Source organism: Tympanuchus pallidicinctus, unplaced genomic scaffold (assembly GCF_026119805.1).
Source record: "Tympanuchus pallidicinctus isolate F22 unplaced genomic scaffold, pur_lepc_1.0 scaffold3, whole genome shotgun sequence".
Taxonomy (NCBI): Eukaryota; Metazoa; Chordata; class Aves; order Galliformes; family Phasianidae; genus Tympanuchus; species Tympanuchus pallidicinctus.
The window spans coordinates 60,673,451-60,795,346 of record NW_026294747.1 but is presented as its reverse complement, the minus strand read 5'-3'; the positions used below and the strand labels follow the sequence as shown (position 1 = coordinate 60,795,346).

The window sequence follows — 121,896 nt, the reverse complement described above, 5'->3', positions numbered from 1 at the left end:
CAGAGCATTAAACCTTTTGCTTTCAAAAGAAAGTGGTTAAGCCACACAGAAAAGAAGACTTGCCATCCCAAGCTTGGGCTTTATCAACCATGTCAACAGTGGATGTAAACCAGCTTAAGGAGGAGGTGAGCTGTGAAACTGAACCTATGAACAAGGAAAAACTCATTGATTCCTCACTGCAATATATTTTCCACTGTCTAATATTCAAGTGCATTAAATAATGTGCCTTTTATAAGAATAATTACTGTTAGCTTGCATTTGCCTGCTAGGCATTTCTCCAAAGCAGAGGAAGTCTGAAGCTTTGTTCTGAGTAATAAAGACCTGAAAAGACAGCACTACTTAACTGGGCACACAGCAAGAATGAACCACATCATGCAGAGGCAGATGTGACACACTTGGGAAAGCAGGAGAGGAGGATGCGAAGTTGAAGTAGGTATGCTCACCTACAATACAGAAATGATTTAACACCATATGGCAAAAGTGCCATCATTTTGTAATAGTGTGGCTATCACCATCACGTGTGACTCTCACCCCCAAAAGACATTCAGCCATCTAGATCGTGCTGTGTTGTGGCTTTCTTTGTGGTGGTTTTTGGGATCACACGTGGTACTCTGTGACCTGGTTGGTACTGCGTCTTCTTCTGACACAGATGTTCTCAAAGAAGGACCAATGGATGTGTGAGCAGAGCATGACTGTGTAGCCTGGTCTTTCCCAGGTGAACTGCTTGGTCCCTTGAGGAGCTGGGAAACAAAGGCGCTGGAGTACAAAGAGGTGAGAATGGAGCATGAGAGAGATGGGGGCAAGCCTGGACAAAAGGGTTGGGGTTGAGTTAGGTGAGCAGAGGGATGGAGGAGTGAGTTAGAGAAATTACTGCAACCAACCTCTTGGGTCACCCCATTCCTGAGATTGTTCAGTCTAGAGAAAAGAGGAGGCTCAGGGGAGACCTTACTGCCCTCTCCAACTGTCTGAAAACACGTTGTAGCAGGGTGGGGATCAGACTTCTTTCCATTAAGTTGTGCCAGAAGAGGTTCAGATTGGATGTTAGGAAAAGTAGGCATTGGCACAGGCTGCCCAGGGAGGTGGTGGAGTCACTGTCCCTGGCGATGTTGAGAAATAGGATGTGGCACTGAGGGAAATGGTTTACTGGATGTGATTGGGATGGATTGATGGTTGGATGGTTGGACTAGATGACTGTAGAGGTCTTTTCCAGCTTCTCTGATTCTATGATTGAAGATTGTTATGCATCACTCTAGGCTCGTTACCTCTTAGATTCAAACAATCTGGACCACAGAATCAGAGAATCATAGGATGGCTTCTTCTTCATAGAATGGCTTTTTTTCCTCCACCACCTTTGTGTCTTCTTCAGAACTGAGAAAAATGAATTCAAACACCAGTTGGAATATCTTAGACACGACTTCTTCACAATGGTTTTATTGCTTGTTTTCAGCAGTGTCAACCACAGAGAAGAACCTCCTCTGAAGCAAGGAGATGAACCAAGTACAAAGGAAAAAAAAAATAGCCATTTCATTGCATTTGTACAGAGTCAGAACAAAATAAATAACATCAGGCAAAAGGCCATGAAACAAGGTGGAGATTTCACCTGTGCCAAGCAAGTAGGCCTGTTCCAAATACATCACGAGCACCTACGTACATAAAAATCCACAGAAATGTGGCTTAACAATGATTCCCTGTTCATAGCCAGTTTTCATCACTCTTTGCTGTCAAAGCATATTTACAGGAGGGCAGAACAGGGGGGCTAAAAGTCTGAATGAGTTTTCAGAGTCACCAAAGAGTTGGTTGGCACCAGCTACTGAACAAGGACAGCCTGTGCTGTGTTTGAAACAGAATATGAAAAATACACTCTTGAATTCAAAAGTTTTTGTTTTTGTTTTTAAGCTTGATTTATTATCCACAGAGTATAAAAGAATGTGTGACTTTTTGCTTTTTGAATGTGCTCTTCAGATTTCCTCTATGTACAAGTTTACAGCATCCACAAAACTGGGGTATAAACCGCCAACTGCTCTACTGATGTCAATTTTTGTGTCCTAAAGGCCTGGCCTTCAGAACACTATGGGCATGAATTTCCCATAGAGACCTGCTACACAGTTTCCAGTCCCAATGACTATCTTATCCCTGTGATTCTGCAGCAGTGTGCAAAGAAGTAGGGTTTTGAAGTAGGGTTTTGAAGTAGAGGTAGGGAAAGAAGTAGGGTTTTGAACCCAGGGCTTCTCAACACAATGCAACACCGTGCAAGGGAGCAAAGTCTGAGGACTTCCAGAGAAAAGGAGGGGGAAGAAGTGGTCTGTTAGCCCAGGAAAGCCATGGTTTGTAACTTTATAGATATCTGGGGGAAATAAAAAGATCAGTTGTAACTGTATTTCATCACACCAGCGTATAAATCCTGGCTTTGGGAAGAGGGTAAAAGCTCGTTGACTGAAAAAAACATTGAATTCTATGCAGCTCTGGATTTTGGGATGTCTGACTCCAAGTACCAGACTGGGATTTAGTTCTATTCCCTGTAACACCAGCTAGTTACAATCCCACCAGAGTCACTCCAGATTGATATGAATGCACACGAGGCCAAGGGTTGGTCTCCTGCTCCTCTAGGGTCATCTACAATTGAGAAGCATCACAGTCCCATCCAGCATAAATACTGGTGTGTGAAAAATGCAAAGCTGCCTGGGGAGTCATGGAGCCCTGGACTGCAGTCTTTATTGCCAAGAATTCAGCACTTTCACCATTGGTGCAGAGACAGCTGTGCCCAGTCCAACATCTTCTTCAGCCCAATGAGCTACTTGAAGGCAGAGAGGATGGCACAGCAGAGGGAGGTGTTTTACACAGTCAGAGAGCTCAGACCCTTCACCTTGCAGGGAAGATGGGCTGCTGTCAGGCTCTGTGCTTTTCTACCACATGTGTTCCCAATGACATTTAACCAAACCAAGTGCTACCAGGAACCTGTGTAGACAGAATGAAATGCACTTCATAATGACACATGTTGGCACTCCCAGGTCTCAGAGACCCCTTTCTAGTCCAACAGTATATGATTTCTTCAAAAATCCTATGGGGTTTTATGCCTTATTTAAACACCATGCTGATGGAAGAAGGAATGGAGATGGTGATCAAAAAGAAACCCTTCAATCTCTGCAATGGAGCCAAGCAGTGTCCACTCCTCAGCTTTCTTTGTAACTTCATTTTCCTTTCTATAAACCAACTGGCAACTGCCCATTGATTAGCCAAAAATAAACCCCACCACCATCCAACCCAACAAAATAAATAAACATCAAATGTTTTATCTTCTGAGCTTGTTTGGAATCCCTTTTTCATTCCAAAACTGCAGCAATGATGCTGCTGCATATAGTCCTGTTTTTAAAAAATAATTTCAAATTAATGCCCTAGAATTCAGTCACAGCCTAGAATTCTTTTACTGCTCTTTTTCAAGCCCTAAACATGGTTATATTTCACACTGCTTATCAGAGGGACACAGAGCCATACAGGTCTCATCTGGATAGAAATATCTACAGCCTAATGTTAGCATTGCACCTTGCACCTCTAGACCTTGAGAAGGTCTTTTAATTTTTATATTCTAATTGCTCCATGGTTAATAATAATTGTTTAAGAGTTTATTCACTGAAACCTTGAGTGACTAATTAACAGGATTGGATTTGATCTCTCACTGATATAAAAAGAGAGTAAACAGTTCCAGGCTGAAAGTAAAGGAATTCTTCTGAAGTCAAATTCTAGTTTCCAGCTTGTGTAAATCAGGAGTCACGGTTATGAACTGAGGGATGCAAGAGGGGTGAGAATTTGGTGTCATTTCTGTAAAGCATTTTGGGATCCAAACTCATTATCTTCAGACACATCTGAAAAGCACAGAGTATCCAGGAACGACTCTTAATCATCTTTTTCACTAAGATAATTCACTTGCATTCATTGAAGTTGCTCCTGTCCCACTGGTCAGGCTCGTGCTTGGTGACAAGCAGCAACAGCTCTGAGCACTGGGACATTTACTCAGCATTGCTTTGGGCAATACGGTTTGGGCAGTCATTTGGGGCTGCAGTGAGGTCCTTGAACTCCATTTTATTGATGAGTTGGATGAAAATCACATTCAGAGTAGAGGAGGCCAAGCTACCCGGCCAAATTCCTGCACTAAGCACCTAAACAAGGGCCTGATCCAAAAGCCAGAATGGGCAGAGAAACTCATTCACTTGATTGCTCAGATCCCCAGAGAGAAAAGCTTTGATTTCATCACTGACTCCTCTCTTCTCCCAGAATTTGAATCCAACACAGCTGGGCTGGCAGCTCTGCCATGCCCATCACAGCATGTTCACTTGGTCTCTTCATTGACCCTTGACAGCTTAATCCAGTTGGATGCGTGGTGATGAACCAATTGTAATGGAGTTCTGAAGGTGCAAATCAGTTCAGCTCAGGGGCTGCAGAAGGCCTTGTTGCATGGGTAAATAAGCAGCCAAACTTTTCCCTGTCATGTCTCCATTGAGCAAAACCATTCCTGCTGGCTTTGGCCATAGTGCTGGCCCAGGGCTGTAAATAAAGAGGAGCTGTAAATGAAAGGCAGAAGTTCGTCCTGCAGATGGAATCACAAGCACAGGGAGAAGAAAAGGAAGGTAAAAAAAAAAAGAAACACAGAACAAAAATGCACAAGGTGTCTCAGGCTTGCAGGCACTGACCACCTCCTGCTGCCAGCAGCAGTACTCCACTTGATTCTCAACAGCTTTGGGCTTCAGTTCCTCTGTTGCTGGTATGGGAGACTTGGCACTGCTTATGGGAGTCCTCCAGCACCTTCTGCATGAGTCCTAACCCAGCTCTGGAAGCACTCAGAGCAGCAGAACCAACACCAAGCACCAAGTCCCTGCCTCTGAGAGCCCTGTGAGAATGTTTCTCTGCATTTTGGGAATTGAGTGGCTGCTGAGAGGACTTTGAATATTTCATGGCACTTGGATTCTGACTGCTAATGAAATAGTTTCACTGTAGCATAGCCACTTAGAGATCAGCATTTTACATGGTAGTAGGACAAGGGGGAACAATTTTAACTAAAAGAGGGGAAATTTAGGTTAGCTCTTAGGAAGACATTCTTTATTCTTAAGCTGGTGAGGCACTGAGATTGCTCAGAAAAGCTGTGGATTCCCCATCCCTGGAACTGCTCACGGCCAGGCTGGATGGGGCTTTGGGCAACCTAGTCTGGTGGGAGGTGTCCCTATCTATGGCAGGGGGGTTGGAAATAGATGATCCTTAAGAGGTCTCTTCCAACACAAACCATTCTATGATTGATTTTCTGATTCTAATGAGAACAAAGATGACCCAGACTGGCTAGCCTGGAGTTTTGCCAGCAGTTTAATACCAGGACCATGGGGATCAGCACAGCTATCTTCACAAATATCTATCTGCTCTAGGTTTTCCAAGCTGGGTAGCCATGATTACTCCATGACAGGCTGGAAACCCGTGGGTACATACCTACCCTTCACAGCAGTTTTATCAGAGTATCTCACATCAACTGATGTCAGTTGTGTGTGCTGTCCTCAGGCCTGAATGTGGGGCAGTATTTTGGCAGCATCCAGCTCAGATGGCAACAGTACAGCTCTGGGGAGAGGTATGCAAAGGAAAAACCTCCCCTCAGAACTCAGAAAGGAATGGGATGTCCTGATCTGCAATTCTCCTGGGCTCAGTGTGGTTTGTTGGCAGTGAATTTGAGATGCTTAAAGCAAGCAAGCAAACAAGTGAGAAAAAACCCCAAACCCCGAAGACTCTAAATTAAAGATGTTTCCCTTCAAGGAACTACAATTTAATTTGAGAGAAAGAAGAGTCCAGTTGCTGTTAGTGGAAAAGTTGAGATCTCTGATCTATGAAAACACTCATATTTGCTTTCCATGTACACGTGTTAATTTGGTGACTCAGACTCCTTCCCAAGGACACTGATGTAACATGCTGTAGTAGAACAATGGCAGCCCAATTATTCAGTTTACACCTTTGCTTGTCGGAGATTTTCCACCCCCAGTGTAAAACTGATGTGTCCTCATACAATGCAGTCGGGTGGGAAACAGCCACGAGCATCTGCATCCTTAGGCTATTTTCTAAGGTTGGGATGCATGGCTTGGGAATGAGCTCACGTGATGTGAGCTGTGAACCACCAGCCTGGTGTGCCAGAACAGGATTTGGTTTCACTCCTTCTCCCCTCCATCGAGGAAAGGGAAGAAAAAAGAATAACAGTTCCCTTGGTTTCAGCAAGCTCTATGTACATCCTTCAAACAGGGACTGCCCCAGTGTGAAAACTAATAGGTCTTCAAAAACGACATAAAATGCACATGCGTCTCTTAAAGATCTAACAGTGCCTTTATCATAGGATGAAAGCTGCACAAGCTGAAGAAGAAATCAATTTAATAGCTCCCTCACTCCTTTCCGACTCCTGGAGTGCCAGTTACGTGCTGAGCCAACCTTGTTTTGATGAAAGCAATTTTGCTTGCTGCTGGGAAGCTAATTTTTTCATCTGGAGACTGGCTCCTTATGTCAGGCCTGATTCAATTAAGGATTACAGGGTTCTACATCTTCCCTCTCCTGGCAGTGTGCACTAAGCAAGTGCAAATGGATTGCAGACCAATTGCTTTCCCCCGATCCCTAATAATGCTGGGTGCAGTAATGCACCAAGATCTACAGGTTCAATGAACAAGTATGAAAAACACAGCCGTACTCCACAGTTGGCATCTGTACCTGGTTTTTATACATGCAAACCATTCAGTGAAAACAACCAAACAAAGCATGTTGATGTCCTGAACGCAGCACGGAGAAGGGCATTTTGTGCTGGTCCTTCTCAGCAAGCTGCTCTTCCAGAGGGTACCCAATGGCACATGGAAAGTTTCAGCTAACGAAGATGGTGAGCAATTAGCAGAACACAGTCCAACATCAGAGCATCCTTCCGGGGCCTTGCCTGGTGCTGCAGCTTCTTTGCACTGTGCAGCTTGGCCTCTGCCTTTCCTGCCTGTGTTCTTCCTGTCCCTTCTCCTTGCTGCTTCCAGCACCACATCACCACTTCTTAGCGGCTGGGCTTTTGGCACATTCATAAGTTTGGCATTTTTTTCCCCCCATTTCTTTCTCCCTCTCTCTGTCCTTTACTGGCTCATTTAAAACAACAACAAAAAAAAGTGCAATTTATCTGTTTCAGAGATGCCGGTTCCGGGAAAGCCACCACTAACTCAAGCTCTTCCCTCCCATACCCCCAAAATTCAGTATTTATAGCACATTAGGATCTCCCAGGCTCTCCTCAAATGACTGGGACCTTTACTCAGCATTATCAGCCCCACGGGCACCAACTTAGAGAGAAAGGTCTGAAAAGAGGGAGAGGAAAAGTATTTCTCTGCCTCTTAGCTTGTCTGATCTCGTTCTGGATGCCAATGGCTTTTCCAGTTCTCTGTCCTCTGTTGGCTCAAGTGGAGCATGTCATTTCACAAGGATTTGTCCATAGGTAACTGATTCCTGGGGATCCTTCTCTCTCTTGGATGCTCAGTGCTCAGAGAGCCTCTCTCCATCAAACCAGAGAGAATTCTGCCTGGAAGCTGGAGCACCGGCGTGTCTTTGGTGAGCACTTGGTCAGCATGGAGATCTGGGTGCTGAAGTTGGTGCCGTTGCTGCCCAAAGAAGGGTGGTGGTACTTCATGTCAGAGCCCAGGAACCGCTCCAGGTGCCACCTCCGCCACTTTCTCTTGAGCTCAGCTTGGACCTACATGGTGGAAAGATAAGCAAGTCAGCAGAGGAGAGCATATGTAGGGGTAATAAGTGTTTATAGAGGTCACTGAACTTGGGAATAACTGCTAGTCACACAGGGGAGATAATGCTGCAGCAAGTAGATTCCCTCAGCAGAAATCCTTGAGCTTAATCAGAAAGGTGAGCATGGGGAGTTGCTTATCTGATAAAGTGAAGATGTCAGACTACTTAACTACTACAGCGTGTGAGTATAACTGGGATTCTTCCCACTGCCCTGCTTTTCATAGATGTAGAATCATCTAAGCTGGAAAAGACCCCAAGATCCCTCAATCCAACCATCTACCTGCCACCAATATTTGCCCACTAAACCATGCCTCCCCAGTACAACATCTAATTGTTTACTGTCCCAGTAAAAATGATTTAACTGCAGCTTGTTTGTAAAGCAATCAATACAGCTGTGCTTTTTGATGGAGGTTTCTTGTTTCTATTCAGGGTGTTTACACACATCATTTGGTTTACACCATTCATGTTCAAACCCTGCACAAATCTGGCCACAGTCCCCATCCCCTCATGCAGGCTTTGAGTGCAAAGTTTTGGATTGTGGCATCAATTAGATAAAACAGCTCTGAGGGTCTCTGGGCTCAACAAGCACAAGAACAGGACACCACAAATGCAAACTCCAGTGTTGGAAATGTGGGAAAGTCAAAATCAAAACCTGTAAGCTGGAAATACATTCACCTAGCACAGGTCTGGGCATAATAAGATACATCAGTCCTGTTTGGGTTTTGGACCATCAGGAAGTCTGTGTGGCGCTGCCCTGCTCCAAACAGGCTCACTAGCTAAGGTCCCTGCTGGAGATGGGCTCTGTGTGTTGACCACGTCAGCATGGCTGGAAGAAGGATCAGAGCTCTAAGAGAACAAATTGATTCTGAACACTCTTCCTCTCCTCAGAAGCTGGAACACAAGCCCAGAGCACAGCTGCTTCCTTCCTGACAGTTTATCGAGCTGAACAAGCTCCATCTGACAGCAGCTCCAAGTTCCCAGCTGCTCATACCTTCCCAATAGACTTCACCATTTGGGTTTAATCAGTCTCTGCTGAGTCTCTTTCTGGCAGATGGAGCGTGGTACAAAAATATCACTGCACTAACAAGCCTCCATTTTGTCAGTGGGTCTGATTCCGAGGTTGAGGTTTCAGGAGATTCTAAACCTGAGTAGAGCTTGAAAGATGGGCACATCCTTCCTTGCTGAAGGTGTTCCCTTTAATTCAGGATTTAGGCAAGGTTTTGCTGATACCAATGAGTAAAGGAAGGACTCAGCAGCAATTATTAGTCCTAATATGTTTATTAATTTTGCTGGAAACTTTCTGGCTAATAGTTGAGTTGTTTACATGGGGTGAGTGACTTGACTTGGAAGGTTTCCCCAGTGTGATAGCATCAGGAATGGGACACTCCTTAATCTGCTCTCCACAAGCATTCAATTTGCCATAGCAGCAAATATTAACCAGACAACATTGTTGATCTTACCTCTCCATTGAGAAAACAGTAGAGGACAGCCACCACGAAACCCTAGGGGGAAGGAGAAAGCAGGCTTTTAGCAACGCCTAGCTTGTATTCTCCTAGATCACAACCCAAGCCCATTGCAGTCCTGGAGAAAGGGCATAATGTCAGAGAACTGCTAAGGTGCCTCTTACAAACCAACCGATCACATTTTCCCTATAAAAGGAGAAGAGGAAAGTTGCTTAGGGCACCTTGGAGCAGATGCAAGGCTTTGAATTCAAGGCTTGCTCCAAATCGGTGCTTAAATCCATCAGGCATCACTTCAGCTCTAAGCAGGACACCTGGCCATTCAATCTTAAGCACTGAAGGCAATTTGGTGGGATAGTAGAGGCAACTTTCCTCGGGAAACCTGAACTGTGCAGAGATTGAGAACACAAAGTGGCTACAACTGCTTGACGGATGGATGCAATTGCACAAACAAGTGCTTCTGTTCATGCAACAGCAAGGCCAAGGTAAACAGCCCAACGCTGGGTGTGAATGAGGTGAGGCTTGTGGGAAGGTATACAAAGCAAACTCCATCAAAGGTTTACTCAGGATTAATGCGTCCTCGTGGGGAACCTGACTCCTCCTCCAATAAAGTGCAATCCTACTTGGGCAGGATTTAGAGGCAGAACTCTTTTAGCAGAAAATATAGTTCATGAAAGCCAACTGGTCATAGACTAGGATGCCATTAATGGCCAGAAAGACTCTTCCTGAAGTCTACTCATCACATCTTACTGTGTTAATGATATCTAAACTGGATGAACATGCTTGATTTTCTCTTGTAAGTACAAAAAAGCCCCAGAGGGACTAGCATATAGAAGCGCGTTTTCTTTCCAGGTGCCTAAAACAAGGAGAGAGAAACTCCTGGTAAAGTATATATAAATCTCATGGTCCACTTGGTGACTTACCTGGAATGACCCAACCACGAGCTCAAACACCAGCTTAACTTCTGCTTTGAAATTGTCAGGGAAGAAAGCAAACATGATGTAGTGAATGCCAAAGAGAGGGATCAGCAGCAAGGTGGACTTGGCCAGTCTCCTGTTGGAAAGACAAACATGAGTCATGAGGGAAGAGGGAAGAGGAGCTAAAGGGTAAACTGATGAGAAATCCTGCAGCTGAACTTTATGCACCCCTGAAACTCCAACTTGCTGCATGCAGAACCTATTTGCTGATTATTAGGACCGTGGTAGGGCAGCCATGCACACTAAAATGTTTCTTTTCGTTGGGATATGTGATGTGGGCCACCTACTCTGAGGTCCTGGGAACATCCAGGCTTTCAATAGCATCCTCAAACAAGGCAATGTCAGCAGGCTGCCCTCACCTACTAAGCAGAAATGTCTGGGCTATACCAAAAAGGAGGGAGCTAAGATCAGTTCCCCATTGCTTACTCTCCCCAGGATCCTTCTAACAACCCGGGCTGGGATGTGATGGAACATAGAAGCAGACCTTCTGCTGGGCACAGTCAGTTGCTAGCTACAGCAGTTCATGGAACAAAGGACTGTGCTGGGAGCGCTTCCACGTGCTCCCTTTCCACCTCATGAACAGTTCTCAAAGAAATACACATCTTCAGCTGAGGGAGAGCCATCAGCCCCAGTTTGTTTCCCCTGCAGACTGCAGATGGTTGGTGAATTCAGATGTGGTGACAACATAAAATGTGCTATCTTTATTCCCCGTAACTTCAATGGAGGTATTTCTTTCTCCCCTCCTGCTGGAGATCTTTTTTCATCTCTACAAGCTAAACCATTATCTAGTGTCTTCTTTGTTTACTTAGGATTTCTGGAAATTACAGCTTCTGGGAGAGAAATGGTATGTTTAGCTCAGAATAATGATAGACTATTGCACAATGAATGTCTCCAAAGGAGGGGGATGAACAGTATTAGTGCTTAATGGCATCAGGCTGGGTAATGAGTGGTCTAATTAGGAAGAGATGATAATTTATTAAATCTAATCATTATTAGAATCTAGCTGACAAAAAAGAAATAAAAAATAAAATAAAAAGGAAATGCTTCAGAATGCTTAAGGGGGTTTTGGCTCTCTTGGTCACCCACATCCTTCTGCATCCCCCTCTCCCAGAGGCTTCTGGAGAAACTGAAGCTCAGGCAAAGGTGTTGGAACACTTGTTCTTCCATCTACAAACCCTTCTGGTTCCATCTGGCTCAGTCTCCCCAGACAATCTTCATTTATTTTCCATCTGTATAGACCTGCAGTAAAGGCTCATGTGCCAGCATATGCAGATGATGCTTATCAGCTTATTACTTATCTCCCAGTAGACCTTTCCAGCTTTCCCTGGGCCAGGCCCAATGACAGTTTGATGTTAAAATTCTGCTTGGAGGCTGTGGTTCCCCATGGAATACCTGCTGGCTGCAACTCATTCCAGGCAAATGGAATGCCTGTAGGAAGCAAGGACTGTCACTGTCATGAACCAGCCTATGAGCAGGGTCCATAGACTAACCCCTAGGAGTTCTATCCTCCCGTTTGCACAACACCTGAGACCAGTATCTCACTTCCAGCACTAAGCTTCCCAGAATACCGAGTGATGTTTTGGATTTTATGTCATCTTCAAGGCAAGTTTGGTCTGGCTCTGCAATATTGGAAAAATCCCCCTACAAACTGCAACAAGGAAAATTGTCTTCAATATGTCGTGGTGTGTTACTCCCAGGAAGCTAAAGACTGGCTGTGCAGTAGACATAAATGCATGGGAGGCTGTCTGAGGCTGGTTAATGTTACCTGAAGGAAACCATGTTTCTCAAAAAATTAACTACCTTCTCCTCCTGTCACAGAGTGAACTTCTTATACCTATCCTCTCTGATGTGGTGACAGATGATTTAGGAAAAACACATCTCCACTATCCAGCACTGCACTTGTTCCTCTCCTTTGGAGAGGAAAGAGTTAAACAACACTTTGCTCCTGAACACATAATGGAAAGTTGCCCAGAAAACTTTGATGATAATATTGAATCATGAACATGCACAGAATGGAATGAGATGAATTTTGCTCAACATTTCTTCTGCAAAAAAAAAGGTGTTTTCTTCTTCTATTTGCCCTAAATATTGCTGTCCTGCTCTTGCACAAATCTCTGTCATTTGCAGAAAACTGTTTTAGAAGACTTGTTTTCACAGTTTCTGACATATTAAAGCCCAGCTCAGTACCTGTAGCATTAATGAGTGAGTGAATCAGCAGTGTACCTGAATTTCTACCCTGCAGATAAACTGAAACCATTTGGAGCTGAACAATACTATCAACATATCAACACATTATTTTTTAAATATAAACAATATAAAATAAACAAGAGGAGGAGGAAGAAATGGAAACAAGAGAATCACAGTGTTGTCATTTTAAAGCCTGCTTATCCCAGATGTGGCAGGGGGAACCAATGCATATCATTACCAACTGGTTTTGGTAAGCTTTCTGGGTCCTGCAGGACAAAGCCCTGAAGCTAGCATCAGCATTTCAGGTAACAGGGGTATGACTTATAAAAGGATCCAGGCTGCAGATTACATGCTTAATCACAGAATCACAGAATCACCAAGGTTGGAAAAGACCTTTAAGATCATCTAGACCAACCATCCTCCTACCAATGGATGACTCCAGGTTCTCTACAGCTAGTCATCTGAACACTAAACGTTGAGGACCCTTGCTGGGATCCAAACCTTAAGTTGAGACTCTTAACATTATTTTCTACAGGAGACTATGGTGCCTCATGTTTCATTGCAGTCAACAGTCAGTAGAGACTTTCAGACAGACCATGGAGTCTGGTTGTACATATACACAAGTTACACACTAGTCTCCCACAGGTGCAGTGTCATATATGCCAGATCCAGACAAGCGTATCAAACATCCTAAGGCATCTGATATGGCTTGGACACCCATATGTGACTGATTTGTGCCTGAATGGAGCTGAGATGCTTTTCCAGATGGATGAGGAAGGAGAAGAATTGAAGATGTGAAGATCATTCATCCTTCTGCAATTGGTTCCTATTTGACAGGCCAACGTGGGGAAGCCTTTGTTACTTACTGCCCTGTCATGCAAGGCTTGTTTACCAGGCAAAGAAGATTTACTGGCAATTCACACTTCACTGGAAAATAAGTAGAAAAAAAGCTGTGAGCTCAAAGCTCAGCATGACCTGCTAGGTAATCTGGGCATAACCCTTCTGATGAGAGGCTGGCAGCACTTCTAGGGAGATGAACGGGAGCCAACTGCCCCAGGCTGCTGCATAGTAAGTACTAGAACATATTTCAATATGATGATTTAATCTACCCACCTGGCTAAAGCTGTTGCAGTCTTGGTTTTGGGAATATATATTGCCCAACTTGAAATACATAGAGATGTGATAGAAAACACAGGTCTGGTAATGTTGGTGTGTTACGATGAAAAAAGAAATCATTGGCTTTGTGTGCTGCAGGGAGAAGTTAAGGTGAAATACTGGAATTTTCCTTTATAAATCTGAGAATCTCTGGAAGGAGATGAAATAGATGATTTACCATCACTAGAGAAAAAGGCACAGAGTTGTGGTTGGTCAATATTTAAGCTCTGTATTCATTTTAAGTCTTCCACTTTGCTGAAGGATGAACTGAGTTCACATTCTTCAAAGTACACAGCTCCCTCAAAAAGTAAAGAAGATTTTATGAACAGTGAGCAGGTAGACACTGCTCTTCTTCCTTTTTAGTTATTTTCTAGAAATCCTTTGATAGCATCCTGGATATTTGAAATGCTAAGCCAGGACAGAAGCAGGAGGTAAAAATGAGACGATGTCTGAACTTTTATTTTATTTGCATTGAAGATATAAGAAATCCATACAGGAAAATGGATTTCTTGTAATTTTAAAACGCTGCACCAAAGACCAGTCTTACACACTGAGACAAATTCTCATTTCACTTGCACTGTTGTTCATTATAAAGAGCCCCAGTAAGGTCAACTTTATATCCTCGGGACAAAAGCTAGATGATAAGCAAAACTCCTCAGACAAATTTGTTTCTCAAGAGCAAAGAGAAATGAGTACGTGAGGGATGGATTAATGCAATCCCGTTCAGGAGTCATCGTTAGGATATGGAAAAACTGCCATAGATTCTACTGAATGCATGGATTTTCTCAGTTTCTACTCTGAAGAAATGAGTTGAGGGCAATTGCTTCCCTATACTGTAGATGGATACACTTTGTTCTTCACCAGGGTCCTCTGGCCTTCAGGATCCAATAAATATTGATTAAAGGCCTTTTTGTTTAATGAACGCTACTCTTACTCTCATGCCCACCAGCGAAAGGCCTGTTTCTTGGTTTCTGATCATCTTTAGCAAATTAACAAATTCACAATTGTGATGAGGAAAAATGTGGACAGATGCAGTATTTTGACTAAATGCCAAACAGGTTTTGCAAAACCAGACAATACTGTAAAAAAAAAGCCCAGGACTTACGAATACTGGCTGGTTTCATTGTGTCCAACATCTGGGGAATGCAACTTCTGGACTAAGATACGGATGATACAAATGAAGAGAATGAAGTTCACCTGTTGGGATGGAGAGAAACAGGAAAAAGAAAGATAAAAATCATGCCCCTGCAGCATTGTTCTGCAGTGAAAAGAAGAAATTGTTAAAAGGGGGGGGGGGGAGGATGCCTTTCACTGCAATATTTTTGCCACGGAGCAAGCCGTTGTTAAAAAGCCATGAGCAGAGAACCCCACTCTAGGAGCACACAGTAAACCGACACAGGATGGCAGCCATCTTGGGCCTGACATCAGCCTGCTTGGGACTTTGTGTCATACATCCCAAGTATGATGATGTCAAACCCATAGAGCACAGCTATGCACGACGTCCTGCCGACGACAGGGTGGGAAAGGAGCCTTGGGAGTTAGCGGAGCGACGGACGTCAAAAGCCCTTGGGAGACGGTGACATGGGAGCGGCTGCTGAGCGTGTCAAAGACCGAGGCAGTGAGCCAAAGGAACCAACACAACACACAAAGCTGTATTCACTTAAGCAGGTCTCCGCTCAGCGCTGATGGGCATTCTTCTCTGGAGAGAAGTTGGAGACAACGCATAGCAAGAGTTACACCTCACCAGCACAGTGGACAGTTGCCTCTCCTACAAGGTTAGACCAGAAGACTCAGCTAGAACTGCTTCATTAACGTACTCAAGCAAAGCTAGCCTTATTTTATAGCAAACGTGTAGAGCTAGGAATGGCAGTTTTGTACAAAGTAGATGGCATGAGTTGAACAAAAATTACTGGCTTCTAAAATCCTACCCATTGAACCTTGCTGTTATTCACGCAACACATCCAACAGAAAAGTGAAGTGTGGCCTTCGTCTAGTTTAGCTTCTTTATAGTCTAGTTTAGTTTCCTTATAGTCTAGTTTAGTTTCTTTATCCATTCGTGTTCAGTGAATGCACAAAGGACTCTGATTTTTAAGATATAGAATCATAGAATCACCAAGGTTGGAAAAGACCTAAAAGATCATCCAGTCTAACCGTTCACCCATTACCAACAGCTCCCACTAAACCATGTCCCTCAACACAACATCCAGCCTTTCCTTGAACACCCCCAGGCTCGGTGACTCCACCACCTCCCTGGGCATCCATTCCAGTGCCTGACCACCCTTTCTGAAAAGCAATACTTCCTCATGTCCAGCCTGAATCTCTCCTGCTGTAGCTTGAAAATGTAATATATGTAAAGGCAGGAAGGATTGTGTCAACCAACCAATCTGATTTCCTGCAATAACAAATTCTAACATTTCCTCCAGCAACTCTCAGGTTTATATCAACAGCAGGTGAATGCAGCAGACTAAAGCCTATTTCTCATTTAGACAACAGCTCTTTTTCCAAGGCTAAGAGTGACTGGAAATTAATTATATTTCTTGGTTATGATGCATTGCCTAAACATTCTTTATCTACCCCATGACATTTATTATAGCTTCTGTTCATATTTATTTGCTTATAAAATATTTAGCATCTGACTTGATGGCAAGTAAAATTTATCAATCCAAAATAGAATTAGCTAGATCTATTACTCTAATGAGCAGTGATAGCACACAGTCTGCACCACTGCAGGTAGGATCAGAGCTGCTTCCCAGCCTCCTGCCATAAATTAAATACTGTGTTGGCTCATCATGGTTAAGAGCAGACATGAGCACATAAACAGGTGGAATGTGACTTAAAGGCTTAGTATGGCCTTAGCATTGCACGGTAGTAAACACGACTATCAAACAACTAAAAGGGTTTAGATTATTTTTCAACTTGGAATAGAATTAAAGGCACTTGATCAATTCTCAGTGCTTAATTCTTCAGGTTAGAAAGATTTTTCTAACGTTTAACTTTATATATGTATATATATCTTCCTTCAGTTGAGGCTATGCTTTATTCGAGTGGACATGCAGAATTTGTAGCATTCCTGCCTGCAGAAATCTGTTATTCATCATATGGCTGCTATCATGGCCTTCCTTTGTGACAGATTTATATGATACTTGCAAAAGTAAAATCAGATAATTGCCAGGTAGATTTTGTTTGGTAATGAGGAATTGATTTACTGACCAAAAGAAAACATGGCATCACTGATACCAGGAGAGTACGGCGTATTTCTGCACTAAAAGGTTATCTTGGGAAAGAGAGAATACAGTTTATGTCTTTTGATGATGACATAAATATTTTGAGATGTGTCATCTAAGTATTTTATTTCCTTGCAGTGCAGCGAAAGAATAAAAAGTAATTATTCCAACTGTTTCAGTTTGGAATTCCTGTATGACAAATGCTACAGAAAAGGTCTCCTTGTAAAGGGCGTAATGTATGCAGAATAAGAAGAATGTATGTCTAAGACAAGGCTTCAGTTTAAAAAAAAAATCACATTGGCTTTGATTTCTGCTGTATTCTTTCCCTTCCCTTCCCACGCATGTTTCTTGATTTGAGAAAACTCAAAGCTAAGTTTAAGTCAAATTCATTTTTCAAGTTTTGGCTCTACGCTTGACAGAGGAAACACATAATATTCACCAGGGATGGAAGTACTCAGTTCCTCAGAAGTGTCATGATTGCTAAGAACTGATCTGGAGAAGTAATGAGTTAAGCACCTTTGCCAATTTATATGGAAATTAGCCAAGCTTCTCAAGAACTTAATGCAAAAATACATAGCTGGAATCCAGCTTTGTGCTAGATGCTACAACAAGAGGCAAATAATTGTGGGAATTCATCTAGCTAGGTAGAAGTTTAAGGTAGGCCTCATCCCACATTTCTTCACATTGTCCACATCTACAACGGAACAAGTCACCCTGGGCTCTGACCTCAGAGAAACAAAAACTGGTGGCAAAATTCTAACTTATACATGGATTCATTAGCTAAAATGACTTTTTCTTGGGTCTCCAAGTATGTTCCTTGATCTCTTCTGGCTATGTGCTCCCATGGCTACTGTACCAGAGAAAAAGGATGAGATGGAGCTGGTCTGGCTTACATGAGCTCCATCTTGAGTGCCCCATCACTCAAGCTCTTCCCACAACATTTAAGTCAGTGTTTAAAGATAAAGATGCTTATCCAGAGGCTGAGCTTCTTATCCCAAGAAAGGCATTCAGTACACAATGCAATGTTATCTGTCAGTGCATTTTACGTGGATCTTTACAGAATACTTATCAAGGCTCCTTTATCCTTCCTGTCCCCTCCCCCCCCTTTTTTGTATTAAAGATGGCTTTAAGAATATGTTGATACTTTACCAAAATGGACACCAAAATAGGAGTTTTAATGATCCACCAGATTGGGGATTCTATTATTTCCTCCCAGCATCTAAAAAGTAAATAAATAAATAAATAAAGTTAAATAAATAAATAAACCAGACTTAAAACATCAATTAAAAAAAAAAAAGCAACCAGCTCTGTTACCTTCCAGGTACTTTGCTTAAATCACAGAATCAGAATTGCTTAGATTGGAAGAGACTTTATAGATAGAGTTCCAATCCTCTGCCATAAGCAGGGCTGCCCCCCACCAGACCAGGCTGCCCAGGCCACATCCAACCTGGCCTTGAACATCCCCAGGGATGGGCCACTCACACTCCCTCTGGACAGCAATGCCAGGGCCTCATCACTCTCTGAGTAAAGAATTTCTTCCTAACATCTGACATAATCTCTCCTCTTTCAGTTTAAAGCCATTACCTGCTGTCCCATCCCTAATAGTCTGTGTTAAAATGATAAAGTTGTGCGCACTGGGAAGAGCTGATGACTTTTGTTGCAGTGGCTTTGAGCACTGGTAGGTAACATTTGCTCCAAATAGAAGGCTGTGGGTGCTTTTCTCCCTGGTAATGAAATGGGCTGGAAAATGTCCCTGTTCGTTGCAGGAGAGTTGGAACAGATGACCTTTAAAGGTCTCTTCCAACTCAAATGGATCTATGAATGTATCAGGTTGAATATGGGGAAGGACGGAGATTTGCTTAATTTTCCCTACATTGAGGTCTCACTCCAGGGGAGTGCTATCAGAATCATGGATTAGTGAGGCCTCTAATGCTGACCATCATCCTGGCTAAGGATTTATTTGGGCACAGAGTAATTGGCACTGCTGGAAAAACAAACATCCCCTTCTGAAAGAGATAACAGAAGGTGTGGTGGGGTTACCTGCAGTAAATCCAGCTAGATGCATCCAAGCAGCCCTTTCATTCAGTTAAAGTGGCCCTCGTTATTGCTGGAGCACTTCATTTTTAAGAATTCTGAATGAAGGTCACTTTAATTTGGAGTTTAAATTTCTAAATACGAGCTTAATGCTGTTTAACAAATCTTACCTAATTAGGTTTTATTTAACCTGGGTTAATTCCTTGCAACTTTGTTGGTAATTTTAATATGCAAAAAGAAATAATCTATGTTAGGTGTTAACATATTCTGTATATTCACACTGTTTTACTTGGCATAAAAATGTTGAGCTTTAAAGCCTCTGCTGCAAAGCAGTCTGCATTTTTATTAAGAATTACTGGAGCAGAGTGGGAATATGTATAGGAAGAAGAATTGGTAGTCAGAATGGTTAAATCCTTTGGTCTCTATCTCATTTTTAGAGGCTATTTATTAACACAGTAAGTAAGGTCAGTTTTATGCAGATAGAGTGAGACCATAGAAGAAGTCAGCAGTCCTAAGGAAATGTGTTAGCACGACTATACCTCAAAAACACAGGGAAAAATCTGAGCTGTTTCCTTTACTGAAATAAGGACAAATCAGGACACGTTTGGAGAGAGACTGCAAGGGGGAAAATGGAATTAACCATGTGCTGTAAATGCATGATGCAAGGGCATGCACAGCGAGTGCATAATGAGCACCTGAATCTGTGATGCTCTGCAGTGTTTTCTCATAAAAGCATTTCAAACTACCCCAGTTTGACTACTGAGTCAAAGCATGATGGATCAGATCCTGTTTACTTGCATGTATCCTTGGGTAGCTCAAATATGTGCCTCATTTGCTTACCTGTATTCTATCTATTTCTTACATAAAGTGTCAAAGGCAGCTGTTATGTTAAAGAGGATTGGAGAACAGATCCAAAGATCTGCCTGGAAAAAAAGATCAAGAGTTTTCAGAGCTTTTCTGAGGGAGCTAATGGATGTGTTTATGAGGTTTCTGGTGTTCTAGAGTATGCAGGGTCAGTTCTGTAGGAGCTCTGATCTCAGCACAGGGCTCAGGGGAGCAAAAGGGGACGGTGGGGGATCTGCTCACAAATCTGCACATATGTTCACAGCAGGAAAGAAAAGTGAGTCCATAGGCTTACCCAACATTGAAAAAGTAAATCCTGACGACCGTCCAAGCAGTGATGAACACGGAAGGGGCACCTGGTGAGAGGAGAGATGGTGTTACTGTCACAAACCATCAGGCATGCTTTCACCACTGCTCCTCACTCCAGGATGGTCTGCCTGAGGAGAGCTGTCCTGCTCCATCTCTGTGGTCCCTTTTTCCTCTTTCTCTGTTTGTTGTCTTAGATTAGATTTAGATTGGAAACATCCCAGGTAGGAAAGGTTTCTTTGTTTTGGGTTAATCACAGCATTCTTCATTAACAGTGATTTCCAAACGCAACGGTAGTGCAAACAGAACAAGTATGTCCAAGTTATTAATTCTTGCATAATCCATTTCAGATCCACACTCTTGCAAATGATGGATGACTGAGAGGCCAAAAATCCTTCCACTGCCCTTCCTCACCCAAAGAACCTGAGAACACATTACCAATGCAAAAGATTTCCTTTGATTTTAAATCATACATTCCTCTTTAAGATCTTTCAGAGGCACTGTGCTGAAAGGATCTCTACACAAGCCAGGTTTAAAGAAGGTCTGATCTGATGCATCTGAAGCCAGGCCTGCTAATATCATCTCTCCCCACACTTACAGCATGGAGAATTGCCTCCCTTTTGCAGAGTGAACCCAAGCGTAACTCCTGTCACTTTCAATGGAAGTTACTGTACAGCTAACTGGTCAAACCTTGAGTCCAGGCATAACCTTCCAAATGACACAAATGCTTTTTCCCCTTCCTTTTCAAGTTTATTGCCTGCTCTAATTATTTCCCAGTTTCAGCTACAGAGAGCACAGAACAGAAAGCCTTTTTAGCTTGCTTATACATACTTCTCCAGCTAAATGACTTACAATGTCTTTGGAGAAAGAAGTCTATCTAGTAGGATTAATTTCGTATGTTAGTATTTCAGCTCTGGGCAACCTTGTGAAGTTTCATTTTGTCTTCTTCCCCTTCCTCTTCCCCTTGTCAGGATAGCTATCTAGCCTGATCTCAGCAAGGCAAGAAGAGCAAAGGATTGCAGAGTCTGGTTGAATCCAGCAGTCCTGCTTAGTTCATCCTTACATTTTAAAGTCAGTGCTCAATACAACCTTGGGATCCCAGTATGGATCAAATAGGGGTTTCAGCCAAAAGACCTTTAAGACACTGAGGTGCACAACTATCAACGAATCGAGCACAAACTAAGCTCTTAAATAGTTTTGAAGGTTAATGGTGTTAAGCTCCTCTGACCACTGGGGGTTAAATTGCTGTTAAAAATGCCTGCCAGGGTTACCACCTGGCATTCAGGCCTGAGAAGATGCATACCCCAGCCAATTAAGATGTACCACCAGAAGTACTTCCTCTCTGAAAAGAAGGAGATGACCAACAGGGTGTGAAGATACAGCCCTTCCACCAGCAGCCAGAAGAAGTTGGCCATGACGCAGTACTGGAAGAAAACCATCATGGCTTTGCAGCCTACCTGGAAGAGAAGAAAGGAAGAAACAGTGGTGATCTGTTGCACATTTCCATTGTGAACATCCAAAATTCCCAGTAAACCTTGCTCTGTGTGTAACTCTGAGATTGCTTTTTTGCAGCCCTTGAAGTCCTTACGGGATAAGTCCTGGTGTAGGGAAACTGCTTTGGCAGGGGGGTTGGACTCAATGATCTCTGGAGGTCCCTTCCAACCCCTGCAATTCTGTGATTCTGTGAAGTCCCATGTGAAGAGCCAAAAGGCCTTCAAAGCCTGCACAGGGACATACTCTGGGTGCTTGGCAGGCATTAACCAACTCATGAGAATGTGATTCTGAACTGAGATCAACCCAGTGGCTCATTTATGGTGCAACCCACAAACCCCTGATTCAGCATGATGGAGGCGATCTGAACTGGAGAAGAAACAAGAAGAAGTGATTGGGTTTTTTATGCTACTTTTGCCACCAAAGTCATTATCTTGATGGACATCATCTTGAGCGACTTGAGCATCATGGTCCCCCATCATTCACACAGGGCTGCCTTCCCCAATCCACAGAAATGAAGTCTCTGGTGAATAAACTGATTACCCAGGTTAAATAAAAACAACAATAACGATAAAAAAGTAGCTCTTGTAAACAAAATCCAATTATAATCACCCCATGGCCTGGCAGCTATTGCAAAAACTGAAGGGGTCTGACAAAGGACTCTGAAGAAAGTCAAGTCTACAAACAATTGTGAATGCTTGTTAAGAAAAGAAGAAAGGCTCAGTTAAGAAAAGTAAAAAGCAGAGGATAAGAAGGGAAAAGAGGGTAAATGCTAATGACATGGACAGATTAGATTGCAATGCAAGGAGAAAGCTGAAGTGAGAAGGAGGGCTGCTCTTCCTTGGAAAATAAATAATTAAGCACAGCAACTTGCTGTGAAGTCCTCACTGCAGCTCAGAACTAACGCTTACAGGTAATGGGAACAGTCACCTAAGAAAAGAAAAATGAGGAAAAAGAAATGAATAGGAAATTTCTCTCCAGCACTCAATGGCCCAAACAACTGCAAAACATCTGAGGGTTGAAATCAGCTGGCCAAAGAGCTCTGTTAGCACCTGCCATTGCCCCAGCACCGTTCTCCAGACTCATTTAGAAGAGTGCATCAATTGCATCGTTACTTATATTACTTATTATATACCTACATCCGTATTGCTTAAGCATCCCTGAGATGTTCAGAAATAGATACATTGGTTTCAGTGGGTCTGCTTAGGTTATACCCTGCTCTTTTTGGGCCCGGGCATGAAGATCTGATTAGCAGCTCTTCCTCGGTGTTCTGCATTTGCACCACGGTGAATTTAGAGCAATAATTGATTTGCACGAGTGACAAGCTCACTCACACATCCCCCCCTGCTCCTCTCTCCTGCTGAAAACAGTTGCTATGAAACATGATGGTATAAAAAATTAAAAAAAAATAATTAAAAAAAAAGAAGGCATAAAAAGTGTTTTCTCGATGCCATATGTTTGGTGAGAGACTTGTCCCCACTGATTGCTCAGAATTAGCCCACCCCTCCCCTATCACCCATTGGCATTTTGCAGTGGGGTCTTCATGGGCTCCTGCTTGCCAATCTGTATGCACAGCAGCTGCCTGCTGCAAGGCAGATGGCACAAGCAGAGACTTGCTGCAGGGTGGCAATGGGGGAAAGTGGTGGCACAGCAAGCACTTCACTCCCAGGCAGAGAAGGTAACACTGAGCTGAGCTGACAAGGGCCTGGGATGTGTCATCCTCCTCCCCAGGTCATTCCTCTGCTCTTTGTTTTTTCCCTGCCTCTGTGTGGATATGAGTGACACTTGTTCCTTTCATCCAAAGCCTGGGCCATCTGCAGCCAGTGGGGATTTACTGGTGGGAGTGCACTCAGCAGCATTTAGGAGCTCCCAGGTGAGATTTAGGGGAGCAAAATGTGATGCATTTCAACTACATGCTCCTCAAACGTGGATTTGCTTTGGGTAATGAATTTTGGGGAATCCTTTCTGGATGGGTATGATGAAGGAATGGCAGAGGCATGAGGCTGGAGCACGTCATAGAATCACAGAATCACAGAATGGCCTGGATCAGAAGGGACCTCAAGGATATTAGGCTCCAACACCTCTGCCACAGGCAGGGCCACCAACTTCCACATGTAATACTAGACCAGGCTGCCCAGGGCACCATTCAGTCACAAGGCATAGAGGCAGAGTACAAGACCAGGAATGACAACTCACAAAACTCCCTTCTTAAGGGGTCTGTGAGCAATTCTTCACGCTGTGCTGGGAGATACATGGCAATTTGAACAGTTGCTACTGTCACAGGCATTTTTCACTTAGCACAAAAAAAAATATATATATTTATGCATCAGAGTGAGCACAGGCTGATAATGTATTGCAGTCTGAGGTCCTTTGTGACACAAGGATGTCCTGCACTGGCAGATTTGGGTGCCCTGGCATGGACCAAGCCAACACTATCATAGAATATGCTGAGTTGGAAGTGGATCATCGGGAAGCCTATAGTCACAGAATCACCAATGTTGGAAAAGACCTTCAAGATCATCCAGTCCAACCATCCACCTGTCACCAATAGTACTCACTAAACCATATCCCTCAACACAAAGCTATATAACCACAGTAGTACACAATGGTAAAGCTATATAATCACAAGCTGACTCTATAGGTGGGACTCCGACAGCTGATATCTACAAAATCATCTTTAATTTTTTTCAGCCATGCAGATCCAGACAATACTGTCAAGAACATCCAAGGTGTGATCTGCCTCATCCACAGATAAAGGATACCGGATGTACTGTAAAAATACCTCTTTTCCCACCAACTACAGAGGGAACATGGAGAGATCAGCAAGACATTTTCAGCATGAAAAGAAGCATTACAACACTGCTTGCTTGATTTTCTCCCATCTTCTGCCTCATTTGCAACCCCATCTTTCTCTAGGTGGCTTGCACTGCTCGTGTCCACATGAGATGTTGCAGTGAGACTGTCTACCCAGACTTTGTTGATGACTTATTGACTCAACAAGCTCCTCTCTTCTCCCCATCTTCAAGATTACATTAGCCACAACCTGTTTGCTTTTTCCATGAAGGTCTCCTCCATTTCCTCCTATGCTAATAGCCACCAACTACGGAAACCAATTCCACCTCCAGTTAAGGAGGGACAGAAACCTTTTTGACCTAAACAAGCACTTCTGTGCTTCTCATTAAATCCATCATAATCAGTAAGATAATTTCATCTTAATTATTTCAGAAGTTTATGTGAGGGTGAGACAAAGGCATAGCTTATGGCTACTGAATGGGCCAACCATCTATGTTGCAAGCATCCACATGCAGGGCTCTGAGGATTATACGAAAGGGAGACAGTGCAAAACTAATCTGCTTATAAGTAGGCTGTTCATGATCTTGTAGGCAGTGTCAGGTATTTGTTGGGCCTCCAGTTACTGCTCCACATGGAGTAAGATCTTCTGCAGGCTCTATCTTTTTCCTAAATGATGAATGATGAGGTTATTCACAGGCATTTCCTTGTTCACTGCAGGGAAATTGGACTCGTATGACCTGTAACAGTCCCTCCCAGCTCAAATGATTCTAAGTTTGCCCATCACAAGGAATCCTTAAAGGTGGTGAGCTAGCAAGAAATCAAAATATCACAGAATCATAGAATGGCCTGGGTTGCAAAGGAGAACAATGCTCATCCAGTTTCAACCCACTGCTATGTGCAGGGTCACCAACCACCAGATCAGGCTGCCCAGAGCCACATCCAGCCTGGATGGACATACCTTACATATTGTTTTACATGATCATCCTGAAGGACACAAGGAAGGACGTATTTTCAAATGCAGACACATCTTTGAAATCAATTTCTATTACTTTTCATTGTGGATGTGCAGAACACGTGAATCAGGCTGCTTTCTGGTCACAGAGTACTTAGCATTCCCATTTAGAATGTATATCGGGATGAATGTCTGCTTTCTGGACAGGAACCAGACCTATGACTTTCAAAGCAAGGATTCATGTCACATGGGACATATATTGCCCTGTTAGACAAATCTGCTGTGGGATCACATTGATTTAGATACTGAGAAGAATAATCTGAAAGCTAACAAAGAAATAGAGAAAGTAGAAGAGAGTGCATTTGCTTTGTAAGAGAACACCTTGCAGTCGTGTTAGGGCAAATATTTAATAAGCCTTTGATACTTAGGAATGCAGCCAGTCCTTCCAAAAAGGAGGGTGAGTACAGTGGTTAGACTGGTGGAGTGATGCAAAGAAATATGCTTGGCTGAGAATCTGGGCAGAGATTTTAGGATGTCAGCAGAGGGTCAAATTGAAAGTTTACTGTAATGATGGAAAAAATAACAGGGCTACACAAAGCCAGCATGCAGCACAGAGATCAGGTCCTACAGTAGCTGCAAAAAACACAGCCCACTTTGTCAACTGGTAGGAAAAATGTACTCAAGACACAAGCAGGCTTTCTCAGACAGGTGCAGAGGAGCATGAGGGTGGAAAAAACAAGGCTGACCAGTGATCACAAGCTACCAGGCTCTGCGCTTTATACTTTAGTGTTAGTCCTGAGAAATACATTTTTCTCATAAAACTGATGTAGCAACTAGTTGAGTCACCTGGAGTAATGCAGTCCAGATGCTGGAGGCAGTGATTAACAAGGAGTTGAACATGTTGCATTATATACATATATATCCTACCTGTCAGCAGTATTAACTCTGTGCAAGATATCTCTGTTCATTAATAATTGCTAAGGAATGGAAGATTCAACCAGCATCTGAATTTCTCTAGCTCAGTATAAGCAGCTTAGTTGGACAGGAGTTGGTCTAAGGAGGTTTTAATGGAAGCACACACACAGTGCACATGTGTGCATGCACCAACCTACTGGGAATGCAACAAAACATCAAGAGGTCAGTTAGCTTCACACAAACACTGTTGTGCACCAGAGATCACCACTGCACTAGCACACGTCTTTACTGAAGATAAGGTATGTTATGGTTTAGGATTTGGGCTAAAGAAGTATCTAAATCTGGACAAAGAAGTACAAAGGGGCATTCTCCCACTTCACACACCTTATAGCTGGCTTAGGAACATGTCCTGATGTAAACATTCTGCCTTACTCCCATTGCCCCAAGCATGGGTCCCTTCATCAGCTTACCAGATCTGTCCCTCACCACGTGTGACCACTCTTGTGCAAGGATGTGACCCCCTTTGCAGTCCCTATAATTCCCTCCTTGCACCCTCAACTCTACACCCTCCTACGGTGTGGAACAGAACTTGAGATGTTTGTGACAGGGCATCGAGACATACAGTCAGCTTAAGGATATATTCATGTCATCACACATGATGATAACACTGAAGCTCCTGAGATGGTTTGTGGAGGTGGAACACTGCCCTCAGCCCAATCCCTGCTGCCTCTGGCAAAAGCATGGGCTCAGATTCATCTCAATCCATCATGAAATGTGGAGGCCTCTGAATCTCCTTTAAAGTACTTGGGTCCATTCACCTGGGCTACCACCACTGGAGAACGAGGAACAGATTTACACGGACATCTCTGCAGGTCTCTTCGACAGGAAATAGATGAAAACTCATTTTCTCAGTGATAGATTTATGCAGCACTTCTCTTTTATGTTGCCCAGAGGACATGACCTATCCGAAAGGCTGGGCGTTGAATGACTTGTGCAGAATTTGCCCACACCAACAGCTGTCCTTTTCCCCAGGCTGGTCAAGGAGGCTTCCCTGATCTTATTTAAAAGCTTCTTCATGGATCCTGTTTCCAAGACCTGGCAGGAAGACGGAGTAGCAAAGAGCAACACCTCCTGCTTTGTTGATGGTGATCCCCAGTCACAGGGATCAGCCTCGTCCTAAATCTCCATATCTACAATGCCATTTTAGATGCTGATGCCTTAATCATAACTAAATCCAGGAGTTTTGAGCTGATTACTGTCCCACGTGCCTAAATCAGACTGAGTTCTTCTTGTATTGAGATGCCCACCTTAGCCAAGGCACAATGTCATTTGTGATGGAGATGTAATAACCAGATAATTATTCTGCTTGTGTGATTATATGATATGATTAATTCCTCATCCCACTATTATCAGCACACTGGAATTCATACAGCTAATCAATTACCAATCATTTTATAACCTAAATATTGCATGCCACTGTGTGTGTGCTGCATGGAGATGTCAGGGTAGCCTTAGTTTCCACACCTGCTTTTGTTCTTCATGGAACACCTCCTTTTCCTTTTAATTTTACTTTTAATACATACGTTTCCTTGCTTTCTGAGACAAAAATAACCTGATAGGAAGAGTAGATATACCATATTGGCCTAGGTACTGCCTCTGTTAAGAAAGGAAGGGTAAAGATGGTGTGAGCTTTTCCCTAGGAAGATGTTGCTCACATGGCATTGTTTACAGGAAACAAAAACTCTTTTTCCCATCCAAATGGGTCTTTTTGTTCCAACTAGAGGCTAGAACAACCTTCTTTTAGAATTCATAAAGAGAGCACAGGTGGCTTTTCAATAGTGACTCCTGATCCTGGCTTAGATGTCTCATGAGGAGGTAGCAAAGACATGTTAATAGCCTCAAATTACTTCCTGTCTCATTCCCATGCTTAAGGCTTTTATATTTTCGCTATTTAGTTGCCTTTGACAGAAAAATGGAAAACTAGACAATCTTTGGGGTCCCTTTCAACCCAAGCCATGCCATTAACAGAGAAGCCATTTCCAGACATCAACTTAGCAAACTGAAAATGCAAATATCTATCTGTTATCTCAGCCTTCTGCCACTGTGTCTAACCTTCTGCAGGGTTATGGTCTGACCCTACAGAGGGCAATGGCAAAACCCTTGCTGATTTCAGAGCTTCAGGCCAGAGACCCAATTTGCAAAAAAACTGCATGATATCAATTGGAATCTTTGAAAGAAATAAAACAGCTTCTTACTGGGCGATTCTGTTTCTCTGAAAGTGAGCCCTTAGGTCAAGCCAATTTGCTGAGCAGCAAAAAAAATTAAAGGGAAAGACAAAATGTTAACTTACCCTGGGCACACTCAGCGTTTTGTGTAAGGAGGGGGAAAAAAAAAAAACAAATTGGAAACAAAACCAAACAAGACAGGCTGGAGCAAAACCACTGCTTTATCTCTTCCTTCTCTTTAATTGCAGTTGTAGGCCTAGATTCAAAGAGGCTGCTTGGGTAACTTCCACTCCTCCTTCCCTATCAGGGAGTCTGAAAAGCAAGTCATTTTAAATACTAAATTGCTACAGTAGTGATTAGTTCTGCAAGCTTTCCTGGGAGATGCATGGGTATTTTGGATGCTGAGTCCTATCTGGCAGTATGTTTGCCAAAAGAAATTTGACCAGAGAAATTCTTAAGAAGGCATCTTGATAGGAACAATGTGGATCCTGATTGGAACATACAACAGTTTGTGAGGGCCTAAATTGTCAAATTCAAAGCAATTCTTCATCAATCAGGAATTAAAACAATGAAAAAAAAGTATTTAAAAACCCTCAGGGGAATAATAATTTTACATCTTGATGATGGACCCTTCAGCTCCAGCTGCCCTAGAGGCTTCAATACTACATCAACTCTATAAAATGCATGGCAGGTGGATGGACATAACTGAATTCAGAGAGGGCTCATGATCACCATCTGTCTCAGGCACAAGAATAAGATGCCTCAAGGAATAAGATGCCTCAAACACAGATTTTCCCTGTTAACATGCTGCTTTGCATCAATGATGCCCCAGAAACATGTAAGAGTGCTCTTAAGCCATAGCAAAAGCAAATTAATTCAATTTACCTTAACCTTCTTTCTGCTAGGTCACAATGCATTACATTTTCATATGTCCATCATTGCCTAACAGCACACACTGGACTACTTACCCCGTGTCATCTGTCGCAAGCCAATTTATTAAGCCATTATAACAGGATTTGTGTCCAGGCTTGTTGATTTGTCACCACTTTCATACAGTAGAAATGTTATTTCTAGACTGATGAGCTGAGCTGCAAAACTATACACATGCACATACACACTATTTCATCAAGCTACATCTTGCCTGCTTCCAGTGTGACGTGGAAAGATGGGCAGAGCAGAAAGACACCACTTAGTTCAATTTCACTGTCCCTTTCCTCTGCTACCATATCCACATGCATCGAGGCTGGGATGCTATTCAACCTGTATGGAGTGTAGAATAGCATTGGTCTAGCAGTAGCCAAACCAATATGGCCCCCAAAGTCCACAAAGGTAACATTGGTTTCCCTTTGTGCTTTCACTTCCTCAGTGCCAGCTGAAAGCCAGCTGAAAGCAGTAAGACATTTCAAAGTTCATCTCTGCTAATACATAAGTTACATGATGCAAACTCTAATTTCTGTGCTTCCGACCCAAAGCAAAGCACAGCAGGGTCAGATCCTCAGCTAGCAGAAACCTTGTGGACTTCATTAAAATAAATGGAACCACACCAGTTTACTCCAACAAAAATGCAGTCCACGTGACTGCACTTTATGCCTAGTCCATCTACTACCCAGGCCTCCCCAAATACAACACTGCAGGAAGCTCTCATGTCTGCTTTAGCTCACTTAAGAAGCAAGTTTAAGCCCCGTGACTGTGATACTCAAGGCTATTTAAGCATTTATCTTCTGCTGAGTTTAACAGAGGTTATGTAACTGACAGGCTTTGAGGGCCTGGACCTTTCTATTTTGTCTCTAAGAAATATTAGTTTGATTTTTTGGTAGAAGGGGGGGCATCTTGTGAGTACTTGTAAGATGGTGATTAGCTCTAGATGGTCTAACCTCTGCGTCAGATGACTCACAGTTGAGTTCAGATGTAAAAATAGCTTTATCTTGGTAAATGGGGTAACTGTCCCTATTTCATGCTCATCAACTTGAGAACGATAACAGCATTTCTGAACATGTCTTCAGTGATAAGGAAAGACGAGCACAAGTTACCAGCTGAAGGGAGAAGGTGATCAAAGTTTTAAAAATACCCTTATTGGCAATGCTGCATTGCTGTGAGGTGCTAGAAATTGACTGAGGCATAGCTGATAAGGTTGCTTTTTCAAAGGCAGTTCCTGCTTCAGAGCTCTTCTATAATCTAAATTTTCTGTTATTTCCAAGAGGAAAAGAGAAATCCAGGGGATAAATAATCCAAGCAGAACCACATAAAACCATGTTAGAGCCTGATCTCTGAGATGTGGACCCTCTCAAGGGTTGCAAGATATCAGCAGACCAAAGAGCAGAAGAGGCATGACCCAGAGTCTGGTACTTTCAACCTCAAGAAGTGGATCCCCAAATCCATGAATATTTCTCACCTACCCAGCCTGGGAAACCTCCAGCCCCTGTGGCCACCCATTGTCTTCCCTCCCCAAAATGATGATGCCTGACCTTCAGTTTCTCTGACACTCAAGGTTTTCTTCATTCTTCACTGCCTCACATCTCCTTCTTCCCAAACTCACACCTCAAGCTCATGCTCCATTCTTACACATCCTTTGGCAGTGGATCAGCAATGAAAGCTGCAAGAGTGCCAGGCACAAACTGCTGTCTCACCAATCCAGAAGGAAGTTACTGTTTGCCAGCAGCTCCATGGATTAGATGGCTTACGTTCCTTTCATAGCCATCACTGGTGACTTGTACAGGTACAGACCTCTGCTGTTCTAGAAGAGATGATGAAACTACATTCCTGGGTGGGGTGTTTCTGGCTAGCTCCAAAATCTAAACAAGAATGTGAATAAGTCTAAGGGGACAGTTAGCCACTTCCCATGCTCACAGCTACTACTGCCCCATGGGCAGTAAGCTTCCCAAACTTCTTTATAGCCACTCATTGCGTTACAAAGTCTTCATTTATTGCATTTGCCAATAAATCCTCAAATCAACCCTAGCACTGATTTTCTAAAAGCACACAAATGCTTTATTTTTATGCTTTTTTTTTTTTTTTTTTAATGCTTATGTTTTGTTTTTAGTTCTACTTACTTTGAGCAACCTGGTCTGGTGGGAGATGTCTCTGCTCATAGAAGAGTGGGTTGGAACTAAGTGATCTTAACGGTCCCTTCCAACCCAAACCAGTCTATGATTGTACTTTTGGCTACTGTATTTACTATTAGGTCCTGGCTAATTGAAGAGTGTAGCTTCAACCTCTTTCTTCTTCTCCTCTGTCTCTTTAACCTCTTTGTTTCTTCCTCTCCTCCAATCTCCTTTCCATTTTCTGGTCCTTTTTAGGACTGCCTCAATACCTTTGGTGAAGTGAACCTTAAAATGCTGGTGTGAGATCTGAAGGAGAATTGGCAAACACACAATGACCCCATTCCTTCTCTCTGCTTTCTGGTTGTTTGTGTTTGTTTGTTTTTAAATTCTTCATATCATTTACAGGAGCGTTCTCTGGTTATTTTTCTTCCCCCGTGATCAGCAGTTATGCAGCAGATATGGAGATACAAGATAGTTTTAAGGATAATGTTTCATTACCAGGTAGATGGAAATCTCTTCCTCTCACCTAATGGTAAAAATGTAGACCAAGGAAATTGGAATGTTGGATTTGTGTTGTGGCAGCAACATCATCAGAACCTTAAGCAGAAACCAAACGCTGTCAAAAAGCTCAGAAAGAAGAAATGAAGCCATTCTATTTCAGTGCCCATCCACTGAAGCCATTAAGGTGGTTCAGGTCAGACACGAGTGGAAGAACATAGAGAGAAACAATCCACGTGAGCAGTGGTTGTTCCTTTGCTCCCTGCGCTGATCCTTGGAGTGAAACCCAACTGTAACTGCTACCTATTAGGTGGGAAGCAAGAGAGTTTCCTTCACCCTAAATAGTTCAGCAAAATGGAGCAAAAAAGGGGGCTTCACATTTGGCCTTATTTGTACAGCAGGACAGACTTTAAGGCCTTTCCTTATCTCAAACAGCACCCTTGTGCTTGGCTGGTCTGAGAAATCAATAGATGCTTTAGAGTTGTGCAGGAATGGGCTGAGCTTCTGAAACAGTGCTAGTTGATTCTTTCACACATTTTGGGGCCTGACCCAACTCCAATTAAAGTCAAGGGGAAAATTCTCATTGTGTACAGACAGGATTGTGCCAGGTTCTTCATCCAAGCCAGTCAGCCAAAGTTCATCGAATGCCAGTCCACGATGATGGAGAGAGGGAGTAGACATCCTTTCATCAGTTTGGCCTGAGGGAACTCGTGTTGAAAAATGAATTTTCCACTCTGAAAGTATTAGACATGTACAAACGCTCACTACTGATAAGAGTCCTGCCCTCCTTTGCCAATGGTTTCTCTTTGGATTTGATTGTCTTACTGGTATGCAGAAGGACAAAGAGAAATGACTGCTCCTTTGGCTAAATCCTCAGCAAAGGCAAATTTGCAGAGCTCAAGAAAAGTCAGTCTGAATTCAATCTGCAGAACTGGATCTTTGTTTATATCAAACTATATGTTTGGCTTCTTTGTATTTAGCTAAACTGCAAACACAAGTTTTACAATCCATACATTTCATACAATCATGAAACTAAACCAAATCTTACCTATAAAAGCACAGGCATAGATCAAATGGACAGACAAGCAAAGTATTCAAGTCAATCCTGCCATGTTTGCAACTTTGGCTTCTGAGCTTCATATAGCATTTTCCAGAGAGAAGTAAAGAGAAAGATGCTAAAATGGAACATCAGCAGGTCTAAAGAAAGTTAATGTGAAAAGCTAGAGTTTGTTAGGAGGCCTTTTTAGTCTGGAAGTGAAAAAGAGAATCCAGAAGAATGCAAGCAAATACAGACTGGAAAGTGAGGCAATTTTTCACACAGTCTGAGTAACCACTGGATGCAGTGAAGCTTTTCCATCAGAAATGATTGACTACTGAGACAGAAAGCATTCTGAAAGAACTGGAACAGTTATTGGAGGAGTCAGGATGGGTGGCACCACAGAATCTCCTAACATGATGATATCTACATCTGGATGCTTAAAGCCTGTATCTGCTAATACACTTGAGCATATGCCAATCTGTAAGAAATTTAAGTCACCGTGATGTTTCAGGTTCACATAATCACAGACATACCTTCTAACTTAGGGGGATGACAGAGAAACTACTGACTGCTGGTTCCTTGGGCAAGTAACTGCATATCTACGTGGCCATGAGATTTCTCTACTGTTTCTCCCTCTAAAATACTCAGCGTCCTCAGTAGTGCTTTGTTTCCCCCTGGAAAACGCCACAGTGCTTTAGTAAGGCTGTTTTCTAAAGGTCAGTCTATGTGCTGTCACACGAGAGGAAGGATCCCCTTTGTGCCTAAGAGTGGGCCTAATTGATTTGGGCCTTTCCTTGTAGCAGCACAAAGGTCTAGGGCCACTTTGCATTGGTTATGGGATCAGCTGTAGGATCATTACATCATAGAACCACCAAGGCTGGAAAAGACCTCCAGTCCAATCTTCCAGCCACCACCACACACCTCAACAATCAGCATCCAGTGCAGGTTGCATGTTGTGATTGGTCAGTGATTGCATTGGTCCTGATTACCTGAAATGCTTACTGCCACATTCTCAGACTTTGTGGCCCATAGACAAACCTAATTTTTCGGGGCATCTGTGCTGTACTCAATGGTAATGGTTGGATATAACAATCTTGAAGGTCTTTTCTAACTCAAATGATGCCATACAGGTCACAGAGAAAGTAATGCCTCCTATTTATTTCCATGGAAACTACCTGCATGATTCTCTGAATCTATGATTGTATAATCTCAAAATATTTGACTTTAAAATGCTTCCGAATTCACACTGTAACTGAAATTTCCCATACTATACAAAATGAAGTAGAATTGAAATGCTACCATACAAAGCCAACGAAGGTAGGCGCTTTTGTCCTTTTTTCCTCAAAGGAACTAAGTGCAGCACTTTCTTCTCCAATAAAAGATGGTTATTGCTTTGGTTTTCCCTTCTTCTAAAACAGTACAGTGGTGACAGCATTCAGCAAAGTGAACTGCTTGTTCAAATCTCACCTCAGACTGAATGAGCTCAAGGCCAATATCTTGCATTATCAGTAGAAACAGGAAACCTTCCATAGATCCTTTATCAGACCCTAGGTATATGAACTAGTTAGCACCCATACCCCCCAAGGCAAAACTTTATCTTGCAAGTTCAAAGCACAAACAACACAATTATTTCACCTAGCTCAAGCCAACCAAACACTGCCAAACTCAACATAAACACAATGGATTTTATGTCTCCAAGCAAATGAATGGTAGGAGAAGCACTGCAACTGCATTTCATGTAGGTATGTTTTCCCTACAACCTAAAATGTTTACCAGATTGTTGGGTCAAGTTGTGTGCAGATTCTGCAAGGGGTAAGTAAGTTCAGCCCTGTGTAGTAGAGACAGATTGTCCCGCATGCTTTTGTAGCCCTTCTGGAAGACGCAGCCATTAACCCTGAACTGGCATTTACCACAAAAAATCCTCTGCTTGGGAGGAAACACACACAGTGTTGGTAGCCACAATCTGCCTGAAAGCACCCTGACTTCCAGGAACTGCAGATTCTGCAGGACAACGTCCAGTGTTTATGCACAGAAGTGTTTCAGCAGACACTTCTCACACCATTTTCTGCAATCATGCCTCGGTCATGACCCGCTACAAACTGCCACAGGGGTGAGAGGTTACGTCAAACTCCACAGCTCATTGGGTTCCTGGCTCCTCTGCCAATTAGCACTGGCAGTTATGTGTGGCACCAGACACCAGCCAATTGTTCATCCCAATTTCTATGTCACAGCAATCATTCAGGGCTTTCACAATGAAGCCTCACTGCTGGAGGATACAGATTCCAGTGAATCACAGAGGGAAAATAAAAATGGAGAGTGGTATTGGTCACTGCAATGGGAACGTGCTGTGCTGTGGATGGATCTCAGGGAAACTCTGGGAGTGGGACACGCTTTGATATGGATTGAGGAGTGCTCATGCAGAAAGGCCACTATACCAGCAGGGATGGCACTTGGAGTACCGATACAGAGAGGTCAAAAGGCAAGGAAAAAACTGGGTGGATAGCAAAGACAGTCTTTTCTGTTGCTTTATGATGCAAACATAAGTCCAAGAGATCCTGCTCGACTGCTGTGCCCAGTCACCTGCTACTACCAGCAAGTAGATCATCTATTACGATGAATTTATTATGGAGTACTTAATTTAATTTAATTTTTGGACGACTTTTGATCAACCTGAGGGCTGGAACTTGATGACTTTTAAAGATTCTTTTCAACCCCAGTCATTCTACGATGCTGTAATCACACCTCCCTACTTAGGAGATTAATTCATGACTAGTGTTCTCTTGCATCAAAACAGCTCTTAGATAAAGAGCTCTTCTCCCACCTCAGTGTTAACTCCAGCTGATTACACTGAGCTTAAAAGCAGGGAAAACATACCAACTCCTTTATTCCCTTCCTTTATCATCCCAGTGGGGAAATCTCACTGTTATACAGTTAGCATGGAACAGAGATCCAGATGAAAAACAGACAGTTACGTCCCTATATAGATTTCCTGCCTAAACTCCTGCAGGGACCTGGTCAGTGCAATCAGAGGAGCCCAAAGAGCCTTCCAGCTCACAGAGGGGCCTTCTTCAAAGTGAGGCAGACAGCTCACAGCTCCAGCAAACCTATTAATTAGATCTCAGCTGACTATGATTGCATTTAACAAACGTAGATCATGTATAGGTACTGCCCTGCAGATATCTCAGAAGAGTTATCTGACTCTGGATCTCTTACCATCACTGAGGGGAAAGGCTTTATTAAATCCTTAAGCAGAAGACTGAAAGTCTTCTTTGACTGGGACATCCAACAGATTAATCCGAAACCCTGCTCACTTACTTCGTGCCCTTTAAATTAAACTTCATCAATCAGGCTTTTGTTTCTCTTCAAATAAGAACAAAAAAACAAAGTCTTCCCAAGACAATGTTTCCTATCCATTTGCAAGGCAGTTTTTGGTGCACTGTTTTAGAAGCACAACAGAACAAAGTGGAAAATTCAATATACACAGCTACTTACTGAGCTCACAAAGCAATGTTCAGGTTCTCCACTTTCAAACAGGATGACATCTTTTATGAAGACTGCAATGGCTCTCATTATAAAGGACATGAAGAGGTGCATATGGATATAATTTCGAGTACAGTGCAGTTTTCTGTTGGGAAGAGACAACATTTCTGAATAGCATGACTTCTCTAAAACGTTATTTATCTATTTACATGTTTCTTCTGCTGAGATACGGGCTTACAATTAAACATCAGAAACCCTGAGACAGACAATGTTTTGATGTAAAACACAGCAAATCCACTTAAGCCCTTTAAAAGCCACAAAAGACGTGACATTCCATATATCTGTGGCAGCACTGCTGCTTTTCCAATTCTGAGAAAAAAGGTCAAAACACAGAATGACAGAAAAAAGGTCCATTGTACCTCTTTACATTGGAAAAGTAAGTTTTTTGATTCAATAAAGTGTGTTCATGAGAAAAGTCAATTTTCTACAGCATGCTTGTACCGTAATAATTCTTCTCAAAGCAAAATGTTTCTTCAGGAGGAGAGATAAATTCTTAGCAGCTGCTGCCCAAATTAACTCATACTGCAGGCACTCTGTAGCAATGCGGGTAATATTTTCACTTAAAAATTACCAGTTATTCATTATTTTGCTGTTTTTGCCATATATTTGAACAACACTATAACAGGAGGTTGCCTCGTGCATAGACTTGTTTGACGGAGGAACCCAAATACAGATGTCTGAATCCAGGATCAACAACAGGGACTGAGGATGAATTCAGTTGCCAACACTTAACCACCCAACGCCATTTAATTTGCTGCACTGCATCTCCATCAAGGCCTGGGTCTCGTGATGGAGCTCATGCTCTTACCTGAAGAGACATAAAATGATCATAGCAGCTGTGAGAGCAATGAGTGATAAGGTATGTCCAATGGTGTAGCCGGTCTTGACTGTGCCATAGAACGCCGTTTGCTAAGGGGAAGGAAAGAAATAAAAACAGACTTTCAAAGAGCTGCCAAAATCCACCTAAATATACCATTGCTGAGCTTGTTCTGACCTCCTTGCTGAAGTGAGTCGCACTCCATTCTCTTAAAAAATTCTCTGTAAAATCATATCTGGTAGAGAACATAGAATCATAGAATTGCCTGGATCGAAAAGGACCACAATGCTCATCTAGTTTCAGCCCCCCTGCCATATGCAGGGTCACCAACCACCAGACCAGGCTGCCCAGAGCAGAACATGATTCAAATACAGCTGGTGTGAATAAGAAGAACGTGTCTGGATCACAGCAAGACCATTTCACAGCTACACAAGAGGAAACTGCAGAGGATGGAGTCTGAATTTGACACTTGCAGAGACAGCTACATGGTTACAACCTTGTGAAACAAGAACAGCTAATGTTCACTTAAACAGTGCACTGACATGTCAGCTCTGAGTACGATGAGCTTCCTTACATGAAGGGAATTTTAGGGACAGAACTGGTCTGGGTTTGCTTTTGTGGAAGCAAAACATTGTGTTTTACTAAGAAAAAAACAAACCAACTTAAGATGTTCTCACTGAATGCACAGATATGTTCATTCGGAAATATATTTTCATTTGCAAGTTGGTCCATAGCTTTTCTCTTTGTCTGCACACAGAGGGATTCTCTGAGCATGGAGCACCATGGGATTTAAATCCAACAGGGAATCCTGTTATAAATAAAACGAGGAGATACAACAGCAAGATTTCAGCTCTCCTAAGGCTTTCCAGCAACACCCTAAATAAGTATATTTCAATTTTCAGCTGAAAAAGAAAAGTTTGTTTTCAAACATTTGTTTTATCAGTGTTTTGTTTTCTTTTTCTTTTTTTACTAATTTGATATTTTTTAACAAGAGTCTAACTCAGTAAAGAGTGTTTTCCCAAATAAAATCTAATTTTCCTAGCCCTTGACTGACCCTTTCCTACCTTCCTTGCCACCACTTTCTGTTAAATAAAACAAACAAAGTCACAAAAAAACATACTGATGGATAATCTAAGCCCAACCTTATCTGGGAAAATACTCTTGACTAACAGTGAGGGCTGACATTTCTATAGGTTATTTTCATAGCCTTGACAAGCACTAGGTGCTTTTCAGGACCAGTGAAGCTGTGATGCAAGGTAATCCTCTAGCATTTACACAAGCAAGCTTGGAGGGGTGTTAACACAGAAATTTCAGAGTGCTGGGGTTAGACTGGCCATGTCTGCTTTGCTTCTTGGACCATGGATCTCAGAGATGGATAAAAGCAGAGTGTCTTCATAGGCTTGTTAAGTGAATTTACATCACTAAGAAATTCGGGTCATAATTCATAGTAAAGGCTTTGGGTCATTGGATCTACCTGATACAGTGATGGAGTCTGCCACCATGTATCCATGCCTTACCCACCTGCAGAGCATGAAGGGATGCTAAACTAAGCTTACATGAGAATTAGCTTCCTTCCCTTCTGGACAGTAGCCTCTATGTTTGACTCTTGGTAAACTGAATTAGGATGTGAAATATTCACCTTCATAAGTGCAAAAGAACACTGATATTAAGTCTTCCAGTAGCCCTGCAAGTAGGCTTGATTTGGGATAGCATCACACGTGCTGAAGTCATCTGAGTTCTTCCTCATAAATGCAGATTCTCTCTCTTTGGCGAGAAATGTGGGGTTAGTATGTTTTTATTGCCTTCACATAGAGCCTACAGGGATGTCTGGGTGGCATCCTCAGATGATGGGGAAGCTGTGTATCACGTCAGATAATGGGACAGGAAAGCAATCCTCCATTTCCTAATACACGGTTTTTCAGAGTCAGTCTGGAGAAGGAAGCATTAACACTGCAGAGATCATCAGCACAGTATTTTGGTGCCTATGTCTGCTTCCTAAGGACTGCTAGAATTCACAAATAAATTTTTAATACATGCTCTCTTTATTTGTTTCTCATAGTTTCTTGCAGTTTCTGATATAAGTGGTATAGGTTTTAAGCTTGTGAAGCATTTTAGGCATGGATGATGATCAATCTGTTCTGCACCTCATGTCCCATACAGCCTGCTGTTCTTTTCTTTTTCTATTCCTTTTACTTCCTCCTCCCGAGACCGACAGCCAATTCAACAACAACAATCCATTCTTCTTCACAGACTTGTACTGCATGTTCACCCCCCTCTGCCACCTTTCACACAAATTAGCTTTAAACAGCATGACAAAACCGTGGAAATCAAGAGAAAATAATTAAGAAAGAATTAGAAGAACACAATATATGCTCTTGTGGTAACACAGAGTTCTGGCAGTGCTGCAATCCATTGGGTCACCAAAGCACAAACCAGGAATTCCCAAATCCCTTTGCAGATGGAAAATAAACTAGAGCTCTTGCGGGAGGGCCTTCCCAAGCAGTAATGCTTTCCTCTGTAATGAAGGCTCTTAAAATGTGCAATCAGTGCCACTCAACTCAATGTTAGGAACAGGATACGTGGGATTTGTAGTGGTGGCTGACCTTGAAGGCTCTCTCTTTGGTACACCTCTTCCTTTTTGTTGTGTGTGTAACCTTCCATTTGGTATTCTCTGTATCATATTACTATTAAGGCTGGTTAAGTTCAGCTCAGATTTTCTGTTAACAATTTGTGTGCCTTTGTAATGGGTGACCCCCATTATACACAAAGGCTTCTCATCATAGACATTTACTTATTATTACCATGCAGTGCTCACCACACCATACAGCAGAAAAAGCAACAACAACAACCAAAAATAAAACCAGAAAAACAAACCAACCAAAAAGCCCCATCACAGGCATAGGTTTAACATCAATATATGATTGCAGTAAAAGAGCATGAGATTTTTTTTTTCTAGCATGAGTTTTTCTTGTTTAATATGAGAGAGCTATCATAGAATCATAGAATCCTTCCGGTTGGAAGGGATCTTTCAAGGCCATCAGGTTCCACTCACTGCGATGCACAGGGACACCCACAGCTCCATCAGTGCTCAGAGCCCCATTCCCTGACCTCGAGTGTGTCCAGAGATTGGGCACCACAGCCTTTCTGGACAACCTATGCCTCACCACCCTTTCATAAACAACATTTTCCTTATATCCAGCGGAAATCTCCTCTCTTTTGGTTTGAAATCACTTCCCCCTAATAGAGACATGGCTCTGATCTATTCAGGTGCTGAGATCCTGCCACTATGCAGGAATTTAAAGGGAAGATTGGCTCTCTGGCGAGGCACTTCCCAGGAAGATGCCTCCTTTTCAAGGAATTAAAGTAGGAATGAAAAAGTAGAGCATCAGAAGGTGGTGTGGCTCTGCTATCTATCCCAGGTAAATCATGACATCCACCCATCCATCTGGGTTTACAGACCTCTTCCCCTGGTGTGCTGTTGGAATCGTAGCCACAAGCGACAGCATACGGTGCAGGGTACACATCTGTCCAGCCCTGACTTGTGCAATTCCTGCTCACATTTCCTGGAAGAAAAAGAAACAGAAGATTAAAACAAGACTCTCTGGGCACGCTCTTAAACAAACGTTTGCCTTTTGTTAATTCAAATACCAGAGCACATTTCTTGTAACACGTGCAGCAAGTCTTGTAATTTTCCTCTGTTAAAAAGTACTCATCTTACACAATGCAAACAAGAAGGACCAACGGGGTCATAAATTCATTCTGCACAAAATAAGCAGGTTTTAAACTGAGATGTCCACAAAACACTCTTACAGTGGTAACATAACTCAGCTTGAACTTGGTTCCTCCGCTGTGGGCAATGCAAAGATGTTGTTTAAGAACATTACTGTCTCCATTCCTGGAATATTTTTTTTTCACCTAACCAGAGCAGCAAAGTGTTTAAATCTTTCACTTTGCTTGTGAGAAGCTAAGTGCTCACTTCCTTGCTGTGCAACCAAGTGGGAAGGCTGGGAACTGAAAGCACTCCTCAAAGCCCAGACCTTGCCCACAATACAAGCCCTGAGCTTTATTCAAATGTGATTCCCAGGAAATCTACCGTACTCTTGTTTGACAATGAAATGCTTCAACATTTGGCTACAAGGAAGAGCCAGTGACAAAGTGTGTTGCCTGTTTTAACACGTACACAAGGCAGATGTTCCTCAATAAAGAATCAATCCATCAAAAAGTAAATTTCACATTTCCCCAGCACCTTCTCTGACCACTAAACCATTCTTAGTCCATCTCTTGTGAATCACACCACTGTTCAGTCAACTTCCATAATCATACTTGTTGGCTGGTCGGCATTCCTTGGGTGTCATTTGTCACATAAAACTGCCTGCCATCCCTAACTGGAAAGCTGGTACAATAAACCAGAAGAAGTAAATGGTAAACAGTCAAAACTTTCTTACGACTTCTTAGATGAAGAATTACATCAGTGCAACTCAAAAGCTATGCAGACATCTCCAGAAATGGGGATCTTTGCACATGGGAGTGATAAAACTACTGCAAACAGGAGAAAATCAGTTCTGCGGCCACGAGTCATGAAAATATCCAAGCATCACCTCCAGAAATTTCTGCCTACTGAATCATCTGAACATCTTCCTTACTATAGACCTCTCTGACACTGACACTAGCAGCAGCCTATCCTCTGATTTCTTTCAGCTCTTGAATACTACACAGGTGGGTTTTGACCCTAAAACCTGTCCATGTAATTCATCCTTACAATCAGCCTGCACACCATGCAGGCTCTGCTATCTTTGTTTTCTATCAAAAGGAGAAAGTAGTTGAACTGCTCCAGAAGCAGCTACCTGCAGCACAGTTTGGAGGGCTGCTGTTCCTCTGGCTTTATGCATGGTCACTGTTTACATTCATTTTTTATTTACCTGGGTTCACATCAAGATCACGAGAAATCATGTTCAAACAAATCAAGGACACGACTGTTCAGTTTTTGTTGTTTATTTTCTAAGGTGTTATGTAATTTCTGTTATTTCTTCTTCTTTACAATGGATCCCATTATTTGACTTTTTTCTGCTGCTTATTTCCTGCTCATGACTCCCTCCTTCTGTTTGGGGATGCCTTTGGTTTCCATGGTGGTTTTTATCTTAGCTTCTCATTGTCAGCAAGCTAAGAGGGCCAGTTTCAGCTTAATTCATTTCCTCATATTTCTTGTACTTCTAAAGTGTACTTCCCCTTAACTGTTCTTCTCACTGCTCACAACAGTTTTCAAAGCTGTCTTAATGCTTCAACCGATGGTAGAGGAAAACTAAATGGTACATCCTCATGGCAACGAAAAACAAACCAACCAGCTAACCAATCAATCAACCAACTTCCTGACTTCAGGGAATTTCTCTGATAAGTCTTCTACCACTCTTTGCTGCTCGTATCACTATTTGATGCAAGATTCTAACATAACAAATCTGATAAAACAAATGTTCATAGTTCTCAGATTCTGTGCTAGATATCTGGGAGGTGCAGAAATGCAAGGCTAGAAGATACAGATTTTACCACACTAAAACTTTGGCTCAAATGACAGAGCAAGCATTTCTAATCACTATGTGAAATGAGGATGATCACTTCCTATACTGAAGATGAACATAAATGTTGGATATTAGGAATAATTTCTTCTCTGAAAGAGTGGTCTGTCGCTGGAATGGCTGCCCAGGGAGTGGTGAAGACACCATCCCTGAAGGAGTTCAAGAAAGGCAAAGATGTTGCACTAAGGGACATGGTTTAGTGGGGAAATGTGGACTAGATGATCTTGGAGGTCTTTTCTGACCTTGGTGATTCTATGATTCTAGGATAAAGCTTGGAAAAAGCTTAGCTCTTACTCTGAGATTTACCTAATGAACCAACAGCAAACTAATTGTAAAAATTCTATGCTACAAGCCCAAAATAACAGTGCAGAAACCTGAAAATAAATACACAAACAAACAAATCCTCAAGCAGGCAAATATGATGTAAAGAGATGATCCTTAATCTTGGATTTCACTTGCATCTTCCTGGCCTATAAGCCCTACCATTTCTTTGCATGTTGAATGACAACATACCCTATTTCCTTATTTAGACCTGATGATGGACATTTTCATTTTGTACCTCTTCTCCTCTACACCATGAAATGATCATTCCCCACCTACTTTCTCCACAACATCCTGACCTACACTTTTTGAGCCCATATTTCTCTAGTTTGAAGTGCTTACATCCAGCTGGTTTCCACCCACCCTTTAATCATGCACTGCTCCAATGATGGAATTCTCCTTCAGATCTAAGTCCACCCAGTATCACCAGCTTCACCTTCCATGAAATCTTCTGGCCTTTCTGCTGCTCCCTCTGATGCCCACAAAAGTAGAACAGTGGAACAACTGCAAGGCCTCCTCCTGTCTCCAGGATCCTCAGAGCCCTATACAGGTTGTCTAACCCAAGCTCTGCAGTGAATGTTCATCTTCACTGCCATTCCTCATGAAAAAGAGATGATCTTCTACAGCAAAACACTGAACACAATTCATTAATTGGGACAGACTTTCTTGGACAAGAACACAGGCAAGGAAAACTTTAATTCAATTTCTTGATGTGTAAATGTATTTGGGAGTGACATGAAGAGACATGAATCTGAACAACTTCTCAGATTGAGCGATACCCAGCAGTAAAGGCCTGGCAGAGGAACCACACAACATATTTGTGGCAGCAGGAGTCAGTGAAATTGAGATGGAAACAGAATATTTTCTTCCAACAAAGGCTGTTTGATCTGCATAGGAGTTACACACTGAACAGGTGAACCAAATAAATACAAAGAGGTAACTGTATTCCAAGCAATTTGTTGCACATATCCAACTCTCACAAAGTTTTTCTCTTAATTATTTTTATCTCCCATCTGTTTCAAATACACTCTTCAGTCTCAGAAATACATCTGAAAGCTTGTGACATAGGTGAGATTTTACCTCTTTGGCTTTAATGGCAGAGCACATCTTATTGGCTATTAATGGAAGCCTAAATCTATACAAAGATATCTGATGCCAGCCATTGCTAAGGGATGCTCTCCCCCTTGTTTCTCTTGCCCACAGCTGTAATAGCTTCTAAAAGAGAGGGGAAGGTCTGCCCCATGCAGCAATCTCTCCTGTTTCTCTGTTGTTGTATTCCATAGTCAGAAATCAATCTTTTCAAGCAGGAGCTATTAAAGCAATAGCAGCTCTTATTTACTATTCTTGAGATGCTGCTGAGCTCCCCCAAACATACGTAGTTCCATTTTTATTATTGATCTGCCCTACCATTACTGGGAAACACCTGAGACCTCCAGACAGAGCTACACTTGTTCTTAATTGGATACAGATGTGGCTGGATCTGGAAGAAGCTGAAGTGATAAAGCACAGTTAAGATATTTCCCAAACTTGCTTTATCTGCCCCAGTCCTAACCTTTCAGATCATTCTTTCAGTACGATTTCTGCCAGCACAGCATACAAACAAATTGTGGCATGGTATCAACACATCGTATGACAGTTGCTGCCTTCAGTTTTCTCTTTCTCTCCTTTTGCTCTTATTCACATCATTTGGTCTGTGGTTCTTACTTCCACACTGCTTTGCCCTACATCCTTGATTCTGGGAGATCTCCCATTTTCCTTTTTATTCCTTTCCCTTTCCTGTACATTACATTTCTCACCACAAAGATCTTGATCCTTAATAAGTACAGGTAATTCCTCCCTTCTTAACCCCACATATTCCCCTTTATTAGGCATTTTTTGCAAACCTTGTTTTCTCAAAATGAAAGCAGAGCTGTCAATCTCTAGGACAAATTTTTCATTGGATCTTCATACATTGCAACTATTACTATAGCAGGTAATATTTACAAGAATAAAATGCACAGTTTTGCATAAGTGGTGGCATTAACCCCACGAGGCATCAGCTGACAGCAGGCTTTCAGTGTGAGGACCTCACAACACAATATCACTGGGTGTACACAACCTTCTGAGCACCAGACCTTCAAAGGAGCAGTGCAAATGTGTCATGACACCCCAGCTGCAAACAAACCTCAGAGGGCTGGGGCAAGATCAAGCCATAAATAAGCCATACATCCAGATAGCCACCTGTTTCTTCAGTCAATTACACCAGTGCACGTTGCTGGAGCTTGCTAACACAGAGCGGTGCATTCTTTAATGCAGAGAAAAAGATCACCACTAATCTATGGAAACTGAGCAATCCAGCATTGATTTCTGAGTTGGGACTTCTGCTCTTCTGACAAATGAGCAAAATGGATGTTAAAGAGTGCTTGGAGGCTGCCATGATCAATATAAGGAGCAAGAGTGTTGGCTGTCTTGTCCCCCGCCTCATGACTTCCAAGGTGGACTGTGCAAATATCTGGCCAGTTCCATGTAAATGAGAAGGTTTCCTGGCAATTTTGTCTTTGTGATAGGAAGGCAGGCTGAAACAGGCAGCCCAGGGGTGTGGTAGAGTCACTGTTTCTGGCGGTGCTCAAGAAACATGGAGATGGGGCAGTGTGGGACATGGTTTAGTGTTATGGAGGTGATGGGCTGATGGTTGGACTAGATGATATCAGCTATCTTTCCAACCTTAATGATTCTATGATTCTAAGACACATTTGAACTGAGCATGCTAGGTATCTGAAAAGGCTCAGTGAAACAAACCTGCATAACATATACACTCAATGGCTCGTTTCCCTGTAAACGAAAGCTGTAGTAAATAAGCAGTTTTTCAGATTGACTTTTGGGTTCTTTATAACAGTGGTAATGTCTTCCGCTCATCTATCATCCCTCCATTTTGTTCTGTTTCAAAAGCAAGGTAGAGAAAAGGAGGAAAGAAACTGAGGAAAAGAATGCTGGTTCAAGAGAGGGAAATCAAAACGGTTTTCAACTGAATGAAAATCATTTTTAGAGGCCGGGGAAATGAGCACAATTCTGTATTTTTGTTTGTTTTCACCTACTCATTATAGAGTTACTTTGCATGAGCAAAAGATTGGCGTTCATCTCACTTAGCTTTTGCCATGGAAACATAGGGACTCTAGTCTATACCAGACACTATAAGTTCCCAAGAGGCCATGTCACACCTCCAAAGGTCATGCCTTTTTAAGGCATGTTACAGGACAACCCATGCCCTGCAAATACCTCTCTTTCTCATTGGCTTGAGGGAGAAATTAGAAAGGAGTTTAGCTTGCATGCTTAACCATAAAGTGCCTACTGTTAGGTGGACTCTCAACTCCATACTTATGACAAATCCCTTGGTGTGTATTCATGTCCTACCTACAAATTTCCATTGACTATCCCTGGACATTGCTATGCTCTGCTCCAAGACTCACTCTGAGACAACAGGGATTCAGGTGCTTTGAAGGACTCCTTTCAGGGCAAGCTTGCAGATGACATCAATGAAGCCACCTGCAGTAGTGTGTTTAACCACTTGCTTCAATATCTGCAGGTGGCTCATTCTTATGTTATTTCATGGGGAGCTCTTCTCTTTTCTCTGTGCAGTTGCATAGGATTGCCAGAACCGTCCTCTGATAGTTGGATACTGCACCATTAAGACCTGCACCTTAACAGGAGATGACAGACATCCAATGGATTTGACTTCATTGCCTCTGCCTCTGCTCTAATGAACTGAAATAATGCTACAAGGGATCAGTCAATGTCTTTCAAAGCAGAGGTATGGAGAAAGGGTGCCGTTTCCAAAGCTCTCTGCAAGTGAATGAAAAATACTGCTGCCCATCATACTAAATTTATTAATGGGACATCAGTCAGAGGCCAGGAATGATATGAACCATGTCTTGTTTAATGCATGCAAGAGGTACCTAGGGTCAAACAGCAGTAAAAATAACTTTGGGCACGATATAAAAAAAGAGAATGACAAAAGATAACACAAAAGTTCTTGATTGATATTTGCTGAATTGAAATATGCCACAGAGAGAATGATGTCTTTTAAATTCAGAAGAAAAAATGATCTGACAGAAGATTACGAATGTGTAAATTTAAAATGATAGAGTGAAGGTCTAAAACTAAATGAAGACTTAATCTTCATGATGGATGTTACATCCACTGTAACATAATAAGATCCATAATTCTTCAGACAAGTCTTGGGGCTCCACTTATGCAGAAAAGGGATTTGGGGTCAGATTCTGAATTATAATGCTGTTATAAACTTAAGTTAATCAAAGATTAAAAGATTTTAAACCCAAAGAATTTCATAAAATAGAATCATAGAATTATAGAATCATTACAGTTGGAAAAGACCTCTAAGATCACCTAGTCCAACTGTCCACTTAACACCAATGTTGCCCACTAAACCATGTTCCTTAGTGCCACATCTTCATGTTCCTTGAACACCTCCAGGGATTCCACCACCTGGGCACCCCATTCACTCCTTTAGTGAAGAAGTTATTCCTACCATCCAACCTGCACCTCTTCTGATGCAACTTGAGGCCATTCCTTCTTGTCCTTTTGCTGTTATGTAGGAGCAGAGGCCGACCACCACCTCACCACAATCTCCTTTCAGGCAGCTGTAGAGAATGAAGTCTCCCCTGAGACTCCTCCAGACTGAACAATTCCAGTCGTACAGTTCTTTAAAGATAAGTCAATATTGGCATAAATCTTGCAATGATATTAACCACACAAATCATTCAGATAAATCTGAGAACCTTACTTAATGTCTGTGGATGGGCAGATTTGGCCCACCTATAGCTGACATCCTAAGTGTCAACTCTCAACTACTTCATAGAGCAGTGGAAAAATTAAAGGAAAGAAGAGTGGAAGGAATTTTCGAGCGCTGGAGGAGATGAGGTTCTCACTTTCATTGAGTGGGTCTTGGTTATTCCCATAACATATCATGGCTGAAGCCTAAAAAAAACCATCAGTGCCAGTTTTTTTTACTGCTAACTGCAGCATGGACAGTTTGCTTTTGCAGGGCACAAATCCCTCTTACAAATGTCACCTTCTATGTATTGAAAAGAAGCTAGAATATGCTGGTAAAGAGACAGCAAACAGTGCACTTTAATAGTGAAAGGAGCCAAAAATATTTTCATGCATCTCCTTCACATGGTACTGACGAATGTCATAAAATAATGAAAATCTTCTGGATTTGTGAGTAGCATAAAAATTTAATGTCAAATGACATCAGAACTATGATAGGCATTTTAAGGTTTCTAAATGCCGTCAGATATTTTATCCTTTATTTACCATGAGATATATTAGTCATTTGAAGAGCATATTTTCCACTGAGCAAGAAAATCACATTAACTCGTTGTTTCCCAAACTCACTCTTTTTTCTAGCTCTGAATTCAGAGATCTGTAACTGCTCACAACTTTGGTCTAAGCTTTCATGCTACTGCAAAGGGATCAAAAAGTAAGACATAAACATTTACTAGATGATTGATTTCCTTGGAAGTTATTCAGTGATATTCACTACTACAAAGGAAGAACTGCTCCACAAAATTTAATAACATTATTTTGCAAGAAATTCTGCAGAACAAGATGCAAACTTCCCTTCGCTTTAATTATGCTCATATCTGCTTTCCATCATTTGCATATGATTGTACAAAGTGCATAGCTCAGAGAAAAACAAATCATAGATTCATAGACTCACCAAGGTTGGAAAAGACCTCCAAGATCATCCAGTCCAACTGTCCACCTACCACCAATAGTTCTCACTAAACCATATCCCTCAACACAATTTCTATATGTTACTTGGAACCCCTCCAGGGTTGATGACTCCACCACTTCCCACAATATGAGGGTTCCTCTGTCCCTTGTCCACTATTAAGCTGTTGTTTTTGCTTTCAAAACAGCATCAGTTTCTTTGTGCACAGAGAGAGATGCTTACATATATTGTCTGCAAAGGCAGGATTCATTTGTGCTGCCACTACCACTCCACAGTCATTCAATTGCAAATGGAAAGAGGCTTTTTTAAGACGTTATTCAATTCATCTTAGTGTCTAAAGGTCACCTGAACAGGGCCTACTCCTCACCACTGTAAAACATGCTCAGTTGACTATGGAGGACCCTAAAATCAATATGAACGCTATTCCATGTTAGAAACAAGCTTCTTAAATACCAGTATCTTAGTGTCAGTTAAGCAACCTCACGGATTTCTTGGATCCCCTAAGGGTATCTGAAATGGCACTGGATGCCAGTTTAGGAAACTGAATGGCTTCCCTCAGCATCTATAAAGTAGGTGCCTATCTGTGAGTTTAGAGTCCAAAGAGCTGTTCACGCTTCTAAATACATGTCTGTTGGTGGCAATGACTAAAGTGCTGTTCAGAGGAAGTTCAGGTTGGATGTCAGGAAGAGATCCTGCCCCAGAGGATATTGGGCATGGCACAGCCCCCCAGGGCACTGGGCACAGCCTTGTGCTGTCAGGGCTTGTTGAGCATTGGGATGCTGCTTGCAGACGTACAGTTGGATTTTTGATAGGTCCTATATGGTGTCAGGGGTTGGACTCGATGACCCTTATGGGTCCCTTGCAACTTGGGACATTCTATGATTCTGTGATATGAATGGAATCCTATCTCATATAGAAACCTGCATTAGAAACAGCAGATATAAAGAACGCAGAATCTCCTTTCTCCAGTGAAGCAAGTCTCCATGTTTCACCTTACAAAATGAGGAGAAACAAGTATATTTTCATGATAGTGTTCATCTGGTCTCTTTAAGCAGCTGATTTATAATGAGTTTAATCATGTCTCAGCCATCGCTGACCAAACCAGTTAACTCTCCAGTGACTGGAAGATTTGGATGCCATACACACATGTATCTATATACGTATGCATGTATACGTGCATCATGCTTTCCTCATTGATCTGCTCTGGTGGAATGAAGTATGAGATAAACTTCTCAGGGAGGTCACAGCACTAGGATAAAAATCCAGGACTTTTGGTTTTCCCCACTGACTCTGCCCAGGATTTTGGTGTGGCTTTGGGCAAGTCACGTAATCTACGTGCCCTGGTTCAGTGTCATGTCCTGCTCTGTTAAACAGAGAAATTATTGTATCCTTACTCCTATTCATAGCCCATCACGTGTGTTTGCATTGTAACCCTGTGGAAGATTGGTGCATACTGTCCAGTGCCAAAATTCTTCTTTCTCTGTGGAGGATTGCAGAACTACTATAATAGAAATGGTAAATAATGACTACGAAGAGACAGAGAGTCCTGTTGCTGCACTGCCCCTGAGATCTGAGTTTTAAATTAAAGCTTCCCAGAATATGCTAACTTGTGCGTTAAGCTGATTTCTCCATTAACCTCTCCTGCTCATTGTTTGTCAGGTTAATTTCTTGGCTACTGATCAAGTTAGTCATTTCAGTGGAAAAAAACTTGATTACATAGTTTCAGCTTGCTTATTTTATGTCAGAGACCTAATTAATGACAACGCTAAGCTGTCCATTTTGAACAACAAACATACTATTACAGAAGTTGATTAAGCTTTTGCTGCACAATCTCTCAATTAGTGGATTTCACAGGAGCTGCTTTTGCACCCCTATGACACAGTGCACTGTGCTGGAAGAAGATGGGGAGGATGATCTAATGGTTTGGGTATCCATATACGGCTTGGAAACCTTTTTACTTCATGTAAATCCTTAGACCTACTGAGTCTGTTCTTCCCAGGAAGTTACCTCTTCTCCCAGATAAACAGCGATAGGTCAAGAGGGAATGGCTTTAAGTTGCACCAGGGGAAGTTCAGGTTGGATATAAGGAAGAATTTATTCTCTGAAAGAGTGGTAATGCTTTGGCACAGTCTGCTCAGGGAGGTGGTGGGGTCACCCTGGAGGTGTTGCAGAACGATGGAGATGTGGCTCTGGGGGATGTGCTTGGTGGCCATGGAAGGGCTGGGCCAAGGTTGGACTTGGCGACCTCAGAGGTCTTTTCGAAGCTTAACGATCTATGATTCTTAATGTGATTATACCCTTGATACAATGTGAAATCCTAGAGGCAATGAAGCCATAAAAACATTTCACCCAGACGAGCTTTCTTACCAAGAAAAGTGGTGAGGAACCTGAAGTACTTTGGGCATGGCTTCACCACAACCGCTCCCACCTGCGCTTCAGGCCAGCACGTGATGTTGTCCCACTGCCTTCTGCAACCTGGGGGAAGAGAAAAGCTGATGGTAGAACAAGCATGAATGAGTGACTCCCTGGTATCTGCTGTAAGGAGCATAGGAGAGCAACTCTGCACTGAGTCTCAGCAGAAGCATCTTTTAGTAGGGAGAGGAAGATGACATGAAGCCCCATCTGAGCTAGGAATGCAGGCGTAGCAAACAGAGCTAACTTTAGGGAAGAGCCTGATAATTTTATTGCAATTCAACATGATTTTTTGAATAGAATGAATACTTTCTGGGTAAAAATACAGCCAGGCATGCTCTTTCTGCACAGCTGCAATACACTGTTCTCATTTTGTCCTTTCATTTCTGCTTTCTCAAAATACATTAATGATATCACACATGTACCACAGGATTGAGTAATGCAGTATTAGTGCTGAAGACAACACACGTTTGCAGATAGGAATTAACAATGTCAGATGAGTTTCTGCCTCAATGTATTAAGAATTTTAAAGTTCATATCAGAATCTTGAAAACCTTATTTTTAATTTTTTTTTCCCCTCAATTTTCCACAGACAGACACTTTGATTACTGGTTGATAGATGGGTTGTCAACATACCTCCCTAAAAGTCACTTCTTTCTAGCACCTCTACTCCATGGTTGTCACATCCCATTACGTCGCAACGCTCCCCCAAATGTGACTGCAGTATTGCTGTTAAGGTCAACAGCCTAACAAGAGAAACTGGAATATGAAGAAGAAAGCCTGAAGAAAGTACTTTCCACATGCAAGTAAAGGGAACTATGAAAACCACTGCCAAGCTACACTTCTTAGTAATTATAGCCTGATCTGCAATTCCTCCTTTAAGTCATCTTTTAGCCCTTCTGCTGAGAAAAAGGCTGGTGTCATCATCAAGTCTGCTCAGAGCGAGGCAGCTTGCTGTCTCAGATCAATAAAGGGAGCACATAAAAATGCTTTGAAGCTGAAAAAAGAACTCTCAGCTCTCTTTCAAAGTTATTTCACAAGCTTTTCCTTCATTCTTTCATGAGCAAACCGAACTTTTCAGACAGAGTCCTAGGGTGAGTTTATCAGAGCCTAAAACACAGAATAACCAACGGTATCTTCTACATGCACGCTCTTCTGCAGCAGTCATTAAAATTCAATTTTCTGATTTGTAGTATCAGTTGCAATGCTCAGTTTTTCCATCATCATAGTTATCTGCTACCAAACAGCCAGCAGCTCCAATAACATTAAGACAGTAAGTATTCTGCCCTTGGAAAATAAATGATTTCTTGACAGGACCGTTCATGGTCTACAATCTTCACCTCCATCACCATCAATAAATTAACATGCACCCATTACCCCAGGACAGGTTATAATGCAAAATAATAATGAAATGCAAGGTGTTAGCATCAGACAGCTTTCTAAATGTTCTGAATTACGCGCTTTCAGAATTTTTCTGACCCCTGTCTTTTTTCTGTGATAGCATTCATCACTGCCACTTGTAACGCATGAAGAAATCTCACACGTGTTTTCATAACAGAAGCTCCCTGTGATTAAAATAAGGTGAAGACACACAGAATGGACCTTTAATAATTACTGCCTCTGAAATGATCTCCCTTACCCACCTATTAGCCCTATTAGCTCTTTTAGCATAATGTTTCTTACTGCATGATGCTATTAGCGTGGCTGCCTGGAAGGTCCAGGTTTCAAAGGTGGAGTTCATATCCCTATTTTCATGTCTGTAGTAGTTAGTTGTGCAAAGATGTCACCGTAGGATGGTTATCTGAAGAGCCAACAAATCATTCTTTGGAAGTGTCCTCTCCAATGAAGAGGGCTTGAATGAACAAACTGAGTTTAAATATCTCATTTTGAGGCACCTGAAGATCGGTGAGATACAATTCACTCATCATAGGTCTAAGGCAGAACAAAGCCTAAGTGATTTGAATAATTTATGATGATTTTATTTGAAATGCACACCAGAAAGAATAGACATTCACCTTTTAAATGAATTGTAACAATCTAAAGATCTGAGAATTGCAAGCTGCTTAGCACTGAGAAACACAAGCAATTACTGCATGCCCTGCAGTCAGTCCCTTACAGCATCAGGGAAAAGTCTGTGCCTGTCCAGGACACCAAAGCCTTAATGAAATAGCGTTAGAGAAAGTTGTCTTCTTTCTCTAAAACTTAGAGATCAGTATCTAAATGGGGGCTGTAAGAAGGAAGGGGACACTCTTAACCATGGTCTGCTATGATAGGACAAGGGAAAACAATTTCAAAGTAAAAAGGGGGAGATTAAGACTGGATATAGGGAAGAAGTTTTTTTTTACAATAAGAGTAAGCACTGACACAGGTTGTCCAGAGAGGTGATGGATGCTCGTCCCTGGACACAGTCAAGATCAGGGAATTGGGCTCTGAGCACCTGATTGAGCTGTGGGTGTCTCTGTTCATTGCAATGAACCTGATGGGCATTAAGGGTCCCTTCCATCTCAGACTGATTCTATGATTCAGTCATATCACTGACAGATCAGTATCTCAGAAAACTACTTCTGGATAGAATCAGCTGTAGTAGGACTTGGAGAAGGGAAATCCCTGTCTTCCCTGTGGCATCGCTTGGCTTTAATAGATGGAAGGAAGATGATAGTATGTTTTGCAGGACCAAATCATGTTTGGTGACATGTTTGGCTAAATGCTTCTCCATTAATTAATTATAAATATTGTTCTCTCAGTTGCATTGGATATCTACAGGAAGGATGAAAACTTATTTATCAGTCCTCTTCCATGGTAGCAATGACCCACGGATGCACCCTGTGGATGAGACCCATCCACTGTTAGGAGCTGTACAACATCATGATGAGCTATAGGGGCATCATGAGGAGCTATAGGGCAACAAGGACCTGTAGGGCCACCATGCTCAGTGCTCAGCAAACCCAGGGTCCTCAGCTGCTTCACACTATTTTGAGCACAGTCCTATCACCCAGGACAGAGATTTTGTCACAATTCATCATTAAAGCAGCAGTTTGGTTTGTATCTACGTGGGAGACCTCTGCAGAAGCCTTTACATTAGCAGGACAAGAGGCATATATTTGTGCCTTAGCACTTACTGCTGCCTTGGCAAACTGCACGCTTCTCCTGAGCTATGACTGAGTCCAAACTGGAAGTCTTTGAAGCACAATATTTTTCCAGAAGAAAAAAAGACAAAGAGATTTGGTTTCAGCCCAGATACTTCAAAATCATACTCCAACTTCAATGCAAGATGGCACTCTTCTTCCAAGGTCGCAGTCACCTGTATCCATGGGAGGGAAAAGGCATCAGTGCTTTAAAATCTCATGAAGTGCTCTCTGGAGCCAAAGATCTTTTTCTGGAGTGCTCCTTTACAACCCTAATGAAGCTGCCTTTTAAGCCTCCTTCAGATAAGCACCTCTAACTGCTCACCCTCCTCTATAAGCCATGCAATTAGCGTAATTGCTAGCAGCCAACTCTCTCCACCTTGAAGCAGGCTCCTAAAGCATTGCTGAAGGAGTACGGTCAAGGAACAAGCTGGAGGCTGTCAGCAATGTGCTGGAACTTGGATTTTCACATCCAACACTTTTGACTTCCCTCTTTGCAAGCCAAGTGTCTTGACTGTACCAGCCACAGCCCTCTGAGCTTTGGGGGGTAATAGAAGCTGATGTTGAGGTGGTGTCCACCATACAGTTCTTCTTGCTCTTGGCAGGCCAGGCCTGACTGCCACAACTATGGCCAGAGATGCTGACAGAGTCCATGCTGCAGCAGTGTAGGACAACCCAGCACAGCTACAGGTGGTGATAATCTTTCCCACTGTCACTCATAAATGTGGATCAAAGCTCAGGCCCTCATTTCCTCTGCCTTTAAAAGGTTAATAATCACAAAACATGGCAATTCATATCAGGCACAGATATATGGCAGTTTGCAGATCTGGCAGATTAGAGCTCAAAGAACATTTATTTGAGCTATATCTATGCTTACAGAAATTATACCTTCAAAGCTTATCTAGGAAGCAGTAGAGTATAACTTCCCCTTGTGAATAAAGATGAACCTCCAGAGCTCTGTCTTAGCTTTGAGATATGACTGGGTTTGGCTGAGGAATGAAATTAATGGCAGTAGGCTGCTTTCAGGGCATGGCCTTAACTCAGGTGAACTCACAAGTCAGAGAAAAAGCCCACAGCACATCTGGCATTCAGCACATCTGTCATTCACACTGAACATCTCCTAACAAATGCAATCACTTGTGGCCTCTTCTGCCCAAAAGTCCTCCGGAGTTTTGCTCTCCAACTCCACATTCAGATGTGAAGATACCCGTTTGTTGCCTGATAAACCTCGGGGAGCTCTTTTTCCTCTCACTACCTACATACGGATAACAGCAAGCCAAAGGCTAGGCTAAGCCAAGGTATCACCCAGTCCCATCACAGTGGTAACCTGGTGTGCTTTGAATAGAAACTCTTTTCACTCCACTTTGGTACCACCAGGAACTTTCCATCTTCCCAGAAGTTAGGGCTGTAAGTTAGCTGTCAGGTGACATTTACTCTCCCACTGACAGCCTGAGCAAGAAGTTACACCTACACTTTCTCTCCTGGTTTGTCCAGTTTGGTCTCAATATAACCAATCACCTTTGCACTGACTTTCTTGTCCCAGATGGGCATTAACTTTCTGCATGACTAAAGAAAACAAATCCCAAATGGTGGTCCCTGCAATAATCTGCTAAATACATGTCACTTCTCGATGGGAAACATGAATTCAGTCATGCAAGAGAACTGGAAAGCCCATCACAAGCTTCGAACTACTGCTACTATTGCCCCAGCCTCCAAAGAGCCCAGTCTTACTGAATCAGGGATGACTTTCAGTTTAAATTTTAGAAGTGGTACATAACAATAATACGAATCTAGAAAGATTCTTTTTCTTCCGTAGATCTTTTAAATTAATCGCAATTTGATTTTGCTTTTAAGCCTATGGAAATTTTTCACGTTCACAACCTCCTGGGCTAAGGAATTGCACAGCAGAAGAGTCTGCTAAAAGAACATCCTTTTCTGAATTTGCTTTGAATGTGCTCATTGCTGGTTTCATAAGGAATTGCTTAGTTCTTTTATGAATACAGAAATACTTATAACCTAGTCACAATCTCCCTTTCCCTCGAGAGGAAAACCATAAAATCCTCTTTTATATTCCTCCTCAAGCATCTCTTTTTCAAGCTGAAGTGTCCTAGCCTATTTAATTACTTCTTGCATGGAAGCAGTTTCCTATCATGTCTCCCTTGCACCTTTTTTGTTTAGAACCACAGAATCACCAAGTTTGGAGAGGACCTCCAAGGCCATCCAGTCCAATCATCCACCCACCACCAATATTTCCGCACTAAACGACATCCCTTAGTACAACATCTAAATGTTCCTTCAACACCTCCAGAGACAGTGACACAACAGGACAGCCCATTCCAGTGCCTGACCACTCTTTTGGAGAAGAATATTGCCTTAATTGGTCTTGTAGTGAGGAACCCAACACTGCACGTGGTACTCAAGGTGCAACCTCACTAGAGGCTTCTAAGTTTCACTGTGATCCCTCTCGCATCTCCCTGCAAAATTCAACCTCTTGCATCTTACATAAATATTATTAGGGCATCCTTTGGGCATCTCTCCTCCTCCACCTCCACCTCATTGCGTTTTTATTTTTATCAACACTAACAGTCTGTTCTGGAGTTAACCTGTCCCTTTGGAGTTTCCCTCCCAGCTTTCTGTGGCTTTGCATTCAATTTGGATATTTTTTGCCTGCTGCCCACTGCCACTCCAGAGATATGGGCAGGATGTGACAGAGAAACCACAAAGCTGAAGGAAAACCACAGCCCTGACAGAACGTGAAAAACCCCAGCACTGTAGCATTTCTCACTACTGCTTTGCTTTCTGTAGTACACTCGTGCTCCTTCAACCTTAACTCAGTGAGGGATCTGCAATCCCAGTTAGGCAGAAGATTGATTTGGTCAACTGCAGAAGACAAAAAGGATCCTCGTACTAAGGATTAAGTGAAAAATTTTATCTTGAATTATAATTCCATACGTGTGGAAAGATAGAGAGATCAATTTGATTTTTCCAAACTTGGTGTAGAAGCTGGAGTCAGTGAGAACACTGTAACATGCTGTAAGAACTGATCTGCACTTCCGCAGTGGTTTTCAATAGAAACTGTCCAGGAACTCAACAGGAAATGTTAAAAAGTGTCTTTCCTCCTAAACGTTTGCAGAAATTTGACTCAAAGACACGTGAAGGAAACCTCACCTTAAGCCCCCAGACTGAGTCATTCTTAGCAGCATGACAGAAATAACTACAGAGCATTTCTGAAGGATTATTTTTAAGCATGAAAATCTCGAGTTTTTCCATCAACAACATCCACTAAGAAACAAGAAAAAAAATATCAAATCTTTCAGCCCTTCTTTAACCAACAAACTAAACAAACACTTGACTCCATCTCTCCACATCATTCTTTTCTTTAATGTTTGTAAGCTGAGCCCTTCTTTCTAATAGGAAAACGAGTGTACTGAAACAAAAGATGCCAAGACACAAAACAAGGATTTATAAAGCCTACAATGTAACTTTACTCCTCTTCAGCTTCTAAGAGATAGTTCTTTAGTGCTTGGACATAAAGGATGCTTAAAAGATTATTCCAGCATTCCCTTATTCCTTGTCCAAATCTGTCTGTGCTCACAGAAATTAAACCTGGGAGCTGGAATAGATGAACTTTTAGGGTCCCTTTCTAACTCTGTGATAATTCTATGACTTGGTCACTCAAGTGATGACCAAATGACCAGCTCAGCTTGACTTCCTCACTGAAGAGAAGCAAGCACAATTAAGCATGAGTGGAAGCAGAATTTTAAATATCATATTCTGTTATTTTATAGATTTATTCTCTTCCTCCAAGACCAAAGAATGTGCTTTGCAATGGAGGAAATTTTCAGCCAAGCCTTGCTCTTGAAGTAAATACTGTTAAATATGGCACATGCAGCTACATACTGCTAAATATGACACCCCACAGAAAAAGGAAGCTGAAAGGGGAACTTTCCTCAACAAATCCTAAGCCATAGATTCCCTGATCTACTATTTGAAAGATACTGCATTCAGCACGCAAAGCTGGAGAGCAAAACCTTCATTATTTGGTTCCTTCCTATTGAATGGGCAGGACTTTATGCTGGAAGTCTGCTTCTTGCCCACAACACTGATGGTTGGAAGGCAAGAACAAAGTTTGTGAGTAATGTAAAAGGTTTTCCTAATAGAAGCCCTACTTACACCCAGTGTGGCACCTCAGACCTCAGCTTCTCCTTTTCTCCACAATTTCACTGTGCTATGTTAAATATTCTGGCTACCAAGTAGTAAAGACATCTAGGTTACAGAAAGTCCAGTGCAAGGTAAAATCCCCAGTATCTGCAACACGTTTTGGATCTTAGCAATATACAGTAACAGAAGCTCCACATAACTGATGCCATATGCAACATTTTCCCAATGTACTTGTTGCTCATGAGATGGATGGATACCATCATGAAAATGCTTTGGCACAATCAGAAAGAAAATAATAAAAAACATTAGGAAGGAGAGATTTCTTAACCAGAAACCTGATGCGATGTGAAGTAGACAATTACAAAGTGCTGTCAAAAAAAAATATTAAAAGCTCTCCATAAATAGATCTCATATAAGCAATTACCCAGAGCTTTGAAAACATTTTGGATTTGCTTTCCATCCATTTTTGGTCTACGGCGATGGCATTTAGTTCTGTAACCTTTGCAAAACTAATGCTGTGTGCATTTCTATTTTATAGCGTACAAAAATAAAAATAACCAACAAGTCTGATGGCATTTCCAAATGTGACACATTCTCCAAAATAAAATGCCTTTGCCAGTACAAGACTTATGTCCAATAAATGGCTGTTAATCCCCAAAAGCTACAGGACAGCTGTTCCCGAGTCAAATAAACACTGTTGTTTGAAAACTTGGAGCCAGGACATGTCAGCAACAGGCAAAACAAAAGCAAAGTCTCCACCCTTCAGCATATGAAGGGAGAAAACAGATGTGGTATCTGTTTTCTGTATCTTATCTCATGGCTGGGTCTGTAGAAAGATGAAGTTGAGGCAAAAAACAGCTCTTACCTCTACAAGGTAGGGTGATTAGATTTGTAGGGAGAACCCCTTCAGGGGGAGAACATATTCGTTCCTGAACATTGTCCAGGAACAGTGAGGACCACTGTACCACCCAGATGCTTGGACCATTAATACTGCTGGTCATAGCAAGACTGAAATCAAGAAACCCTCTATATTGCCTGGACCAGAGTTAGAGAGTATAGTAACTCAGAAGACAAGGGAAGATCAGGAAAGAACAGAGAAAGATGTCTTGTAGGTCCTTCCGTCATTAAAGAGATCGTTAAGAACCAATTCGAGTGATTATTCAGTATTCAAAGGGAGGCTATAAGAAAGGAGACAGACTCTTTAGCAGAGTCTGTTGTGATAACACCTGAAGGAATGGTTTCAGACTAAAAGAGAAGAGATTTAGACTGGATAGAAATGTTTTTTACATTTACAATAAGGGTAGTGAAGCACTGGCACAGGTTGTCCACAGTGGACACCGTGTTCCTACAGACATTCAAGGTCTGAGCAGCTGATGAAGCTGCACATGCCCCTGTTCACTGCAGGGGAGTTGGACCAGATGGTCTTTAATGGTCCCTTCCAACTAATGATTCTATGACTGTTTTAGACTGAACTGGTATACCCTTCTACCCACCTACTGGTGGCCATACCAATTGTCCAAAAGCACCTAGAACAACTGTTTACATGGATGGATAGTAATAGGACAGAGGGGAATTATTTTAAACTGAGACAGGGGAGGTTTAGGTTGGATATGAGGAGGAAGTTTTTCAGCCAAAGGGTGGTGAGGCACTGGCACAGGTTGCCCAAGGAGGCTGTGGATGCCCCATCCCTGCAGGCATTCAAGGCGAGGCTGGATGTGGCTCTGGGCAGCCTGGGCTGCTGGTTGGCGACCTGCACACAGCAGGGGTTGGAACTGGATGAGCACTGTGCTCCTTTGCAATCCAGGCCATTCTATGATTGTATGAAGTCAGACCTTTGATCTCATGCTTTCATGAATCAACCCCTGTCCAAGGGACTGTTTTTTCTTAGCTGCTTTCTTTGAGTGCTTTAAACCACCCCTAGAAAACTGCTGCCCTTCAAACCTGCCAGCTCAGTGGCTTGTCTCAACAATCCCTACGCTACTGACTTTAAAACAGTGGCCAATAAACCAACTACCCTGATTCAAGTGAAGGTGTAAGGAGCACCCAGAGGAGCATTTGGCAGGTCTCAGAGATGCAGCCTGAAAACATCATACATTCCCAGCCCTGGGTGAGTGTCCATCCATCCCATCTCCTCCAGTGATGGAGCACCTGGATACCTGCTGACAACTGGGCTGCCATACAAACCCAACCTACATATCATCTGCCCCAGGAGGTCTTATGCAACTGGGAAGGTGAGAATTCACTTGAACTTTTGCTCGCAAGGAGCTATTAATTATTTTTTATCTTACTGCATTATAAACAGATGGTGATGAATAAACAGACTCCTCATTTAAACTTCATTAACGTTTTTCCAGCTTGACTTTTAATTTCCGTATGTTCACTGCTTCTTCTCTCGTCAAACACGCCTTGACGTCTTCAAGGGAGACTGTCAAAGAACCCGAAGCTCCAGATCTGGCTTTTCAAGCCAACCTCCACTGCAGAACTGCGGAATGAGAAAGACATTATGTGGAGGATAAGCAACATGGGCTGTTCTCCATCTGGATTCACTTGTACGAGACAATGTTGGTGATGAGATTACAGGAATCTGTTGCTCACAGCAAGTTGAGGCATAAACAACTTCATAAGCAAAGAGCAGGGAGAGTGACTGAGATTATTTTCATTCATATTTTCCACTTTTTGACTTTTGGGTTTTAAATCCTGCTAGAATGACAGACAGGTCTAGATTGCAAATACAAAATGCAGCACTGAAGTACTCAGGCTATCAGAAGCAGCTCAACTGTAGCAGCTCCTCAATGGCTACTGGCAATTCTCGGTGACACTTAGAAAATCACCTCAGCTATCTCCTCAGTACTGAGCAAACAGACAAAATGTTGATCTCTAAGATGCTGACAGCCGCCAGCTGTGAAGTGCTGAGCTTGTTTCACTTCCATTTAACTTCTGCAGGAAGTTGGAATCCAAATAGAGCAGAAGGCCTTCCTTTCTGGAAGAAAAAAGTCCTGAAAAACCATTTAAAAAGTGAAGTTCAACAAGGGGAAATGCAAAATCCTGTACCTGGGGAGCAGTAAAGCCATGCACTTTATGGACTTCGCACAGAAGGACCTGAGTTTGCAGGTGGGTGTCAAGCTGAAGGTGAGCCAGCAACATGACCTTGCCATTCGGGAGGCTAAAGGTGTCCTGGGTTGCAAAGGGCAAAGTAGCAGCAGGTCAAGGGATTTGATCCTTCCCCTCTGCTCAGCACCTGAAAGGCTGTGTCCAGTTCTGGATCTCCTCAGTACCACAGTGATGTGAACATACTGGAAAATGTCCAAAAAAGGGCCACGAAGATGACGACGAGCCTGGAGCAGCCGGGATTTGGGGGGGAAGAAACAGAGCCAGCATTTTCTCAGTGGTGCCCAAAGGAAATCCATTTAAACCAAAGTTGTTCTGGTTTTTTACTTATTTATTGTTATTTGCAGTTAACAAGCATAAACACTGGAGCAGGCTGTCTAGACAGGTTTCCTCCATCCATGGAGACATTCAAAACCCAACTGGACACGGCCCTGAGCACCCTGTGCTGATTGACTGCTTTAGGCTGAGGTTTGAACTAGGTGATCTCCAGAGGTCTTTGCCAGCCTCAGCAATTTCTGTTCATAGAATCATAGAATCATAGAATCATAGAATCGCCAAGGTTGGAAAAGACCTAAAAGATCATCCAGTCCAACCGTTCACCTATTCCCAATAGCTCCCACTAAACCATGTCCCTCAACACTTGTTACCAAGCCAAGGAACATACAAACACAGAAAATCCCCTCCCATCAACCTAGATCATCAGACTCAGCAGTCTTCTGTGGTTTAAATGTCAACTCTGTGTCCTCAAGCATTTTCTCTCATACCTAAACTTGCACGCTATTAATCTACAAATCTGAGCTAGCCTTTCCATGCCTGAGATCTGCCTAATATTGCCACTACTCTCCATGAAGGCCATTAACTGTGGGACAACACAGTTTCCTGCATAGAAGCATGGTCTCCACAGCTGCTCACCCCATCCAAATATGAGTCACACAGTACTTCATTCAACTGTCATCCCTAATTGACTCTGTCACTTCTGAAAGAATTTCTGATTGCACAGAGAATCAATTAGCAATAATGAGATAAGGAGATAATGAGCACAGTCAGCTCACCTAGACATGATTGCTTTTGTTGACAAGGCCAAAAAAAAGAAAAGAGTAAATAAAATGGGATTTGTTTTATTTGGATGCTTAGGATTAAGCTGAACTATCTGTAAACCGCAGCCACTGCAAGGGGAGCTTTCGTAAAATAACAAAACAAAACAAAGGCAAACAACAATGAAAAAACAACTGTTGGTGCTCAGGGATAAAAAAACAAAACAAAACAAAACAAAAAACAAGTGGAAGTCAGCAAGAAGCCATGCAGCGATGAAACCTGCCCTGCAGCAAGCCTTAGGGGCTCTGACACACTTCACATGGAGGGAGATTTGCCACCATCTGTGGGCCTGGAAAGCAGAACTTGCTACCTTCTCCTCCTACCCTTACTGCTGCTGTCTGTATTATCATCTGAGCAGTTACTGCATTGCACACACATGTCTTGGTTGAAAAAGAATCTGGATTAAAGCTTAGTTTTCAGTGGGGCTGGGATTGCATTCTTCGCTTCTGAAATATGCTCACATGCATTTTCAAAGTAACATAGAGGTCTAAGGAACTCTTATAAACTCCAACTAATAAATGCCTTGGAGAACACCAGGCTATAGAATTACCACCTTGATTTATATTGTAGGCTGGGAGATGCTACCAAAGGAGCAGCCCCATAAGCTGGAAAGCAAAGACAAATGGAAAGACAACAGCCCAAGCATGTACTGCATATCATCTTACTGCAGCAGCTACTGTTTGTGGGGCAACCCCTATTTGCAGAGTAACTCCCAAGACTTCTCACCATGCTCATCCAGTGGGGAAGCTTTGTTGAAGGCACTCAAATCCTGGGTCTGACTTGGCCTTGATGGCTGGTCTAGATGATCTTATAGGTCTTTTCCTTAATGATTCAGTGAACAGATCCTGCAGCTGCCCAGGCAGAACTCCCCCAGGAACTGGCTGATGAACTCCTAGGCTCTATGTCCCACCAATATCGAATGCCAGAGCACTGTCAGGAATTGAGCTCTTGCCTCTGCTTGCTTCACTTTGCACTGCTTGGCACTAGTGCACAGGGGAATGTGGTTTTGTGTATGTTGGATATAATTTGAGTTCCTTGGGGAACCTCTGTTGGCAGCTTCTAGGAAAATATCACCCACAAAATCTGCACCCACAGCCAATTCAGAGTGATGCATGATACTACATATAGATTCACTGGAAGAAGATAGAAAACCTGACTTATCTAACCTAAACTCCATGGGATTTCTCTTTGGAAGTGTTATTTCTCTGCAGATACATAATATTTTCCTGTGAATTTAAACTGTAGGTGCTGCCAAAATACTGCCTTTCATATTCTATCTATGCACAATTCTGTTAGAAGTCTAAACCATAAAAAAGTGCAACTGGACACATTTCAATGTACTTGTCCTTAACTTACCCCTTCTAGATACGAAAATAGCATTACTTTTAGTTTAAAGGAGGAAAACTGAAGCCAAGAATACTCAGGAACCACCATCACTTCAGCAATAGTGCTGTTAGGGCATCCTAATGGTTGGAAAAGACCACTAAGATTATCTCGTCCAACTGTCAACCCATCCCCACCATGCCTACTAAACCATGATGTTGCAATACTCTATGGATGTCAAATGAGGCAAAGTTTGCAGGGAGAACAACTATGAGACCAGCATGGAGAGAGAATGAGAACACATTTAGGGTGGGAAATTAAAGAATCTGGAGTAAAAAGAAAACCAACTCCCTTTTGCAGGGCGGTTGTAACTAGGTGATCTTTGAGGTCTCTTCCAATCGAAGCCATGCTGTGATTCATTCTAAATGATTCACACACGTGTGACACCTACGTGCAGCTATGATTTGTGCCATTCTCAGTATCTGAACTACTGCAAACCTGCCATGCTTGCCACGAGATCAGCATGTGGCCTGCAAAGAAAAGCCAGCCAATTCCCACGTGACAAAACTACAAAACGTCACCCAGCTCAACAGCCAGGCACATCTGTGATGCAGCTCATCAATACCTTCTCTGGGCTTTGTGAGAAAGGAAGGAATAACCAATGCCCAATTTCCATCATGTCAAACCCAGCAAAGGTCCCCTATATCACACTGTAGGATAAGTACAGACAACATTACTGGTTTTTAGGTCACTTAGGAACACGCTCTGCACCAAGACTGAGATGAGGCACTGTGTGCATCACCTCCTGCACTGGGCAGGCAAGACACCTGCCACGTGCACAGTAATAAGATCTACAGAAGACTTTTTCTTAGCAGTGCTATAAATTATACTGTAAACACTCTTTGGGGAATAAAAAAGGCTAGAAAGATCATATAACAAATGCCCTAGTGAAGGTTTTATTCCAATTCTGTATGTGAACACACAGATGCATGTCTTCTAATGGTGGAAGAAGGACTTCACTTACCCCAATCCCCTCCAAACAAGTGGACAACAGGATGGGACCCACCTGGGAGCTGGGGTTATTTCCAGCACAGGTGAGCTAAGCCTCCACAATACAGCAATCTGAACACGATTCACTGCATCCTAAAAGAGATGCCTACATTCAGCTAGAATACCTCAGAGATCCCTCACCAAAAGTTATTCCCAACCAGTAGCTATTTGCCCACGTGAAGCCAACAGATCTCAGTCTATCTGGTCTTCATTTCGATGATAAAGAATCCACCTCTGTACTGCATCACAATTGCCACTTTACAAGAGATACAAGATCATGCTGTCTGATCATTGAGGTGAAAGGATAACAGGGCAGAGGGCTGCCAGGGCAGTCCAGCTCATGAAACTCAATTCCATACTGCAAAGCACAACTGCGTCTTACACACCCTTTCATAAACTGGGCACACTCCACTGCGGAGCCAATAAAGCATTCCTTCCTGCAGCTCTGTGCCCTCTGATGGTTAGCAACTTCCTTAAAGCCCAAACGTCAATCTCACAGCCATTTTATTCTTTGCACGTGCTGCCAGCTTAAACCAATCTCCACTGCTGTTGCATCCCAGTTGCACCTTCTGCACTCAAAAAGACAACATCATCTTATCAGACACCGTTTCCTCAAAAATGGGCCTAAGAGAGAAAAGAGAGACTCCAGTCTCACCAGCGGTGGCTGGTGACCACCAGCCTGTGGTCCAGGACTGATTCTAGGAACAGCAATTGGCCCCCACCACGTGCACTGAAAACACAGACATTTAATTTGAAAAGAAAGCATTGATTTAACTCACGCACATGTACCCACTGTAATTAATGGCTGTTCAAACACAAAACAGCGTTAAGACAGATGTTATTGTTTATCAGTGGAAATCTACCTGCTTACCCTGAGCTAGTGATTAATCTCAGTATTACCATCAGGTGTTCTTTACAAATGACTAATCTATTTGACACAACAAATTACAGCTGTGATTAAGCCCCTCCAATCGATACAACTGATAATGGCTTCTAAACAAAGCTTTATTTCTAGACTGTATTGGAACTGCGCTTTTCCTTAATCCCACTCATTCAATTAGAAAGGATAATAAATTGGCTGTTAAATCTCAAGTGATTTTCTTCTTGCTAACAGGATGTTGAATGCACAGAAGGCAATACACCTACCTGGCCATAAATCACGGTACTACGTTACAACTGGCAGAGAGCTCCAATTGCTTTCCATTCTCCTCCTTTGTGAGACTGAGCCACGTTAAAGTTAACGCTTTTCTAGGGAATTGAGCTAGGAGGTTTTATGCAACATTTATTTTTAAATTGTTCAGTCTTAACGTTGCTGGAAATAAACTTCACCTCCGTGTGATCTCCTGTCATCACTTCCATGTCAGCTCTGCCAACCAAACTGCCCCCTCCTCCACCTCTCCAAAGATCAGAGCTGAATTTTGCAGCTGTGCTCAGCTATAATTACTGACTTGCACAGAAAAAAGAGCTTTTTCAGTCTACTTGAGCTCACACATCATGGGTTGGACATTCCAACAGGAAAACACATGCTGTTTAGACATTTAGAAGCTGTTGGTCCACGTCACTTCCAAAACAGACATCTCCAAAAGTTGATGCACTTATCTATTGGTCACCCACCTCAGTGCCAGAGCAATCACACATCAGAAGTTGAGGTTTCTTTCCACTGATTGCAAGGGCAGAGATGAGTTCTTTGCTGGAATTTGTATACTGAACTCTTAAATACCTACTGATGTGGAACACTATGTGTGTTCCACATTGATATCATCGGTGACCATTACAACAAACTCAGGAGTAGTAACCACCATCTCCGTGGAGGAGAACATCTTATAGTGCTCATATCTTGTGTAACAACTACAGTAGCAATGGGCAGAAATGCAGAATTCCTACAACCCAATATTTTAGCATTCCCTGATGAAAAACAAGTTCCAGAAGGTGTTTATACACTTGCTTATGCTTTAGGCATGGATGGCACACAGTAAGGCTGAGCGTGCTCTGACATCAGAACCAGCAAAAATACGCTCGTTTAATTCAGTGGAGAGAAAAAAAACAAAACAAAACAACAACACATAACACGTTTTGGACTAAACTTTTCAATGGGGAAGAACATTTTGAAAAAGGAGAAAAAAAATGATTAACACTCGAATATTTATTCTTTCATTTTGAATGTCATGCATTTAATTGAATTTCTCCAAGTGTGCATGAAAATGAAATGAAGCATTTAGTTGGCTTTCAGAGGATGTATTTAAGTACCCTGACTTCTCCTTTCTTTACTGTATTCCAGGGGAACATTTCTTCAAACAGCTCTATTTAACTGCATTGGGATGCTTGAAATCAAAGGAAAACATATCTTAATAGATAAAAGCAGGGGCCAAAAGCCTTCCTTGCATTCAGTAAAGCTCCCTGAGGGACCAGCTTGGCCCAAGGATGCTGTTCTATCATTAATAAGCATCATGCAGAACAGCCCTTTGGTCTGTAGCCTATTTTGAGCAGTGCCAAGTGAAAGAGGATGAGAAGACGTCTTTCACTTTTTCCTCTTTCAAGATGCAAATGTAAAGCAGGATATGCACCCTCCTACCTTTACCCCAACTGATGTGATCTCCCCTTTTTGGAACCCACCAGTCTCCCACTGCTCCCTACACCTCCTTTACACACAAACTCTGACCCTGCCTTGAGAGAGGCACTTGGAGGGAACAAGTCCACCCCAACATCCGATTCCTGGAGCTTTGACTTAACTGCTGTGAGATATGACAGGACAAGACCAGAATAAAACCTTTATTTTTCTGCCACTCAGATCTCTACTATTAAAGGTTGAGCACGAGTGGCTGTGCCAAAATACCCCAAGCTTCCTACAGGCTGCTTACCAAGGAACTTCAACAGCAAAAATGTATGAAATATCCCCCATTCTCAGTCATGTCCTGCAGCATCTCTCCTGTTCTGAAACACCACTTGCCCAATTCATGTTGTGTTATGCCTTCTCCTCAAAGGAGGCACAGCTCCACGGCTGCTGGGATGGGGAAACCTTGGGAGAATGGAGAGCAAAGCTGGCACTGTCAACTTGACTCTCTTCTTCTGATCATTGAAGAAGGGAGGTGAGTAAAGGTATCAGAGTTGGTTAAGACACTTCTATTTCAGAAAGAGGTGTGACTGACTCTGATTAAGCAGCCTGAGATGGCTGAGGTTCACCCCCCTGTGGGTGGTCATCATCAAGCTATTCAAATGCTTGGATGGAACTGGTGGAACTGTGCTTTAGAAGGATCAGCATCTCTCCCTCCTAACATAAGAGCTCAACATCAGCCAAAGCAAACCCAGGCAGCACTCTGCTGCTGCAAGAGGGACAAGAAATGGCACAGACAAGGCAGATGTGAATCCAGGGATGGGAGCCTGAGGGTCAGAGATGGAAGAAGTTGCTCCCATACCTGAGGTCTGATTATCCTCAGTGATCTCTGCCAGGCACTGGCTGCGTTCCTCTTCAATCTCCAGCATGATGCTGCACTCTGGGCGCGTGCTGGATGCCTGCAAGAAGGGCAAGAGGAAAGGAGAGAGTGAGCAAAACCCATGTGTACTCAGGATGCATTCCTGGGGATGCACAGCTAGCCAAGCTCTGCTGGGTCAATGCACCATGGGGATATGCATCCAGGCTCATTTTACATTTGACTGATAGAGGGGAGAATAATCCAGTACCTACTGAAAAAAAAAAAAAGACCCAACAAAAAACACCATTGTTCTCTGTGCCTATCATAAAAAGATAAAAACAAACTTTTTTTTTGCTGATGATCAAGAGCAATTCTGCTTCTTTATCCTCTGGGAACCCTGCCTGACTAGACTAACACTGACAGCTATCTAGGGCAGGAAGATGGCAGCTTTAAAATTCATGCCAGGAGCAGTGGGATCTGTGCTTACAACGTTTATTCCCTCCCTTCCCACATGGACTGTCTCCTGGCTCATGCTAATTCAGAGCAAAACAAAACCCAAACCAAATAAGAACAAAATCTCAGATGCAGATTAGGAGATCAAGGAGCTAAAAAGCAGGAAATTCCCAGTAAGAAGACTTTTTCTCTCCCCTAAGTGTTTTCTCCCCACTTAGACCTAATTATATTTGGCTTTTTTAAATACATCAGTGTCTAAAACACGCAGATAATTAATCATGGACTCTTACATCATGCATTCTCAGTCACAAAGTATGGACCATAACAATTGGCATCCAAAAAAGGAACCACGAGCCAGATGGGGTCACGTTAATGTCAGCCAGCACAGTCATGTTAATGCCACCAACCTGCTCCCACATGGAGGGAACACCCCATGAGGCACAGGCTGCCCACAGGGGTGATGGAGACACAGCCCCTGGGGGTTTTTATGAAGAGGGTAGATGTGGCACTGAGGACGTGGTCAGTGGGCATGGTAGGGATGGGCTGGGGTTGGACTTGGGGATCTCAGAAGGCTTTTTGCTCATGATTGCATGACTTTGTTGCTCATATCTTCATAGGCTTCCCATTATGGCAGGCGCTGCACAAAATCAAACAGAGAACCCAACCTCCTTCAAAGAGATGGCAAACCACGTTGAGTTGGGAGATAACCTGTTCAGAAACTCAACTGCAAAGAGACGGTGAGAAGGAAACAATGTGGAGAGAGCAGCAGTGTTGGCTTGGGTCTGCTCAGACAACGTGAAATGCAATGCAGGAGTAACCCTGAGTGAGGTGAGCTTCAGGGACAGATGTGAGGCAGAGTTACAGCTTTTCTCCATTAAAATTCATTGATTCTGCCTTCACAGTTGGTGAATTTGGGGGAGGTGGAAGTATTTTGGTCTGAAGAAAGCAGAGAAAGAAAGAAAAAAAAAGAACTCTTCATGTCTCTTTTCAAAATGAGAGCTACTTTTCTACTCATTCATCAGCCGATGCAGTAAAACAGAAGACCCAGAAACCCTCCAAAGGAACAAAGCTTTGATGCAATTTACGCTTAGAATAAAAATTAATATGCTAAATTATGTTATAATTTTAATCCAGTCTCTTACTAAACCAACCTAATCTTTTCCTTCTTCTAGTCCATGCCTTGCTCAGGCTAATTTCCCTTAGGCTGAGAATGGGCTTCAATTAGCAGTATATAGACAATTATTACTGCAGTGTGACTTTCCAGCCAAATTAAAAGAAAAGCCAAAACAACAGCACATTGAAGGAGACTGAGTTGCTGCTGTCCTGGTACTCAAATGTTTCTATTTTTTATTTTATTTTTTTCCAAAAGGGGAATTTATTTTAACTGATATATATGTATGTGTGTGTGTGTGTATGCGTGTAAAAGAACGTGGAGCTTACTTTAAAAATAAAGATTGAAATGTTCTGCTTTCAAAACATTCCTTTTATCAAAGGAAAGTCAAAACTCTCTGGACTGAGCCTATTACCTGACCCCTCTCACATTTATAAACAATTTGAGTGTTGACTTTATAAATTAATTCATACAACTCTAACTTTGATCAGGGTTGGCAAAGCGCTAGAACCCATGGTTAGGATTCTTTTAGGCTGCAAATGTTCTGCTGAGCCCATTAGCAAGTACTTCACCACATCTCCTAGTCACAAACAAATGCAAGCCTAAATTGTTTGATTGCATATATTGCCTAGGTCTCTCCAAAAGTAATGCCTCCTTTTTATTTTCATGGAAATGACAACCAACACAAAGAGTGCAATAGCGCTATGAGCTAGAGCAAATTCCCAGCTGCAAAACTCTTTTTCAATCTAGTCACACCGTTTGCTGTGCCTTTTTACCAGCAATGATCAAAAGCCTTCATTCTGGGCTTGCCCAAATCTGCATCAGCAGAGGTGACCCACTGACGCTGCTGCTGAAATGCACCACCCACTCCTCACTGTGCTCATCAGTGAACGTCAGCAGGTGCCACTTTTAGTTCATGGAGGAATTCAGTGACACTCCTTTGCTCTATACACACTTCCATGTCAGACACCATTCTGTCATATTGCTCCTCTGCTGCCATCACTCACAAGGAAAGAAAATGCAATGGAATATTGGTGGGAAGGTTCGACCCCTACTGCCATCCTACCAACATCAGCTTCTGACATCGTGGGCCAACATCATAAGACAGGAGGCTACATAAATGCACTAAGTTCTCTAAAAACAGCATGAGGTAACTCTTTTTTTAAAGACTATTTTATCATTACTCTCAGTGGGACTTATCTTCCCTCGTTTTAGTTGGGTAAACGCTGTGCATTCAGTATCAATTGATTTTTGCCACTCCTTCTAGTCCACAGAGAGCTTGTGAGCATCAGTCTTGAAGGTTTTTTCATGCCCCTTGGCTGATTGAAGTTCAGACTGAAACATCCAATATTTAGGCGGGGAAGGTCACCGATGTGTGAATTTAGAGTGTAAAAGATCTTAAACTGAATCATCAAGGTCAAACAGACTCACATTTGAAGCCTTCTGGTTTATGGCTTATTCCCCACGCTCACTAAATAAGGAAATGAACAAGCTAAACAAATAGAATTATAAAGGTTGGAAAAGACCTCTAAAATCCTAGAGTCCAACTCCAAGTCACCCCACCATGTCCTCTAACCATGTACCTCAGTGCTGTAAGTCTTGTCTTGCAAAACAAGACTCCTTCGATCCCTTTCTTGGGATCAGAGGCTGAATAACAATCCTTCCTTGGTGGGTTCCTCCCAGAAGAGAATGAAAGAGACTTTACAGATAGCTTGGTATGAACTCACTTCACTGCTTCCCCACTTTGGTTTTTTTATCTTCCCTCTGGAAAAGGCAAGGATCATAGAATCATAGAATCATAGAATGGCCTGGGTTGCAAACGACCACAGTGCTCATCCAGCTCCAACCCCCTGCTGTGTGCAGGGTCGCCAACCAGCAGCCCAGGCTGCCCAGAGCCACATCCAGCCTGGCCCTGAATGCCTGCAGGGATGGGGCATCCACAAGGACTGTGGAGTTTGACATCTTTCACATCAGTGGCAAATGGCCACACAGACACAGAGCTAAGGACCACAGTGATCCACATTTCCCACCCAAAAAGTGCAGATAAACGGAAAGCCTGACCACAACACTTGGTAGGTCACGCAAACACTAGCTAGCAAACAATAGATGTGCAGTTAGCTCAAACTCATTAAACACCCATTCACTAAAAGCCCTTCTGGAACGCATGGGTTACCACGTAAAAGTTGTGGTGGATTTGCCAGGGGCCATTTTTCCAGCACACACTGAGCACAATGACGAACAAGTTTTTCACTGGGCATGATTTCCTGCAGCTCTGAATTCTGCAGCAACTCTCCTGTGGAGTTATCCCCCAAAGTCTTTATTAATGAGAGTTTTCCTTCTCTCAGGGTCCCAGCAATTGTTAGAGGATTACTGCTAGTGCTAAGAAAGCCACTGTGTACGCTCTTTAATTAAATACAAGTTGAAGGTTTGTCATAGACTGGAGGAGATACAGAAATGTTTGGTTTCATCTATGCTGTCATTGGCAGAAATGGATTAACGAGGGGAAATTTCTCAAAGGCAGACAGGATTCACAGCAAACAAAACCCCACAACAGGAATACGGGCTCACAAGAAGTGAAAAAAACATCAGCACCTCCCTTTCTACTGATCCCAGAGTGTTCCTCTGCCTATCTAGAGGACCCAGCAGAGATGGAGAATAGAATGACCACAGTGACAACACCATTTCAAGTCCAACAAAGGAGGAGTAGAACTGAGAAATCTACAGAAAATGAAACTACGTCCCTTGTCCATTTCTGTGCAGCTCCCAGAGCCTATAAAACAGTGACAGACAGACGCATTTCTCTTTGTTGTCCAAACAAAGCCAGAGGGAGGCAGTAACTATATTAGACAAGAGCATCAGCTGCTGTGGTTTCTATAACACAAAATCACCGCTGTAGGCAGTGCTGGGGATTCTCAACCTTTTTTTCTTTTTTAGGTAGGCAAAGGAAACAAAAGATTTTGGCAGGTAGGTCTTATTCCTTAGTCGCCTTAGTAGCATAGCCCTGGAGGGGCTGCTCTAGCTAAGCCCAAGGAAGAGCTCACTATTAGCATCATCATATGCTTTCATTTGTTCTTATTTATGAGAACATAGGACTGAAGACTTTCGTTATGTGATAGCCTCTGCTTTGGTTTCTTCCTTAACTTCATTCAGCTCTGCTTTAAAACTAGGTTCTCAGTTTCTTCCTTTTGAACATCTTCCTAAAATTAGAGCATTGTTATTCATAACAAGCCTTCGAGGGAGTCAAAAATACACAGTGGTTCAAGTGCAAGAATGGGTAAAGAGTGGACCCATAGAAATACCAACAGAAAATTTCTTTCTGTGGGGATGGATAACACAGTTATGAACATTAACAAACCTAAGAGCTTCATAAGATCTGCTTATCTGTAAAGGAAAAAAAAAGATTGTAAATTATTTACGGAGCATTATAATTATTTGCTCTTTCAAATGATCTTTGTCTATGAATTGGAAAGCACAAACATCATGACAACATGGGGAAATAAGTGGTAGATACCAGTAATATAGACCAACTGGGAGATAAGAACAAGATCAAAACACACAAAACGTTCTTTGTGACCTTCATTGGGTCAATAAGGAAAGTGTAGTTTCAGGGGAACAATTCAGTGTTTGCAAGCAGAGCCAAGCTATACTTTGCTATGTCCTCAGCTCTTGCGCTGCTCTACCATCAGCCAAGGGACTCTCAGAGCAAGGTGGTGGCACACATCCCTAGGAGACCTTCCAAACAAAAGAGGTCCAGGCAAATACCCAGGAGTCCTAACTCTCAGTTTGCTGTTCAAACCACTTCATTTCATGCTCCTGCCAGACACAATAATGCCAGGAACAGAGCTATCATTTGACAAGGAATGCAGATGGGTTTTTCTTCCAGCTGAACTAAGCAGGCCCCATAGAACAAAGGCGACTTGGCCAAACCAATCCAGCAGCTTGGAGACACAGGGACCTCATTTAGTCTTACTGTCTCCTCTCTATGTGAGGGGTTGGAAGATCAAAGAAATATGTGCTTTGTTATGCAAAGAGCTGGAGAACCAGAAGGGAAGAAGCTGAGCAGCTCTTTTAACTCTTTAGTGCTCAGCTTGTATGTTCCTCTCCTGGAGAGCAGAGCTGAGTTGGAAAAAGTGATCTTTATGACACAGCAATTAAATGAGAGGCAGCACTTGAGTAAGTTTCCACTGCTGAGTAGGAGGCAGCTCTGGTGACTGGGTAAAAAATATTTTGCTCCTTACTTAAAATTATCATCTGGAGTGGCTAAGTATGCATTTCCATTCCAGCAAGCTCAAAGGAAGGATTTCAATTCAGGCCGCTGCAGAAATAGAAGCTTCAATACTGAGATCAGTGGTGTTTGGATCTACCATCTGGGTACAACGAAGAGCAGAGTTGTAACATCTCTGCCATGGTTGTGAAAAGAAAAAAAGAAAAAGCAAGAGATGATTGGTTATTCTTCCCTGCCTGCAGAGACAAGAAGGCAGTTTTAGAGCATGAGTCACTTCAAAATAAAGGAACTGTGTAAAATACTTTAGAGGAAACTTAACCTACACTGCTTTGTTCCAGGAGCTGAAGGCAACTGTAGATGTCTATACCCCAAATACCCAAAGATAAATGAGAAAACCCACAGACTCACCCCTAACCTGAATAATTACCTTCCAGACAGCCCCATCTTTTCACACTGCAGTCTAAGAGTAGAAGAGAGATTATATCCATCAGGAGAATTTGGGTGAAAGATTAGGTAAGTGTTTCAGTATGTTTGTGGCTTGTGTTATTTTCAAGATACACTGAATTTGAAATGCTGTTGTTCAGAACTAGGTACTTGCCTTCGTAAGAATGTGCAGCTACCTATTAATCCTCTCCCAAATTGCCACCCACCCAGCACTGAGTCATCTCCCCAGTAGCCACCTCTTGGCTGCTGTGCACAGTAGAAACGGTCCTCAACTCAACTGCAAGTTCAGTAGAGACTGGAAAACCCTGAGGGTAAAACCCTGAGGGTGTGCCTCATCAGTGCCTGGTCCTGTGTTCTCCAACCTGTGCCAGCTCCTCACTCCTGACAAAACCTCCATCTATCCAGACCCAATTGTTGCCCTGGCCAAGCATGGAGACCCCCTCATCCTGTCCTGCCTGTTCCTCACCACATCTCTTACTGCTTCATTTCACCCCAGCTGCGGCACCAGAATCTTGTTTCCTTCCCCGCTCTGACCCAGGTGTTACCTCCCACCAAGGGCACCTGCCATAATATCAAAGAATAGTTGGATTATACTCACATCTGCTTAGATGGCCCCCCAGCATCTCAAGAATTTGGGTGGGAGTGGAGAGCAGTAGGGATTCCCAGATCTAGAGCAATGAAGACTGGTAGTTTGAGCAACACTTTGGGGAGTTCATGGGCAGCTCACTATGAAGACTGTGACAAAAGAGCTTGATCAAAAGCACAGTAAAGCTCCTCTGATTTCTTCCCTGCATTTCAAGCTCTCTATCAGTCTCTGGACTGCTCACACTGCCCAGGATTTGTGTACAACTGTTGGCAACCAGGACCCCTGCAAGGTTGGCTATGGGACGTTATTTATAACCAAGGAGCTGGATGAAGAAATCTGGATGTTCTCTAGTCTGCAGGAATACTGTGATGATCTGGGGTTTGAGGAACCACAGTTCAGTTAGAAATGGTGCAATGCCCTTTAACTTTTAGGAGAACTGAAAGATTTAAGAATGTATAGAAATGCGACATGAATCCAGAGCTACAGCACCACCAGTAAAGCATAGGATGGTTTGATTAACGATATGTATGCCCACAGTTCATGCTGGAAACCCTCATCACTACAATAAGCAGCTGCTTCACCTGGAAATCTAGGACTGTCTGGGGAGGGCATAATTCCCACATACAGCTTCCCTTTGCAAGTCCATTTGTGGAAGGACCGTTAACATCTCAGGCATGGTCTTTGCTAAGCAGAATAGGCACTTCTGAAGCTCAGTGGCATCCAGTAGGGTGGATGAAAGAGGCTTTACGGCATTTATTGGGGCGTACATAGCCTCAGCATCTCCTGCTGAACAGCTGAAACAGGACATACAGCATTTCAGGTACTCCGTTACAATTTTTCCGAGCTCACTTGACAGTCAGGACATGGATCTTCCAAACATGTGATCTAGCAACCATAAGAAACAGCCTGTTTCTTCTGACTGAGCACAGGTTTGCCAAGGTCAGTATCACTTTCCAAAGAGCAGCCAGGCAGAAATGATGAAACAAGAAACACAGAATGCATAAGAAATGAGACATGAGTATAATAATCCATCTTACAGTATATGTCATCCTTCCAGAAGCCATCAGTGTCCTTCTACAATTTGGTTGGTAATAAGGTTTTACTCTTCTTGTTCGTCAATATCTTCAACGTTTTTTATTAAACCAACATTGGGACCAAAGCCAATGGAGTTGACCATTCTTACACCACTTCCCATCCTGAAAAAGCACCTCTAAGAGGGTTTGTTTGAGCTATCACTCAAAACTTTGTACTGAACTCCAGGTACCTATGGAACAATATATATATATATATATTGTTATATATTGTTATATATATATATATATAGAGAGAGAGAGAGAGAGAGAGAGAGAGTATATAGAAGAGTTCATTTCAAAAGACTGGTTACCTCCAAGAGTTAAAAAGAAACAAGAAAAATAATGAAACTTTGGCAAAAAACATACTTGGCTCATTCTGAGATGAGGATAGAAGGAATTTTCCTCCTTTGAAATCAAGCATAAAGGATTTAATTAGCAAGACTGGGTGAGGACGTTACTTCTGGATTCATAAAATATTCTTTATAAAGCATTAGAGCTCTCTATAAAAAGGTTCTTAACAGGCAGCCCAAAGCATCCCAGAACATCTTCCAAGAAGATAAGCATACCAGGACAAGTTCCCAGTTGAGGGTGTGTTTCAGAACAAAGCATTGAGTCACTGCTCCTAATAACAGAGAACTGAAGAGCACCCCAGTGATTTGGATCCAGTTCTGGAGAAGGAGGCACTCCTCTATTCTTTAGCTGAGGATAGAATAACACAGATCACCTTGATGGAGTGCAAGGGTAGGATGAGTGAAGAACAGAACGGAGAAAACCGCTCAGAGAGCAACAGAAGAGATCCTTACCCAAGACAGTACACTGACAGACACTCTGAGATGAGGTTAACTTAACTTAATTGCTGTCTGTTTCCCAGAGCTGTCCTAAAGAAAAGCTGCTATGATTCTGTTCACATTTAGGAGCTTTGGATTCAGATATTTTTGATACCCTTCACTCAAAAAAAAAATACAACCCAAAAAACAAACAAAAAAAACCCCCAAAAAACAGTTTTGCTCTTCTAAAAAAACCTGAATTTAAAACTACAGGTTAAGCAGGTTGTAACATGAGTCTAAGAGGCTCAGACACACGAGAAAATTTAACAAATATAAGATGACATACACTCACACATGCTGTCTAAGTGAGGAATGCATTCAACATTTCCACTTGAAGAGAGCACAGATATCTTCCCATGTGCCTGAGGGCCACACCTAATATCTCTGCCAGGCCCAACCACCTTCCAGTTAATCACTCTCAGAAAAGATTCAAGATCCTAAGGTGAAAGGCTGCTATGACAAGTCTGCATCTCAATTATTTCACGTCTGCTGAGGATGCAGTCGAGTGTCAAACGATGAGCAGAGCAAAGTGCCAGGTGCTAGAAATATCTGCATCACAAACTAAAGCAAACCACACTGTCGTCTGTCACAATTTAGAATCACAGAATCAACAAAGTTGGAGAAGACCTCCAAGATCATCCAGTCCAACTGTCCACCTACCACCAATATTTGCAAATAGCTAGGCTCGATCATAAGAAGGTTTATCAAAGGAAACGAGGATCTCAGCCTCCTTCTTCCATGACTCACTCTACCAGCATGGTTATTAGCTATATATTCTCACTGGTCCCTGATGCAAAATCAATGTGAAGTTGTTTTCCACCATGCAACCATATCATTATCAGCTGGCTATTCAGGTAGATAACAAACTCTACTTTGCTGCATGGGACATTTCCTTTTGTCACTCCTTATCAGATAACAACACAGCTGGGGAAAAATGCTCAAAAGGAACATGCTTCTGCTTTGTTTATGTAAAAGGGAAAGCATATGAGGCACAGAAAGAGATGTAAGTGCTCAGATGGCACAGCTGAATCTTAGCAGGACAGTATCACCAGACCTCTCACAGGAGATGCCAGCAGCTGTAGATCTCCAAATGTTTTTACAGAAGTAGTAGCTTCTTTTGGCAGATGGGGAAACTGAGGCAGAAAGCCCAGCACTATCCAGCAATCAACAGATAAAACAAACAAAAAGATCCACCAACAAACAAAAGATGACTCGATTTAAGTATCAGATGACTCAATTTAGATCAGGTTTGCCATATACCAATATATGCTATATCCACCTCAGTCTGAGGAGAGGTCCCTCTTTGTATGAACTACCTGAATGTTCTCTTCAACATATTCTGGTCAGCCAGCAAAGAGCTAGCAAAAGAAAAGAGAATTTGGGCAGAAAAATAAAAGATTGGGAAATGGGTCAGTCCATGTTCCATGACCAAGAGAAAGACTTCAAATATCATGCTAGGAATGTTGGGTTCGTGTAAAATAACAGATTAGGTAATTAGGAAGATAAAGGCTGAGATAGATATGAGGTGTGATCAGGATATCTGGGGAGAGGGGCTGATAGCTCTGAAAAGAAAGCTCTGCTTAGAGAAATATGGAAAGAAGGAAAAAAGACATCTGAACACTTTCAGTTGCTGTTGTCAGAACCAACTCAGTTAAGCACAAAATGTCTTTCAGTGGTATGAAAACAACAACGAGGGGGGAAGGGGAAGGAGATTACTATGGAAAGAGTCGAAATTAAAGACAAAACTAAATATAGAGCTCAAAAATGAAGTCGCATGCAATTCATCCTCTTCCCCCTGGGCCTTCTGTTTGCTGGCTTCCTCCAACGACTCTGAAGTAAAAAAATATCATGTTGCTAATAGAAGGCAGAATGGTTGCATGTGGGGAAAATAATGTGAATAACTGAAGAACAGGGCTGACTGTGAAGGCAAATAAGGGTACATAAGCATTATACATGAGGTGAAAGCCCTCAAAACAACATGCTCAGATTGGGTTGTAAGAGTGGTACCATCTGGATGAATGTCAGCTGAGGTAATGCTCTTTTATATGTAAGTAGGAGATGAAAAAAAGATCCAGACACCTATCAACAAAAGTACACAAGATGTTTGAGCACTTCTTGAAGGAAACAGCAACTGAAAGTGTGGTAGCAAACAGAGATTTGGATAAAATGCAACGTTGGTTATCAAAAGTAAATGAAGGCAATGTAACTGATAGCTTTTTTTTGATAAGAGATTTTTAGCATCCCTGGATGTTTTCAGAAGCAGGAAAATCGGTGGGCCTAATCTTTCCTAACTTCAGTAGTCTAATGGCATGCTAAAGGGAAATGACTGCCTTAACTATAAATACAGGGATTAATACAACTGTAAGGCATTTTCTGAGCATCCTCCTTGGTTGCCTCCATGAGAGAAGGGAGGTGCAGAATAATACAATCCACACATGCACAAACTTGGAAATGGCCAACGAAGATTTGGCTACAACTGGAGGAGGAGGCAAGGACTCTGAGAAAGGCACAGGGAAGGATGATTTACAGGATGGCTCCAGTGAACACTCGGCCAAACTGGGAACTCCTCCCCACACAGTCAATGCCATCAACTCAGCTACAGTAACGTGGTTCAAAAACCAAGGTGGAGCATGAACACAGTAAAGGAAATCATAAACGAAAAAAATAAACAGACAGCCTTGTAATACACACTCAAGATAGTGATGGTGAGAGAGACAGGAATAATTCACTCAACCACAGCTAGAAAGCCAATAAACCTGGATTTTCTTTTCTCCTCCATGCTCTGGCAATGCCTGTCTGCTATGCAACTTTTTATCCAGAACCTGATCATTCCTGGCTCCTTTCCAGCATCTCTTGATGCTGAGATCTTGGTCACATCAGATCAAAAGATAGTGATGATACAAGATGTGTGCCCCAGAAACTGCAGTTCTGCAGATTAGTTGCATTCATTCTGGATAGCTGGGGCAGGGGGAGAAAAAAAAGAGAATGAAACAGCAACTAAAACCCATTTTCATATTGAGAAAGAATGTATGAAACTAAGGCAAAAAAATATATACATTTATATATCTATGTATATACATATCTGTTGTTATCCAACAGCATCATCAAGCACTGAAAGTAATGTAGATGAGAGAGAAGCCAGAAAAAGTACTAACTCTACTCTTGGTCAGCCACCAATTTCTCCAGCAAAGTATTGAAAATCACAGTCTTTCTAGGTGACCCATTTCACTGCTGCACAATCCTCACAGCGTAGAAATCCATCCTCTTTGTGAAAGTTCTTTGGGTATCTTTTGGGTACCACCCCAAGGACAACTTGAACACAAAGAGGAGCTGTACCACCAAATCTTACGTAGCAAAATGTCATCTGTAAAAACAATAACCAGGAACCTGCCTTGGGAGTGTGTGTTTTAAGACACGAACTTCAGCTAAAGAGATTTCTACTGGCTTAAAAACAGTCAGAATTTCACCTCCAGTTTCCAGGTTGCTGGCATAGCACTGCAAACATAGAGGACATTTTCATAAGAAAGATCCAAGGTCTGGAAAAACTTTAATTCAAATATTAGCTTCAAGTTATGTCAGTGCTCAAGTTTAAATGAAAGGGATGAGCAATTTTGGGAAACCTCTATCTGCATTCATCTACATGGCAACTCCCACATGTTTATCTCAGGTTTGTCACCTTTATGCAGGCAGTTCTGTGCTTTGCTCCAAAAGGCACATTTCTAAGTCAAATCCCTGCTCCCAAACCAAGTATCTGTGAATTTCAATTTGGAGACTGTCGTTACAAAATGATCCCAAGCTGGCAAAGAGGAAACAGAACCAGTACAATTCTTGGGGCTCTTCTTTTAACAGTTTAGCCATCACATTCACAGATCTAAGGCAAAAAACAATGTAAGGATAGCCCATATTGGATGAACTACTCTATCCTCATGTGAAATGTAAAGAGACCCAGGAGTGGTTTCTGAAAAACTTTTGTCCCATCTTCCCCAATGAAAGAGATTTCACAGAGTTGTTATTGTCCTGATTCCTGGGCTTTTTTAAGCTGCACATCATGCAGCTTGGTGGCTGCAAATTAAGGAGCAAATTTCTGGTTCTATCTAGACTGGTTACAGGCAGTAGATATTACGTTTTTCTTATTCTGTGCATCAGAGATCAGCACCTGCCTCATTGCAGGCCATCATGAGGGAACTGCAGGTTGCCATGAGGCTTCCCCTCAGCCTCTTCTCTGTGCTGAACAAACCAAGTATGCATCTGTATGTTAGTATGCATCTGTATCTTGTTGCTGGATCATTTATAAAGACACTGAAGAGAATGAGACAAAATGGAGGTCTGGGGAATCCAACCAGTGGTGTAACCTCATTTGTTGTAAGCCTTGGTGTCCAACCCTTTGGCCAATTGCTCACCCATCATTATGCATTTGTCTAGCTGTATGCTAAGCAATTTGTCCAGACTGGAAGGATGGACAGTATCATGGAACAGTATCAAAAGCTTTGTTGAAATCCAAAAAGATTACTTTAACTGGCTTCCCTTGGTCAACTCAGCTGAGTAACCTTGCCATAAATGGAAATAAAGTTATTAAACAGGACTTTCCTCTTGTGAACTTATGCATAAAGATAAGTTGGGATTTTTCCCCTCATTTTTTTTTTGTTTTCCAGAACAAACACTCCTCATTCTTTCACTTTTTTCCTCCTCAAGTGTTTTTTTGACCTTACATCATTCTTCTGGCCCTGTCTGGATTCTCTCCAGTGTGGTCCTGGGCTTTTTCCCAAAAATGGATGCATCTGTTTCGGTTAAAAGACTGTGAGGGATGACTTGCCTCTTCTTTTAACCATAACAAAAGTTTGTTTCCAGCTTGTTATTATTTATGTTACTTACAGCCTAATATAATCAGGAGCCCAATAAAAGTGGGGCAACCTACATGTTCAGCTCCCACTCTGAATGTTATCTGTTGAAAATAAAGGAACACCTGCTACAAAGATGGAGAGTTCTGGATTTTGCAGGTGTATACGAGAACTTCACAAAGCTGAAAAAGACAAGATGCTTCATTAGGAGCAGGAACCAAATGCAGCTCCTTCAGATCCCTCATCAAAGTTTTTGATTCTGGTAACTTCATTGTGAGAGGTAAATGCGACATACCAATGAACTTTAAGTTGCACAGGGTCATTTGCACCTGAAAAGGAAAAACAATCTTGCCAGCAATAACACCATCACAGAGGTGCAGCAGAAAAGCTACCAGAACAGGGCAACCCCTTTGGCACTGTTACGCTCCCTAAAGTTCAATGACATGTTACAGTATTTCCTGTACAGATATGTTCATTTTGAAAGAGAAAGGTACAGACTTATTCTACAAAAGCAACAGTTGTTGGTGGAAACAACTTCCTACCTGGAAAGCTAACATTTCCACACATTAGTTTATCTCAATTTATAAAGCACATGCATTAACCTCACTCAGGCAGGCAGGTTTCATGGCATACCTAAGATTTTCCTTATTATAAATAAGGATTGAATTGCCTTCAAGTTTAAATTAACATTGAAAGAACTGAGGCAACGAGGGGAATGATTCTGCAGAAGACACACCTCTATCTGCTGTGACTTTACCTTTCTTACAAGGTTTTAAAGATGACCAGGAGCACACAGCCTACAGATCTTTACATCACCATCAACATCTGAACCTCTCTGTTGGGATAAACAGCATCTGGATAAGGAGGACACTTAAGCACATTAGTGATCTCAAAAACATTCATTTCCATCCTGGCTCTGGTCTGCGATTTCAGCATCTCTAAGTGAGCAGTGCAGGTCTCCAGGGAACCATGCACAAAGCTGCCCAAGACCTCCTTGGAGCAGCCAAAGCACACCTACAGCCCCAAGGTTCTTTGTTCAAACACACATGATCATTGGTTTGGTGATAGCTCCTGTGGACACTCATGGAGAAGCAATCCTTTTTCCTCCTCTCAGACTGCTGTCAGCTCCTCCAAGCATCTGAGCCCACTTGAGACAGCCATACCTCCTTGCTCAGCATCCCTGATAAAACACAACCGTCTGCCGAGGCCCTTTTAGATCCTTTGTGACCCATGACATTCCTTCACCTTTTTTGCCCATGACAACTTCACATTTGCAACGTCTTGCCGAGTAACTTCACAGCAATCAAGGGAAGACCTATGCTTGCAATCCTCAGCCAACACCAATATCTTGTTAGGGTGTTAATTCAAGATGCTGCTGTAAAGATGTCATCCGCTAAGCCATCCATATCCAGTTTCTGTTTCTCTAACAAGTCCAGCCAAGTGTATCCATAAATCTTACGGCTTCAGGAAGCTCTGGATGTAGGCAAAGATGAAACTGTATAAGCAGGTTTAAAAGAGCCCCGTTGAAAAATCCCTCTGCAATAGCTTGAGCTGCCGTCAACATTTTCCAAATACAAAATACCTTGTGGGAAATAAACACAAAAGCCAAGCCATCCTAAAACAATTAAGGTATAGCAGTAAAAAAAAAAAAAAAAGAAAGAAAACAAATCTAGTCCCATCTTGGCCACAATATAAACTCTGCAAGTCACAGGCTTCCTGCAGATCACCACAGAAACAATTCAAGCATGGGCACACAACAAATGTATTCCAAGAATTCTCTGAAAACATTAACTCACAAAACCCAGCCAAGTTGTTAAGCTTGCCATCCAAGTCATAGAAACAGGAGTATGCTCTATAAACACAGATGTATCTCCAGAAACAATGACACATAGCAGGAGTTCCCTGTTTGTATGTTTGGTTTTTTTGTTGTTGTTATCTACTGAAAGCTGATTTTAAATTAAAGCATGCTTCTTTTTCTTCTCTAGTGTTATTAATTGCACGAGCCATAAAATTGTTAATGAAACAGCACTTAAATTGTTCATAACATTGTCAAATCTATCTCCTCATGGAATGAATAAAGTTTCCCTCTGATCCTTTCTATGAACTCTGGGAAATTTCACTGTGCAGATTACAATCACAGAATTACAGGGGTTGGATGGGACCTCAAGAGATCACCGAGTCCAACTCCCTGCTAAAGCAGCACCCTACAGTAGGTCACACAGGTTGGCATCCAGATGGGTCTTGAGTATCTCCATAGAAGAAGACACCACCACCTCTCTGGGCAGCCTGTACCAGTGCTCTGTCGCCCCTACCATAAAGCAATTCTTTTGCATGTTAGTACTGAACTTCCTATGCACAAGTTCTAGGCCATTAGTCCTTGTCCTATTGCTACACACCACTGAGAAGAGCCTGGTCTCATCCATTTACCTCCCACCTCCCTTTAGATATTTATAAACATCTATCAGACCCCCAACACTGTTTATCCAAAGCTGAGTTTTGAGTGAACAGTTGACAGTTGTGGTGGTAAATGGATCAGTTGCATTTATACGTTCTTCCCTGACAGTTCCTTGGACCTCCTCTGGGGACCTGTGTCACACTTTCAGAAGGATCCCAATTAAGATGCTGTTATCTTTTTCCCACTTCCAACTGCAGATCTGTTTTTACCAGAAAGCAACTCAAGCACATAGTAGTATCCCATTAAAACACCCCCATCTTCTCCTAGAGTATGCTTCTGTAATCACTGCCATCGCTCCTTTTGTGACCTATGTCCCCCAGCTGCCATGTAGCCTTTTTCCTCCTGGTGGCCAAGCCCCAGCCTGATCATGGGGTACCTCCTTCACCACGTGCCTGCTGCCTGCCCCACTGGCACACTGTGCTGCAAAGCAGGTCACAGTTCTGGAGAGATGGACTGGGCAGCCAGAAAGGTAAGGAGCCAAGCCAAGCAAATTTTCCAGTCCAAATCATTAACTTTTACTCAAAGTTTCTCTCACAGTTGAACTGAGATTAAAAGGACAACCAGAAGAGAAAAGTAATTAACAAACAGCTCGAATCCATCAACATTTACTAAATGGAAGGAAAATAAAGATGAATAAATACAAACAATGTGTCATGAAGCTTAGAAGGACTTTGAGACACCAAGAGAAATCTACTGCTGGTATCAATAAGAATTTAACGAGAATGTTATAATTTCCAGGCTTCCCCCTCCTTCTAAATGCATTACAGCAAACAACATCTTACAGATGGCACAGTCCAGTAGAGGAAAGTTCAGAGTGTGATTTTGATCTGTATTTGGAAAGCAGCAGGGCAACGTGCATGTATCTGATTATGATGAAGAAGCTTTTTCCAGTCCATTAGTAACACAGGTGGATATTAAACAACATCTAAGAGGCATAAACATTTGAAATCAGTGGGCCTGGATAACTTGCATGTAAGAGCACTTTGGACTCTTGAATACAGCCAAAGGTCTATTTGAATAAAGCCAAATGCAAAAGCTGAGCTCAAGAAAAAGCAAATTCAGCACAGACATCCTGTATGGCAGTCTGAATTCTAAAGTAGTAATGTGGCAGAAGATTTGGGAGTTAGAAAGCATAAATAATTCAGTGTGATCTCATGATATGTGCAATCAGGAAGAGGCTAACAACTGCTCAGTGTATAAGCAAGGAAGAATAGGATGATAACACTCCTTTTCCACACACTGTTGGAAGATCTGTACTGCAATGCCAACTTCAGGCATTGTGAAAGGGAAATGAAGATCAAGGCAAAGGTGTAAAAAGGGGCCACCAAAGCAATTACAGGAGCTTTAATCCCTTCTGGAGCAACACCTGGATGCTCTCACTATAAGGTCATCTACAAGGCATTTTGCCACAAGGGGATAAAATCTAGCAGAGAAAAGACACAATGAAGTGCAAAGTGGAAACTTCTGCAAATTGAGAACTCTCTCCAGGGTATCTAGATTAATAGCTAGGGCAAAGGGCAATGATTTGTCAGGAGCAGCTCCTGAGTGCAAAGTGCAAGTTATGCTTTTATCGGAAACAGGTGATTAGACTCAATTTACTCATGGTAAATTATGAAAACTGGCTGCTTTTAATAACTAGCCAAATAAAGTAATCTATCCTCTCCATCAGGAATCACTCTAATCTTAATACAGTTGAAATTACATAGACTTCTTGGACGCCTGATGTCTGATCTTGGCCTGTGCACTGAGATATTATATTCCAGTTAGATTTCCCCAAATAGCTGCTGGCCTCTAATCATGGGAGTCCTCTTGCTGCTGAATGGTTGGGACCAAATGTATTCAAATAATGCAACTTCTATCTCAGTCAGGTTCTGAACTTCAAGAAGAGGAAACACCGCACAGAAGTCCCCAACTTTATGGCCACACTGTTTTGAATAATTGTTAGAAAAGAGACTGTGATTTAAATATACAGATCAAGGGAAAAAAGAGACAAAGCAAAGCCAAGCTGATGCTGCTGTAGTCACAGAGTCATTAAAGCTGGAAATACTTCTAAGTTCACATAGTCCAGCCCCATCTTGTCCCTGTCATGCCCACTGAACCATGTCCTTCAGTGCCACATCTCCATGGTTCTTGAACTTCTACAGGGATGAGGACTTCACCACCTCCATGTGCATTCTGTGCCTGTGCCCAATCACTGAAATTCTTCTAATACCCATCCCAAACCAATGGGTGCTGCCAAGCCCCAGTGTTTCACTTGAAGTCTTGCAATATTTGTCCTACAGTGCATCCCAGGCTACTCATAAGCAGCAGCCTTCTAAACATCCTGAGAGCACTGAAAATCACAGAATCACCAAGGTGGGAAAAGACATCCAAGGTCATCCAGTCCAGTTCATCTACCACCAATATTTCCTCACTAAACCATGTCCTCATCTAAAGGAAAGATATTGACAGTTTGATGCCCATTACAGCACAGCTGCAAAGGCATGTGGGCTAGCCAGTAAGAAGAAGTGCATATGTAAGAAACCTATGCCTTCCACATGGGTACCTGGGAGTCCCAGGCTTCCTCAACTGGCTAAAGACCCTATCAGGAGCAGTTACATCAAGCTCCAGTGAGCATTATGACAGAACTGGACATGTAAAATACGTCTGTAAAATAATCCCACCTTGAGGACATTTTTAAAGATGTGCATCCAGATCTTACTAAAGGATGAAGGATACCGGATGTCTTGCTGACACTACTTCTCAAATAGCCTTTTCCTCTTTCCTGCTTACAGAAGAAATAAATCCATCCCAATAGGAAAGAAGAGATGCTGTGTTCACTTTTCTTTACTATCTGTTTGTCTTCCAATTAGTGAAGTGACTTCCATGTCACCAGTTCTGGGTTTGCAGAACCCCACAGCCCAGGCCTGGAGTACTTGGCTGAGGACACAATGAACTCTGACTGCATCTGCCAATTACAAAGTACTTGGATGGACTTCACCTAATGAAAACAAATGGATTTTGCAATTGCTGGGACTGCAGATATGCTATGGGACAGTGTTTCAACCCACTTGCTATCACAGATTCCCAGTCCGTTTAGAGGACGGCTGCAATGTACATTGCTTATCAGACTCAACTGGCTGCTAATCTGAGAACACAGACCTTAGCAGTGCTGGGATTTCACAACTCAATTGCTTTTTGCTTCCTGTGAAGAATGTAACTTTTTCCCCAAGGCTTAGCTGTTGTCAGAGCCAAAAACCCATCTTGGTGATATAGAGTCATTGCAGCCATGGCAGAAGTTGATCCACTGAGGGAAGCACTTCCAGACAACCTAGCAAAGGTTGCTGGCAACATGTGCTATGGCTGAGAAGGACACAAGACCTTTAGAATCCCAGCCAACAAACCAGCTATTTACAAAGAAGGATATTCTGCTCAGCAGTCCTGCCTGCATATAGCAATGAAAAATTGTATTAACCATCACTCAATTCTTGCCATTAACTTCTCTTAACTGGGTTTTTCCTGCCCAGAACACCTCAGCCCTGCAGACATTACAAAGAACTGCTCTTTGAAGATGATAATTTATGGCATTTTGACATAGAATAAAGCTAGAGTGCTTTTAAATCACAGCAAAACCAACACCATCCCTCACAGGTTTACCAAACTATGAGATTTCTAAGAGGAACTGGCTTCTTCAAGGGTGGAAATGCAACTTTATGTCTCCATTCGATTTCTATGTTGCCAGGCTGAGAATCAAGAGATTCACACTGAAGGCACAGCAGTGGGAGGGGGCGACACAAGATGAGAAAACACAACAAAACCTAAAATCAACTGTTAGTACCTTATTGCCAGGCATGTATTTTAACTGTAAGCCTTTTATTCCAATATCAAAGCCATATTTACTGTCACTTGTAACTGATGTGCTTTATAGACTCATTAAGACTGCACATGAAGAGGGAGCTCTCTTCTTCCGCAGATTCCCAAGCTGGGCAAGGAGCCACCCATTGCTGCACGCTCCCAGCCAGCTGAACATCCAAAACTGAATCTTGCAAAGAGTTTAGGAAAATGAAACTAAGCAATCCTGCCCCATTTATTTACAGCGACACTTCAGGCTACAATTGTGATTATACGAACTGAAAATATTGTTGTTGCAGATGATTAAATCAAATAAGAAACCTGAAAAAACAAAAATCAGAGAGAACCATGGGGGGAGTTCTGGATTGTGCTTCTATCTGATACGTTGCTGCATTTCTGATCCAGCTCCTTTTTTTCCCTTGATAGATATGAAGGTACATCAGCTTTTGATTAAAATGTCATTCATATCCTCAATAATACAATTTGCTATTTGACAGCAGCATCTCATGCAGCAGCTTAACAGCATAACCAAGGAAGACTGAATGGTGCAATGGAATAGAATAACATCTTTGTTCTCTCGTAAGTCATCTTCTACAAAACATGGTTAAAGGGCAACAAAAAAATCTTCCATAGATACAAAGGTGATGAAAAGAATACCAGGAAAAACGTGGGCCCTCTCCAGTAGGAAACAGCAGAGGTAATTACCCAGGATATGGAGAAAGCTGTGGTCTCAGTGACCTTTTTGTCTCAGAATTCACTAGCAAGTGCTCTAGCCAACCTGCTCCAGTCACAGAAGACAAAGACAGGAACTGGGAACATGAAGAACTGTCCTGTGCAGAAGATCACATCCAAGACCATCCAAAGAACCTAAAGGTGTACAAGTCCACCCGATCTGATGGGATGCAACCACAGCTGTGGCAGTTCAGCGAAGTTCTCACAGACTGGAAAAGAGTAAATATGACTCCCTGATGGAGGGATCTCTTGATGAGGAAGGAATTGGATGGATGGCCACATTTCATAGAATCACCAAGGTTGGAAAAGACCTCCAAGATCATCCAGTCCAACCCTCCACCTATCACCAGTATCTCCCCACTAAACCATGTCCCTTAACACAACATCTGAATGTTTCTTAAACACTTCCAGGGACAGTGACTCAACCACATCCCTGAGCAGCCTGTTCCAGCACCTAAAAATTATTTTGGAGAAGAAATGTTTCCTAACATCCAATCTGAATCTCCCTGGGTGTAACTTGAGGCCATTCCCTCTAGTTCTATCACCAGTTATGCAGGAGAAGAGGCTGACTCCCATCTGTGGTGAATAGCTCAACATCCAAGTGAATAGCAGGGAAGAGTGGTGTTTCTCAGGGGTTAGTATTGGGAACAGCACTATTTAACATCTTTGTTGTGACATGGATGTTGAGTGCTCAGCAGGTTTTTGGGTGATACCAAACTGAGTGGTGTGGTCACCATGCTGGAGGGAAGCAATGCCTTCCAGATGAACCTGTCTGAGAGGTGGGCTCATGTGAACCTCATGGAGATCAACAAGGCCAAGAGCAAGGTGATGCATCTGGATCAAGGCAACTCCAAGCACAAATACAGGCTGGGTGATGAGTGGATTGAGAGCAGCCCAGAGGAGGAGGACTTAGGATTGTTGCTTGATGATGCTTATGAGCCAGATGTGTTTGCTTGCAGCCCAGAATGCCAACTGTATCCTGGGCTACATCAAAGGAAGCATGGCTAGCAGGGCAAGGGAAATGATTCTCCCTTTCTACTCTGAAGCCACTGTGGATTAAAACTCTTTCAATGAGAAGACAATCATTTTTTTTCTCTTTTTATCCACAGTAATTTGCCTCTTCAATGGCATACAAATTAAATCCAACTGGAATGGCTTTTTAATTAAAATCACACTTTGCTTATCAGAGTGAGAATGTAGAACATTACAGAGGAAACACATGAACCTCTGTCATCCCATTTCCCAGCTCCAGCCAGACTGTGCAGCAAACTCACTCTGCTAAGCCACATGTGCCAAACGAGCTCTTCTTATCCTATTTAAGGATCAGAAAAAGTCATATAGAAGATAGAGTCTGTACAAGAAGTAATATACAGAAAAGTTCCCTGCCTCTGTCTGAACCTAGCAGATCAGCATTTGCTGAGTCCTGGGAATGCTCTATGGAAGCATCTCTAAACATTTCATTTCAACTCCTTGGCTGCACTGCTATTCAACTTTGTAGGCAACGGAAAGGTTTCCCACTCTAAAGTACCTTCAGGCCATAGTTTGAAGCAGTACATCTGACCCACTACAACTAGATATGCCACAGCATCCCACTCCATTAGTTAAAGGCCTTTTTTTTTCTCCTTTTCGCTCAAGGACTTTCAGCCAGGCTCACAGCCAGAGTCAATCTGTTTTGCCAGAGGTCTCCCTACGTGGTGACAGCAAAATACACAAGTTACCATATGGCCAAGGCAGTGCCACACAAGCGATGCCATCCACCCACCCCGGGGCATTCTCTAGAGGAACATCTCAGGTGTCACAGCCTCTGGGGAAAACAGAGCACTGCAGTTGCATTTTTTATGCTTGGACATCCACGTTTCAGACTCTCTTAACAATTTTCATGAGCATTAAACTTCTGGTCAGATGCTCCGACAACATGGCACAGTAATGTTAACATCAGCAAAGCTAAGCTGATTTGTTCTGGCTGAGGATGGTAACTGCAGGGCAGGATATTCCCAAGCACAACCATTAGTTAAACTCCTCGGGCTGACCCAATAAAGGACCGAGTGCCCACATGCTGCTATCTTTCTGTTCTCGGTGCAAGCTCCTGCTAGGAAAAGGAATGTGGAGGCAGGATGTTAAAAATAAGGTCTTGAACCCATTCTGTTTAATCGATCTATGGGATTTTCTATCAGCTAAGCACTGTCAGGAATTCAGCAGCATTTCCCTGATGCCAGAAGGTTGCGCGTTACTTCATTTGGGGAAGGTTTTTTTGTTGTTCCAGTCAGACCATGGCAGCCACCAGAGGCTGAAATAACCCTCTCCCAGACAAACCTGAGGACACACTGATCTCCAAACATCTCCCATATATACATATAACATCTGCCTGCAGGCATTCAAGGCCAGGCTGGATGTGGCTCTGGGCAGCCTGGGCTGCTGGTTGGTGACCTGCACACAGCAGGGGGTTGGAACTGGATGAGCATCGTGCTCCTTTGCAACCCAGGCCATTCTATGATTCTATGATATGATATTTAATGCAGAATACAGAGTTTGACTCCTGTAAGTCCTCCTGCTCTTCTCCCTTAGATGTGCCACTTCCAGTCACACCAATTTAATGCCACCTTTTTGCACGGAAAACATAAGGTGGATACCCACTAACATTTCCACTTTCACAGGAAACACCAGAAGCCTGTTCTTGTGGGACAGGACTTTGTTATGTGCTTAAACACCTTCAGAACCAAGACTTATTCCACTATTTTGAAGCTTGGACATTTTTTTACCCAATTAATTGTACTTCTGTTGAAGCGAGGTAAAAATCCTCAGATGAACAATGAATAGTTTCCAAATAAGAGTTGCAATTGAATGACTTCCAATGCTGAAACTCTTCCACTAACAGCAACCGGTCTACAATCTAAAACCCAGGTCATTATCCCTTCTCTGCATGTGTCAGGCCTCCAGCCTGCAAATCAGTAGTGACATTTCCCTCCTTCCCATTGCAGTACAATCTGTAAAAGCGTGACTGGATTTAGCACAGGCTGGTCACTTTTCTGGCCTGAAAAACGTAGTTAAAGAACAATCTATAAAAAGCAAGTTGTGTCTTTTTATTTGCTCTTCCACCAAGAAAAATACTTCAGGAATCATGAAGTTCTGCAGTTATGTAACAAGAAGAAAAAAGGTTAAATGCACTCCGTTTCTTTTTCTTTAACAACCTAAAAATTTAAATGCCCACTGTTAAACATCCCCCTCGTCCCAAAAACTTTACGAGCAAAAAAATACACATTTCTGAAAACCTTAAGAAAAGTTTTCTGGTTTTTTTGTAGGTTTTTTTTTTTTTTTCATTTGTTTTAAGAGAAACACATTAGGAAGATAAATGCCCAGCAAAGTCTAATGTGAAGCAATCAGTCGAGTTTTCTTTAGATCTCGGCATTAAATCTCATTCCACAGTCTCACAACCCATGCTCACAGGTCTGCTGCAGCCACCGATTGGGTGAGCTGTGCAGAAATACAGTGGTTTCCCCACTGACAGACCTCAGTATCTGAGCACAATATGAATTTTAAGCTTCTCTCCCTCTCACCCAGCTGCCCACCCCTCAGAAGCAGCTCACATCCCTCTGCACATGCACATGGAGACAGCAGATCATATCATTTCTGGAGAAAAGGACCATTTCTAAATTTGCTACTTTGGTACAGCGTGGAGGACCTGAGTAAGAATTCCTACGGCTCATATAAGAGCAATAAGAAATACTAATTCCCCTCTTCCATGCAAATGATTGTTTATATATATATAGATATTGATAAGAAAAGGGGGAATGGTTTTAAACTGAGACAGGGGAGGCTGAGGTTGGATGAGGAGGAAGTTTTCCACCCAGAGGGTGGTGAGGCACTGGAACAGGTTGCCCAAGGAGGCTGTGGATGCCCCATCCCTGCAGGCATTCAAGGCCAGGCTGGATGTGGCTCTGGGCAGCCTGGGCTGCTGGTTGGTGACCTGCACACAGCAGGGGGTTGGAGCTGGATGAGCACTGTGCTCCTTTGCAAACCAGGCCATTGTATGATTCCTCTGCCATGAAACAGAAGATTTATGAGAAACAGACCTCATCTGCACTGTGAGACAGTGCTGGGCCTGTCACCCTCTGGCTGAATGCTAAGCACATGGCCAGGGTCATTGTTCTGATGAAATAAATCTTCCCTGCCTCTGTTCCCTAACCAAACACTTTTCCCTTCATGGCAATGACTCCCATGACAGCCCGAATGATGACACTGTTGGCTGGCACAGGAAGGTCTGAGTCAATAGCGGATGGATTCCTCCAAACAAATGGGAACAGGGGGCAGAGAGCAACGACCCCAGTCACTTGCAGAGCAAAGCCTTCCAGTTTGAGTTTCTTGTGTCAGGGATGTGTCCTGCAGCAGAAACCAACTAGAAACACCTTATCAGTACGAGCTTCCCATTGGAGAACTGGCAAAGTTGCAACACTGGGAGGGACTATAGAAAGATCCTGCACATTTCTCAATAAACCAGTAGTTTTCCAAGACCACATCTGTATCATCTCCAGCTCTCAGCTATGTCAAATCCAAACCCAGATGCACTTGCAAACCCAGTCATCCTCCCATCCCCTCAATGATAGGTTCCTCAGCAGTAGGTCCCTACTGCAGCCATGTCTTGCTCCTGGCTTTGCTTTGCAGAGCTTTTGCTTGAGCAGGAGGGCTGGCCCTGCATCACGAATGGTATTACACTGATTACTTTCACTATGCAGCAGCTGAATAACATGCACCTCATAGAGGAATACTGCAAGGCAGATCCTGGGATAGATCCCACATCCTTTCCAGAAACGGACCCACCTCCCACACAAGAATTTAACTGCCTGGCTTTCAGTGCCGCGCTTGGCAGGCTGCTCTCACATCATGCTCCTCTCATGGCTAGAAAATTTCCTGTACCCAGCCAAATTCAATCCCACCAAATGTACAGACACTCCTGTGCCTGCACTAGCCTCAGACTTCAGGAGATGCTTCCACTCCCTGACATTATCACGAGTTCACAAGTAGAGGACAATAGCATCATCCCCACGGTCAATATGGTTTGCTAGGCTAACCTAACCAAATACAAAGTGCTTTGTCTTTATGATCTAGGCAGACAAAATAAAGAAATAAGCAAATGCTATGTAAAGAAAGCATATTTTTCTTATTTGCAGGTTGGGTTTCAGGCACACCCTTAGTCCATTGACTGGAGCTGAACTAAGGAATTTTCAACCTCACCCTGTGCCTGAATCATTGCTCATCGCCAGCAGCAGCCCAATTTATCAGCTCATCTCCTTCAGCTCAGAGTCACCCCAACGGATGCTGCTACTCTTCTCTCCAGGCTACTCTGCAAAGGGAGCAAGCATTTATTTTTAGGTGTGTTGTACTCTGACCACTTAGGCTTCCATCCTGGGGCTGCAATATATAATTAATATTTGTTTCCAGAGCTGACAGCCTGGGAAGCTTGAGTGGTGAACTGGCAGAGAAGAAATAATTACAAAGTAGAGGAGCACCAACTTGCCCTACATTGTAACACTCCTGGAGAGGAGATGTGACTTTTCAGCAGTCATACAGTGGAGAAGAAAGCCAGTCCAAATCAAAGGCACAGATGCCATTTTATTGGGATGATGAATTCAATTGCAGAGTAACAAAACCTGTCAGATCTCCAGGAGAGAGGGACAACAGGAGAAAAACATTAGAGCAATACATAGAGGGAAAAAACACAACCAAACAGGCTGGAAAAAGGCAGAGTGAGAAAGACAAGAGCCCCCAGGCTGCTTTGTGACCATAGAATCACAGAATGGCTTGGATTGGAAGGGACCTCAAGAATCATAAAGCTCCAACCCCTCACTGCATGCAGGGCCACCAACCTCGACATTTCATGGCAGCCCAGGCTGCCCAGGGCCCCATCAGACCTGGCCTTGAACACCTCCAGGGATAGACGGGGCATCACAGCCTTTCTGGGCAGCTGTTCCAGCCCCTCACCACTCTCATAGCAAAGAATTTCCCCCTGATATCCAACCCAAATCTTCCCTCTTTCAACTTCAAACCATTTCCCTCGTCCTGCTGCCATCTCCCCTTTCCAAGAGCTGACTCCCCTCCCGTCTGTAGGCTCCCTTTAGGTACTGCAGGCTGCACTGAGGTCACCCTGCAGCTTCTCTTCTCCATGCTGAACAAGCCCAGCTCCCTCAGCCTGTCTTTGTAGGGAGGTGCTGCAGCCTCTGAGCATCTTTGTGGCTCCTCTGGACCCTCCCCAACAGCTCTCTGTCTTTCTTGTACTGAGGGCCCCAGACCTGGACACGGTACTGCAGATGGAGCCTCACAAAAGGGCAGAATAGTGATGCCAGCATGGGCTATCCCAAGGAATGCTGCTGCTCTGGATGGTCCCAGACAGCACCAACCCAAGTGAGATCAGAGATCTGATCAACCTGCACAAGAGATACATCCCTTCCCTTCCACATCGTTTTTCCCAAAGAGTAAATGCAGTTCTGTCACACTCTGTCACAGCCATTCCTCTAGCAAAAACCTGCAGCCCATCAGCTCTTTGCTTTGCTGTTCTTCCACAAATGAATTTGGCATTTTTAGAAGGTGCCCCTTCAATAAATCCTGGTTTTGTTTCATCTGTATTTAACAAGAGCATAGTAGTAAAACAGCTGAACAAACAACCAAAGCTTCAACTTTATAGCTAGGTTTAAAAATATTTCTAGATGCTTAAGACATTTCTGAGGCTCAGGTCAAGTAGACCCAAGGCAGCAAGCTCTGATTTTTCATTTCCTTTCCTTCTACGAAAGTATCAGAGCTTGACCAAAGCACTTAAACCACCAGTGCTGTCTGGCTCTGGGAAGATCTTCCCAGTCAAAGGAACTTCAGTAACTTAAATAACCATATGGATCCAACAGAAGACCTGTGTTGGCAGAGGTCTCAAGGAGACCGAAAAATTCTTCCTGTTTTATGCCCCCCAAACTTGTAAGATACAAAGAAGAATTAAGAGGAAGATGTAAATACACCTGCCAGCATCATGAGCCTCATATTCAGACGACTTCAATTTAATTACAGACTAGATCACACCCTTCCAGCACACCTTCACCCACCGGTAGACATCCAACTCCAAGAAAATAGGTACCGTGATAAGTAGATCCCTAAATTAACCTCTTGCACCACAGTTTTAAGTACTGCAATGGCCATGAAGTGTGTGGAACATCAGATTTTTTCTTAGGCTAATGGAGATTTTCCAACTTTGGTGATTCTACAATTCTATATTAAGGGCCATGGTTTCATGGGGAAATACTGGGGGTAGGTGGGCAGTTGGACTGGATGATCTTGGAGGTCTTTTCCAACCTCAGCGATTCTATGATTCTGTACTAAGAAAGAGAAACAAAACTCAAACACAGGAAACTTCAAGCTATACGTAGGCTTGAATTAACTGCTCTGAGTTTAGTCATGTTAGTTAATTACAGAGAAAAGAGTAATTGGCATCTGTAGAACAGATGAACTACACAGACAGGGAGGAGCTGCTAGGAACATCAGCCCCATCACTCTGTGACTGCAAGAAACCAGTAGGCTGTGAGATGTAGGGATGGCAAAACCTCATAAAAACCAACATGTTCATTGAGCCCATGTTTTTTAAAGTCCAGCAGAACCATGAATGGCAATGCATGGGCCTGGCTTTTGAAGCTCTGTAATGCAGAAGGACGGCAGCAGCGGCTTTGCAAAGTGCCTCTATCTCCAGGCACTTTGCCTGGATTGCTTTCTCTTCCAGATTATCCAGCTGACAAACACAGAATCACAGAATAGCTGAGGTTGGAAAAGACCTCAAAGATCTCAAAAATCTACCTAGTTCCAACCCCCTGCCATGGGTTGGTTGCCCAGGACCCCCATCCACAGCCTTGAGCACCTCCATGGATTGGGCACCCACAGCTCTGGGCAGCAGTGTCAGGGCCTCACCACCCACTGAGCAAAGAATTTCCACCAAACATCTAACCTAAATCTCCTGTCTTTTAGTTTAAAACCATTCCACCTTGTCATATCACCATGAGCCTGCCCACTGCCACCCCTCTCTTGATGTACTCCAGAATGCAGTTGGCTTTCTGGGCTGCAAGAGAACACTGCTGGTCATTGTCCAGCTCTTTTTAATGCTAGTCTGCAGGCTAAAGCCAGAGCAATGGCCACTTGGCTTCAGTTCTCTTTCAGAACTCAGGGTGCAATGCCACGTATGCAAGTACATTTAGATTTTATTTTATATTTAAATATAATCTATTTCAGTTGTTTCAGTGTAAGCCCTCGCTTCTCTCGACAAACCTTGCCTCATCCACACTGCATAGAAACGGCCTGAAGTTAAACCCTTAACACACTGTTGAAACATGTTTAACTTCTCAGGGGAAGGAAAAGAGAGTGGGGAAGGAAGAACCAGGTTAATTTCCACAGCATCACGGAATGGCTTGGGTTGGAAGAGACTTTAAAGATCATCCAGTTTCAACTCCAATTATTATTTGGTTCCAATTATTATCCAGTTCCAATTATTAGTTTTGTTGAAATCAGTGCTTCAAAAGAAAGGGATGATCTAGCAAGAATTCCCATACCCAAAAACACAGCTTATGCCCCAACTGCAAATCTGAAGGCAAAGAGAGAAAATATGCAACTGCACAACACCAATAAGCAGAGAAAACAGAAGAGGGGGAATGATTTGAGAGGAATTGTTACAGGATAGGAACTAAGTGCATGGCACAGCCAAGATCTACACTGCTTAATGTCAGTCTCCCAAAAAATGCAAGCAACGAGCAGTTGACACTCAAGTATGTCAGCAATTCTTCAGGCACTGGTTGGCCTCATTTCGGGGCCCATTTGTCTTCCTTTGAGCATGCTGAGCAGCAAGAAAACTTAATATACACTAAAAAAAAAGAAAAAGCAGTGGAGGGAAGAAGCCTGATTATAGTTAAAAGGAAAGGTATAAATGGGAGGGAACCACATGGGTGCAGGTATTCCAGGAAACTAGAAGCATCAGGCACAGCTCTGGATGGAGCCCTGCTGCTGATGGTGAGGACTAAGTGGCTTTAGCCATAGGATTGCCCTGCTGCAGCTCTGTGGTGTGTGTGATACCACTTCTCCTCTCAGCTAGAGCTGAATGCTTCCAGGGAGGATTTTATTCACTCCCTCCCTCAGTATGAAAACACATCCTGAGGACTCAAAAGGTGACTTAAAGAAAAAGCCAGGACTTATATCTCACATGGCCACAAACGGGATAAACTCCTTCTCTGGTAGATAGCACAGGGCCTGTAATGGGAAAGACTGCATAATAAATCACTGCACTCACTTAAATTAGGAGGTGAATTTGGCTGCAGCTAAATAAAGGTGGAAGAGGGAGAATCTCCAGCAAGTTTTGGATTCTGGCTGCTTCCAAGCATAAGGATGCGCAGACTCCGGTTTGAAGCAGCTTCACAACTGCACAGAGTGATTAAGGGTTTTATTAAGTATATTTCTTTTTCCTTTTTGCCTCGCAGATATTTCTTAAAGTTTGAACTTCAGCCACCTGGCCACTTAAGGAATATGAGATAAAAGCTGCTTCTGAGCTGTGAATAAAGAAGACTGCAGGGATACAACACGTGGATAACCTGGGGAGGGATCCAGCTGGCGGCTCCAGACCTCTAACTGCAGGAGGCTGCAGGGGTTGAAGCAAACTGCTGCTGTAGCCTGCCTGAAAATGAGGCCTGAAAAGGTGCACTGTTATCTTCTGTGCTCATGGCACGTGCATGGGACTGGCAGATAACACAGGATCTGTGTGGGTTTGGCTGTTGGGAAAGGGAGATCGCGGGTATTTTCATGCATCTCCGCTGACCCAAAGTGAACCTGACCCAGTGGGATCTCCGTTGCTCCAGGTCACACCTGTGCAGCACGGGCATCCTGTTCTGCAAGGTGATCTCCAGCCCGAGGTCACCCTGATTAACTGCAAGAGACTGTGACATTGATAAGGGCCCTGGAGACACTCGCTGCTCAGGTGCTGTGATGCTACAGGTCACCAGGTATTAATTGAAACATCTGTTCAACGCAAAAATCAAGGTTGGAGCCACAAATAAACATCCTTTTTCAAAGACACACTATAGATTTCAGATTTACAAAGGAGACATGAGGTATTGATTATTTTCCCTCCTGAGAAGAACCGGATTTAAATAGATATTATTTTTTCCCCCCCTCTTGATGAGGTGAAATTTCACAGGGATGCAGATTAAACTATACCAACAGGGAGCTCACGCTCAGCATCAAGACTTCAGTAGGATCATCCCTGAGCCTGCTGTACAAGCAAAAGGTGGATCAGGAGGACAGCAGCTCAGCAAACAAGTTGGGGTTTAGCTCAGTAAACATATGTGGCCCCAAAAAGATTTGGGGCCTTGGTGTTCAGTTCTCTTGACTTTTGGTGCAAATCAACAACGCCGAATTCTGAAGTTCTGAAGAAATTACCAAAGCAGCATCACAGAGCCTTGTGTTTGGCCCACCGGTGAAATGGATCTGAAAATAATCCCAGTTCAGATCTGAATCAGAAAATAATCTCGAGGCATTTCTAGCACCTGAATTTAAATAGAAAACCAGAAGTGTAAATCTCCATCTCCCGGATGTTCAAACACTGAATGGAATGCCCTGGGGGTAAGGAACCTACTTAATGTGACTCACAGAGGAGTTTAGGGCTATTAACATCTGCTGTTTCAGTTGACTGGAAAAGGGACTTCATTTATGAAAAACACACCAGGGTCTCCAACACTCACGTGTTTAGGCTTTAGCTCAGAAGCTAGAGTCTTTAAGTCCTGGAAGTATGATGTACATGTATAAATTGGGGCTGTAGATAAAACCTGGAACACTGAGACACCAGTAAAACAGCAAAAATGAGTGCTTTCCAGCCATAAGCAATCCACAAAGCACACTCTGGTGCACAACATATCCCTAAACTCACTTTATAAACCAGCCTACAATCACGGAATCATAGTATTGATCAGGTTGGAAAAGGCCTTAAAGACCATCAAGTCCAACCACAACCAGACCATACTGCCTAACTCTGACAGCCCTCTGCTAAATCATGTCCCTGAGCACCACATCCAAATGGTTTTTCAACACATCCAGGGATGGTGACTCAACCACCTCCCTTGCAGCCTATTCCAGTGCTTAACAACCCTTCTGTAAAGAGGATTTTCCTGATATCCAATCTAAATCTCCCCTGGTGCAACTTGAGGCCATTTCCTCTCCTCCTGTGAGAGTGAGAAGAGACCAGCCCCGCTCTGCTGCAATCACCTTTCAGGTGTTGGAAGAGAGCAGTAAGGTCTCTCCTCAGCCTCCTCTTCCCCAGACCAAATAGCCCCAGTTCCTTCAGTCTCTCCTTATAAGCCACGTTCTCCAAGCCCTTCACAAGCCTTGCTGCCCTTCTTTGGACCTGCTCCAGCACCTCCATGTCCTTTCTGTATTGAGATGCCCAAATGTGCTGGGCTGATTGCTGATGTCACCAACACTAACTCGGTACCAGGGCTATGGCAACTCCAGGGCACCACATTTGCAAGCCAACCAACGAGCACAGGATGAATGCTGGAGGCAAGGACCATAAGTAAAGAAATGTCACACCTGCTTCCGCCTCTTAACCCTACCAGCCAGGTCAGGCTGTGCTCACACAGGTTAAATTTACTTGTGCAGACTGGCAATCATTTAACATAATTGCTCTTGCTATTGTATCTGCTCCCTCCTTAGGGTTTGTGCGTGAGGCTAAGCAGTTTTAAAGTGATTTGTAGTAAAGCTAATAACCAGCAGATGCTTCCAGTCAAACTGAAGTTTGAGGACAAACTCTGGGCGCTGCTAACACCATCCTTATCAGAAGGAAGCTTTGCATTTCCACCTGTCTCTCCAGAAGATTTCAAGTACTTTATAAACACAGTGCTGAAGAAGCCTACTATTGCCCTGTTCAACAAGTAAAGAATTGAAGGATAAGAATTTAAGGAGCACCCAGCTGGCTTCTGGTAGCCCATCTGCATCACATCCCTTCCCCAGGGCACTTTCTGAATGCTAATGAATGAGCTCTCCCTGCATTATGGGTCTTGCAATGTGAAAGGTAAAGCTGGTGCCTGGAGAGATGAATCATCCCAGAGAGATCCCTGGTGGGCAGGCAGGAGGCCAAGCAAGCCGCAGGGTGCTCTGAAAGGGAGCTGTGATGAGAAGGCTGCTCGTGTCCAACCTCCCTGACACATTGTTAGCCGTGTTAGCTCTGGATGGAGGCCAATCTGATAGCCAGCATCGCTTCCCTTCCTCTCTCATAGAGAAAAACATAGGGTTTGATCTTCGTTCCACCACCACAGTCCTCTGGGATCTCATTTCCAGACATCCCTGTGTTGGCTTCGTTCCCACCCAAACGTAGCTCGTAACTTCTGGAGAACATCTGTGAGCAGTAAAGCATCAAATGCTCAGCACTCAGCAAGGGAAACTCAGAGTAATCAGTGCCAGGGCACAGGCAGGCCCAGCAAGTCTCATGGAAGGAGCTGGAGCTCCTGTCCGTCTGTCTATCCATCCAACCCCTTTGCTGGCCACTTCTCCTGCCCTGAGGCATCACAGCATCTCTTACTCAGGTTGCCTACATATTTGGACCATAAATGTGTTTTTCTTATTTTTTTTTTTTCCTCCTGGCTGCATTTCTTAGATTCTGGACCTCACAAAGGTCTTTCCTTGTTTTTCTAACACAGAATAAAGTTGATGAGATCAGAGAACAGGGTTGTAATAACTACATCCCCTTTTCCAGGCACTGGAACTTCCCTCTTTCCGTAAACCAACACAATGCTGCAAAGATCCCATTCCCAGCACAGAAATTACACTGCCTCTGCACTGGCTTGGCCTGAGAACATGATGCAACCCACCACGTTCATAAAACCAAGCCAAGTTCTTCTCCTCATCAAAACCTGAGTAACAACTTTCCCTTCACACAGATCAGCAGACTACTCTCCTGAATCTGAGCCACTGATTTCACACAGAATGTGACAAACCACCAAGTGCACTCAGATCTAATTAAAAAATAATCCCTTTTGTCTTGGATCTCCTTGATCTATATAATGTCTGGAGTCTTTTTCAGGCTAACAATGGGACAACTGATGCTGAACAGGGAGATATTCCTCCTGTCCCACTTCTCCATCTACAACAAGAATCTGTGTCTATGAAGTAGTCCAAATGCTGTTGACTTCCCAGTCCTACAGACTCAGTCACCATAGGATATGGCAAGACTGATTTTCATGAGATCCCAGCCTTTCCAGTTGCTTCTGCCAGAGACCATTTAGTAAAGAGAAAACACTATTTATGTCTTTCATCTCCTGAGAACTGCACAAACCATCACTTAAGAAGACAAGGTACAGTACAGCCCACACAGAGACACAGCAAGGACATGGCTGAGTCATGGGCTGAGCACCCGAAGGGCTTTCAGGCAGCTACAGCACAGAGCAACACTGCCTGGCTCAGGCTGCTTCCAATCCTATTTTTTTTTCCCCAGTTCTCATCCTCTTCTTCTTTCTAGGTCTCACAATCAGTGCCTTCGTGACCAGACCCATAATGTGCTCACGGAATCATGGAACCATCAACTATCCCAAGTCAGAAGGGACTCACAAGGATCACTGAGTCCAACCTTACTCCACACCGTGCCCCTAAAACCCAAACCCTACATCTGAGAGCCATGTCCAAACATTTCTTGAACTCACACCTCAGTTGTCCAGCTGCAAAACTGGCTTTGCATCCAACAATGAACTCGACCTCCGTGTTTAGACAGTTGCGTGATCAGAGCCAGAGCAGTTGTCCAACTGCAGAAGAGGTTTTGCATCCAACAGGGACCTCAACCTCCATGCTTGGGTGAGTAGAGCACCCAGAAAAGCTGCACTGCTGTGTCATGATGAGAACAAGAACAAAAAGTAGCAGCACCATCACAAGTCCACACCAGCCAGGTTTCACCTGAGACAGAGCATAACTCAGCTGGCATTGGCATTCAGCTCAGCCCTCTGGCTGTCACACCACTGCTGATACTACAACGGTGAAGGAACTTGAAGCAGATTATTTTTAGAGCACTGTAAAAAGGGAAAAAGGAAGCATCATGTACATCCAAACCCAAATTAACAAGCTAGGCAGCTTTCTCTGTCCATGGTCACATCTGCTTTCTGATGCTGAATATTTGGCAACTATCCCTTCTCTTTAAAAACCCTGAGTAGGATTCAGCCCTTTTTATGACACATCATGATCCCAATCCCGCCTGGTTCTTCCAAGCTTTCCTGCAGATCTCTCAGCTCAGGAAGGAGGGAGAGTTATGATGTGAATCCCCTTGCTGACGCGTTGGAGGAAACTGCCTTCAATACTCCACACAGTATAGTTTTGCCTACTTTGCTCTTTTCTCTTGTTATGCCTGAAATCAGAGCTTCATAGAAATATGCATGGCTGAAAATACATGCTCTAAGAACTTATTTCAGTTTTATACAGAGCCAATGAGAGTTCTGGAGTTACCAAGAGGTAATGTGTTTTTAGATGGCCCTAAAATGAATGAATGAATAAAACCAGCCATGCATTTACACATGGATAAATGTTTATCAATCACAAACCCAGCAACAGGTTTCGGTTTTGTAACATCGCCTCCTTTAAACATGAAACGGATTATTTTGGTTTAAATGTGTGTTTCTCAATGCTCAGATTCACAGTCGATGGTCAGATGAAAGAGATGGAGTTATGGCCAAAGTAGCTGTTCAACAAGCCTAAATTTAACTGTTTTCTTTTTAGAATCGTCCATCTCCAGCACTTACATTTAGGGTGCTAAAAGATCAGATCTGAGTGATTTTACTCCCTTCCTTCATCGCAGAAGCAGAACAAACCTCTGAAGAAAAGCACAGATTACACCAATGGAAAAGGTCTGGCCAAATCCATGAGCTCTGAAAGCACACAGAGCCCACCAAGGGCTCTGAATTAACCACATCCCCATTTGCTGGACACGCACTGTGCAATTTGTTGATCTGGGCTGGATCAACTCAATCACAGCCCCGAAATGGCAAATCAACCCAACAGAACTCAGCAGGGATCACTGCAGATTTGCATTGCATATCCTCCCTCCCAAACTTCACTCTTTGGGTCAGTGTTAAGCTTGACCACTGCTAGAGGCAGCTCTGCTGAACCACAGCAAATAACATTTACCCAGTTTCTTCTTTCCACATCAGTAGAACACGAGAGGGCAAGGTGAAACTTTACAGGGGCAATTAGAAGCCACGGGGCCACAACAGCTTTACAGCACTGAACTTCTCAATCAGCCTATTGCTCTCGTTCAAAGTTTTTTTCCAATGGCAGACCAATAAAAGTTATCACAACAAACTTTGCAAAAAACCTTTGCAATCTCAGGTCCCAGAGCCGGACTGTCACCACCACACAGCTATCTTTTGCTTTAAAAACAAATCCTGATTCCTGGGCTCAAACAGCGAAACAGAAACAACAGGGATTTGCTCTGGCACTGAGACACTTTAGTATTAGTCACCTTGTGTAGATCAGCAGAGATAAGGAGATTGTAAATCTCTCTAACCCACCAGCACAAACCAGGTGCAGGAAAAGCAACACAACAAAAGAACAGCAAAGCAACCGATGGCTCCATTAAACCAAGGCAAGGAAGCAAGATAAAGCATGGAACGAGAAAACACTACAAGGGTTGAAAAAGGACTGGGGATTGACCCTTGGAACACAATGAGGCTGCAGGTTGCCACTGTTGCAGAGCTTCAGGGTGTGCACTCACCAACAGGACCAAGCGACACAAACGCATGCCAAACTACAACATGCGGTGCAAACAACTCTGCAGGATTCTGACCCAGAGGACCCCTTCGTGCCAACAGCATTTAATGAACTGGGATTTTTTTTTTTGCCACGAGCTTCAGCAGGAGCAAAGGCTGGAGCAGCTCCAGCAGCTGAGGAGCACTGCTCCTGTCTTAACCCCCCCTCAACTCCAGCCCTGGCCATGAGCTGTTTTGGATCTTCACTATGGCAAAGTCTGTAGGATTCCTGGAATGAAATACCTGGCCATTTTTTATTCACATATACATATATTCCAATCCATTTTCCCACCTGTTCTTCCTCAAAGAAAGTTTTGGTGATGAAGTTGCTTGGGTGGCTCACACTGACAGCAGAAAAGAAAGCAACACTGAAACAACTGCTTTGTGAGAAGGGGAGAAGTAAGGAGACACAAGTGAAGCAGTCTCAAAACTGAGTTACTTGTCATTCTCTGAGGTTCAGCCTGGTTGGCTCTGCCCTGTGGGGAGTGGAGTGGTTCAAAGCTGTCACTCGCTGAGCAGAGCCAAAGTGGCTGGAACTGGATAGTCCTTAAGGTTCCTTGCAACCCAACCCACTCTGTGATCATACAGGGAGACCTGTGGCCACGTGCCAATGGGCAACCAGTTCCCATGGGCAACATCAGCCAACTCTACGGGAAGGAAACTCAGCCACAGCCAGCTCCCCATACAGCTCACTAAATAATAATAAAAAAAAGAAGTGTGGAACGAGCTAGAAATTGCAAACTGCAAGGAAACAAGAGCTTCAGTAAAATATTCAGTACCCAGCCCCACACCTGCACTGTTTGCACAGCAAATCAGCTATTGCATGCACCAGCAGAATCAATCCCATTTGCTAACCCCTACAGCATGCTACCAACTGTCAGCAGTGGGAAAGAAGCAGCGCTGCCCGTGGTCAGGGACTGGCTAGCATGGAAATTACAAGCAGAAGGGACAGAGCGGGAAGAAAACACATCCTTTGCTGCCAAAGGATGAACGATGAGGTTGAAGTGCAGGAGAATGGTACTTTGCTGAACTTCTCATGGGTGGGGATGGTACCATCTGGAGCCTCTGTCCTGGGGTATCGCATCCCGTTATTCCTAGTTTTGGCAGGGTGCTGCACGAACACCACTGCGCTCCTGAGCAGGAGCGGCAGACGGCAAAGCTGAATGCCAGCGGGAGTCGCGAGAAAGCACTGAAAACACAAAGTGAATTCCTCGAGCTCCTGCGATACCGTTACTCTTGAAGAGGGAGAGCTCAGAGAAAGAAAAATAAATAAACAAATAAAGGAGGAAAAAAAAGGAGAAAAAAAATAACTAAGAGATTCCCGCTTATACACAGAAAGGGAAACCCAGCAAACGCACACCTGCCTTTCACCGACCGCGTTTCCAAAGTTGCCCAAACTTTGCTTTAGGCGAAACGCCTCTTCTGAACCCATCCAACAAAAACAGAGCTCCTACCGACCGGGGCAGAACCCCACGCAACCCCGTACCGGCAGCACTCACCGCGGATAGGAGGCAGCCCAGCAGAGGCAGGAGGACGCGCAGCCGCGCGGATTGCATTGCCGAGGACACCGCGCTCCGCCGAGCTCCGAGCGCTCCGTTCCTCGCCTCAGCGCTGCGCTGCGCTCCAGGACTTGCGCTCCCGTTGCGCGCATTCACGGTGAGAGAACAGAGAGACGGAGAGAGAGACAGAGGGACGGTAACGGCTCCGCACTGCTCCGCACCGCTCCGCCGCCCCCAGCCGCCTTCTACACGGGGCGGGACCGCTCCGCCTCCATCCCGCCCCAGGTGCCGGAGCTGCACGGGGGGAGGGAGGGGGTCCCCTCCTCCCCTTATCCATTCTTTTTTTTTTTAATCTCTTTTTTCTCTTCCCGTTTTTCTCCCTTTCCCCGTCCGTTCCCCATTTCCTTCCTCCTCCTTTTTTTCCCTCCCTTAGTTTTTACATTCTTTCTTTCACTCCCCCCCCCTTCCCTTTTTCATTTTTCTTCGTTTTCCTCCTTCTCCCTTTCTTCCACATTCCATTCCTTTCCCCCGTTTTCCGCTTTTCACTGCTTCCCCCTTTCTTCCTTCGCCCCCTTTCTCCCTTCGCCCCCTTTCTCCCTTCCCCCCCTCTTTCTCCCTTCTCCCCTTTTTCTTCTTCCACCCTTCCCCTTTTCTCCCCTTTCCCCTCATATCTTTATTTTCCCCCAGTTCCCATATTTTTTTTCTCTTTTCCACCTTATCTTTTTTGCCTCCTTTCTCCCCTTTTTCCCTCCTCCCTCCCTTTCCTCCGTTTTTCTCTTTTACAGACTTTCTCCACTTCTAAAACCTTCTTCCCCCTGTCTTTTCCTCTTTTCCCTTTCCTCTTTTCCCTTTCCTCTTTTCCCTTTTCTCTTTTCCTTTTTCTCTTTTTCTTTTTTAACCATTTGCTCAGTGGTTAAACTGAATGGGATGGAGGGAAACCAAGAGGAGATCAGCAAAGCTTGATTTTCACTTTTTACCCCCCAGTTGGTGCAGTCACCATGGGATTCCTACAGCCCAGATGGGAGAAGCTTTCAGAGCTGTGCTTCACTGTGCAGAAGCATCATCCCCAATCTTCCCAGAGGCAAAGGACGGTTTAAATTAGGAAAAAATTCTTCTCAGAAGGATTAGTGATACATTGGAGGTGTTTGGGAAATCTGGAGATGTGGCACTGAGGGATGTGGTTCAGTGGGCATGGTGGGGTGGGGTTGGTTTGGTGATCTTAGATCTCATTCCTGAATGATTCTGTGATTCTAATGCCAAATCTGCCTGTGTTTGGGATGTAAATGTGGAAATCCCTCCTCTTTCACACACAGTGTGGAAAGTTTCATTTCTTATTCTCTATGGAGTGGTCTGTGCTTTTTATGGATACTCGCAGGACTTTTTTTTTTCCTTGTTTGATATGAAAAACCCTAGTCCCATAGTTTGTAGGTTTGATACTACCTTATGATTACCAGTGTAAAAAGAGGGATGGGATGCTAATTGCATCAATTAGTTGTACGATGACTTGAGCACACAACAGAGCTATCTAAAAGTTCGTTTGGATCGTAAAGTGGCAGGGGAACGGCTGATTAGCTGGTCACTGCCTCTCACAGCTAATAATAGCTTTATTACGACAGCATTTCATGCGTGCTTCCTTCAGTTATTCACGTGGCCTGAATGCGTCCAAGGAGCCCATTGGATTCAGGTTTCTTTGTGGGAATACTTTTGAAATTGTTCATTTCCAGCTTCTTTTCAGACTGAGAGAATCCCAACATTTTGTGTCTTGTGACAGTGAATGTACAGGCAAAGTCTTGACTAATTTTGAGCATCCCGTTTGAACAACACCCAGAGAAGTGGGGGAGTCACTGTCCCTGGAGGTAAATCATGGAGATGTGGCACTAAGGGCATGGTGGGGATGGGTTGAGGCTGGATGTGATGCTCTTGGAGGTCTTTTCCAGCCTTAATGATTCTATGAAACCTTGGCTTTGCAGCTTTGCTACACCTCCTCTTTGGCCTCTCATCACCACATACATCATTTGGGATGTGAAGGGGAGCCAGGATGATTCAAAACTGTAGTTTTATGCAATGTCACAGGGATGGTCAAGGTTTAAACCTTTATCTTTTCTCCTGAGTGGGCACAGGAGCATTTCTAAGTGTTAAACTGATGTTTTTACCAACAATACCGAGCTGTATTCCCCCACAAGATCATTTTGTCCTGAGCTCATTTCTGTGAAAACTGGAGTAGATATAGTGTGGGAGATTTTGCCCATTTACTTCACTTTCCATTAAACTATGCTGATGTCCAGCTCCCACTTTGCTGCAGCTGGTGGGAGGTTGGTACTTGCTTCCCATGTTTCTTTTTGACATATTTCTGGAAAAAAAAAACATAAAAAACGAGGCTTCAGGGATGTGGTGTGAGGGTAGGGAGGCTGGAGCTGCTTGGTGTTGAATGGGGCTTTGCAAAAAGTTTGGTTGCTCAGGGAAGCTCTGGCTGCCTCATCTCTGGAGGTGTTCAAGGCTGGGTTAGATGGGACTCTGGGCAGCCTGAGCTGGTGCCTGGTTTAGTGGTTAGCAACCCTTCCAACCAAGGGGATTGGAACTAAGTGATCTTAGAGGTCCCTTCCAACCCGCACTGTTCCATGATTATGTGATTGTTTATCATTTTGTGTGCAGCCTAGAAAGCATTTTTCTCATCTCAGTTATGAACAACTTAGGAAAGTTTTGATTCTTCCTCACACCAGTAGTAACACAGTGATTCAGTGGTCACTAGCTAGTGGAGCTTATCTCTGTTATTTAGCTCTCCTCCTGACATGAAATTAACATCTGAGCTGAACATCTCTCATAAAGTGCCCTATTTTTCTGTATCTTTGGGAAAATGTCATACAAATGTACCATGGACTAGTTGATCTTGGAGGTCTTATCCAGCCTTGGTGATTCTATGATACAAGGTGTTGTTGGAGGCCATAATAGAGAGAAATAAATGCACCTGGGGGTTTCCTGTCTGTGCTTTTTGCCCCGGGCAATCAGCAATACAAAGACTGTTAATAAAATGTCTGAAAGAACATTATTTGAGAGCTGATTCATGCAGCAGTTTGCTGAAGGCTGGATTTGCTGCTCTGTGCCCTTGGGGTTATGTTCCCTATTTAGCTTTCTTTTCAAACCCAGTGCAGTGCATCTGTTCTGCCTTCCACTTCGTGAGTTTTGTTTAAATAAAGTAATGGCATCAGATTCCATAAACAAACTGTGAAGTCTATTCCTATGTATTATTTGCATTGGGATTAGAAACAGGAAAACAATCACTGTGTTGTTATTCAAACACAACGATATCCACCTCCAGGATGTCAGTATTTGCAAAATGAACCATTAATTACTGGTGGCTTCCTGTGTTTTGAGTCTCCTCATTTGTCAATCAATAGCAGAAAGTTTGGTGGATCTGAAGAGGTATTTTTAATCGGGTTTGTTGTTGCTGTTTCCATTTGTAGGTCTTCCCTGATTTGTTATCAATGCATCAGACCAGGCCTTTAGCTGGTGTAACCAGCACCACTCTATTGCTATGCAGAGAGAAAGGGTTGACTGAATCAATAAAAGTTTGTTGAAAGCAACAGAACTGGAAAGAGGAATGAGACCTACCAACCATATCCCAAAGCAACAGAAGTGATTAATGACTGCAGCAAACTCTGCTCTTGGTCTCCATTTCTGCATGATGACTGGATGCCTTTGGGGAAGATGACCTTGAAACAGGGCAGCTGAAGGAAGTGTGATGACCTGAGGATGACAGGAAGATGGGTGTTATCAGTTCCTTCTAAGCAAAGCTGAGGGATTCAGTTCACATAACTGTGGACTTTTAGAATTGAAATATTGCCACCTGAGCACATTTTAGCTGATCTATTCTGTACGGGTTGGGACGATAAGTCTTGAGCTCTGGGCTCTGTGGACTACATTGACTAGACCTTTACCAACTCTAAAGGGATTTCATGTGACAAGTAGGAAGTGAAAGTGTTTGTGAATACACATCTACTCACTGTCTGAAGCCACCTTGTATCCCTAAAACCTCCTTGTTGAATGTTTTGGAAGATGTTAATGGGTGTTGAGTTATACGTCAGTGTGGTTGGGACTTCCAACATCTACTCTAACTGGAATTCTTCTTGTCAACCCCATTCACAAGCCAGACTTCTCTGTACCAAAACCAGCAAGGAAGATTCAGAATCAAGGTCATAGCACTTCAGTAGAAAATATTTCATGTGTGTATGGGGAGTTACTACATTATGGTGAAAGAGTTTTCAAAAGTGAAGGAAGATAAACAGGGTGCTAAAATGAACTGAGTCTAATGTTTTTTTTTTATACAGCTGTCAGCTTTATGAACAATCCATAAACATATTGTGAACCCCTTTTATGGCTTACATAGGGCTATCAAACCAACAACTGGAACACGAATCCATTGTTTATGTGAACGAGCGATGCAACTGAATACAGGAAACCACAACTGGTTGGATGGTCTCCAAGTGCAATTGCACAAACCAAAAATGAAGAGAAGTGGCAGATTTTCTGCTGGTGTAGATCAGTCATATCATCATCTCATATCATATGCACTGAATTGTAATCTCTTTTCCTTTTATTTTATTTTATTTTATTTTATTTTACTAGGAGGTCTCGTCCTCAGAATAAAGATCGTTCTTACCTTTTACTCAAGCAACATTTTCTAATTAGATTATTAATAATTAATATTATTCCCTATATCTGTTTTGGTTTGCTTGTTTGTTTTCAGTGCCTGCAGCCTGCAGCTGTGGGTCAGGATCACACGGTGCTGTACAAGCACTGAAGAAAATCAAGATCATGGCATTAGTAAAAGACAAGGTACAGTAGGTAGGATGCTTACTGAAATCTTCAGTATGTCACTGCAGTATGTCAGCAAATAAGATCATTAAATAAAGGTAGAAGAGGAAAATTGCAAGCTTTGATTAGCAGAGAGGAACCCAATCACACATTGCATTAATTTTATTTATTTAGTTTATGCATAAATTTAGCAAACAAAGGGTTGGGGTTTTTTTGCCATACCAGTGTCCAACCATCAGGAAAAGCTTATTATTATTATTATTATTATTATTATTACTATTATTATTATTATTATTATTATTATTATTTGGTCAAGAATGTGCTCTCTCCGTTCTCTTAGTTGTGAACCTAATTCTATATGCCTTTTCTGTAAAGCATCTTTCCTTCACTTTCCATCTGCTTTCATTTCCCACTGACTATCTGAGTATCTGACCCACAAGGGTGCCTTAGAGGAGCCATGAAGACCACTGCCCTGGGAGCTGCAGTGTTCCTCCTGGCTGTCAGGCCAGGAGCACTGCTATGGTACTGCAAATGGTTCAGATAAGAACTGTGAGAGCAAAGGAGTACTGGATGGTGTTGAAGGATTTGATCTGCTCCATTGGCTTGGTTTAGAGGTGAATGGAACCTCAAGAAAGAGTCAACAAACCAGTGCAGGATGAACTGTATTGTTGTCCATGGAATGGACTGACCAGCTCTCCACTAACTTTTTCTATCCAAATCTTTCAAGGCCAGGTTGGATGGGGCTCTGGGCAACCTAATAGAGTGTCTGATTTAGTGGGTGACAATCCTGCTCACAATAGGGGGGTTGGAACTTGATGATCTTGGAGGTCATAGAATCATAGAATCACCAAGGTTGGAAAAGACCTAAAAGATCACCCAGTCCAACCGTTCACCCATTCCCAATAGCTCCCACTAAACCACGTCCCTCAACACAACATCCAGCCTTTCCTTGAACACCCCCAGGCTCGGTGACTCCACCACCTCCCTGGGCATCCATTCCAGTGCCTGACCACCCTTTCTGAACAGTAATACTTCCTCATGTCCAGCCTGAATCTCCCCTGCCGTAGCTTGAAGCCATTCCCCCTGCTCCTATCACTGATGACACGAGAGAAGAGGCCGACCCCCAGCTCACTACAACCTCCCTTCAGGAAGTTATAGAGAGCAATGAGGTCTCCCCTGAGCCTCTTCTTCTCCAGGCTGAACATTCCCAGCTCCTTCAGCCTCTCCTCATATGGCCTGTGTTCCAGACCCCTCAACCCCTTGGGTTGGTCCACTCCAACCCAAGCCGTTCTATGATTCTACAATTCTATCCAGTGGTTTAGTTCTTCTAGAAACTTCCACCAGTTCAATGACATAGCCCCATAAATCTATGGAAGCAGTAGAGATGCACATATCAGTGAAATATCTGAAGAGCATGAGTGCAATATTTCAATTAAAGGGATCTACTTGATACCAGCAGATCATGATCTTGTCCCTTGGTCTCTGGGGCAAGGGTGAATTATCCAGCTCCTGTTGCTCACCTCACTCTGTGAGCTAAAGATAGTAATAACTACCTTCCAAAGTCCTGAGAGATGTTAAGGATTAATTACTCCATAGTACTCAACATTTATTTTCACACAATCAATGCCACTGGGAGCAGAAAAAATAAGCTTTGCAATTACTACTACATACCCATGGGGGACCATTTACTCATGAAGTATTTCAATAAAACAGTTTTAAAAAGATCATTTAAAAAATATCTTGTTTAAGCAGAAAAAAAGAGAAACTCTTCAGGGCTCAGGAAGAAGAAGAACAACAACAAAAGCCATGCAAACAATTAAACAAGCAACTTTCTCTGAACTGAAGATGGCAGTCTGCTAGAAATAGAATGATTTAAGGTGGGTAGTATGCCATGCATTATTAAAACAGCACTATTTACGCTGGGAACATGGTAAAACTGCTCCAGGGTACATGACGTGCTGAAGGCACAGAGGAAACAAGGTGCCTGGCTCTCTCCTTTTCTCCTCAGACCTTGGCAGAGCAACGGAAGAGAGAGGAGGCAGAAAGAACTATGCTATGCATGCAGAAAACTGATAAGCAAATACCTGTCATCATTACAAGAGTATTTCTCAAGATAGGTTTGTCCTGGGAGTTTTTCTCCCAGGTTGGAGCCACCTGAAAGAAACATTTTGTTCTCAAAACAGAGAAATCTCTTGTGGAAGGAGAGCAACCTCCTGATTGACACCAGATGCTATGCGAGCAGAACGCTTGACTGAAAGCATTAGAGATAAAGGTTCTACCTTATCAACAGAGGATGTGACACAAGCTGAAGCCTTTGTGGGGAAGGCAGGAAATGGAACATTTTGCACAGCCCAGTCAAATGCATCACAGAGCTGCATTGTACTGAGTGCTCTTACTGTTGGTGCCCATAGGTAACACCTCAGGAATTTTCCAAATGGGTGATGAGAGTGATAGCAGATCATGTCATGAACTGTGTTTAGAGTCATAGAATCATTAAGGTTGGAAAAGATCTTTGAGAACATCTAGTCCAACTGTCAGCCCACCCCCACCGTGACCACTAAGCACGTCCCTCAGTGCCACTTCCCCACGTTTCTTCAACACTTCCAGGAACAGTGACACCATCACTTCTCTGGGCAGCCTGTGCCAATGCATTGCTGAAGATTTTAACAGCCCAAACAAGAAATTTTTGTTTCTGTGTTGTAGTTTAAGTCACTTTCCAGGACTTGCAACGTTACTGGGAAAGTCCAATGTGCTCTGAGTACTAGGTTACACCAGGACTCTTCCAAGCTGTCTGCCTCTTCTCCAGTGATTGTCTCCACTTGCCCACTGGTTCTCCAAGATCCCAGTTTTCATTTATTTCTAGCTCTCGCAGCTGTGAACAAAACCTTCAAAACACATGGGAATGGGACATGTTTTAGTGAACATGGTAATGATGGGTAGGTGGTTGATGGTTGGACCAGATGACATTAGCAATCTTTTCCAACCTATATGAATGGCTGTGCCTGAGTTTGCCAGAGCCTGGAATTACAGTTTTGAAAAGACTAAAGTGCCATGGTCATCTCACAAAGATTTAAGGCAGAAGTGACATTTCAGATATCAGGGATGCTCATTTGCCTTCATGCTGTTAGTTGGAGATCTTGGTCCATCCAAGTGGTTTGGGAACCACCAGTGCTAAAGCCCTGAGAGATCTGGGGGCAGTGGGCTCTGATCTATGGGTAGCAAGACCCCAGGAAGCAAGCAGAGGGCAGCTCAGAATGTTTTGGTCACAATGCAGAGTACTATCCCGTGCTTTTACACCTGCTGGGCTAAGTTTATTTTTCTCTTTTTTGAGTCAAATCCCAGTATGGGAAGATTGCAGGGTCTCACTGCAGCCTGAGGCTTGCACACAGCAAATGAGAATAAGGCAAAGAGAACAGAGCTTTCCACACAAAACTGAGGTTTTTGGCAGTTGATGAGCACTTTTTGTAAGACTATTGATTTTTCTTCCATTTGTTTATCTGGGATATCCCTTATTTCAGCCTCAAACCTGCTACATGAAATATTTCTCGCAGCAGGGAACTGAGAGCAGTGCTGCTTATTTCATGCCCCCTGGATATACTTTCATAGAATCACAGAACCATAGAATGGCCTGGGTTGCAAAGGAGCACGATGCTCATCCAGTTCCAACCCCCTGCTGTGTGCAGGTCGCCAACCAGCAGCCCAGGCTGCCCAGAGCCACATCCAGCCTGGCCTTGAATGCCTGCAGGGATGGGGCATCCACAACCTCCTTGGGCAACCTGTGCCAGTGCCTCACCACCCTCTGGGGGAAAAACATCCTCCTAATATTCAAACTAAACCTCCCCTGTCTCACTTTAAAACCAATCCCTCTTGTTCTATCACTATCCACTTTCTCAGAGAGGAAGGTTTCCACCTGGTGTCCCAGTTAGGATCTCTTCCTCCATCCCTTCTTAAGGAAATACTGTTTGCTGCAACTCAGATCTCTTGGTGTAGTTGTTGAATATCACAGTTAAGGGTTCACATAGCTTACTTGATTCCCTCATGTGACACATTTCTTACATTTCTGCTGCCTCCAGGTTATATCTGTGCAAGCAAATGAAGTATCCTTACTACATGTTAGCAAAACATTGCATCTGTTGATGGAGTGAAATGTTACGTTCTAAATCCCTCCAACACACACACACACACACAAAATGTAGTTTCTGGATGGAATAAGAGCTGACAGTTCATTCTCTTGAATGAATGCTGTCTGGGAGGAATTTGTCTGATATAAATGCTGTTTTCCAGATGATTGTTGTTTTTTTCAGACTTTCCTTGTAAGCATAAAATGGTTTCATGCACAAAACCTCTTAGACTGACTATAGAAAACGAGGAAGCCCTCCTTTAATCTGGAGATATTTGCGGGCTAAATCACGTTAGATTTAACTGGATTGACAGAAAAGGATTTTCCACTGTTCCCATCGTTTTTGACAGTGTAAATGCCAATGACATGATGGCATTCTAGAAGCAATTATTTCCCCTGTGAGGCTCTGGTTTCATTGCCTGCACCCAGAGAGGAATAACAGCAAGGACTGCAGGTGTATGACATTATTGTGCCACTTCTGTGCTGTCACCATCTCCAGGAGTTTTTGCAACAGTCTTTTCAAGGAAAGCTTTTTGTGGCTACTCCTGTAGCCTTCTGGAAAAATATCAGGCATATAAAGACATACTTCCCATAGAGAGCTGACCATTACTCAAGGAGATGACTTCATGCACATCAAGGAAAGCGAAGCATCGTGCTTCAGTTCTTCTGAGTTAAGATCATGGCATTTAATGGAGTAAACTCTCCTGATGCATTGGCTCTGTGCTGATGTCTCCTGCCATACCTGCTGACTCTGAGAAGGATTTCACAGAGAGGAGATGAGCACTTCTCAAGGGCTGAAGATCCTGCTGCTGTATTTTGCCTCGGAGATGTTATGTTGCCATGCCCTGGATTGGCTCCCCATATATCAGAGGGCTCAGTCTTCCTTGGCATAGCTCTAGTGAAGTTCACCAGCATTCAACAAGGTTTTATTTATTTGTTTCAAGAAGAAATACGACCCTTGGCGTTTATAACATCAATCTTCTCCCTAAACACTGTCTTATCTCTCTATTTGCACTCAGTTTCCCATGTTTTCCAGTGTCTTCCTTTCTGTGTCCACCTCTTGGATTGGAGCAGAACTGTTTTTCATGCTTGTGTTGTGTGCTGTGCCAGGCACAGGTCAGCAAACAAGAACTCTGGCTGGCAATAGCAAAGAGCAATCACTCAAGCTGCACGATTTCATGCAGAGTGGGAGTGGTATCTGTATACTGATTCATCTCAGGCTGCAGATAGCCTGAAAACTGGGCTGTACGTCGTTGGCGAAGGAACAAATATCCCAATGCAAACACAGAGGATAGAGTCGAGTATTTGTGGATAAGAGCATGGGAAACTTTGTTCTGAGGCACGCGAGTTTTTGATCACAGGTAACACACGGGACAGAACTTTTAAAGTGAATTCCTCTGCTGATCCCATTGAGATCCTGCCATCGCCAGACATTCATGCCAGGCTAGATTCCCAGGAGAAACTGGGGTTGATGGATGTGTTTTGCACATAAAACGACCTGCTGACAACAACAGCTGGGCTAGAAAACTTACAGTATCTTTTCCCTCTTTAATGCCACTAGTTCTCTGAGGGTGAATTCAAAGGCAGCTGTGCCGTATCTCGTACTGTTCAGGAGGTGAGTGGGTTGTACTCACTCTGCTGTGAGTCATCCTCATCTTGTTTAACTGCAGCTTACCAATTTTCATTTGTTTGTGTGTGTGTTCCAGGCATATCTGATTGATGATGCACGCAGCTCTGGAAGATTTCTGCATCAAGTCTGCACACTTTCCATTGAAGATTTTCAGCAGTATGCATGGAGACCACAAGACAGAATATAAGATGTGCAGATACAATCTGCAGAGATGAAAATGTTCTCATTTAACCATTTGTCCTCTCCCAAGACAAGATCAAGCCAAGATTCTCTCAGTGATCACGTAGGATGCACTTGCAGTCCAAAAGGCCGACAATACCCCAGGCTGCATCAGCAGGAATGTGGCAGCAAGCAAGGAAGGGATTGTCCCCTCACTGTGACCTCATTGTAGCCTTCCAGTACTTGAATGGAGCTTATAAGCAGGGGTGAACTGACTTTTTACATGGTACGGTAGTGATAGGACAAGGAGGAATGGATTTAAACTAAAAGAAGGAAAATTTAGATCAGATGTTAAGAAGAAATTCTTTACTCAGGAGGTGGTGAGGCATTGACACTGTGGTGCCCAGTATCTGGAGATGCCCAAGGCCAGGTTGGAAGGGGCCCTGGGCAGCCTGAGCTGGTGGAGGTCAACCAGCCCAAGGTAAATGGTTGGAACTAGGTCATCTTTAAGGTCTCTTCCAGCCCAAGCCATTTTATGATTCTATGATTCTATATAACATCAGCCCATAATCAAATACAAGGTGAAATCAAGTCATCCAATTAGCTTATAACCGAGGAAATCACAACTATAAACAATATAATGCTAACAAGGAATCTCTTAATTGCAGGTGATAGTCAGTGAAGACTTCATTTAAAGGTATTATCAACAGTTAGGGAAAGAAACATAGACCTGCTCTAAATTGCATTCACTTGAATCCTGTTTAAGCTGATGGAGTTCAAATTAAGTGCTTAATGCCAAAATGTTCCCTCTTTGGGGACTTACTCAAGCTATCCTGAGCTGGGTTCAAAGTGCCCCAGTTTAGATAAATAAGGCATTATTTCAGCATAACAAGAGCCAAAATCATGTATAGGGAACTAGATGCAATAGTAACTGTTTCCCATCTTCTCACTGGTGAGCCACAGGCTGCAAAACACATTCTGCAAAGCAAATGGTTGATTTTTAACCAGTGATGTGCGTGCTCCACACCACCTGTGCTTGTCATGCAGTGCAAAGCCTGGTTTGCTCCTGGGCAACAAGAGGGCTCTGTATGAGATGTCGGTATTTTTCTTTAACCACAGAAGCAGGTATGCAGCTTGTCATGGGCCAGACTGTAAATAGTGAAGTTTTATCACAGTGCACCACAGTTTGCATCTTTAGATAACCTTCTTCCTTTACAGGAGCTGCTGTGTCATATACTAAAAACAGCATCACGTCCATACACAGCATCTTTGTTGGGCTTTCTGAGTGGAATTTGCCTGTTTAAGCACAGGCAATGTCAATTAATGTGGTTCATCATAGCCATAGCCATGGTACAGGATCTATAGGATCTGCAATGCATCTCTGCTTTGCTGAGCGGGAGGATGAGGTGCAGGTATTGTGTTGGAACCACCATGTTGGAGGTGTCTGTGTGTCTCCCAAGGCTTGTAGCAATTACTGGGAGGCCAATGAGAGGAGAGGAGAGGAGAGGAGAGGAGAGGAGAGGAGAGGAGAGGAGAGGAGAGGAGAGGAGAGGAGAGGAGAGGAGAGGAGAGTTGTCTTTATAGTTTTACCATCTTTCCTGTTGGCCATGTTTTTTGCTTAGCTGACTTCCAGAGGCCTGATGTTTTGATTTTGGTACATAATTATACATGATAAACTATCAAAATCTGTGGCTGTATTGTTGTCACTCAATAACCCATTTGTTTCCAAAGCCTATTGAGACTTTTTCACTTCTCTGTTGGTTGGCAAGAAGGAAAAATAAGGACAGGTAGCTAAAAAATCCATAATTTTCACTAGAAGTATTTAAAAAAAATTCCCATTCTTATCTAGCCAGGGGTGAATTCATGTTCACCTCATGGAAGAAACCTAGAGACTATTTATAGAGGATGAGAAATAAAACCTTGATGGATTACGTATCTGTGGTCCTCCATCCTTTCTATCTTACAACAGTGACAGTATTTGCATAGATATGCCACGGACACTGTATGGAAACTTGTATTCTGAGGCATATGAGCCTTGCATGCACTGCAGTGAGCTCTTTGTGGCAAAATAATTTGACTATGCTGAGTGACTTGCAGGTCGTCACAAGGTGTGTCTGCTCAGGGCTGGATGCCTGGCTGCTGGCAGGGGATGCAGGGAGTGTCAGGGCTCTCTTCTTCTTTGGTGGCTGGGCAATCCCACCCAGATGGATTGCAGTGCTGCAGTCAAATTGTCACCCCTCCCTATTTGTGCAGATGTTGGTTTAAGGAAAGCATTATTTGGATGCTATGCTGTCCTTTAAGCATACCAAGCATTCAAATGCTGGTTCTGACCAGCATGTTATTTATGCCCTAAGGAAATTATGAATGAGTACACCGCATTGATAAGCTGGATCAACAGAAAAAAAATTGATTACCTTAGAGGTACGAAGGAAACCCAACACAAGCACAATAAGGAACGAACCCAGAGCAGAATCCAACTTGCAAATGTGGCCAGGCATCCTCTGAGCTTGATGCATTTTCCCACAGTCAGCTCATGGAGGATGATTCCATTTTGATTTGAGCACAGTACAACACGTTTTCCTTCAACTGAGAGATGCACATAAGGGGGACAATTCCTAGGAAGAGCAGCACACGCACTCCAAAGCCACTTCTCTGGGAAGCAGTGAAATAGATTAGATCTTTAGAGTGAAATGAGGAAAGCTGATGCTTCTGACAATTACTAATTGAATAAATGTAAGCGTAGAGTCTTGCATCTGGGGAGGAATAATTGCATGCACCAGTACAGGTTGGGGGATGAGCTGCTGGAGGGGAGCTCTGCAGAAAGGGACCTGGGTGTCCTGGTGGATGACAGGTGGGCCATGAGCCAGCAGTGTGCCCTTGTGGCCAAGAGGGCCAATGGCATCCTGGGGTGCATTAAAAAGAGCGTGGCCAGCAGGTCAAGGGAGGTGATCCTCCCCCTCTGCTCTGCCCTGGTGAGGCCTCATTTGGAGCACTGCGTCCAGTTCTGGGCTCCCCAGTACAAAACAGACAGGGATCTCTTGGGAAGAGTCCAGCGGAGGGCCACGAAGATGGTGAGGGGCCTGGAGCATCTCTGCTATGGAGAAGCTGAGTGAACTGGGTCTGTTCAGCCTTGAGAAAAGAAGACTGAGAGGGGACCTGATCCAGGTCTATAAATATCTAAGGTGTGGGGGGCAGAATGGCGAGGCCAGACTGTTTTCAGTGGTGAGTGGAGACCGGACAAGGGGAAACGGCTGGAAACTGCAGCATAGGAAGTTCTGCACCAATGTGCAAAGGAACTTCTGTACAGTGAGGTGACAGAGCACTGGAACAGGCTGCCCAGGGAGGTGGGGGAGTCTCCTTCTCTGGAGATGTTCAAGACCTGCCTGGATGCTGAGCTGTGCGACCTGCTGTAGGGAACCTGCTTTGGCAGGGGGGTTGGACTCGATGATCTCTGGAGATCCCTTCCAACCCCTACAATTCTGTGATTCTGTGAAATGTATTTGCTGATCAAGTTGGGCACATCACTAGAATGATGTAATTCGTTTACTTCTTCTACCTCTGCTAGCTTGCCTGCCAGCATTTTGGAGATGTCTGTTCAGGTTTGAGGTATGATTTGCTGACATTTCAAGGCAGTTAGAATAGCAATCTCACAGTGGTGAGGAGGCCATCTGAAGTGGGAAATTCAGCACCATAATAGTATGTCAGTAACAATTACCCTTTAATAATTATCTGTCATTCTGTGATGTCTTTAGTTGTAGATACATCCAAAGCAACAGGTCCTAACTAGGAAGAGCCATTTATCAAATGGGTATCTGGAGATTTATGAGGCACCACCAGTCATATTTAATTCACATCAATCTCCAGTGAAGTCATCAGAATCATAAGAGGGATGAATCTCACTCAGACATGATGCAAAAATGGAATAGCCAGTTTTTCAGCAAAAACCTCTATAAAATCAATCTTCTACTTCACAACGTAGCCCAAAGGCTTGAAAGTCACTGAAATCACTCAAATGCAAAAAGAATGTTTAATTACAAGCTCATTTGGAAAGGAGAAATGTAAGACAGTGTCCCCAGATTCATTTCAGGCTTATTTAATAGTTTTTGTATTCTGTGCTCTCCTTTGATGCTGAATGTTAAAATATTCAACATGAAAATCTGCTTTGTGAAGAAGGTTCCATTTCAACTGCAGCTATGAATTCATGGTCTGTCTGATCACATAGGCTGCCTTTGACAGTGACAAACACGTGACAGGCCTTTCAAGTTACTGTAAAACTGATGAAAGTTATACATAGGCTGCTCTATATCATGGAGTCAACAGTTCATGGGTTTAGACCTCCATGTAGACACAGGATGAACGTGGTCTCAGGTGACACAACAATGATAAACCCCATAACAGTGGAGTGCTATTGGGAAATGAAATTTCTGATGTCAAATTCCTTGCAAAGGAGCAAATCACCATGGTCTCTTTCTTCCAGTGGGACCTCAAATGCAAGTGAAAATTGGCTGATCTGCTGATGTCGGAGCCTGATGTATGGGATCTTGCAGTGGGATCAGAGTAATGGTGTTGCACTGCAAGAGCATGACATCCTGGGATGGAGTGGAGTGGAATAGAATAGAGCAGAGCAGAGCAGTGTAGAACAGAACAGAACAGAAAGGAATAGCATAGAACAGAATAGAATATTTCCAGATGGAAAGGATGAATGAAATTTGTCAAAGATGGGAAATGGAAAAAGTGACT

At 43.1% G+C, this 121,896-nt stretch overlaps 1 protein-coding gene across 1 annotated transcript; it reads right to left on the bottom strand.

Moving 5' to 3' along the window:
- Window positions 1-1,402: 1,402 nt before the first annotated feature.
- Window positions 1,403-106,693, bottom strand: LOC128086427 (vasoactive intestinal polypeptide receptor). The gene is made up of 13 exons (XM_052695090.1): window positions 106,436-106,693; window positions 68,583-68,679; window positions 51,263-51,370; window positions 40,730-40,833; window positions 37,262-37,362; window positions 36,406-36,538; window positions 21,263-21,416; window positions 19,949-20,009; window positions 17,926-17,995; window positions 14,658-14,749; window positions 10,157-10,286; window positions 9,234-9,275; window positions 1,403-7,726 (listed from the first exon to the last, which is right to left on the bottom strand). Exons 1-13 carry the CDS (start codon window positions 106,490-106,492, stop codon window positions 7,535-7,537), a joined length of 1,341 nt encoding a protein of 446 aa, XP_052551050.1. The 5' UTR covers window positions 106,493-106,693; the 3' UTR covers window positions 1,403-7,534.
- Window positions 106,694-121,896: the final 15,203 nt, after the last annotated feature.

Coding starts and splice junctions, on each gene's coding strand:
- LOC128086427 (XM_052695090.1), bottom strand. CDS start 106,492: ATGCAATCCGCGCGGCTGCGCGTCCTCCTGCCTCTGCTGGGCTGCCTC. Junction 17,996..19,948: donor ATTTACTTTTTCAATGTTGG/GTAAGCCTATGG, acceptor TTTACTTTTTAG/ATGCTGGGAGGAAATAATAG. Junction 14,750..17,925: donor CTATTTTGGTGTCCATTTTG/GTAAAGTATCAA, acceptor CCATCCCAACAG/GTGAACTTCATTCTCTTCAT.